The sequence below is a fragment of the Pelobates fuscus genome, chromosome 6, assembly GCF_036172605.1.
Source record: "Pelobates fuscus isolate aPelFus1 chromosome 6, aPelFus1.pri, whole genome shotgun sequence".
Taxonomy (NCBI): Eukaryota; Metazoa; Chordata; class Amphibia; order Anura; family Pelobatidae; genus Pelobates; species Pelobates fuscus.
In genome coordinates, this window is record NC_086322.1 from 65,957,765 (window position 1) to 66,084,587 (window position 126,823).

Here is a 126,823-nt window from a genome sequence, read left to right on the forward strand (position 1 = left end):
GGGGAAAAGGACAAAGGCCTTTTTTTGTTTTTTATTATCCAATTATAGTACAAACTCCGTTCTTCGTTGGTCTCATTCTCTTCCGTTCCTCTTACTCCAAACTGTCTGACTCATTATCCCCATTTCTGTTCCCAGTTGATAATACCAAATAATCTTTACCTCACTTGATTCTAATGTACAAGTCTTACGGTCATAAAAATAATAAAAAAAAAAATACATTTATATTGTATAGCAATAGTACATCAAATGGATACACTTATCACGGATTATGAAAGATTACAAAATTTATTTTATATTTATAGTTTTACAAGGTGTTCTTATAAAACCTTTACACAATTTGATTTCCAACAGAATTAAAACAAATAATTTATGTTTCTTCAGCCAGGATATCACCAAAATATTTTCTAACCGCACCCCAATTTTAATTTACACAAAAATCAATCAATTTTACATTTTATTTAGTACTTTTTAGGGATTTTGCTGTGGACAAAGTCAATTTTTTTTAAATTTTTATTACTGAGGTGAAGACACAGTCCCTCAAACAACTCACTTTGAGATTCAATTCAAACAACACAAAGTCCACCTTTAAGATCTGAATTTCAAAAGTTATGCAAACCAAGAGTACAATATTCTTCTAAAATGGTGATATCCAAGCTTTGGCAATGCAACGGTCGTAAAACAGGTTATCCATGATATTGAGCCTGTTAGATGTTGGATAATAACATAATGGCAAATGCAGTTTCAAAATGTAGATTGCACTGTAGTAGGAAAACAGTACCTAGATATTTCAGAGTAACAGGTCTTGTTTTCTGAAGATCACATACGCAATCAAGCAGGTAAACATCGAAACAAACATAAAAGGAATATATATATAAAATAGTTATTTACAGCATCTGTAATTATATTTAATGATGGGGAACTTACACTCCTGCCATTATGCACACTTCGTATCCAAGTACCCTGATTGTACAGTTTGGGAGTAGCAGAAGTTGAATAAATAAGTAGAGTTTTTTTAGTCACCATCTACAGGTTATACTGGTCCTTACAGTTCCAAAACAGGATCGGTAATCCCAGAACCAATTATGCACTTTTCTTTCCATAACATTTTTTTTTTTTTTCCCAACAATATTCCTATGATATTACCAATTTCATCTATCTAATCTGTATTTACCATTTTAACATTTAGGACATCATTTTGAAATTGCAAGGTGATGCCAGTAACTCTAATTGAACAGATTACCTTTATGGCATTTCATTTTGCTGAAAGGAGGAAGTAGAATGTTTAGATCAGCAGAATATAAACAGTGCCCACAGGACATTGGTCTATACTTCTGTACACCAACAAAGATTCCTCAACAACTTTGACTAAAACTGGTGACAAAGTCATTTTAAAAATGTTGGATTATTTGATCTATTTTGTTACGAAATGACAAATTATTTAAATGGCCAGTAACGTCAAACATTTTTGCATTAAACAGTAAATAGTATTTTATTTTTTGGCACTGCCAGGCGTGAGACATCACCCTGTGCATCGTTGCTAGTAACATTCAGGTAATATAACAAGGATTAAATGGTTCACACTTTGCATTTCATTTACAATAACAGTCATGTGCTTCAATATCACATTGAAATTCAGAAGAGTGCACGAAAGCTTTTACTATGTTAATATTAAGGGATTAACAGGCTTCCTACTCAAAAGGATGAAAGGTTGATTTGAGCCAGAGGTGTTTCAACATTTGACCTTGAGATTTCAGAAAAATTACTAAGTAAGGTGCATCAGCCAATTGAGTTATCATAATAACAATGACCTGTACAATATATATTCTTGGGTTATTGTCCTTTTACATTTTAGGCTGTATGAATATCTGAATGTACGACCTAAATGTTTGAACATTGTTTTTTCAGTCAACATCTTAGAGACAGAACCACATTAGAGATTAGTTATAACCAACAATTTGGCTAGCTGATCATATGGGAAATCTGATCCAAAACAGCTGGAATGCAAAGTCGTGGCCCAACTTAGTGGCAAACTTAATTCACAACAGCAGTGGTGTTTAAAGATAGATTCTACTGGATGATGGGGTGCCTAAAAAAAAAAAAAAACCCAATGTATGGTAAGAGATTATTACCAGTGACTTTTCTTTTATTCCTTAAATTCTAAAGAAAGATTAAGATCAGGACACTCAACACATTTTATTTTACAGTTTTGTTAATTTCAGAATTATAAAAATAAGGAGAATTAAACTGCTAATAAGCAATAGTCTTCCAAAAAAAAAAAAAAAAATGAATATTTCTAAGTTCCACTTCCTTCATCATACTCTGAAATCCCCCCAAAAAGCAGACATAAGTAAATTCCCTACCGTATAATCATTTTGTTCTAAATCATGAGCCCATTTGGATATTTGCCATCGTCTTGGTTACATGTGAGCTTAACTTTTTCCAATCTGGATTTTTACAGAAGCTTCTGCATTCAACTTATCATGGAACACAGGTTCGGGGAAGTTGTTAAAAGAAGTAAGCAAGCCATGTCTTACTAGCAAACAAGATTTGGCTAAACTATAGCATACTTCGGTTACTTTATTTTTTCTCTCTCTCTCTCTATAGGAAACTTTCCAGCAATTGTTAATCATTAGACCCATTGAAACTAGCATTCCGCCAATAGGCTAAAAACTCTGCTACAGCTTGAGTGAGCCCTTTAACAGTGAACTATACATATATGCAATATTCACCAGATACAGGATTATTCAAGTGCAAATCTTTTCCCATAGAAGCTATTTTGACAACACTATACAAAGGACAGTTGGCATCGGCAATCTCTGGAATTCATTTTGCTGTACAGTTGGACCAAGTGCCAGGCTAAATACCATGTAGTCCATAAGAGCTGGAGTGCCCGAAGTTGGCTTTGTTCCAGGGTATATGTTGTAAACTAATAATCCACTTTGATAACTTTCCCGAGCATGCCTGTTCTGCCTTATAGCTCATTTAATGAAATTCATTTTATATATATTTTACTGGTACAAATTTGCAGTCAGGCTGTGTGGACTCAACACCTAAAACTTGGTATTATATAGTGTAAGAGGGAGGAAAAAAATCACAACTTTCCAAATCGGTCTTTAAAATTGCCTGGCAAACAGTAATCTGGAAAGATTTACATCAAAGTCCTCTTTGCATGCACCACAATATAACATATAACATTTTAATATGACTTTAAAAACAGTCCCTGCTTTGCACGGAGATATATAGATCACAATCCAACATATATACACATAAATTGGAGCGATAACATGACTATGCCAGTGTCTGTGTCGATATACTCAAGCCAACATTGACTTCCATAAGTTGAAGTTGGGGTACAGACCTGGCTACCTTCAACTAGATAAAGAATTAGATGTGAAGTTTGCATATGTAATCAGATGATGCTCCGTGTGTGTCTGAACTGTTCTTAAAGTATGATCTTTCTTTAGTTTTATGTTTATTTGGTTGTATAACATACAAAATATGACAAAATCTGTGTGGTGTAGGCCACACTAGACTTATACATTTTCTAATGGATGCAACCCAACACTCCGATATCACTGTGGTTAATTTATATATTATGTTTTTAAGGCATGTGATCATGGCCTAAAAATTTATCCTGTATTACGATAATCAGTTAAGGTCTCTTGTGATTTTTGTTTTTATCAAGGCTGTACACTTTTTAAAATAGTGTGATCTCTCTACGTTGTCCTGCATTCTTTATGAATCCTCAAAGAAATTAAAAATATTGTTCAATGCGCTGCTCTGCAAAGCAAAGTCTCTCCCACTCCAAATGATTTTATTTCGATAACAGCAATATTACAAGCTTAGGCAAGCATAACTGACATTTTGTAATTAAAAGAAAAGAAAAAAAAAAAAGCTTGCCATTCCCAGCTCCATTAAAATATACAAAGACTGTTTTAGTCAGCTCCAGATCTTCATATAACTTGGAAGGGAAGTTTTATTTGTTGAAATAATTTAAAAAAACAAATTTAGAAAAAATAAAAACTGAAAAAATAAATAATCAAATGCGGAGTAACCATTTTCTGAGGTTACTCTGCAGATCATCCTGATAACATTAGTCTATTCTGTTTCCGCAGATGGTAAACCTGTCTATATCTAGCAAATCCTTGTTAGCAGATCTGTGTTTTAGTTCAGAATTCTCTTGTGTGAGATCTTTCTCTTCCCCGTCTGGCGTGGTCAGGAGCTGGTCAGAGTTGCTCTCCACGAGAAGTGGCGTTGTACTTGCTTGCCGCATTGGTTGGCTGGTGACAGATGCACAGACAGTTTCTTCTGTAGGGGTTCCTAAATTGAAGGCAGGATAAAGTCAATTCAATTATTAGTGCAACAGATCCTGCAACTATCACTTTTTAATGGCAACTGAATTCAATCCGTAACCGGAAGAATACCGTATTTATTCGAGTATAACACGCACACGTGCATAACGCGCACCCCTAATTTTCGATTAAAAATCGGTATAAAATTTTATACCGATTTTTAATCTAAAATTAGGGTGCTTGTTATACTCTAATAAATATTCGAGTGGGTGCTCGATAATACCGACCGCCGGGCTCATTACAAGCCCGGCGGTCCTGGGGGGGCGGGCAGCAAGCATTTACTCACCTCCGTGCAGCGCCTCCAGCTTCCCAGTGTAAATCTCGCGAGACCCGCGGCCAGCTCTGACGACGTCAGAGCGTCAGAGCTGGCCGCGGGTCTCGCGAGATTTACACTGGGAAGCTGGAGGAGCTGCACGGAGGTGAGTAAACGCTTGCTGCCCGCCCCCCCAGGACCGCCGGGCTTGTAATGAGCCCGGCGGTCCTGGGAGGTATATTTATTCGAGTATAACGCGCACCCCTAATTTTAAATTAAAAATCGGTAAAAAAAAATGCGCGTTATACTCGAATAAATACGGTAAGTATGGACACACCTGTTGTAGTGGACTGTTCAGGTCCAAAATAACCCCTCAAGGACACATGACATGTGTGACATGGCATGATTCCCTTTTATTCCAGAAGTTTGGTCCTTAAGGGGTTAAGATCCCAATTCTCCTACAGTTTGCTGTATACCCATGCCCTGTGCTCTCAGTCATCACATGTTGGATTGGTTAAAGGAACACTATAGTCACCAAAACAACTTTAGCTTAAGGAAGCATTTTTAGTGTATAGATCATGATCATGCTGTCTCACTGCTCAAATCTCTGCAATTTAGGAGTTAAAACCCTTTTGTTTCTGTCCCCTGGCTGTGACTCACACACCATGCATGAAAAAAAAATGGTTTCACTTTCAATTAAATGTAACTTACTTTAAAAGTGCTTATTGCCTGCTCTTTAAAGCGAACTTTAATCATACACAGAATGCTTCTGTGTGGTTTAGCAAGCTATCAACAGTGCAGGGGATAATACATTTTAAATTAAATAGAATTTGCAATGAATGAAGTGTAAATATTAGCTGCTTCTTTACAGGAAGTGTTTAGGAAGGCTATGCAAGTCACATGCAGGGAGGTGTGACTAGGGTTCATAAACAAAGGGATTTAACTCCTAAATGGCAGAGGATTGAGCAACGACACTGCAAGGAAATTATCTATATACCAAAAATGCTTCAATAAGCTAAAGTTGTTTTGGTGACTATAGTGTCCTTTTAGTGTGTGGGTCCAAGGGGCTGGGCTTCATATGTCCAGGCGCAAAACAATTTGTAATAGTTATGGGGATATGGTCAATGGAAGTAGTCACCCAGATTTGTGACAAGGAACTTTAGAGACACTTAACGTTACCCTTTGAGAGGCAGACCTAGATGAAAGTCTCCATTTTTATGAACTTATCTAGGAGCTCGGTAAGATGCACAGCCATGAACATAATTATAAACACAGTCAACCAAAGTTTGGTGTGTGCATTATTATTTCTAGGATTTACGATTATATGGCGTTTTTGGAGCTAGTCAAGCCAATGGCTGAGTGTGAATTACTAGATTGCTTATTCAATCCTTTCACAACTGTCGAGGAATATGTAACTATTGTAACATGTTCTTAAAGGAACACCAAAACAAACTTTAGCTTAAACAGTTTGTGTATAGATCATGCTTCCTGAAGTTTCACTGCTCACTTCTATGCCATTTATGAGTTAAATCACTTTTGTTTCTGTTTAAGCAGCCCTAGCCAGAAAAAAAAAAGGTTTACATTTCAATCAGATGTAACTTGATTTAGAAGTTTGTATCTTCTGCTCAGCAAATGAAACTTTAATCACACACAGAAGGCACCTGCATGGTCTAGCAAGCTATTAACAGTGCAGGAGATAAGAAATTGTAAATTAAACAGACTGTGCAATAAAGGGAGTGTAAAACATAAGAACTCACTTTACATGAAGAGTTTAGGAAGGTTGTGCATATTACATGCAGGGAGGTGTGTCTAGGGCTGTATAAACAAAGTAATTTAACATCTAAATGGCAGAGAACTGAGCAGTGAGACTGCAGGGGCATGGACTACACACCAAAACCAAGCTAACGTGGTTTTGGTGACTATAGGGTTCCCCTTTAAAGGACACAGCATGATTTGAGAGTCAACATTTTTTAAGTGGAATAGAGTGGAGCAAACACATATTCAGTAAGAAACATTAAAAATAACCTTGACTTGTCTTTGATGCACTCTGGGTTTTCTTAGGTGTCTTTCCCTGCATGGTGGTAGCAGGTGGCTGGAACAGTTTCTCATCCATCTTTGCGTCTTTGATATACTGACAAGACTTTCCCAGCAAAACAATGCTGTTAAGAACTTTTAATGTTATTAACCTGCAATATTGAAAATGAAATCAGAGTTTCAAATAATCAAAAATGTCTATCATGACATGATGTAAACTATGGACAATTATCTTACCCTCACTTCTAAATAGTGGAAAAAAACAAGAAAAACAAAAAAACCATAACACTCTTCCCCACTTTTCCCCTCTAAAATAACAGTAATGTGACTTAAAGGAACATTATAGGGTCAGGAACACAAACATGTATTCCTAACAATATAGTGTTAAAAACACCATCTAGCATCCATTGTCCCCATAAATATAGTAAAATCGTACATTTTATCCAGTCTGCTGCTGGCTCTGCCCCTGAACTGTCTTCTTGGCTGACATCAGAGGTGGTGTTCTCAGCCAATCACAATGCTTTTCTATAGGAATACATTGGCTTGGCTGAGATTGTTAAGGAAGCAGATCAGGGGCAGAGCCAGCACAAGCCAAACACAGCCCTGGTCCAATCAGCATCTCCTCATAGAAATGCATTGATTCAATGTCTCTCCATGAGGAAAAGCTCAGTGTCTCCATGCAGAAGCGCAGCCATCGGAGGAGTGGCCACTGGAGATGTCCCTAGGCTGTAATGTAAACACTGCCTTTTCTCTGAAAAGACAGTGTTTACTGAAAAAAACCTAAACAAACTGATTTGACTCATCAGAACAAATACAATAAGCTGTAGTTGTTCTGGTGACTATAGTGTCCCTTTAACTTTAGTTGAAAGAAAATCGTATTAAAGGGACACTCCAGGCACCCAGACCACTTCTGCCCATTGGAGTGGTCTGGGTGCCAACTCCCACTACCCTTAACCCTGCAGCTGTAAATATTGCAGTTTTCATAAACTGCAATATTTACATTGCAGGGTTAACTTCTCCTCTAGTGGTTGTCTAGTAGACAGCCACTAGAGGGCACTTCCTGGTTTATAGCACATATTTTCTGTGCTATAGCGTCGCTGGACATCCTCACGCTATGCGAGGACCTCCAGCGTTGCTAAATTCCCCATATGAAAGCATCTTTCAATGCTTTCCTAGGGGGAGGTCTCCCCCACCGGATGACGTCGGCAGGGGGAGGAGCGTGGGTGGACCCTGAACCAGCGCCAAGGGACATCGGCGCTAAATACAGGTAAGTCACGGAAAGGGTTTTAACAACCTGGAATGGGAGGGAGCGGGGACCTGCAGTGACAGGAAAACGGATCGTTTTCCTGGCACTGGAGTGTCCCTTTAATATAGATGTTACAAACTATGGCTTTTTTTTTTTTTTTTACAACTCTTTTTGCTTCTAGAAATGTGAACAACAGATGAGGGTGGGGGCTTGCCATCAGTTAATTCTAACCAGGAATTCTAATTGCATTATGAAGGTCAGGCTTGATATATCTAATTTTTGTTTTACAAAGTGTGCTTTTTTTCTGCTGTGTCTCTCTCTACATGGAGATTCCGGACATCGGAGAATAGTATGCCAGACTGAACATACAACCTTAAAGGCCTCACTAACAGAATAAATTAAATACAAAAATGGACAATGGAAAACTCGGGGAGTTTATGTCCATTATAAAACTAGAGGAAAAGGCAAACGTTGGGGAGTGAATTTAGTTAAGCACTTTTCCCAGGTACCTGTCCTATGAGAGAGGAAGTCAATCTATGATTTGAACTTGGACTTCTGAAGAGTTGGATTTCTTTTTCCTACACTATGTTTTGTATATTATATATATTTGATCTTCTACTTGTCTAATTATTGTATTGTTTGTATGTCCAAAACAAGAGAAAGCGATGGAAAAAAAAAAAAACAACAAAATACACTTTCACCAAATCATGACTCACATTTACAATTCATTTTAAAACTCCTAGTGATAAATTGACTAATAATGTTAAAAATAATGTTTATTTCTAATGTCAGAGTTTCACTATAAACATCCCTGCCGTTGCTCTCTCTCCCCTCCTGCTCTCCCTCAGCACAGATTCTGAAGAAAACAAAACCCAAATTTATCTGGTACATCGAATAAAAACAGTGACTGTTCATCTGAATGCTACCAGCCTTTGTTTAGAAAGCACCACTCTGTGTGGAGTCACAATCCATTTGTGAAAGTTTACTGAGTGGCCACCTACCAGACCTTCTTGTGTGCAGATTGTTACAGCAGCTACACTCCATTTTAGCTAAGAGAATAAGGTACACAAACATTAAAGAAACACTCCAGACCACTGAAGCACTCTAGCTTGCTGAAAAGCGTTGTGTGAAGAGCATGTACTTTTTTTTTAATCTCCATTTTATAAATAGAAATGGGCAATTGTATAAATTAAATTCTGTATTTTATTTGTGCATGAAGATATACATATAGCACACCGTGCCACAACAGCTAGAGTATGCATAATGAAATACAGGTGTACATCAGATAGGCAGTGGAAAAACTTTGCACATTTTTTTAAATTTTTAAATGCGTAACAATGAATTATGTCTAGGCTGAATTTTGAAAAAATTACAAAACTGGATTAACTTCAGGCAGGTTATAAAAGTGATAGATAACAGTGCATGTTGTTTGTTCAAGCTTACGTATCTATGTAGTGATTAGCTGTGTCTGGCTAAACATGCTGTGCAGCTTAATTCTGGTAGTTACAACCTGTCTATGCTATACATTTCAACGACAGTGTTAATAGATTTAGACAAAAAATAAACATGAAATAAAATAAAATTTAGCATTGATAGATCACGTTATAAGCTTTGCAGATTTGCATAGATGTGAAACAAACTGACCAACAAAATAGGATTTAAGGCAAAACAATAAATAAAATAATGTCAGTGTGCCTTTAAATTAGCTTAAATTATTTTCTAAAGAGGGAAACTGTGTTGCTTGCAAAATGCACACAATAGCCTGGTGGTTCAGTATGCAGTTGCAGAATGGCTGGCTGTGATGGCTCTGAGCCATTAGGTGGTCCTCTCCGACATCACATTTTAATGTTGTACAGGCTAGAAAATCAAAGTGAATTGTATTCTAATACCCTGTCCTCTGGCAATTTGGCATTACGAGCCTAAACCGACAACTGTGTCAGTTGTGGTAACCAAACATCACAACTAATAATTCTAACATAAGCCCAATCTAGACAAGGGTTAGATAATCCATGTTACTAAAGGTAAAGGTCATAACATGTTAGGCATCCTATTGAGCCTATTAAGTGCACTCTTTAAGTTAAGTAGTTGCGTTTAAAGCTTAAGCGAAACATGCGAATAAAAGCAAAACTGTTATGCATTAGACCGCTCTGATCGGCTAGGGAAACATCTAGCTACGACCAACTGTCAGGGATATGGCCCCTAAGGGGTGTGAAAGAGCAGGGTTGTACCACTGGCAGGCTTGTGTCCCTTAAGTCCATCAGGTCTGTGGGATTCCTGCTAATTGTCGACCGGGTCCACTAGCCGATGCCTGCAGAGGGGCTTGTATTGCCGAGCCACTGGAGCTGGATACACCAGATCTGTGATGCTGGGGTTAGGGCAAAGTCTGTCCAGGTCGGTTTGGTGAGTTCTTGTTGCGTGATCGGAGCGCCCCAAGCCCGGGGCCTCCAGGGGGAAATCGAGTCCAGTAATCTCGAGGGCTTGTTGGGACCCTGGTGCGCCACTAGTAGCCTTTTACCCTGGTACCGCTTGAGAGCTGGTGTCCTTTCGCCATAAGCCCGGTTTCCGGTGTGGTCCGGGGTCTCCCCTGTCGGGGTTTTACAGTGGGCCTTGTTTTCTGGTTGTCGTATTTTGCGGATTGCAACCCTCCGTCGGTGGGACTGGCACCTGTGGGGTACTTTCCCCTTAGCTCTAGTAGGGCCCCTTGTACGGGAGTCCGTGGATTGGGGTCCCCGACCGCCTGGAGACATCATTCCCGGTCTCTTCCCTGCCGGGGCTGATTGTGTCATGGTCTTTCCGTGACTTGGCTCTGCTGTTTGAATGCGGGTCAGTAATTGGGCCCAGAAATTGTCGAAAATTACATCGATCGGGTCTCTCTTGCTCTCGCTGGGTCTCAACCTGTCAGGTTGGAGTTCGTCTCTTGTATCTGGTGCAGACGTGTCCGCCATTTTAGAGGCCTCGCGCCCCACATTGCTCTTTAATGTCGCTGGCTGGATCATGGGTTGTGGGGTGGGAGGCACTCCGTCTGGTGGGGACCGGGATAACCCCCACCGGTCCATAGGGGGGGGGGGGTTGCTGAACACGCTCTTGTGCAATCGTGTGCGGTTGGCGGGGAAGCGGCCGCCATTCCCCACTACCGCCTGCGGTAGGCCTCATTCCGTCGTGGCGGTTCCCGGTACGCCTGGGTTTCGATTTTGGTATCGCCAGGTTCGGTTGGTGCTCCCCGGTGTAGTGATGCGGTTTATTGGAGGTTCGTGGCGTTCCAACCCAGGCTAAACCGCAGAACGTGCGCTCGTCGGCAGGAGCTCAGGCAGAGCACGACCTGTCCGCTTGCTGGCCAAGCTCCGCCCCCCGCAATTGTATAAATTAAACTGGTCCCTTCCCCCCTGGCATTCAATTGGATAACAGGTTCTGTTACTTCCTGGTTTGGTTAGCTCAGTGGAGCTAAACTCAAAATGCAGCAATTGCTCAGAGCACCTTCCTTGCAAAGACTTCTCATTGAGCTGCATTGGGAAGCCTGTGATTGGACAGCCACAGACAGTCTGGGCGGGGTTAGAATGTGAGGGCTTGCAAAGGGTACACGTTATACGCTTGGGATTGATAAGTTTCCTTGAAATGCTCAACTATACTATATTTGGATACATTTATTTAAATCACAGTTAATATTTTCTAAATAAGGTATTTGCCAGCATTTGCCCACTTTTCAGGCTGTATTAAACACAACAAAAACTACTAAATACAGTCCTAGAACCTATGCACCACCTTATACAAGGCATGGAGTGTCAGTGCATACGAATGAGAGGTACATTTACATATTCACACATATATTCATGACCTTCCCCATGAGAAGCGAACACTTTTCTCCATCCCACTAACCCTGTTCTAGCACTCCCACTTCCCACTAACCTTCTACACGAGACAACTCCTTCCCCATTATTAGCAATCCACTCCATTACCAGAGCCCGCTTCACACTACCTTTCACAGTCAAATTGTGTTAAACTAATGACATAACATTAAAGTTGCCTAATTGTGAAGAGTTGCCTAATTGTGAAGAAGTTGTGCTTACAAGACCACTAAAGTCACAGAAGCTACTTCATTTCAATGAAGTTGGCTGGTTGCAGTGGTCCAGTCAATTAAACTATTAAAAGTAAAACTATTTTAAACAAAGTTAGTTTTTCTTGAATGGCTAAACTCCCCTCCAGAGACTGCTACACTGACAGCTACTGGAGGCACATCCGTTGCACTGACAGAATAAAACTAGGTCACATGACAAGGAAGTCGCCATAGGAAAGCCTTGATTCAATGCTTTCCTGGGAGAGGCATGGATGTGCACGCTGCACTTGCGAGCATGCGCATCACGTCCCCCTCTAAAAAAAGCATTGGTTTGCACCACACCAGAGGTGGCCAGGGCTCCTCCATGACATCATGGGAGGGGGAGAGGTAAGCAGCGCTGAGAGATGATCGTGCACTGGAAAAAAGTTAAAATAAAGAGGGGGTGGGGACTCTGTGCAGGGAAATTAAAGCATGTTTACATTCCTAACGCTTTAGTGTTCTTTTAAGTCAGCTATGACCAGCACAAATCCCTAGTGACTTACACTGTAGTGATGTAGGACATGGGATGAAACCGCAAACTACAAGGAGTAGTGCTGATCAGTTCTAGATGTTGCTCAGGTTGGAGATTTGGTAAGACACTGCTGGTTCCTTGCATATATCCATTATATGAGTTCCATAGCTGAATTCACATTTGTAATGACTGACAAACTTATCACGAGTAAAGGTACAATTTATTTTTTGATTGCTCTGCTTTTTAGCAGGTAAAACAGGAACAAACAGTATGATGTGACACACAAGCCTGAAGCAAGATAACAACTGGGCGAATACTTGCAAAAACATAATATTCAAAGATATCATTTTTAATATGTGGGGTAACAGCTTATTGATCCAATGAGAGATCTAACTGCCTTTCTGGGTGTCAAGAAGGATTTTTTTTTTCCTAGATTGTTGCAAAATTGGAAATCACCTTTTCTTGCCATCTTTTGGATCAACAGCGAAAACAAATGTGAGAAATGCTGAACTTGATGGACACAATTGTTTTTTTCCCCCAGTCTATATAATGCCCACATAGGCCAGAAATTATATTTTTAACACGTGCACACCCATTACGCGGTTAATAGCAACTAAAAGACCAATTAAAATTATCTTATTTACACTACTGATTACTAATCCTTAAAGTAAATATAAGCTCTTATTATTTAATGAATCTAGGAATCTAAAAAATATATTTTTTAAAGCGAGTAAAATTAATATTCTCTTTATATCTTTTTCACTATTAGAGTCTGTTTGTACGTTTTTATATTGGAAGCTTTCTGAATTTTGACATTCATCACTCCTCCGGGAGATGTAGAGAAATCTTTCCAACTACACTTTCACAGCATGCCAGACAATGAAGATTAAATGGTTTATTTGAGTCATTTTCACCATTTCACAAAGTTAGCCAATTTTCTGTAGAAATCTAAAGCTGTTGGACTTTCATCACACCTGCTGAGTAACATTCAGATATTACTTCCACTGTTCTAAGGGAAAGGAAAAACTGTGGTGGGGGGGGGGGGGGGGAGGGACAATCCCTTATATTGGCATTTCTGCTGTGTATCAGTTCCAGGTAAACAAGGTTTAATCCCATATTATATGAATTTCAGAGCATTACCAGACAGTGTATAACCCTCACACATCTCCATTTGTAAAACTGGTGCAGTTATTTTTTGCTATGAATTTGTAAAGTGGTGTGTATTGGGTGCAGTAAACTATTTACTTCAATCGACAAATAAAAACGTGGATGCAAAAAACTACATTGCTTCAATGGTAATGCTAAGTATATTCATACAATAAACTAATTCAATAATAATAAGATGTATGGTATTAAGCTTTCAAAACCCATACTTCGCTGGCTTTTGATAAGCCACATCTCCCTTATAAGGATTAATGGGGTACAGATTTAAAAAAAAAAAAAAAAAAGAAAAATTACTACCAACTCGGCAATATATTCCACGTAGACAATATGGAGATCACTCTCCCTGCATCCAGAGGGTCAACATAAATATTAACTGAATACTACGTTAATACTAAGGAGTAGCAGCCAAGTAATAAATATGATCGTACAAATGTTATAAAAGTGCAAATGCAATTATTCTTACCCCTAATAAAATGATATGTAATGGATATACATTTTATCTGTGTGTGGGTATGAGGGTTTTCCTACATTTGAGTGTTTTGAGTGGCTATCCACTTTAGAACTTTAAGCACTCTATTTTTACTCTTAGGAGTGAATATTTTGATATGCATATAAATATGATAAAGCCAATTATCAGGAATGTTAAATCATGGACACTGTGCCACAGTAACTAATTCCAAGCAACATGGGCAAGTGTGACGGATTGTGACGGACTTTTACACAATTTATCCCAAAAATGATAGTTTGTACATTGATACAATTCTTTCGCATACTGTGGACACCTGATTCAGTACAATTTTCATTTGATTACAGTAAAACAAAGTGAAGCTCTATAGAGAGATATTTAACTTTTAACCTACCCAAAGTAGAAGAGGACAACACATGTGTAGGCCAACACGCCTTGTACCTTTATGGAACTTGTCACCACCCTTATGAGCTGTTATAAAAAAAAAATTTAAAAAATTAAAATTAAAAAAGGAAACATGATTATTGAAAACTTCTAGTAAAAAAAGGATGCCAAAAACAAATAAGACAAACCCTTTAGAGTTCAAACTTGTAAAAGTGGATCAGACGTTAAGATCAAGATCCATACTAAGTAATTTGAATGTAATCTATTACCTACAAATGTTTACATTAAAACGTATAGTTAACGCACTTTGCCTTTAGTCAGCGCAGTGGGGGGTCATCTACAGACACACCATTATCACTTACAACTGCTTCACTACTGCCATGCAGAAAATGGAAAGTACTACTAGGCCCAATGTAATTTAAAGAAAATTCCCAAGCATACACTTTAAATCGAATTAGAGGATGGATCCCACCTATGGAATTCGTACAGACTTCCACCACTTCTGGCAGAAGAGCATTTTTTTTGGTCATATAAATGTAGGTATCTAGCATGAATGCTTTGCAAAAGAAGCTTGAGTAACAAATATGCTTACCAACACAGCTAGCGGCAGTGGAATAAATCCCATACGCCTGGACACAGAGTCACTATAATCTGTGTAAGCCTAAAAAACAAGAAACAAATAAAAATACACACATCACTATTACATCTCAAATACCATTTTTTTTTTTAAATATAAAAAAAATCAGCATTTAATCTCACAATAATATTAATTCCCTCACTGAGGCATAGCAGCGCTTAGTAGGAGAGACTGATGTAGAAGGTGACTAATGGGAGCTGCAGCATTTGTAACACCAAGCATGTGATATAATAGAGCTGTCAGTCTATAAATAATGCAGCTACCTATGTGCCAGTTCCAAAAAACAAGGGACGGTGCCTTCATGTTGATGCAGAGCTAAGTTTAAATTATTTGTTGGGCTATATCAGGAATGTGGGTCTTTGTAACAGTAAAAAAGAAAAATCGTTTAAATTAAAAAAGGAAATTGTGAATTTTTTATGCATGCACACACTTAATATGGGGATATTGTTATCTAAATACTAGCAGACTTTCAAAGTGTTTTGAATGCTTACATTTTTCTGACGACTGCTTACAAGCTCAAAGGCAAGGCTGGCTCTGTATTCACTGTATACCTTCAGGAAAGACGAAAGAAAAAAAATATTTTAACAGCAAACGGGGGGGGGGGAGTGATAATATATCTCTTTTTGTAGCACAACGGATTTGCTAACCATACACTTATTACACTTAATACTTTTTGTAACATTATCCTTTAACAAAAATAAAAGATTTTGACTTTAAATTGATGGTTAGAAGCTGCAATATTCTAATTGCAAGTTCTAACCCTAAAAGTGCTCTTAAAATGGCGCTGTGAGCAGCAAATTGGTTTTGCATTTTCCAGGCATGCCAATGTTTTACTTCAAAGTAACCTGCGCACACATGTTAACCAAATAGTTTAAAAGGCCATGCACAGGATTGCGTGGGTGCTCTACATGTATAGGCAGTTTTGGGTCTCCTAAGCCACCTGTTACCATTTTCAATATGCACTCACACAGTAATATACAATGCCATGCACAGCTGATATACTAAGGTAAAGAGCTTGTGTACACTCACTGAAGGAGCACTTTGTAGGGGAGCATGGGTGAGATGGCAAGAGAGGAGAGTAAGACATTTGCATTGAAGCCAGGAAAATAAAGAGTGGTTAGTTAGGTTGATGGAAAATGAGCATTAGGTTTAGAAAGCATAGTAACTTATCTACAAATAAATATTTAGCCCATCGTAGAGATTGAGCACTGGCAAAGGTACACCTAAAAGATGTGAAGGAGGTTAGGGCTAATAACAGTAGTCTATAACAATAATAACCAGACCAAATGGTCTAAATGGAGACAACAGGTAGGCCTATGCAGATAATAAAACAGTAGAGAGAAAGAAAAGTCTTGCTACGACAACAGAATAAAGTAGGGGTGTAATCCTCCGGGGTTGATCCGTCCGGATAATAAAATAAAAAAGTCATATAAAAGTCTCACCAATATATCACTCAACCCCAACCGGCCTCTAGCTCTAACCCTACCAGGGTTAGGGTAAGGGTAAGGGGTAGGGGTTAGGGAATTGCGGAAGTCTCGAATTCCTGAATTTCAGAAGTGACGAACTGCTGAAGTACTGAACTGAACCTTTTGCCCATGCACATCCCTAGTAAACAGCACATTCCAGAGGTTTGTCTCACGACCCAAATAATTAGCATGTGGGCCCAATGTGCACATGCCACTCAATTTTTGAATCTCAGTCTGTGGTCACTGCATGTAAAATATCAAGTATATTCACAGCTATACATATACGGTATGGTGTTTGTGTTTTCTTTAATATGTACAATACTTAAGGCACGGACACTGTAGCTGATCCAACAAACCAGTTCTTCCAATATATAATTTTGTGTTACGTTTTGAAAACCATGTTGTCTATGAAAATAATGGACCATACATATAATTATTTGAATATATGCTGACAATTACTCTAGCAAACAATATAGAAATTCAATTACTCCATTTACCTGAAGTATTTATTTTACACACGCTTCTCTCTACATTTGTGTTTCACGTCTCTATTCTAGACAGCAATCAGCTTATTTGTCACAATAGGCATTGTAATTGCCTCTATAATTTGTGACTTTCCTAGAAGTTTACAAATAGGTTAAAATATGCATATTTAGCAACTAAAGAGAGCCACGTATTTCAACAGTGCCGAACCAAGTATCTCTACACCCTGTTCCAAATTATTATGCAAATTCTATTTAAGTGTCACAAAGATTAAATAGTTTGCTTTTCAGTTTAACTCATGGATGGCATTGTGTCTCAGGGCTCTTTTGATCACTGAAAACAATCTCGGACACCTGTGATAATTAGATTGCCAGGTGAGCCCAATTTAAGGAAAAACTACTAAAGGAGGGTGTTTTTAAGCAGAGCACCATTTTCATGCAATATGGGGAAGATATCTGCTGCTGAAAAGAGTGAAAAAGTTTAATGCCTTGGACGAGGTATGAAAACATTAGATATTTCACGAAAACTTAAGCGTGATCATCGCACTATTAAGAGATTTGTGGCTGACTCAGAGCACAGACAGGTTTGTGCAGATAAAAGGCTCATTGAGGAAGATTTCTGCCAGATCCACGCATCAGATCAAGAGAGCAGCTGCTAAAATACCATTACATAGCAGCAAACAGATATTTGAAGCTGCTGGTGCCTCTGGAGTCCCACGGACATCAAGTTGTAGAGTCCTCCAGAGTCTTGCAACTGTGCATAAACCTTCTATTCGGCCACCACTAACCAATGCTAACAAGCAGAAACGGCTGCATTGGGCAGAAAAATACATGAAGACTAATTTTCAAACAGTTCTGTTCACTGAAGAGTGCCGTGCAACCCTGAATGGTCCAGATGGATGGAGTAGTGGATGGTTGGTGGATGGCCATCCTGTTCCAACAAGGCTGCGACATCAGGACTACTCTTGCCTCTCAAAGAACTAAGAATAATGTTTACATCTTCAGATCACCAAGTTGTTGTAAAAGATTTACTGAACACGTTGTCATTCGGAGTTGATTTTATAAATGTGTGGCAATAAGGTTTTACATATTTAGCTTGCTTTTATTTTGTGAATAACTTGACAATATATAAAACGTTTATCTCTAAAAGTTGCAAGCATGTTCCTTTTTATAAAAAACAAAAACTTAACCTAATCCCACTAATACATTAACATGCCGTTATTTGCCATGGATTGTATTAACATTCTGCTAAAATCTATTCAGCAAAGAATTGAGAAGAGACTCACATAGGCTCATTGGTGACGGGGTTACACTGTTATTATTTTTTTAAAAAATTCAGGTGACAGCTGTTTTTTGTGGATACTGAGGAGCAATTTAAAAATAGGCTACTTGTACCAATTTTAGTACTGGCTCACAAAAACATCATTAATGCCACTTCTGAAGCATATATAAACCAACAACCTCTACAGGTTTAGCTGCTAATTACAATGCTTTTTGCCTCATTAGTCTGACTATCATATGCTAAGAAATAGATGATTGACGGTAAACACTTGAAATCCATTTAAAAGGATATATTAACATACATTTTACTGTTAATCTCATTCATATTCCTAATTACAGCTTTTAACCTATTTTCCAAATATAATGACATTAATGGCTCAAAAAACTAGATAAGGGCAGGTCTTTATAGTACAGCAAACCATTAATTTACAAAATGGGTGAAAGTGAAGTTAATATTACACATGACTTCCATAATAAATACAAGTCCAAATAAAGACAACAGAATAAAGAAAATACCATACTGCTCATTTAAAGGGACTTTCAACCATAACATGTATTAGGTAGAATATTATACCCAGATAAATAAAATAAATCTTTACATTGTGCCAACTATCACCAGCCAGCGCATTTTATATTTAAACATCTTACCTGAAGATCCTTTCTGTGCCTCCAAGATGGCCACAATGCAGAATAAATATTTACCGTAGGATGGTATTATCACACGTATATTTTATCACTGATTATATTGCCCTATGTGAGCCTTTTTTCTTTTAGAAACTCATCTGGATAAAGTTCATTTTAAAGTGTATGTATATACTTCTAATACAACACTTTTTATATACTGTGCACATACGTGTTGTCACAATTCATATTTACTGTATAGAGCGGTAACCACCATTTTTTGCTCTGTTTGCTATTCAGAATAAATATTCACCTGCCAACTGCAAGATGTAGAATTTGTGCTGCAGTGGATGCAAAACATCCGCCGGGCCAACCAACCATTTAGTTTACAGGAGTTTGCCAAAAAGCAAAAACGTACAGGTTTATCAGCTAAATTGCTTTATCAATTCGTTCACTAGTCATTTCGCTAGCTCAATGTACAGATGAAGTTTACACTTGGCATGGAAGAGTCTTTTAGAGTAATATAATTTATATTAAAGTACATTTTGCAAGACATCTTTATTAGACTCTTCATAATGTCACATGGTATCTCCATCTCACTGTGCAATGCAATGCCACTACAGAAAAAACATATTGTGGGCAGCTGCGAGGCTCATCATGTACAGGAGGTGCAAGTACCAACTATTTGGGACCCAGGATAACAGCATAGGGGAACGAAGAGGACACACAAACCACTCCTTTAAGTATTACCTTTATGTCATAATATTGTTTCAAAGTTCTAATTATATTAATTGGTGGAGAAAACTAGTTCTGTATACGTACATCGGCAGTGATGTCATTAAATTTGGTAATGAAGGCATGCTTTACAACGTCCACGGCGATCTCAGATGCAATTACCATGCACACGTCAGGAAACAACACCCATAGGTGGTCTAAAGGTGAAGGAAGGAAAACAAGTGTATAAATTTATTGTAAAAAAGTGTTCAAATACTTCCATGGTTTACCCCATCCATCAATCTTTTTATTCCTGTAATACACAATGCTTTACTGCATTTATTCAGCAATACGCCCATTACTTATTTAAACACGATTAAAATTACCTATGCAATTCCCTTCATACAAAGCAGGTTAATTTAACTTATTTATTTTGGGGGATTTATCCATCAACTGGAAACTGAACCATGAAATTATTACCCGGATTCCAAGAGAACTGTTCCATGTTCCGCAGACACACAATCAGCAGCAGAACATAATTGGTGAAGCGCTCTTTTATATCTGCAAGAGAAGGAAAAGTGTCAACACATGCTCTAGTTATTATGACTCATATAAATGAGTGACAAATCCACAAGCTGACGCTTTTTGAAATATTGCAAGTCAGCAGATTTGCATAATACTTCATGTTACTGATACAGCAAAAAATTATAATTTAAAACAAAACAAAGGAAAAAAACATTGTTTATCATGCTAGAATTGATACTCTGGGGAAAATGGTCGCATTTGAAAAAAAAATGCAATTCTAAGAGACTGTGTGCACAGGTTTTGCATTAAAGTGTATCTCATAAAAAATAAATACTGAAATTAAATCATAAAGACACACAGAAATAGGGTGTGGAACAAATCAAACTGCCAACTAGATAAAAAAAATCAGCTGCATTAGTGTGGAGCGTTTGTGTAAATGCAGGGGTGTTTTTGTGTGGAATGTCTGTGAATGATGAGGTGTATATACACAGTCATCCTTCTAATGTCACCTTTTTTCATCCATGCACCTTGTACTTTCCTCTTTCATGTCCCTTTCTCAGTTCATCCATGCCACTTTTCTACAATTTGTTTTCCTATCCATGCCTCCTTTCTATATGCTCATTCTTCTATCCATTTTTTTTTTTTACTTGCCACCATAAACTGCTCATCCATAACCATTTTCCATATGCAATTCTTTTCTTGTAGTATGGTACTTCTCTGGTGTTTGCAAGGGTGCTAGGGGGAGCTGTACTTGGGCATATATTTATATATACACACACACACACCACATTTTATCATCATAATTCCACTTTATACATGAATCAGCTGTCCATGAGTGGTTCACTGGCTCTGAGCCTCTTCCTGAGTTGTGTTTCAAAGCTGTTGTATACAGCAAACACAGACAAAGGAATCCATGCATAAAGTAGAACTATGAGGCACAAATGTGGTTCTTTGTTGCACTCATTTGCGCACGCCTACCCAGAATCCCTTGCAGTAGGGAGAGCACTGTTAAAGTGAGATTTCTGTGGGAAAAGCAAGTCTTATGGCTTGACTGGTGTGTGTATTTGTGTTTAGCAATGTAATATATACATGTAATATATACACACATTTATTTTCATTTTATTATTACTAAATATTATTCCACATGCACAAGCTGAAGATAAGGTACAATATGTCCCGAATTTAGGATTTATATGATCATATGTGACTATGCATGCTGTTAAATATTAGAAGTAAAACATTTTTACCACAGACACTAAGGAGAAAATATTGGGTCGTCATAGAGAAGAACGTTATGATTTGTTTCTGCCCATTTACACACGGCACATGTGCAGCTTTTTTGCTTTTGGTGTCCTTCGCAACGGTTACTTTTTGGGGGTTACACAAGGGGTATATAAAAAAGGAAACCTGTCGGAATAGGAGTAACTCAAATTTGTCTTTCATTCGTTCACATGCTACTCTGCGTTGTATTGGAATAGACTAAATCCAGCAACATTTCTCTTGCAGATGAACACTGTGTATGCTTTTGGCACTTGGATGCAGCATAGATTGGAGTGACTTCTATGCCTGAATAGTGCATTTGTCCAGCGCATTATGTTTGTAAGTGCAATCAGTGCTTGTGCCATTTTTTTATTTATTGTTTTTATTATTTTTTTAGCCTAATAAAGCTTTTGAAGACGGTGTTTCTATTTGAACCACTCTTCACTGGCAAGATTCATTACCCCTATACACGATTGCCTATTACAGCTTTGAAAGACGTTGTTCCTACTTGAACTCCTCTTCATTGGGAAGATTTATTACCCCCATACTGTGCCTTAAATAAGACGTATTACTATGTTTATACACACCACTATTTTGAGCCATACTACTTGTGTTAGTTGTTATAAACAATAATTAATGTCTGAGAGCTTCTGCTGATGGCTTCCAGAGAAAAACGTTTGGTGTACGGATCATGCCCCTGCAGTCTCACTGCCCAATTCATTATCATTTAGGAGTTAAATCACCTTATTCATGCAGCCCACAGGTCCCCTATGGAGACTGCCACCGCTTTCCTACACAATTCTTGAAAAGAATCTAAAATTTTTTAGCTTCCATTATTATGTTTAATTTAGAATTTCCTATCTCCTCCTCTGTTAACAACTGCAATGGCCTCTTGTGTGTGATTACAGTTAAATTAACAGAGCAGAAGATAAAAACTTCTAAAGTAAACCTGCTGGGCTTTAAGATCAGATTGAAAATGAAACAATTTTTTTTTTTTTTTTTTTTTTAATAGAGAGAATGGGTGAGTCAGTCAGGGGAGGTGTGGAGAATGTTACATAAACAGAAACAAAAGTGATTTACACCAACAAATGTACCAAAGAAGTTTTGTTGTTTTTCCTTTAAGAGTTAGTGTGTATATAGGTGTATTCTTTTTTGTGACACTATAGTTACCCGAACAACTACATCCTATTGTAGTAGTTCTGGTGCTATACCATGTCCCTGCAGGCTTTTTGTTATTAACACTACCTCTTCTGAGAAAAGGCAGTGTTTACATTGAAGCCTAGGAACACGTCTAGTGGCCACTCTTCTGATGGCCACAAGAGGTGCTCCCTGGGGCTGTTCAACGCCTACACACTCTGCATGGGAAAGCATTGGGATTGTTGGAGATCATCACTACTGATAATGTCAGCCAAGCACTATATTTAGGGAGGCACGGGAAGGCCAGGGAGCAGGGGGATGGGCTAGGTAATAATTTTAACACTATATGATCAGGAATACAGGTTTGTGTTCCTTTAAATATTTTACAGTAAATTGTATTATTATTGTATTCTATTCGGGTATAAAGCAATATCATATTGAGAAATAGGTGGAACAGAGTGCTGGTATGGCCTCTAAGTGGACTGTTTTCAGTTTGCACCACCCCCAAGGAAAAGTAGCCCATGGTTATACATACCACTGTTTGACATCTGAAAAAGGTTGTTCTTCTCAAACTTCTTGAAAACACTCCCTTTGATTTCCACAAACTATTAATGAAAATATAACACATTTCAATCATGAAATTCAGTAGACCTACACTATGAACATCCACCAAAGCAGAAACCGGTAAATTAACAAACAATATTTAAACAAGGGCAGAAAGGTCTGTACAATTTATCAACATTACTAACAATTATCATTTTCAAAACATTCGGCCGTTTGACCAAATCTGGTAATCACAATAAGCGGTCTTTGGTGAAGCAGCTGTTTTATACTTACGTTGTTGGACATCATGATGGTGAGCAGAGACTTGTTATGAGAGTTAAATGCTACATTAAGAGTCGTTGCTTGCACCAGGATAAGGATGGCATGGAGAACTGCAAGCAATTAAGGAAATTAAGTAAAAGGTCATTCATACCGAATTTCAGGCAATAGATATTTGTGCTGGTAACTTCTGTATAATGCATTCTATAGGCAATCTTCTTGATTGAAAGTACACAGTGTACAAATACAGATAAGTCAATCAGAGCATGCCGACATGACTCCCCTATCAGCAAATCCCTGTCCTCTTATGTGTAGATTTCAAATCCCACTTTACAGAGCCAAGGGAAAATATATTAAGAGGGCAGTGATTGGCTGTTGACTGGAGTCATTACAGTGACTCAGCTTGCACTGATCTCTTACTGACTTGATGTTGAGGCTAAACAGAAAGATGGTTTATGCAAAAGGGAAGGTATGGCTGAAAGATAGGTTTATGATGCTGAAAACGTTTTCTTTTTAAAATGAGTAGAGAGACTTGGAGAAAAAAGGAAAAAAAAACATAGAATGAGGCCAACCTATCAAATCCACTTACCAGCATTTAATGTGTGTGAGTGTCCTCTAAAGGCATACTCCAAACACCATAACAGAGAGCTGTAGTGGTTATGGTGCTTGGAGTGTTCCTTTAAGTAAAGCACACATTTGAGAGAAAAGATGTACATTGGATTGTGAAATGTCAATGTTTTCATGGGATGGATAGCCTTCAGACAGTAACTGTTTGTGGACTACATTCCTCATTATTCTCAGCTTAACAAGAACAGAGTCTGCTATCTGCAAAGCCAAGGTTGGCCTTGACTGGTCTAGAAAACATCTATATTTAGTCCTGAAAAATATGAAAACAGATCACTGAAGGGATATTTTGTGGCTCTTGTAGATATTTTATACTAGTCATAAGGATACAGACATACAAGACAGCCATGAAGAAATGAGGAATAACACCAATGTGTGCTCGCTTTCTCTCCTTGGGCTCTGTAGCTGTCCAATAGAGTGCATCCAAAATATCTTGTCCAAAAGAAGAAAAGAGACGATCTGCAACCTAGAAGTAACATGGCAGAAAAACAAAATATGTTATAGAAATTTTAGAAAGGATCACAATACAGCACTACCCACTGACCTGAGTGGATAAAAAAAAAATTATATTATATATATATATATATATATATATCTCTACTATAACAAACATAAAAGGTAAAATACCAGAACGAAAGTAGTCTTACCTCCAGCATGTTGTATATTATGTAAAGCTTTATGACGGATTGGCCTCTTATAAGGTGGTACATCATAGAGTAGTCCACGTAGTGCATCATGAAGTAACAGATTATCATGATCACCCCCTTTAAAACATCACATACCTGTGCAGGCTGAAGCAACCTTCCGTTACTGCAAGTAAATAAAATAAACACTATTTGTGGATGTCATTTCTTGATGTTGTGAACAACAAAAATTAACATTTTTAATTTAAAGAGGAATGGTCACTATAGTCAGTCACTATATACAGTTTAATGTAGTTGTTCTGGTGAATATAGTTTGTCCCTGCAGGCTTTTTAATGTAAACATTGCCTTTTCAGAGAATTACAGCCTAGGGACACCTCCATTGGCCACTCCTCAGACAGCCACCAGAGGTGCTTCCTGGGTCAGTGCTGCAGTGTGCACCACTGACGTTCAGCTTCTTCATGCTCTGCATGGAGACGCTGAATTCTCCCCATAGAGACGCATTGATTTAATACATTACTATGAGGAGATGCTGATTGGCCAGGCAGTTTGGTTCAGCCCTGTCCTGCTTCTTTGGCTGAGATCAGCAGAATTGACAATCTCAGCCAATCCAAAGCTTTTCTATGGCAAAGCATTGGGATTGGCAGAGATCATCACTTCTGATGATCTTAGCCATGGAGGAGGATCGGGGCGGAGCTAGCGACGGCAGACCCACGTGGTGCTTGAAGTAAGGCGAGTTTTGCTAGATTTAAGGTGGACAATGGGGCTAGTTAGTTTAACACTATAGGGTCAGGAACACATGTTTGTGTTCCTTTAAAAGTGAAACAAATATGCATAATGATGGCTTTTAAATTACACTTTTCATCTGAAAATTAAGATATTGCTTTCCCATCAGACACCATGAAAAATACACCAATGAAACGAGGACATAAGTTAAAGTATTTTTCTTAAAAGGCAGTGTTTACATTTAAATGCCTGCAGGGACATGCAGTAGACACCAGAACAATAACATTAACCCCTTAAGGACAGCGGGCGTGCTATGCTGTCCTTGGGGACCCGGCTCTAAATTAAACATATTAAATTATGCTTCATAGCTAAATATTTTATGTTAAATGAAAGCCCTATTTCCTCTGAATTAAATATATATATATATATATATAAGAAGTGTGGGTACACTGAATATGAAAGAGGTGAATTACGGTTGAACAGACAGTCAAGTTCCAGGTTTTCTTTAAGTTTTGTTTTGATCATAATGTGTACATTTGGCTCAGTCCTTAAGGGGTTAAGTTGAAGTTGTTCTGATGACTGTAGTGTCCCTTTAGTGAATGAGTTTTGGTGTATAGATCATGCCACTCAGTCTCACTGCTCAATTCTGCCATTTAGGAGTTAAATCGCTTTATTTATGCGGCCCTAGTCACGAATTCCTGCATGTGACTTGCACAGTTTTCCTAAAGACTTCCCTTAAGAGAGATCTAATGCTTATACTTCCTTTATTGCACAGTGTATGTAATTTAGAATGTCCTGTCTTCTGCACGGTTAAAAGCCTTCTAGACCCTGCAGGAGCCGCCTGTGTGTGATTAAAGTTCAATTTACAGAGCTGGAGATAAAAACTTCTAAAGAAATTTTACATCTGATTGAAAATGAAACCAATTTTCTTTCCATGTGGACTGTGTGAGTCACAGCCAGGGCAGGTGTGCCTAGGGCTGCATAAACAGACACAAAATTGATTTAACTCCTAAATAGCAGATAATTGAGCTGGGAGACTGCAGGGGCATGATCTATACACTAAAACTGCTTCATTAAGCTAAAAGCTTTTTTGATGGTTATAGTGCCCCTTTAAAATGTACTAATGTCATTTCCATGGGTCAAATAACAATGGGAAGAGTTCTAGCCCACATTCCAATTTTTAGAGGATATCAAGTAAATATACTATGCACAGAGGTAGTCACTTAAAAAAATAAGGATAAAGAAAAATCGGTCAAGGAACCTATCCACTTAAGAAGCATTAACCTTTTTGGCAAAGTAAGAGTTAAACAAGTTCTACTGGAGCTCCTATCATCACCAGGAAATTCGAAGCTCTGTAATCTCTTTAGAAATGTTTAAGCTGTTCAGATTTGTAGTCAAGGCGACCTACCATGGAACAGTGTAATCTCTTGTCACCGAATGTCTGGTGTTTGGTTTAAAGGACTGCATCCTATTCCACAATTTCAAAATATACTGCAGTCAGACTTCTATATTGTAATTGTTTTTACTTCTATAGAAGCTAGTCACACTGTGCATTGTTCAGATGAATTTATAATTTTGTCATTTGGCCAATATACATTCAAATGGAAAATATCACTACATTTCAGAGTACAGCTATTTTAATATATTTGGCACCAACTGTAAATTTTACACAGTATATAAGATGTATAACGCTTACATAAATAAAATCTAGTTAAAGCCGAATACTCTAGCACAATGCTTTTTTAGAACATTGGATAAAAAGGGCATCTACACAAGGTAAACATTCATATTAGCTTTTAATCTTGTAGGCAGAATTGTTATCAATAGCTGGTGAATCAGACGATTGAAATACAACTTCACCTTTAATTTGTGATGTAGCTATTTTACAGACACAGGAGACAAGAGTAACAAGCCAGCGCCACCTAGGGTCATTGTTAAAAACTGCATGAATTGCGTTTTTTTTTATATTCTGTGTTTACTTACTTGCTGATAAATAAGGTCAGCCAATATTGCATTTGTAAAACAAAAAGGGATTATCACCTAAATTATTATTTTTCGCTATATGACAAAATAATTATTGAAAAGCTGTATAAAATATAAATATATCTTAAAACAATTTTTTTTTATAAATGTAAAAGTGATTACAAATAAATAATAAAAGTTTCTACTGCTTCTATAAAAAGTTGAAAAGGTAAACATCTTTATCGAGGCCCTATCTTGCCTCGTTTATATGCCCATTCCATCTCTATGTGGCCAATTTTTAAATTATTATTTTTGCAACAATTAATTGGCACAGCGTATAAAATCAAGGAGTAGTAACTGATGATGTTAGCTTTGATAAAGCCCTATAGGTGGGGTGAAACGCATCAGCTATTACATCATCACGCACAATGTCACAACGCATGCACTGCAGCCGGAGCCCGGAAAGAACTGCGAACCCCAAGCAAATCCCAAGTGCTCTGAGCAAAATCGGAGCAAACAGCAGGTAAAATGCCGTGTACACAAACTGATATAGCTAAAGTATTTTGTACTTGCACGTATTAGTGGGTGTAAAACCAGAAACTATCCCACCAACATTGATAGAGTTTTTTTAATTGTATTCTATAGTAATAAAACAATATTATGCTAGGCCGGTTTTATGTTTTCACTTTTACATGGTCAATGTGAAATGGATCTTGCTGTAAGACTGAAAGGTGCCATTAGGAAATTGCTGAATTATTATCCTGTCCTATTGTGTTTTATACCCCACCTCCTATAGACTGTAAGCTCATTTGAGCAGGGTCCTCTTCAACCTATTGTTACTGTAAGTTTTCCTGTAATTGTCCTATTTATAGTTAAATCCCCCTTTCATAATATTGCAAAGCGCTACGGAATCTGCTGGCGCTATATAAATGGCAATAATAATAATAATAATATGATATCATAAGTTAAGAGTAAAATTCTATTTCATTTTGGGAAAGGGATAATGACAGAAATTGCACACATTGATTTTGATGTGTTGCACCCATTGGACAGAGTTCACTGTGTGTGTGTTGTGACATTTTGATTACTGCTATTTTGTATCACTATGTGTTTGTTGTGAGGGTAATACATTGGCAACTCACGTAAAGATATTTATCTACCCATACCTGTATTGTATGTACACTGAACAAAATTATAAATGCAACACTTTTGTTTGTGCCCCCATTTTTCATGAGCTGTACACAAAAGGCCTATTTCTCTTAAATATTATTCACAAATCTGTTTAAATCTGTGTTGGTGAGCCCTTCTCCTTTGCTGAGATAATCCATCCACCTTACAGGTGTGACTCATCAAGATGTTGATTAGACAGCATGATTATTGCACAGGTGTGCCTTAGGCAGGCCACAATAAGAGGCCACTCTAAAATGTGCAGTTTTACTGTATGTGAGGTACATGGGTCCGAAAACCAGTCAGTATCTGGTGTGACCACCATTTGCCTCACTCCTTCGCATAGAGTTGACCAGGTTGTTGATTGTAGCCTGTGATATGTTGGTCCACCACTCTTCAATGGCTGTGCAAAGTTGCTGGATATTGGCAGGACCTGGAACACGCTGTCGTATACACCGATCAAGAGCATCCCAAACATGCTCAATGGGTGACATGTCCGGTGAGTATGCTGACCATGCAAGAACTGGGATGTTTTCAGCTTCCAGGAATTGTGTACAGATCCTTGCAACGTGGGGCCGTGTATTATCATGCTGCAACAAGAGATGATGGTCGTGGATGAATGGCACAATAAAGGGCCTCAGGATTTCGTAATGGTATCTCAATATCAATAAAATGCACCTGTGTTCATTGTCCATAACACACGCCTGCCCATACCATAACCCCACTGCCACCATGGGCCACTCGATCCTCAACATAGACATCAGCAAACCGCTAAGCCACACAACGCCATACACGCTGTCTGCCATCTGCTCTATCCAGAGAAAATTGGGATTCATCTATGAAGAGAACACCTCTCCAAAGTGCCCAACGCCATTGAATGTGAGCATTTTCCCACTCAAGTCGGTTACGACGACGAACTGCAGTCAGGTTGAGACCCCGATGAGGACGTCGAGCATGCAGATGAGCTTCCCTGAGACGGTTTCTGACAGTTTGTGAAGAAATTCTTTGGTTATGCAAACCGATTGTTGCAGCAGCTGTCCGGTGGCTGGTCTCAGACGATCTTGGAGGTGAAGATGCTGGATGTGGAGGTCCTGGGCTGGTGTGGTTACACATGGTCTGCGGTTGTGAGGCCGGTTGGATGTACTGCCAAATTATCTGAAACGCCTTTGGAGACTGCTTATGGTAAAGAAATTAACATTCAATTCACGGGCAACAGCTCTGGTGGACCTTCCTGAAGTCAGCATGCCAATTGCACACTCCCTCAAAACTTGCGACATCTGTGGCATTGTGCTGTGTGATAAAACTGCACATTTTAGAGTGGCCTTTTATTGTGGCCAGCCTAAGGCACACCTGTGCAATAATCATGCCGTCTAATCAGCATCTTGATATGACACACCTGTGAGGTGGATGGATTATCTTGGCAAAGGAAGAGGGCTCACTAACACAGATTTATGAACAATATTTGAGAGAAATAGGCTTTTTGTGTACATAGAAAAAGTTTTAGATCTTTGAGTTCAGCTTATGAAAAATGGGGGCAAAATCAAAAGTGTTGCATTTATAATTTTGCTCAGTGTAGAGGCCTTAAAAGTTACTTGCCACTGCAAGCCTGAGGGATACAAAGCCCTGACTAGGGCTACATTTTCACTTGCCAATAGCTCCCCCACAAAATGAACTGGCTGTTTTTTAAATAATGTTTTGCAAATGAAATGCTGTACACACAGAGTTTAACCACTTAGGGTTAACTCCACCTTTGGTAGCATCAGCCAGCCCTGAGCTAGAGTTCCAAGATGGTGAAGCACAGCTACACCTAAACAATATCGTCATTGGACACCAGGGTGCTGGACACCGAAGATCTGTACTAAACTGTGAGTAAACCATTTAGTCGTTATGTGGAACCTAACCAACACAGTCATTTCAATTAGTTGAAGTGAGTATGGTGCCTACATTGTTCCTTTAAGATACAAGGTCATAAGGAAGGGAACAAATAGTACAAACTAAGAACAAATGGGGAAGTGAAAAATGAATGTGACAGTACCTTTAACATAAAAAAAGGATGCAAGGTCCAAATAGACAGTTATTGCTATTCGAGTCAGTCTAAAGTCTACTAAGCACATTAATTTTCAGGGTTTAAGCCATGCTCTTTCTTCTCACAACTCATTAAAAGCAATTTGACTAACTTACCTCATCAATCAAGCTACATCACAAAACACAATTTATAATCTGATACCATTAAGTACAGCTTATATTTTTAGATAATCACATTTAATAATAAAAACACCCCCACTTTATTTCAACTTACCTTAGTCCACAACAAGGCAAAGTAATGAACTTGATAACAGCCAGGAGAACCCTCAGTGGAAGTAAAGTGAATACATATAAAAAAGCGTCCAGACACAAAAAGAAGCCGAAGATCATTAACTGTAAAGGAATAGAAGAGATGAGTTTAGATATATGCAATTCATTAACTCCTTATCCTGAAACAATTACTCACTTGCTAGATTTCAAAGGGAAACTCTAGGAAATATTATTGTTTTTTGAGGGGCAGGGGGGAGGGGGGGCAGAACCAGGGGGGGTGAGAACGCTCCAAGCACCATAACTACTACAGCTGAAGTGCAGAATGTTTCATATTCCTCATACAACATACATACTCACAGATTTTTACCAGCAGGGACCATCTCCCAGGTATTATTTTGTCAGCAGGACCCAAAGCTGACCTATGTGCAGTACTTAAACTGAACGCAATCACCAGTTTTAGAAAATGATCTGGACTGGACAATGGTCACAGACTGAGTGTTTTAAGTCATGCAGTGATAGCTTGTCATGATGTGATTTGGCAGCAGAGTGTGAAATAATCCCTCTCACATTGTATTTTCTTGGTATAGAGCACTCAGGGTGTTTTGCGCTGTACGACAATACCTCTTCTGACATCAGCATAGGGAATCCCTTTTACACTGTCTAGCGTCAGATATAGCACCACCAGGTTTGCTAGTGTTTAGGTCAGGGTGAGTTATTCTTTAGGGTTAAAGGTTAGTAACTAAGCTTAGTTCGCATTAGGGTTACAGATAGGGGTTAAGGTTAGTGTTACAGCAAGAGTTAGCATTATCATTGGCATTAAAATTAGGGTTGGTGACAGACCCAACCTTCTCATTTCTATGCAGCAAAAATATAATCTATATATAAAAAATTAAATCATAAAATTCAAAAGAATATATACAATAATAAAGCTCAAAATAAGTAATGTGAGACTCCCCATGGTGTCATCATTTTTAAATAGTATGGATTTAAATGTGTGATCTGCTAAAATGTACCATATACCATTTTTAGTTTAAACGGCAGTGGGCTGGTTTTTATTTCAGCCCTGTATTTTCACTAATGCTTCATAGATATACAAAGGGGACCATCCTGCACTACTGGGGTATAGCAGAGCACAATTAGTAGCACACATCAAGTTTATAAAATAAACTACTAAATTACAATATGCATGTAAAATGGTGAAAGTAAAATACCATAAACTTTGAAAGAATTTGAGAAACAAATGGATGTACAATAAGGTACAAGATATACCATATGACATACCCAGTGGTGTCTGCTAATGGTTTGTATTTATTGGGTAATTTGAACTGTCAAACTGCTAAAACGCAGAATAGGCCCATCAAATCCGTCAACCAATATTCTAACTGTAAAGTCAGGACTCTCACATGTAACTAACTTTGCAAGGTAGTGGAAAAGGCATAAGGTATTTATTTTACTCAGAACACTTATCCAAGCATAATTTTAGGGATACAACCATAGCTGTACAGATCATATTTACAAAATGAGCAGAAAAAATGCAAAGTGTATGTAAAAGGTAAAAAATAAAAATAAAGATCCAAACTGCTACTTACTACAACCTTTACATGAACTGGACCACTTAGCCCAATTACTTTATTTTCATTGAGTTGTTGTGGGCCCGCAGTGTTACTTGAATAGGTTAACATGTTAGATATTTTCTTTGGAATGTACCGATTTAATTTTGAATGAATATAATCTGGTATTTATATTTGTTCTTTTTTACACATAAAACACCAATGTGTTCTAAAGAAAATAGTCTGCTGTAAAAATACATTCTAATTAAACAGACCACATTCCATTCCCACCTGAACCTTTTAAGAATTTGTACCGGATATCCTGAAGTATCAAAGATGAACAGTTCATTGAACTTCCCTCCCAAGCTCAAAGAGATTAGTAAAATAAACCACCAGAAACTGGAAAGCTATGTATACTACAGTAAGCGATCACAATTATTATTTACCTTATCTATAGTCTGCCTGTAATTACACTACAATTCCTGCACATTGTATTACACTTTACTACAGTGAGGTTATTTACTAAGCCAGCAACTGTCAAGGAGACTTCAAATCTTACATTAAAACAATTTACTGGAAAAAAAAAATGTTCTGTTTTCTCATTTTACCTGAAAGCCCTGATTTGAGAGACAAATAATGAATGCAGTAGTATAAACTAAAAGGCAACAAATAATGGGGAGAAAAGAACCACACTAACATATACCATCTGCCTAAACAACCTTTAAAAGGAGGAATGATGCTTACATCAACAAGAATTAAAGGGTCTGACTTCTAATGTAGACAGCGATCAATACATTCTCCTCTCAGTTATTGAGCAATAGTTTTTGTTGGCCATAGCAAATGTAGGCCATACGTATTGGAAATCTAATGACAGAGATATGGCCAAGCATTATAGCAAATGTAATTCATAAATATATGGTGTGACAAATGCTACACACAACTTAAATCTCTCTGATAGGATGGGGAGGAGAGAAATTATATTTTGCTTAAGACACTGCAGCAAGAAAGAGGAGAGGATGCAACATACAGAAATGGGGAAATGGCTAATATGGATGGCAACATAATTTAAAGGGACAGGAAGAATTACTTCTTCATCGCACTAAAGTGGCTTCAGTATCAGCATCCTTTCATTCACTATTAAAATGGTTTTAAGGTTTATTGCTATAAGAGTTTCCAGCAGAGTATTCCCTCTGTGGGCTAAGGAGGAAGTGTAAGCCTGAACAGCAATGGGCAGCTGAGAGTGTCAGCTGGCAGCTTTCAGCCTATCACAGTGGCCATTCAGATATGAATTGGTATGGCTAGAAGGAAGTGCCTCTGCCTTAGCCAGACCTCCAGTGAGGGCGGGCTATGAGAATCCAGTAATCATTATTTTGTTTTAAACAGCTTGAAAATGGTTTAACACTGAAACAGAAACTGCACCACCAAATTCTGGGCACTATAACCAGTTCAATTATATGAAGTGATTTTAGTACCTACAGTGTCCCTTTAAACAGTTTTTCTAGAGAACTCTCTCTGGACCTTCTATGTGATAGAGAAAAGGGATGGTGGACTGCACAGAAGTGTTGCCTAAAGACATTTTCCATAATATAGAATAAAGCAGTGATTTGAAAGCCACGTCAAAGTCTGCCGCAAACATTGACTTGTGGGCTGTAATAGATTGAATAAAGAAATGAGATTGCCGTTTGGCAAATAATTAAAAACTAAGTAAATTTGGCAAGAAGCATGCATAGCTCTCTAATAAAGCCTCAAGTAAATGTGGGAGTTATAAGCAAGGTTAAAATAAAATGTACAATTTTTTTAAAAATTGTGACTTGGAATTTTTTCCTCTTACTCAAGCATGCCACGGTCAAAAAAAAAAAAAAGCTACGTGCCACTGGACTAGAGAATAATAAAGTCATGTTAAATACGCAACCATCATTACAGTGCTTGGACTGTAATTTATTGCACAGACATCCAGTGATGAAGCAAATTTCAGCATTACCAAGAAAGTCATTACAAGATTCAGTGTCAAAGGCTGCACATCACTGCAGTGTTCATCACTGCAAAGAAATTGAGAATTCCACTCATGTCTCTAGGTTAGGTTGTTCATTGCCAGGTTTCACATTCTGTGCTTGCTAAAAAAAACGCTGGCAGTAATATTGCCGTCTGAAATTACAGTTCAAATGTCATGACCACTTGCAGGACATCAACTTGCTGGCAGCAAGTCAAATGCCTTGACAAAATACGAAAGAGGAATTGAATAAAGCAATATGCAGCATCAAAGAATAAAATAAAATTGTGATGAAAGTGCAAAGTGATGTCACTTTAGAGCCAGAGCCTATGTATAGTGTAGTATAGAATAGTAGAGCCCACTATGTATAGTGTAGTATAGAATAGTAGAGCCCACTATGTATAGTGTAGTATAGAATAGTAGAGCCCACTATGTATAGTGTAGTATAGAATAGGAGAGCACACTATGTATAGTGTTGTATAGAATAGGAGAGCACACTATGTATAGTGTTGTATAGAATAGGAGAGCACACTATGTATAGTGTTGTATAGAATAGGAGAGCACACTATGTATAGTGTTGTATAGAATAGGAGAGCACACTATGTATAGTGTTGTATAGAATAGGAGAGCACACTATGTATAGTGTTGTATAGAATAGGAGAGCACACTATGTATAGTGTTGTATAGAATAGGAGAGCACACTATGTATAGTGTTGTATAGAATAGGAGAGCACACTATGTATAGTGTTGTATAGAATAGGAGAGCACACTATGTATAGCATATAATAGGAGAGCACACTATGTATAGCATATAATAGGAGAGCACACTATGTATAGCATATAATAGGAGAGCACACTATGTATAGCATATAATAGGAGAGCACACTATGTATAGCATATAATAGGAGAGCACACTATGTATAGCATATAATAAGAGGGCACTCTATGTATAGCATATAATAAGAGGGCACTCTATGTAAGCATATAATAAGAGGGCACTCTATGTATAGCATATAATAAGAGGGCACTCTATGTATAGCATATAATAAGAGGGCACTCTATGAATAGCATATAATAAGAGGGCACTCTATGTATAGCATATAATAAGAGGGCACTCTATGTATAGCATATAATAAGAGGGCACTCTATGTATAGCATATAATAAGAGGGCACTCTATGTATAGCATATAATAAGAGGGCACTCTATGTATAGCATATAATAAGAGGGCACTCTATGTATAGCATATAATAAGAGGGCACTCTATGTATAGCATATAATAAGAGGGCACTCTATGTATAGCATATAATAAGAGGGCACTCTATGTATAGCATATAATAAGAGGGCACTCTATGTATAGCATATAATAAGAGGGCACTCTATGTATAGCATATAATAAGAGGGCACTCTATGTATAGCATATAATAAGAGGGCACTCTATATATAGCATATAATAAGAGGGCACTCTATGTATAGCATATAATAAGAGGGCACTCTATGTATAGCATATAATAAGAGGGCACTCTATGTATAGCATATAATAAGAGGGCACTCTATGTATAGCATATAATAAGAGGGCACTCTATGTATAGCATATAATAAGAGGGCACTCTATGTATAGCATATAATAAGAGGGCACTCTATGTATAGCATATAATAAGAAGGCATTCTATCTATAGCATATAATAAGAAGGCACTCTATGAATAGCATATAATAGGAGCAGAGGCGGCTCTCTAATTAGGCGGTTTAAGCGGCCGCCTAAACTGCCTGAGGGCAGACTGTGTCGGGTCCTCTGACAGTGACACCAAGAGGAGACCCGGCAGCTTGCGCGGTATGCCGCCGGGTGCGAGGCTCCTCCTGGCTGCCCAGCCAGACATCAGACACTGGTCTGCAACTCCGCAGTGAGCAGAGCTGCAGACCATCTGTCTCGCCGAGAACTGGTCAATCAGAGCGTTGCCGCGGGTTACCGCAGCAACGCTCTGATGGTCTCGCGAGATTACATGGTCTGCAGCTCTGCGGAGCTGCAGACCGGATGCAATGGCCACCGGACCACCAGGGAGCCCACTGGACCACGGAAGAAAGGGTATGTTGTGACCCCCTAACTATCACCCCCCTCCCCACTCACAGCATTACCCCCATCAGCCCCTCCCTCAGCACCAGCACCCCCCTCCCCCCCCCCCCCACACACACACACAACACACTTCAAGCAGCTACCCCATACACATAGGGTCCCAGACAAAAACGCAAACATGCTCACAGAGACATACACACACACACACACACACAGGTAAACTGTGCATCAATGTGTATATGTGATAGTGTGCATGTATTGCAACTATTCTTTTCACTTTTTGTTAGTTGGGCCTCATGTTTGAATTTCGCCTAAGGCCTCAAAGTCTAGAGCCGCCGCTGAGTAGGAGAGCACTCTATGTATAGTATATAGTAGGAGAGCACTATGTATAGTATAGGAAAGGAGAGCATACTATAGTATAGATGAGCATGTCATGGCAAAGGTTCATAATTATTGCACTATGGAATATTGTCCTTTAATGTAATTTGGGTAGTGCATAGATAATCTGCCTGCCTGGTGGAGGTGGTATTGCCAATGTCAAAAGGGGTTAATTTGATTGTATGGGAGGTCAGAAGGTTTATTGCCTTAATTTCACTTTGAAGCTGGGACCCCCAGAGGTCAGATGACAGAAGGGGTTATGTAAATTGCATAGGAATGTGAAAGGGGTCAGATGGCTTACCATATGGATGGATCCTTTGATTAATCAAAAACTCTGTAAGGTGTGAGAAGTCACATGTAAGTGGCTTGGAAGTTTAGCTCCAATGTAAACTAGCGGACTTCAGCCATACGGCATCTACCTTTTAACTGATGAATGGATGTCTTTGATATGTTAACCCCTTAACGACGAGTGACGGACGAGGTCCGTCACACGGGGGAATGCGTTAATGACGAGTGACGGACCTCGTCCGTCACGCGTTAAAATTAACGCCGCGATCGCGCAGTGCCGGCGATCGCGGGGTTAATGCTGTTGCTGGGTCCCTCCGAGTCAGGGGCAGACCGGCAGCAGCAAATCCGGATATCCCAGCCCATGTGATCGCTGTGATAGCCAGTCACAGAGGTCACAATGCTGCTGGGATATCTGATCCGCCTCCCTCCACCTCGTGTGGGTTTGTGAAGTGGAGAGAGACGGATCGGTGCTACATTGTGTCCCTGATTTATTGCAGAGTTATACTTAAGTATAAAATTCACCTTTGTGGAGTTAAAAAAAAAATTAACCCTTTCCCTGCTGCTTGATCACTGCTAGCAGTGATCAATATACAGGTCACAGTACTCTACTGTGATCTATTTTTTTTTTTTTTTACTTTCAAGGGTTAATTTTTAGGTTTTTTTGTAACCCTAAGGGGTTAAATTTTATTATTTGATTTTATTAATTTGTGATTTAGTTATTTTGGTGGGTGGAATTTAGTGGGAATTGGGGTATAAAAAAAAAAAAAAAAAAAAAAATATTATACAAATATAATAGTTTTGTTAGCTGTGTTAGCTGTATTAACAATGTTTAGAAAGTATAGCGCGGAGGAGGCTTATGCCCTGTTAGCGGCAGACTCAGAGGCGACTGACACTGCCTCAGAGAGTGAAGCAGGGAGTGACGCAGGGGATGCAGGGGACATGGACTATGTGCCAGATACTGCAGGACCATCAGGAGAAATCGACGATTCCCCTAATGCTGACCATGGCGCAGATGACTGGGTACCCCCTAATAATTTTTCCCCAGACATCCCAGTGTTTACAGGCAATCCTGGCATACAGGCGGACCTGTCTGCCTATAGTGCGCTGGATGTTATGCAGCTGTTCTTGGGGGATGAGATTTTTGGGGAGATAGTCACCCAGACTAATCTCTATGCGGAGCAATATCTGGCACGCAATCCAGACTCTCTTATCTCTAGGAAAGAGAGATGGTACCCAACCAGTGTGCCAGAATTTAAACAATTCTGGGCACTGACCATGTTAATGGGGCTAATTAAAAAGCCCACAATTAGGATGTATTGGGCTAAACATCCTATTTGCAATACTCCTATTTTTGCCGAGACAATGACAAGGGAAAGATATGAAGACATACTAAGATTTATGCACTTTAGTGATAACAACAAGTGCCCCCAAAAAGGTGATCCGCAGTATGATCTTCTTTACAAACTACGCCCTTTAATTGCCCACTTTAACAGTAAATTTGCCGCTATATATACCCCCAATAAAAACATTTCCATTGACGAGTCCCTAATGAAGTTTAAGGGAAGACTGGGGTTTAGACAATATATCCCATCCAAAAGATCCCGATATGGGATCAAATTTTATAAACTATGTGAAAGTGGCAGTGGCTACGTATACACCTTCCGTGTATACGAAGGAAGGGATAGCCACCTTGATCCCCCAGGTTGCCCAGATACAGTAGGGACAAGTGGAAAAATTGTCTGGGACTTAATAATGCCACTACTTAATAAAGGTTATCATCTATACATCGATAACTTTTATAATAGCATCCCACTGTTACAAATGTTGTATTGCTTCGAGACCGTGGCCTGTGGCACTATTCGGAAGAGTCGCACAGGTTTCCCAAAGGCTCTAGCGAACAAAAAAATGAAAAGGAGGGAAACAGCAGCTCTCTGCCAGAATGAACTGCTGGCACTCAAGTACAGGGATAAAAAGGATGTTTTCATCTTAACCACCATCCATGGTGAAAACACTCGGAGGGTCGCAGTTCGTGGCAGAGACGAATATAAACGGGTGCCAGTCTGCATACGGCAATATAATCGGCATATGGGGGGCGTTGACCTGTCCGATCAACTGATGCAGCCATATTTGATCATGAGAAAGACCAGGGCATGGTATAAAAAAGTGGGCATATACCTTTTGCAGATGGCAATCCACAATGCCTTTGTTATTTTTAAAAAGGCAAATGCTGGGCTGAAAAGCACTTTTCTTTCTTTCCAGTTTGAGCTAATTTCTAAGCTGCTAGAATGCCACACAAGGAGACCATCAGTGGAGCCTAGCAGAAGAATGGAGGCAGGTCACTTCTGCTTTAAGATTCCACCAACCCCTAAAAAACAAAACCCCCAGAAAAGGTGCAGGGTGTGTTACAAGAGGGGCGTAAGAGTTGAGACCAGCTATTACTGCCCTGATTGCCCCTCTCAGCCCGGCCTATGTATTGGCCATTGTTTTAAAATTTTTCACACCCAGGCCGAATAAGTAGACCAGTTTTGGGGTGTGATTTTTGGTTACCGAATCTTGGCTTTGTCTACCGTTTATCCTGTCTTCTCTGATCCTTGACCTCGGCTTGTCCTATCGTTGTTCCGTTTCTCTTTACTCCTTTGACCTCGGCTTGTACCTTGACAATTCTCTGCTTGTATAGCCCGGCCATTCTAAGGACCGGTATTACAAGTTTCTCTCTCTGTGTTCTCTCTCTTTGTGGTCTATCTGTGTTTTGGTTTCGGAATCCATGACAGCTTTGCCCGGGACGCAGATAACTGTGTACTACCCCCGTATAAGTTTACCCCAACTATTCTGTATATGGGGGTATCATTGCACTAAGATGACATAGCTGAGCAACATATTAGGTGTTATACTGCCGTAGCACACATAAGGATAGCAAAATATACAGTAACATCTCCAAGTGTGTGTCAAAAAGGCAGAAAAAATGCTAATTGCAACTAGACTTGGTACAAACTAACAAAAAAATGATCCTACACTAAGGTTTAGAATATACCTTTTGAAATACCCTGGGGTGTCTACTTTAAGAAATGGTAGGCCTTTGTGGGGTAGTTTGAATTTAATACCTGCTAAGATGCTTGGAAATTGCACATAGGCCCAGCGTCAAAATTCAAAGTTCGGTAAAAACTGATATGGCTTGGTCTCCTATATGGCACTGTAGCTTCACAAAATAGTCCCAAAGACATACAATAGGGGTGTCATTTTACTCAGAAGACTTAGCTGAACATAATTTGGGGGGTTTGAACTTAGTGGCACATGTGAAATATACAAAATGCCCAGCACAAATGCAATCCATATGTAAAAAGTGCACAAAATTATTTTATACCACATACTTTGGCAACTATTGGTGAAAAAATTGGGGCATGTTAAGGCACAATATGCACCTTATGAGATACCCTGGAGTGTCTACTTTTACAAATGGTAGGCCTTTGTGGGTTTTTTTTGAACAGTCAAACTGTTATAATACCCCAAATGGAAGCATGGCTCATTAAATCCGTCTCTCAAAATTCTACTGTGAGTACTGAAAAGGACAGGTCTCCTATATGGCACTGTAGCTTCACGAACTAGTGCCAAAGACATACAATGGGGGTGTCATTTTACTCAGAAGACTTAGCTGAACATAATTTGGGGGGTTTGAACTTAGTGGCACATGTGAAATATACAAAATGCCCAGCACAAATGCAATCCATATGTAAAAAATGCACAAAATTATTTTTTACCACATACTTTGGCATGTATTGGTAAAAAAATGGGGGCATGTTAAGGCACAATATGCACCTTATGAGATACCCTGGAGTGTCTACTTTTACAAATGGTAGGCCTTTGGGGTTTTTTTTCGAACAGACAGACTGTTATAATACCCCAAATGGAAGCATAGGCTCATTAAATCCGTCTCTCAAAATTCTACTGTGAATACTGAAAAGGACAGGTCTCCTATATGGCACTGTAGCTTCACGAAATAGTGCCAAAGACATACAATGGGGGTACCGTTGTACTCAGCAGAAGTAACTGAACACATAATAAAACTTTGTACAGGAATAGCACACACCAACTTTACAAAATACACATGAGAAGTTCTTTGTTATAAGTTTGTGTGCGAAAACCCCCAAAAAACACAATTTTACTCCAATATTTAGCAGAGGTTGGCGGTAAAATGGCTACGTAGAAAGTGTCAAAACAACCTTAGGTAAATAGCCTGTGGTGTCTACTTTATATAAATATATACTTTTGTGTGGCAATTTTGTTTTCTTTTATGGCTATTAGGCTTACAAGACAAACATACCAAATTCTAAAATCGCTCCACATAAAAAGTGTATTTTACTCCTTGTGCTTTGTGACCTGTAACTACCAAAAAAAACTGAAAATCCCAGACACATTATATATTCTGTAATTCAGAACAACTAAATGAATTTATTTTTAATTACTTTCCTTAACCTGCACTAATTATGTACACATTATTATTGCAAAAACTGTAAAAAAAAAACACACAAAAATTCATTTTTTTGCATATTTCTGTATTTTTTTAATAATAAATAAGCATTTATATATATATGTGTTACATCAAATTAAAGCCCTTTCTGTCCTTTAAAAAACGGTATATAATATGTGTCGGTGCAATGAATAAGTAAAAAGCAAATTGCAGTTGAACGCAAATAGCAAAAAATGCAAAAAATGCCGTTGTCATTAAGTGAAAGACAAGCTTCTGAAGCTCTGTCCTTAAGGGGTTAATGATCATTGGCTTTCAAGAAAGAGCTTTGTGATCCAGTATCGTATCCAAAAGAAAGAAACATTAATATTTACCATCAGAATAATAATTAAGCCTTATTTTTGTTATATTTGGAATGTGACAAACACCATCTTCTAAACAAGCCAAAACATGATTGGCATAACGTAACCATAGTGGGAAGAGATTGTGATGACCGCTATATTGGGTCACAAGTAAGGAGTATGACAGATCTATGGAATGGAAAAATAAATTCATAGATGCAATTATTATTTCTGTGGCAAGTACCTAATAGAAGATGAATCCAAACGGAAACATTTGGTTCTATGTTGGTCTTGGACACAAGGTGGTGGTCACTTATTGTCTCTATAGATTGTCTCCTTAACTCCACCTCTAGGCCAGGCGTGGTAATCCACAGGGTATATATCCAATGATACTAAAATGTCATTGTACTTACTTGAGGGGCCAAAATCTAATTCTAAGTAAGGCACCATCTTTCTTACCAGAGACTCCCTGGGGCAAAAGTTTTACTTTGAAAAGCTAAGTAAGAGATTAAGACTTCTGTCATTACATCCCTTTTGTTTTTATCTGTTGTTGGTGTAAATAACTTGATTGTCATCTATATTGTTGTATGCACTGTGACTATTGCTCATAATAAATATTCCTATATTAAGTTCTGCCTTTGTCTGGTAAAGAATCACATTACGGTTGCCCTCTTATCGTATCTTCCTCTGGTACCAATACGATGCTATTGTGCCACTATAATGCCCTCTAACTAAGCTCACTAATAAGGCTATCAAGGCATGTATGACGAAATGAGAGGGGTTAAACCTGCTGCCAGCATGTCCCTACCATATGTAATCCGCGTAAAAAATATGTAATCCGTGTAAAAACTAGACCACGCATGTACGACATAGACTGAGTGCTACTCTATGATACCCAACATCAGCAGTCTAGATATACCAGCGATGTTACCTTTTAGTTATGAGACAGAATTAGCTATCAGATTCTCTACTGTTTACTATTTAAACAAGTTACTTAGCAAACTGTTCTTTACAGTTCAGACATAATCGCCTAGCTTATCATTATGCTCTTCAAAACTAAATATGTGCAATTCTCTATGCCACTGTTTCACCTATGTTCAAATGTAAATGCACGCTGTTGTGGCGTATGACTATGCTATGTACCCACCTGCACAACAAAAATAAAGAATTAAAAAAATAAATAAATAAATATAAGAATCACATTACCTGAAGAGACTAATTAGTATTTTGCAATTACATAGATATTGTGCTAAGTTATATTTGGTGGGTTTTCGTATTAAGTTACCTGGGGGTACCAAGGCACCCCATTTATGAATGGTCTTGGTGGTGGCAGCGTTAAAATAGTAATGGTTATATTATTATGCTTAAGTGTGGGTGGTGTTAAGGGGGATTTTGCCATTATTTCCGGTGTAGTTCAGACAAATAGTGAACTTTGCCCCTTTTACCACTACAACTACGTCACACACTCTTGAAGTAGGGTGCGTTCGTGACAGAGCACACTATGTATAATATATTATATAATAGGATAGTGCATTATGTATACCAGTAATTTAAAATAGGAAAGGATAGCACACAATGTATAGTATAGAATAGGATAGCACACAATGTATAGTATAGTATAGAATAGCACACTATGTATAGTATAGGATAGGATATAATAGGATAGCACACAATGTATAGTATAGAATAGGAAAGGATAGCACACAATGTATAGTATAGAATAGGATAGCACACAATGTATAGTATAGAATAGGATAGCACACTATGTATAGTATAGTAAAATAATGATTTCATTGTATGAAGCAAGACCTTCAAGGGTAAGAGTGGGGTTTGATGAAGATGGCTTAGGCCAAGTTTCAGTAGATTTGCTGTACTATTTAAGAGATTCATCTTGTAAAACTGGTGAAACTGAGAGAATCAATAGCAAGTTAATTAAATCAATCTGAGATACACTTTGCTTGTATTTCAGTATGTTGTGTAGATATATAGGTGACCCTCCAAAAGTTGCTGAACTATGTCTTTCCAGCCACATTTTCCTTGTCCAATGTCTGTGGACAGTCCTGAGAATTAAAATAGCTAGTGATTTCCCTAATGACTGTTCCTAGCATATGTTAAAACTCTTGCACAATATGCTTCTTCCTCTGTAATCATACACTTGCTATAGCCAGCATAGGATAACATTTGGCACAATTCTTGTAGACTAGACCTCTTACAACAATCAGCTTGCTATTTGGCAATGTCTACCTGGCAAAACGGCTGTGTAAAACAAGGAACAAGAAAAAGCAGACACTTATTTAAGCAGGTTGTTCCCTAAGCCGCCCTGGGCAATTTACTGGGTGGAGTAATAGCTCTTCCCCTTAAGCTTAAGGTTTATATTAATGGTGTAATTGACAAAATAACCTGTGGGTTTTGTTTTCAAACAGTAAAATGATGGCTACTGAGTGGAAAGTGATGTATAGATCAGCAGCATTCCAAAAAAGGCTACATTCTAAAAGCAGACTTGTGCAATACGATGGCACAAACATAAATCGTGTACGTGTGTTCTACAGAAGAAAATGATGTGAAGCATGTATCAGTAGAGAGGTAAAACAAGACTACACAAGTTGCATCATATATTGCTGCAATGTTTATTAATTATGGTTACAGTACACAGGGGCTGTGCTGGATTTATGAGCTGACAAAATGAGAAGAGCTCGAACCTCAAAGCTGGGAGGATCCAAAAGTCACAGGAAGGAAAGTAACAACAGGCAGGGAAAAGATAACTTAATGCAATGTCCATACAGCTAATGTTGCAGACTGATAACTAGGCAATGTCTGCACTCTGGTATTTTGTCATTTTAACAAACTGTTACATTAGATCAGGGTCACTTAAAAAGAGGAAACAACATTATTTCCATTATCTAAAAATGTGCAACATTTGAGATAATATAATTATGAATAATCCTTTCAAGGAAATATTTTTGTGTTCAGCTTAACTGCTTATTTAATATATATATATATATATATATATATATATATATATATATATATATATATATATATATATATATATATATATATATATATATATTTTTTTTTTTTTTTTTTTTTAAACAACAAACAACAACAGAAACAAAAATAAAAAAGCAAACCTCTCTGGATAAAAAAAAAAAAAAAAATCTATGCGCAACCTATGAGAGATCTAGATTCATCAAGGGCTTTAAAAATGATTGAGCTTCTAGAAGTCTGTGGTTCCACATCCCACTCAAACTAACCCAGTGCTTATCTATATACCATTTAATTCTCATGGCACTATGAATGCAGCATGCACAGCAGTCAGAGCACATTATGCAACAAATGCCACTACGCAGCACAAATCATTCACATCACTTTGAAAACATCCAAAGTGATTCCATACATTTCCCATCATTCACCAGACAAGAATTTCAATTGAGTTTATCCGCTGAACTCTAAATTGCTGTGAAGCGGCTCTCACTGAGCAGCAGTGGACATGGGGAGCAGAACATAGGAGACCCAAAGTGAGAAGTCAAACTATTTTAAAACCCAAATCCTTACAATGTTGGGACACTAGGGCACGAGAACCACTACAGAACTCTATAATGGTTATGGTGCTCACAGTGTTCCCTTGATAAAGGATTATTGGGTGACACGGCCCTTTTAAAGGATCAGCCTAAGCACCAGAATTATTTCACCTTATTGTATTCAGCTAAAAACATATTTTTGAGACTGAGAACACAGCTCTACTGGTAAAAAAAACAACCTCTGCTCAGAGGCTCACCGTGTAAGCTTACCTCGAAATAGAAAAATTCCCACACTGCTCATGAAAGTGTACTTGGGCTGTTGCCAAGTCTAATCTTCTCTGTGAGAAGCATTGGCTTGGTATATCTCAAGGATAGCTGTGCAAGTGATTGGTCTTCAATACTTCTTTTAATATTGGGACACAGACATACAATATTTAGATATGCACAATAACAATTGTTCACCACATTTCAGCTTACCAAGTGGTATTCTTAAAGACTACTCTGTAGGAGACCTCTGGCTTAACTTGGATAATGGATAGGGTAAATTTGATAACACTTGCTTAAAATTATAACTGTAATAATGTCTTGGTGAACATTACTAGCACTCGATAAAACCTATCAATATATAGTGATACAAATGAGAATGCCTTCAGACACAACAAACCTTCTCCAGCTCTCTGGGTATTCGCAAGCAGGTATACACACGCTCCCTTCTCTCTTTGTATTTCGCTTCATTGTGTTCAAGAAAATACCCTCTTGTTAGCTCAGCGCTGATGAACCTCAATAATGAAAGATCTGTTTGGAAAAAAAAAAATAATAATCTATAATACATTTTAAAACGAGCAGAGTTTTAATAACAATAAAAAGTTTACAGCAGCTTATGCTCACTTCCCATCCTTTTCCTCCTGGAAACCAGTGAACGAATTAAAAATATGGAGAGAAAATAATAGCCTATGTAATATGTGTAAAACTTGAGCTAGAACCACTATAGCTCATTGTAGTGGTTTTGCAAAGAGCCTTTGAGAACTATCTTTCCAGTTTGTGATAATCTGATTTTGAGTGGTTTGACAAATACCTGGACTCAGAGAGAATTGAACACACTGGGTGTTGCTGGAATCCTCTACAAAAGGCATTGTATTTCACACCACAAACAGTATATAACACGGAGACATCTAGCATTTGAAAACACATTCAGCCCAACATGCCTTTAACATAGTTTAGCATCTGGAAGGTGCTTTATTTCTCCACACAATTCAGTAATCAAGTAACAACAATTAGCACTACACACAACTACCAGTTATACAAATTAAAGAACACACATATATAGACATCATTGACCATAGCAGCTTAACCTCTGAATTCTTTGTTGACTGAGGTAAATCTATGGCAAATTCATGGGGCAGAGGGACTGATTAACTCTTAAAGGAAACCTGTCATCATATACTCAACTTTAGCTCTTTAAAAAAAAAAAAAAAAAAAAAAAGCTTACAATTCCACCTATAAACTGTGCTAGCATTTCCGGGCAAATATAGGAGATTTGAAAACGACATTAAATAACAGGTTTTTCTCCCATCTGTCTCAATTCCTTGGCAGACACTCAAAGCCCAGGAATTGAGAGACAGGGAGTGCAGAATAGAGGAGGTTCCTTTGCTTTCCAGTCATAGCAACCACAGCACATGTGCTGTGGTTGTTATGTTAACTCCCTGGCCGTTGCTGCTAGCTGCCTGCACCTGCTATGAAACAGAGCAGCAGAGTGACATGACGGGACAACGTGTGCACCATGGAGGTTTCCCCTACTTGGGGGAAGTATCCACAAAGAGGGCAAATCAGCAAAGACTAGAGGAGGAGTGTGGGCAAAACAGAGGTGGGTGTTACAGAACACCCACCTCTTTCAGGAGACTGCGGTGAGGGGAGCAAAGGGCCAGGTTCAGATTGCCTTTAAAAGATTATTATAGCATTATGAATACAAACTTGTATTCTTAAAGCTAGAGAGCCCATGTCTTGAGTTGTATTAAGGTTCCCCCCTCTGGTTTGCCATAAAAATTAAATAAAATAAATGGTTTACGTACCTTTTTTGAGTACCAAGACTCATTTGACACGGGAAACCACTTCGTCTCCCGTGGCATCACAGAGGATGCAAGCCTCTTTCACAAAGGTCCAATCCAGTGCTCCTCATAGGGGAGCGTTGGGGACCTGATGTGCTTGCATGGCACGCACATTTAAAGAAACACTCTAGTGTCAGGAATACAAACATGTATTCCTGACACTATAGTTAAAAATCACAGTTTAGGCACCCGGCTTCCCTCTCCATATCTTTGAAAGGCGATTTTAATCCCCTTTACTCTCGCAGTGACTTCCCCTGCCCCGCCTCTATGCCCAAGAGCATCAAATTTGATGTTCTCAGCCAATCCAATGCTTTCCCATAGGAAAAAACGCCATGTTGTGAAAATCAGCATCTCCTCATCTGCCTATTTTCTAGTAGTTAAAGTACTATTTCTATGCATATTAGATCAATCACAGACTAAATTGCTAAGAACATGAACCTTTTTGCATGCTTCACAGTAGATGCCTAGAACATCTCGTTGTGCATGCTCAGAGAAATCTATGTGGGATTCTGTGGTTATAGACTGTTTTGTAAACTTGCATCAAGGATTAAAGAAACACTGTAACATTACTCTTTATATAATTAAGAGTAGTGCCACCACTGTAATTTTTTTAATTTAAAATGTATTCTCATATGAAAAGCATTTGATGGGACCACGCCAGACGCGGTGCACCGAGGAGCTTAGTTCGGTGCTGGATTAAGGCAAGTAAAACGTCATTTTAAAAACGCTCTTCAAGCATTTTTGTAGGAAGGACCCAAACACACACACACACACACACACAAAGCTTGATGATGCTTTCCAAATGCTGTTAGATGACATACAACTTCACAGATTCATGGGTGCCAAGATTGCCCATGCATTCCCTCTGATTCTTAGCCAATTTACTGGTGAGGGGTATAGTCCAAACACACAGTAATAATATGACGCAACATGCAGACATCGCATTAAACATGCTGTAAAATGGTCTGATTTTTTTATACTAAGATAAAGTAAAATGTAATGAGCACAGTGCTGATTTATAGGTCATTAGCTAGAGTAGATATGTTCAGAGTAACTGTTCCTTTTCTTATTGTGACCCTTTCACTTTCCCTCATCCTACAAAATTAATGCAGTGTGGAAGTGTGGAATCTCTGCCTTAGCCATGCCTCCAGTGGGGGGGGGGGGGGGGGGGGGAGGGGAGCGGGCAGTTATGGGTGTATTTAGAATGAAATGATTTGAAAATAATAATAAAGTATTTAACCAGGAAATCGTTTAATACTGAATAGAAGATCGCTTCAGGGGACTCTAGACACACGACTTCAATGAGATGAAATGGTTTTAGAGATTACAATGTCCTTTAAAGGAACACAAACATGTATTCCTGACACTATAATGTTAAACTATTTAAGTAACTGTCCCCCCTGCCTGTGCTGTAAAAGTTGCTTAAACTAAACTTTTTTCCCCACGCCATGCCAGTCTTGCTGTAGCTGGCTCCACCTCCACTGTTAAAATCAACAGGAAAGCATAGGGCTATTGCGCATACGGGGCAAAATGCAATCTCCTTCTAGAGTTTTGTTGAATCAATGCATCTCTATGGGCAACATTCAGCGCCTCAATGCAGAGCATGCACGATGTGCAGCACTGGACTCGGAAGCACCTCTAGCAGCCGTCCGAGTGATTACATTGCTGCCTAGGAACACCTCTAGTAGCAAACACTGTCTAGGAAAAGGCAGCGTTTACATTAAAAAGCCTGCAGGCTATATAGACACCAGAATCACTAAACTACGCTGTAGTGGTTTTGGTGACTATAGTGCCCCTTTAAGATTAAAGGAACGCTCCTTTGAAAATAGCTTTTGCTTTAACAATTAAGTAGGTATACCCCAGAAAGGAAACATGCATGCTTTTTCCTGGATGTTTTCTTTGGAGATAAGGGATATACACACACACACACACACACACTTCCCTCTTTCCAAGGCGCAGACTTTCAGTCTACGCCAGGGTATACATCAATGAGGCTTCTCATTGAGTATCTTATATGCTGGAGTCATGAGCGTGCACAATCCCAGCTTTCAAAACACACAGAAATATCTATTCTGCTTTAAAAAGCAGGAAAAATAGCAATACAAAATCCAATATGTATCTTTAGTAGCCATTATGCACTGGAAATAACCACTAGTGGTAAAGGATGAAATAAACAGTTACAAAAAAATATAGTAGGCAAGATGTATTGCATTAGTGTTCAAATGCCAAAGCAATTCGGTTGTTCCAACCCTGTTTATTACAGAAAGAGAAATTGCCATTAGATAAAAGTCATATAATCTGTGTATAGACCAAATTTGTATCTATAAGAACAGAATTTATTTACAGGATCTTTTTTTTTTTTTTTTTTAACCCCTATGTTGGTTTCAGTGTTTCAATTCATGGTGACCCCCTTTTTAAAAAGACAAAAACAAAATAACCACGTATAAAAATTCACACTTGAATTTACCTTTATTCTATTTTCAAGAAAGCCAACTCCTACTACTATGAATTCAGCAACCTTAATGACTACTGTCCAATCAAATTATTCTTATATCTGAAGTGCTTTTGATGCTGGAAAAAGAACAGCTACTTTTCTGGAAATCATGCCATCTAATTAAAACATTAAACCTTGCCTATAATTTGTGTTAACCCCTTTTTCCTATGCAAGGCTCAGTTTTCTTTTAAAATGTATATTAAACAATTAATAAAACACCTCCCAATCCAGTTCAGTCTAGGCACAACCAAGGCACGCAATGCAAATGAATAGGAAAACAGAAACACTGTTCAATAGCATAAAAGGCAACAATTGTATAAAAATAAAAAAAAGTTTACTAAGAGTCAAGGCTGAGACACTCAGTTCTACAATAGACGTGTGGATTCCTACTTTTACTTGTGTTTTTTAAGGCCGCACAAAAAACAAATCTGCTACATATATATGAGATGAGTAAAGAGAATATTAAAATCCTGAGAAGTGACAGTTCCTCTTTTAAGTTTCCTTTTAAGATATTGCTTCCTGCTAAGGATTGCTGGGTATCAACAGTAAACCTTCTTGAACTTTTAATATTGGTTTCCACAGCCTCTGCTGGAAGGCAATTTCAGGAATCATCAATTTTAAATCCATCTGTTAAAAGAAACAAAACACAAACAAAAAATGCTTTCTTGCAATTTCTGTTTGTGCCCTCTTATTCTTGCTATTTAAAGATAATGGCACTCCCTTTTTCACTATTTCATAAATTAATAAAACTGCAAGTTTCTCTCACTTTCTGTCAAATCTTGGTTCCCAACTACAAATATTTCCCAATGACAAATATTTGATGAAAACCTTGAACTATGTTTGTAGCCCTCTAATTAGTTGTATGTCTTGGTCTCCATTACTGGCTACAATATTTTGGTGAGGTTTTCACGCCTTCTAACAATGGGTTGTATAAATGCAAGACAAAATGACATGGTGCAAGGCTGGCCTACTGGCAGCTGTCAAGACCAGCTCCACCCAGGTCTGTCTCTGCGGAGAAAACAGTTTAAACTCTCTTGCTGGGTCTGTACGCCCTGATACGTCTATTGATGTGCTCTGTGCTCATTGGGCATAATGAGAAAAAATAAAATCCAGTATGGGTGACAATAGAGCCCCATTTCAGTACTGCCCTTCTAGATGCAACACTTTTGGGAGATATGGGTTTATGGGATTTACAAGTGATCTGCAAATTGACATCAGCAACTCCATTATGCATATAATAACTTAACATAAGCACTCTATTTTCATAAATCCCATCCACTGAATGAAGCTAGAGCAGTAATCAAGTATCTGGATACATGACTACTTCTATAGCTTTCTTTGGTCAGTACTCAAAAAAAATAAAACATGTTTTAATTAGCTGCAGAAATATATTGTTTACTAGAGTTCCTACAATGTCACTTGTGAATAAATACATTTCAAAATACTAGTCACTGGAAAGATACTGGAGCAACCTAATTAGTGACCAATCTTTCCTCCAAAATACTTCCAATTCACCTAAACACTGGCAGTGGACTTCCAACCGATACTTCTTTCATCCTGCAAACCTGATATTCAGCTCAAACTATTTTGGAACAGGTTTTGTGTCCAGCACGGAGCAAGATGTTTTACTAACATTAGGACATACTACATCTAATGCATCACCTTGATCTGAAACTTTAGCAACTCTGAGGAGGAAATACATGTTGCCTTTGATCTTCTAAACCTTTGAATTTCAGAAAAAGAAAAAACCTTCACCAATCACTCTAAGTTTCAATACTAGACTGGCTTGCAACTCACCCATTTCACATTTAATATGGCTGTCCATAATTTTCCAATATAAGACAAATTCTGTTATTTAACTGGGACTTTGTCCCAGTATTCTTCCTTCGCTTGACAAAAAGGCGTAATGAAGCATTGTCAAGCCCCCAGACACCACTAGTGTCTCTATGGAGGATAATTCAAACTCGCAGGATTCTCCATAGAATCCAGAGTGGAAATCTCACGTTTGCAATTAGAGCACTGACATCCTGACAGCTGAATCGCCAGGAGCTGATGAGGACCGGATGGAATAGCATGGTGACACCTGAAAGGGACAGGTTCAGATAAATCTATCTCAAACTCCCCTGCACCCCTGACACAAATTATGCAGGCGATGACAGAGAAGCTAAATGGTCATAAGCAAAAGGTGTTGATGACAAATTTACCTTCGATAGGTATGTATGGATTCTGGTGGCACATAACAGTGGAACAGGTAAACATACTCTAGGACTGCGACCTCCACATCCAAGCTAACCATTGTAATGGATGTGGAAGCAGCACAATGCTTCTTTACAACATTCTATGAGCAACAAATTTATGGAAAGCACTGCGTACTGCCACTTGTATGTAGCATGGTGGCATACGTGCAGTATGGATTGCTGGGACATACCGTTTATTTAAGTTATGTCATGTGTTTGTTTTTTGCTTTTTTATTTCTATTTCACAGGATTACCAAGAATGTCAAAAATAGTTTTTCACAAAGAGCACATAAATGACAGATATTTTGAGGCTGTCAAAGGACTATGGGAATTGTAGTTCTATAACATCTGGGGATGAGGGGGTCAAACTTTACACTCACCCAGCCAGACAACCATATAATTAAATATAACAATATCAAAATAAAAACAGCACCCCCACACAGTAACAAACACTCTCACCCAGTAACAAACACTCTGACCCTGTCCATAACTTTCCCAAGGCTGAGCAGCTGCCAGCAGCAGGTAATGTCATTCCTCCCCTGCCAGCAGCAGGTAATGTCATTCCTCCCCGGCCAGCAGCAGGTAATGTCATTCCTCCCCGGCCAGCAGCAGGTAATGTCATTCCTCCCCGGCCAGCAGCAGGTAATGTCATTCCTCCCCGGCCAGCAGCAGGTAATGTCATTCCTCCCCGGCCAGCAGCAGGTAATGTCATTCCTCCCCGGCCAGCAGCAGGTAATGTCATTCCTCCCCGGCCAGCAGCAGGTAATGTCATTCCTCCCCGGCCAGCAGCAGGTAATGTCATTCCTCCCCGGCCAGCAGCAGGTAATGTCATTCCTCCCCGGCCAGCAGCAGGTAATGTCATTCCTCCCCGGCCAGCAGCAGGTAATGTCATTCCTCCCCGGCCAGCAGCAGGTAATGTCATTCCTCCCCGGCCAGCAGCAGGTAATGTCATTCCTCCCCGGCCAGCAGCAGGTAATGTCATCCCTCCCCTGCCAGCAGCAGGTAATGTCATCCCTCCCCTGCCAGCAGCAGGTAATGTCATCCCTCCCCTGCCAGCAGCAGGTAATGTCATCCCTCCCCGGCCAGCAGCAGGTAATGTCATTCCTCCCCGGCCAGCAGCAGGTAAAGTCATTCCTCCCCGGCAAGCAGCAGGTAATGTCATTCCTCCCCTGCCAGCAGCAGGTAATGTCATTCCTCCCCTGCCAGCAGCAGGTAATGTCATTCCTCCCCTGCCAGCAGCAGGTAATGTCATTCCTCCCCTGCCAGCAGCAGGTAATGTCATTCCTCCCCTGCCAGCAGCAGGTAATGTCATTCCTCCCCTGCCAGCAGCAGGTAATGCCATTCCTCCTCAGTCAGCAGCAGGTAATGTCATCCCTCCCCGGCCAGCAGCAGGTAATGTCATCCCTCCCCGGCCAGCAGCAGGTAATGTCATCCCTCCCCTGCCAGCAGCAGGTAATGTCATCCCTCCCCTGCCAGCAGCAGGTAATGTCATCCCTCCCCTGCCAGCAGCAGGTAATGTCATCCCTCCCCTGCCAGCAGCAGGTAATGTCATCCCTCCCCTGCCAGCAGCAGGTAATGTCATCCCTCCCCTGCCAGCAGCAGGTAATGTCATCCCTCCCCTGCCAGCAGCAGGTAATGTCATCCCTCCCCTGCCAGCAGCAGGTAATGTCATTCCTCCCCTGCCAGCAGCAGGTAATGTCATCCCTCCCCTGCCAGCAGCAGGTAATGTCATTCCTCCCCTGCCAGCAGCAGGTAATGTCATTCCTCCCCTGCCAGCAGCAGGTAATGTCATTCCTCCCCTGCCAGCAGCAGGTAATGTCATTCCTCTCCTGCCAGCAGCAGGTAATGTCATTCCTCTCCTGCCAGCAGCAGGTAATGTCATTCCTCCCCTGCCAGCAGCAGGTAATGTCATTCCTCCCCGGCCAGCAGCAGGTAATGTCATTCCTCCCCGGCCAGCAGCAGGTAATGTCATTCCTCCCCGGCCAGCAGCAGGTAATGTCATTCCTCCCCGGCCAGCAACAGGTAATGTCATTCCTCCCCGGCCAGCAGCAGGTAATGTCATTCCTCCCCTGCCAGCAGCAGGTAATGTCATTCCTCCTCAGTCAGCAGCAGGTAATGTCATTCCTCCCCTGCCAGCAGCAGGTAATGTCATTCCTCCTCAGTCAGCAGCAGGTAATGTCATTCCTCCCCAGTCAGCAGCAGGTAATGTCATTCCTCCCCAGTCAGCAGCAGGTAATGTCATTCCTCCCCAGTCAGCAGCAGGTAATGTCATTCCTCCCCAGTCAGCAGCAGGTAATGTCATTCCTCCCCTGCCAGCAACAGGTAATGTCATTCCTCCCCTGCCAGCAACAGGTAATGTCATTCCTCCCCTGCCAGCAGCAGGTAATGTCATTCCTCCCCGGTCACTCAGCAGCTCCCCGCACCTCATGCCGGCACTGGAAGGGTTAACCCCAGCCCTGTCTGTCTCTGTCTCACCTGACAAGGTCCGCTTCTTCACCTCAGGCCGACTCCCATCACTCCTTTCATAGAAGCCGAGGGTCTCCGCGGGCCTGGGACTGGCCCCCGCCGCCTTCTTGCCCCCATCCTTGTCATCCTCTCCCTTCGGAGCCGCCGCAGCGTCGTCAGCCATTCCCAGCCACGGCGGCCGTCCGCACCGAGCTCTCTTCGCTAGACAGCGTGCGTCATCACCCGGCGACCGGCGTGCCCAGCGCGGCGCCTGCTGCCAGTGTTTGTTTTGATGGAGGGGAATGAGAGCTGACTGCGTCTAGCACGGGGGGAGGGGCGAGGAGGGCGCGGCGGCCATTTTGGATGAGGGCAGACGGATCTGTGGCGGTAGTTTTATATCTCAGGAAGAGTTTAGTTTGGGGACAGTAACTGACAGGCTGCATTGCTGGGGGGAGTAAAAAGGGGATTTTAATCCAAAATTGCCGGATTGGGAAAGTTCACCAAGTCATTTACATAGCTCCTAGCTGTCCCTGCGTAGGAGGGACAGTCCTTATTTTGTGCACAAACCCCTCTGTTTTATCCTAATGTTCTTTTTTTATTCTAGGAGTTCATATACTGTATGGAGAAACTAATTAGTACAAACTATAACCACCTGGGTGCTAATTCTCACTGGTATTCCCTCCAATACCAATATAAATAGTAACCAAATAAGAAAGAGAACATTGAATAATCAACCAGGTTTAATAAACCAGTATTAGGTTGAAATACAGAAATATATAAAGTGATACAAAAACAGGCACAAAATAGAAATAATTAACAATGCTAGTTTACCAAAATTCTCACAAGCCTAACAGGGCAGAAACAGGAATCAAAATAACCCCCCCCCCAACGTTTCGGCACCTCCTGGCATGGGCGTAGGAACCCGAAAAAATCTGGGGGTGATAGCATTTTTACTCGCCGGTTATATTCTTATTCCGTAAACTAGGAGTTGTTTATCCCATTGTACAGCGCTACGGAATTTGCAGTCGCTATATAAATAATTAAATAATAACATTAAAGGGTCACTACAGGGAAGGGGTTTTACTTACCCGGATACAGCGCCGGGATCCTCCTGATTAGAACCACCCCTACCCTTCCCATGAATATTAGAACCACCACTACCCCTTCCATGCACAAAAGAACCCCCTTTCCATGCATATTAGTACCCCCCTAACCACTTCCATGCATATTAGTACCCCCTAACCCCTTCCATGCATATTAGAACCCACCCTACCTCTTCCATTCATATTAGTACTCCCCTAACCCCTTCCAATAATTTTTCTACCTCCCCCCTCCTCCCATACATATTAGTAGCCCCCCCTAAACCCTTCCAATTATTTTTCTACCTACCCCTCTCCCCCTATCCTTATTAGTAGCCCCCCAACCCTTTCCAATTATTTTTCTGCCATGTTAACTAACGCCAGTGCTGGAGTGCCGCCGTGTTTACATTAAAAGGCCCGCAGGGACAGGCTATAGACACCAGAACCACTACATTAAGCTGCAGTGCTTCTGGGGACTATAGTGTTTCTTTAATGTGAGGTAAATTAGAGATTAGTGCCACAAATAATATGCTAGATTGCCTACTTACAACCAGATGAGGATGATGATGGGCTCTAGCTGCAGTCTGGCTCCACTGGTCTGGTGTAGAACAGGCTCTCTGGAGGCTGTTTGTAACTGTGGTCACAAAAATCAATGTTCTGTGAGAACGGGAAGCAGCTCAATTTTTTGGGGGCCCTTTACACAGCTCAAGGTCTGGGTCCCAGGGTCCACCTTCACGTTCCACCAATGAGTTTGTTCACAGGGGGTGGAGTAGGGGATGTCCTGATATGTGTGTAAGGAATGCATTGTGTGAATCTGTGTTTGTATGTGTAAGGGCTGCAAGGTGTGATTCTGTGTATGTACGGGATGCAGTGTGTGCGTCTGTAAGGGGTGCATTGAGTGTGTGTACGGGGTGCATTGAGTGTGTGTACGGGGTGCATTGAGTGTGTGTACGGGGTGCATTGAGTGTGTGTACGGGGTGCATTGAGTGTGTGTACGGGGTGCATTGAGTGTGTGTAAGGAATGCATTGAGTGTGTGTAAGGATTGCATGATTGTGTGTGTGTGCACGGGGTGCATTGAGTGTGTGTAAGGATGAATTGTGTGTTTCTGTGTGTGTAAGGGTGGCATGATTGTGTGATTGTGTGTGATGGATGTCAATCTCTTTCTCCCCCTCCCTCGTCACTCTCTTTCTCCCCCTCCCTCCCTTGTCACTCTCTCTCTCTCCCTCCCTTGTCACTCTTTCTCCCCCTCTCTCCCTCCGTCCCCCCTTGTCACTCACTTTCTCCCCCTCCCTCCCTGTTTCTTTCTCCCCCCTCCCTGTTTCTTTCTCCCCCCTCCCTGTTTCTTTATCCCCCTCCCTCCCTGTTTCTTTATCCCCCTCCCTCCCTGTTTCTTTATCCCCCCTCCCTCCCTGTTTCTTTATCCCCCCTCCCTCCCTGTTTCTTTATCCCCCCTCCCTCCCTGTTTCTTTATCCCCCCTCCCTCCCTGTTTCTTTACCCCCTCCCTGTTTCTTTATCCCCCCCTCCCCTCCCTCCCTGTTTCTTTCTTCCCCCCCTCCCCTCCCCTCCCTGTTTCTTTCTTCCCCCCTCCCCTACCTGTGTTGTAGCGTGGCCGAGCTCTGTACTGTCCGCGGGTACAGGGAGCTTTTGTTTCCTGTACCCGGCGGACTAAAAGGAAGTGCACACTCAGTGTTCACTTCCTTTTAGTCCGGCCGGGTACAGGAGACAGATGCTCCCTGTACCGGCGGACTATACAGCGCTCGGCCATGCTACATTGAGGGAGTGACAGGAGGGAGCGCTGAGCGCTTACCTCCTGTAAGCCCCTCTCCTCTGGCTGCGCCCAGCCCGGGCAGAGCTGCAGCCGCCTGAGGCTCTCTACAGAGCGCTCGGGCGGCTGCAGCAAAAGGTGGGCCGGCGGAGCTGGGGGGGATTTCCCCATTACCTGTCCCCCCCGCATGATTTGCTGGGGGGGATGCGTCCCCCCCATCCCCCCGGTTCCTACGCCCATGCCTCCTGGTTGCCTTTATAACGCCCTTGATAAAGGCAACCAGGAGGTGCCGAAACGTTGGGGCGTTATTTTGATTCCTGTTTCTGCCCTGTTAGGCTTGTGAGAATTTTGGTAAACTAGCATTGTTAATTATTTCTATTTTGTGCCTGTTTTTGTATCACTTTATATATTTCTGTATTTCAACCTAATACTGGTTTATTAAACCTGGTTGATTATTCAATGTGAATTCTGTTTCTTATTTTGTATCTGAGTGTATAACAGAGCTTCGCAGCAATAATACTCCTAGTAATGTGTCTTTAAACTACAATAAATGTGTTTATAAATCAGTCTGTGTAAATCAGATACATTGTTCTTGTTCTAAATTACATTTTGGCTGCATAAATTGTTAATAGTAAGTCATCCTGCCCCAGCCACACCTCCACTCCTAAATTTAACCCCTTAAGGACACATGACATGTGTGACATGTCATGATTGCCTTTTATTCCAGAAGTTTGGTCCTTAAGGGTTTAAAGCGGTTGCTAGTTGTCCATTTGAAATCCTGGGAGGTGTGCAGTTATGTTTTTAGTTTGGCTATTTTAAAAGGGTTATTCCAAGCACCATGACATCTTCTGTGATTTGCAGTGGTTGTGGTGGCTGGACTCTGTATGTGCGGCATTTTGCTTTGAAATAATGCACATGCAGAGATTCATTAAACGCGTAGCTGCTGAGGTGTAACTCCAAATCCAGCAGCGTCATTGGGGTGCGCAACTTTTATTATACACAGTATTGCCATCATTGACTGAGAATGGTCAGATTAAATGCTCAGCCAATGAGTGGCTGGCAGGATCAACATCTGACTCTGCAAAAGCTAGATGCATATCCCAGCTAGCCTTGGAGGTGCCCCGGCACCCTGCAGGACCATGTCAAGTGCATTACTGGGAAACTGAGTACTCCTTGAATTTAGTGGTTGCAGTTATGGTGCTTGGAGTAACCCTTCAAAGGAATACTATTAAGCACTACAGTGGACTGTAATAGTTATGGTGCTAGGACCACTCCCTCCCCATTGGTTTCATTTTTTAGCTGGGGTCTGCTGGGTACTGCTTCTCGCCTCTATTACTATTGCTGGAGAGCCAGAAGTTAAATAGGACCTTCCATTAGGTCTCCTGAGCTAAGCCATTCTCTGCTGGGTGTATCTTAGACAGAGAGCTTTGGTCTCTCAGAAATAGTGGCGATGGAGAGTGAAACCCGGCTGCATAATTGCATTAGGGTGTTCCTAGGCACACCCAGTGCGCACACCTATGATCTCAGAGTGCTTCTGGAAGCTCTGTGCATGGGGTACCTTGAATAGGACCAACCAAACAGACTGTCAATCAAGATGATATGCCCTGCCCAGTTTATGGCGGGCCATCCCTATCTTAGGCAGGTGTGTCCGTTGTCACTGCCTTCTTCTGGCCTGCCCAAACCCTGGTCCCAGAAGTGGTCAGTGGTGAAGCCCTACTGCCCTACACCCAGAGGCTGTTCACATCTATGGGTCTTAGATGAGCTTTGGACCCATCCATGCTGGTATTAGCATTCCAGGTTTCAATACTCCCATAGACATAATTGTGGTAACCAGAGACATAGTGGTTTTCTCCACGATCATGACCCACTCCAGGGCAATGGGCAATGTAAACTTTGAAGGCAATGCAGTGACACTATACAGAGACATCCCCTTCACTGTCCTCACAGAGAAACACAAATTTGCTCCGGTATCGCTGGGGCACGGATGGAGCCTTAAAAGTCCCACAGTGAGACAAGACCTTCTCCTTAACATCGGATCAAGACCGTGAGGCACTCTTGGGGAAGCTACAACTGCCTAATACTAACCCAGCAGCCTTCAACTAGGAAGAATAAAGATGCAGTATGGGGAGATTCAGGGCCGCCATCAGGGGGTGACAACCATGACTGTTGTCATGGGCCCGGCGGTCCTGGGGGGCCCAGGCACCCAGGCCCCCCATTCCCAATGTGCATACATATATATAGCAGTTATCGCTATATACATGTGTTTTGGCAGTGGCAGAACTACCTGAGGGGGCCCATCGGGTGGCCCATGCACTTAGGGCCACCCGATGGGCATATCTCTGAAGGGGCCCGATCAGTGCCGTGGATTTTTAATAGCTAGTCCGGGCCCCTTTAAGGATCCTGGCACGCTAACACCCGCGCGGGAGGAAGCACCGGAGAGTGTGAAGAGGAGAGGAGGACAGTCAGACCCACACCCACATCAGCCCCAGGCCCCCAGCCAGCAGAGTCCACCCTCCTGCAGCCTAAAGGTAAGAAACAGGAGGGTGGGAGGAAGCATTGGGGAGTGTGAAGAGGAGGACAGAGTCAGACCCACACTCACATCAGCCCCAGCCAGCAGAGTCCACCCTCCTGCAGCCTAAAGGTAAGAAACAGGAGGTTGGTTAAAAAAAAAGTGCCAGTGTGTCTGTATCTATGTGTACCTGAGTGTTTGTGTGTGTCTGTCTGTATCTATGTGTACCTAAATGTGTGTGTGTGTCTGTCTGTATCTATGTATCTATCAGTGTGTGTATCTATGTGTACCTGAGAGTGTGTGTGTCTGTCTGTATCTATGTGTACCTGAGAGTGTGTGTGTCTGTCTGTATCTGTGTATCTATCAGGTTGTGTATCTATGTGTTTGTTTGTATCTGGTTGGTAGTGTGCACCTGAGTGTATGTTTTTGTTATTGTTTTATTCTTTGAATTTTTTTTTTATAGCAGTGCTGCAGCTTTTATGTTCATGGTTTTCTAGTGTCTGTGCTTTTGATTTTTATGTACACTTTTTGTCCACAATCATTTTCACTACTTAGTTGATATTCCCCATTTATTTTAGTTTTAGTTGTGGCTCTATTTAAATGTTTAAACAGATTGTTAGTTTGTTTTGGTAACTTTGTTGTAATGTATATCTTTTCTATTTGGCGCTGCCTGTCCATGTTGTGTACGTTTTTATCTTGCATAGCCTGTCTTATATTTTATGTGCATGGCCCATTTTCGGTCGTTTGCATTTATTTTTTAAAGTGTGTTAATTAGTGCAATACATAATTTATATATATATATAATATTTTGCTGGAGCGCTCACGCTTTCTTTGTTTTCTGAGATTCTCAACTAAAGCTGTGTTTATTTGGTGTTAATCTGCCCATAGAATTGCTTACTTTATTGTTGTTTTTCTACATTTTTACACATATATTTTATTTATATTTAGTTTTTATGTGTATCTGTTTATGTGTGTCTGTATGTATCTGTGTCAATGTGCACCTGAGTGTGTGTGTGTGTCTGTATCTTTCAGTGTGTCTGTATATTTACATGTATGTCAGTGTGTGCATGTGTGTATATATGGGTGCCAGATTGCACCTGAGTGTGTATCTCTGTGTGCGTGTATCTATGTGTCTGTATCTGGGTGTCAGTGTGCACGTGAATGTATGTGTTTGTGTGTGTAACCGTGTCTGTATATTTCCATGTATGTCAATGCATGTGCCTGTATCTCCTATGTGTGTGCATGTATGTATATCAGTGTGTGTATGTGTCTGTGTGTCAGTTTGCACCTGAATGTGTCTGTGTATATGTTTGTATGTCTATGTATCTATGTCAGTGTGAACCTGAGTATATATGTATGTGTAACTGTGTGTCTGTGTATTTGCATGTATGTCAAGGTGTGTATCTATCTGTGTGTGTATACACTACAGACAAATGCACGCTTGCATTCAAACACCAACATTCAAATACACACATGCTCCATTCAATACCATGTTTATATTCAAACACACATACACTGCTGAGTGCTAAATACAGCCCTGCAAATTGTAGATCCCCAGCTAGCAAAGCATTCTGGGACTTACAACAGATTCAGAACTACACTTGGCCACTTTACACACACTGCATCCACTAAACACACACTGTGCATTGACTACACACACACAGAGACTCTGCATTCACTCTACACACATACAGCATCCTTGTGGGCAGATTCAAGGACGGCCCTGTGGGCGGACTCGTAAGTGGGCTCTAGGGGCCCAGACCTTGAACTTTGTCAGGGGCCCCAAAATTTCTGATGGCAGCCCTGGGGAGATCCAGAAGAGGGCACGAGCCACATCACTTGCATGCCCTCTATAGGTCATCCCACCCCAACCTTGATTGAATACCTCCCAATGTTGATAGGTATATATTCACTAAACAGGAAGATGCAATGAAATAAGTTAATACTTGCAAAATGTAGGACAAAATACAAACTTGAAAACAAATCTCCAGATTAACAGAGCAGGTTGATTGAAAATGACAACTTGCTGCTATTATAAGGGTTGTTTCCCTCACTCTCCTGTCTTTCACATCTTGTACTCGCTGAAAGAAAGACTATAAGCACCATCATCACTACAGTGCGCTGTAGTAGTTATGGTGCCAGGAGTGCTCTCCTTCATTGTACAGAGGCATTATTTTTTAGAAAGGTTTGACTGCTCTTTGCTTTATCTACCAGGGAGAACTGGAAGCTCCTGTTCAGGATGGAGCCTTGGGCACCCTGATGCTGTTTTACTGTTTCTTCTTACTTGCACTACTTTGAACAGGTACTAAGCACTGCATACCAGGAGCACCACACAGCCATCACTATTTGACCCTTGTCATAGTCACTCAGATATTTTTGCTTGCCAATTTTACCTGATCCCAACACAAGAACTGACTGTTCCCTTGCTGAACTGACTGTTCCCTTGCTGCCCAATATATCCCACCCCTTGACAGTGGCATTGTAACAATATAATCAAAATTATTCACTTCACCTGTTAGTAGTTTTATGTTGAGATCAGTCTATATGTATGCATAATGCTCTTGGAAATGCACTTAGAAATCATATACACATATATACAAAATGTATAAAATGCAGCAAGGGTTTCCTCACAGGGTGATTCACTAAATTATTTGATTTACAGAATGGCATTGTAATGGAGCTGAAATGTTGATTGTAATCTGTTACATTTAAAGGAACACTCTAGTGACAGGATTACAAACATGTATTCCTGTCACTATAGCTGTGAAAGCACTATTTCGATTCCCAGCACCCATGTATGCTATTTAGAAGGTGAGTTTGCTCACCTTTATTCCAGTGCTGTACGGGTTCATCACGGCTGGCTCCTCCCCATTCTGCCTACTTGGCTTAGATCATCAAAATTGAATAAGACAGTCAATCCAATGCTTCCCATTGGAAAGCACTAGGAGGTTATTGCGCATGCATGGCAAAACTCTGCACTGCGTCTGCGTCACTGCATCTCTATGAGGAACGTTCAGTGTCTCAATGCGGAGCGTGGAGATGCTGAACTTCTGTGCTGCACATTGTGGAACACTGACCTAGGAAGCACCTCCAGTGGCCGTCTGAGTGACTGCCACTAGATGTGTTTCTAGGCAGCAATGTAAACACAATGTAAACACTGTGTTTACATTAAAATGCCTGCAGGGCCCTCCCACCACCCATCCCCGGTTGCTGAAGGGGTGAAAACTTCATTACGTCAGCCGGCGGGCAATGCCGCGCATGCGCATTAGAGCTCTCCATAGGAAAGCATTGAAAAGAAATTGAGCGACGCTGGAGGTCCTCAAATAGTGTGAGGACGTCCAGCGATGCTCTAGCACAGAAAAACCTGTGCTATAAAGCAGGAAGTGCCCTCTAGTGGCTGTCTAGTAGACAGCCACTAGGGGAGGACTTAACCCTGCAAGGTAATTATTGCAGTTTAGGAAAACTGCAATAATTACAGTTTCAGGGTTAAGGGTAGTGGGAGTTGGCACCCAGACCACTCCAATGGGCAGAAGTGGTCTGGGTGCCTGGAGTGTCCCTTTAAGCAGAATATAAAACACTTCTTTTTTTATTGTGTGTCTCTCCATGTTGATTAAACTATTTTTAATTTTAATGTTTTTTTTATTTCCACCAACCTTTTTTTATGTGCACTATACTGACACAATTCATTACAGGACTCGTACAAACATTATTGCAGCGAGGCAGTCTATTCCCAGTCTGGCCCTGGCTAGTTCATTGGCTGAGAGCATCAGCCTGCACTGCTTAGCTCAGGAAGGAGAGTTCCAACTCTCAGTGAGCTGTAGTGCAGGCAGGGAGCAGTGTCTGTCAGAACACCAGGTAAGAAATTAAACTGTTCTAAAATAGTACAAGGGAAGTGCATGTGCATTTCTAGTACCATAACCACTACAACGCATTGTAGTGTTAGTTAAAATTATGTTGCAGGTACAGGTCTGTATGCTGGTCCAAGTATGTGTGATAACTGAACCAGCAACTTATTTCACAACTAGAGTTGCCAGCCCCACCATGTTTTACTGAACACGTTCACATTCTTATGGGAAAAGATTACTTTCATGTGCTGACCGTCAGCGTGTCCAAGTGATCTGTCTCAAGAAAGCCATGGTGAATCTAACCACTCCAATTCTTACCAATCCTGTGTTTCTAAAGACATGGTACTTGCATTCTACTTATAAATGAAAAAAGACTTACGTGTAGGTCTTTTTGCCAAGTAATCCATCTGTTTCTCTCCCTCACACTGTAAGGTTTGGATACCAGGCTCTTACACTGAGTAATCCTCGATTTCAAGTCATTGTACTGGAAACTATTTGTAAACATGTTTCACTTTAAAAGAAACTTGCTGAACTGCCTTCACGGGTAAGAAAAACCTGAATTGTTGCTTTTTTTTTTTTACTCTGTTTTGATTTTACTTAAGTTGTCCCTGAATATAGAATTCAATATTGGATAATAACACACATATATCTTGGTTATATGCAGACTATATATCCTATTATTTACTTTATTGCTTAGACCCCACTATTGCATTTCCTTGTATTACAGTGCTTAACCCCTTAAGGACACAGCTTCAGAAGTAAAAGGCCAGCGTGATGGAAAATTTCTATAATTTGTCCTCAATCACTTACTTCCTGACTCTTTCTAACTCAGTGTTTGCAGATGACACAAAACTTTGTAACGTAATACAATGTGAGCAGGATATTGCTTTGCTGCAGAGGGATTTGGATAGGTTGGAGGACTTGGCACTAAAATGGCAGATGAAATTTAACGTAGAGAAATGCAAAGTTATGCACTTCGGGGTTAATTGCACAAGCAATTTACACCCTAAATCGTAGTGAACTAGGGATAACCACACACGAGAAGGATTTGGGAATTGTTATAGACAACAAATTAGGCAGCAATATGCAATGTCAATCTGCAGTTGCTAAGGCCAGTAAGGTTTTGTCATGTAAAATAGGGACATAAATTCTCGGGATGAAAATACAATTTTGCCTCTTTATAGATCGCTGGTAACAGGGCCGGCCTTAGGCCTTAAGGCGCCCTGTGCGAAAAATCTTAACAGCGCCCCCCCCATCATACCCCTTTATCCATGTACAGTGTATGTCAATAGGTGTGTAGTGTTTGTATATAGAATTTATTAAATTAATAATTATTTAAAAACAAAAATGATTCCCCCTTACCTGTTACCTTGCATGGAGGTGGGCATGCTGAACTCTGGTGATCCAGTATGCTGGGAATCTGGTCGGCGCCTCCACCGCGTGCAAGACCATAAGTAACTGTTTTGTGAGCTCAGGCACTTACAGTGTCAGAGCTTTCCTGTAGTAATCCGTGGCAACATTCTGATTGGCCAGAGCTCGGAGGACAGCTACAGATTGCATTTTGTATGAGACAGCTCTGCTGTAAAAAATCTCATAATAATATGATGTATGATGTAGTGTGTGGTGTCTGTGTGTGATACGAGTGATGGCTGTGTGTGATATGTATGCTATGTGTTGGCTGTGTGTAATATTTGTAATTGTTGTATTGGATGTGTGTGATATGTGTGCTGATATGAAGAGCAGAGATCGTGTACTGGTAAGTGGGGAGCAGGAGGCATAGTAGAGGAGGGTGGGGGAGCAGGGCAGTGTAGTGATAGGTGGGGGAGCAGGGGGCACAGTGGTGGTAGATGGGGCGGGGGCACAGTGGTTGTAGCTGGGGGCACAGTGGTGGTGTATTGTTAGGTTGGAGAGCAGGGGCACAGTAGTGGTAGGTGGGGGAGCATAGGTAGTGTAGTGGTAGGTGGGGAGCAGGGGGATCAGTGGAGGAGGGTGGGGGAGCAGCGGTAGTGTAGAGGTAGCTGGGGGAGCAGGGGGCACAGTGGTTAGTTGGGGGCACAGTGGGTAGCTGGGGAGCAGGGGGCACAGTGGTGGTAGCTGGGGAAGCAAGGGTCACAGTGGGTAAGTGGGGGAGAAGGAGCACAGTGTGTAGCTGGGGAGCAGGGGCACAGTAGGTAGCTGGGGCACAGTGGGTAGGTGGGGGAGCAGAGGGCACTGTTAGGCCTGGTGGGGAGCAGGGGGCACAGTTAGGCCTGGTGGGGGAGCAGGGGGCACAGTTAGGCCTGGTGGGGGAGCAGGGGGCACAGTTAGGCCTGGTGGGGGAGCAGGGGGCACAGTTAGGCTAGGTGGGGGAGCAGGGGGCACAGTTAGGCTAGGTGGGGGAGCAGGGGGCACAGTTAGGCTAGGTGGGGGGCAGGGGGCACTGTTAGGCCTGGTGGGGGAGCAGGGGGCATAGTTAGGCCTGGTGGGGGAGCAGGGGGCACAGTTAGGCCAGGTAGGGGGCAGGGGGCACAGTTAGGCCTGGTGGGGGAGCAGGGGGCATAGTTAGGCCTGGTGGGGTAGCAGAGGGCACAGTTAGGCTAGGTGGGGGAGCAGGGGGCACAGTTAGGCTAGGTGGGGGGCAGGGGGCACAGTTAGGCCTGGTGGGGGAGCAGGGGGCATAGTTAGGCCTGGTGGGGGAGCAGGGGGCACAGTTAGGCTAGGTGGGGGGGCAGGAGGCACAGTTAGGCTAGGTGGGGGGCAGGGGGCACAGTTGGGCTAGGTGGGGGGGCAGGGGGCACAGTTGGGCTAGGTGGGGGGCAGGGGGCACAGTTGGGCTAGATGGAGGGGAGCAGGAACTGCTTCCCTTAACTTACCAGGCAGAGGGTCTGCATGTAGCTCCAACCCGCTTGCAGTGTAGCTCCGCCCCTGCTCGCCATGTAGCTCCGCCTCTGATTGCCACTTAACTCCACCCCCTTTGCCCTCACTGATAGACCCGAGTGGGGTTTGTCAGTGAGGGCTGAGTTAAAAGGCAGGGGGGGGGGGGGCGGAGTGCGGCCACGCTACACAGCGCAGCCTGTATTAGGGGAGGGCTCTGAGCTCTCCCTCACAGGCTGTCACTAGGAGACAGTGCGAGCTGTGTAGGCTGTCAGGGCGCCCCCTGGTCCATGGCGCCCTGTGCGGCCGCACAGCTCGCACACCCCTAAGGCCGGCCCTGGCTGGTAAGACCACACCTTGAATATGCTGTGCAATTTTGGGCACCTGTTCTAAAGAAAGGTATCATGGCACTAGAAAAAGTGCAGAGACTAGCTACAAAATGTAGCGGTACTTACTCTTTCCAGGGGCCAGCCGGGGTCCTCTGTTCGAGCCGCGTGCGGTCCTGCTGCTGCACGAGGTGCACGCGGCTCATCCGACGGCTGGAACAGGAAGGCGGGCAGTGACCGCGAGAAGCGATCACGTGTCCCGCCTGACTCTAAGAGCGCGCCGCGGGTCTCGGGCGCGCTCTTAAAGGGACAGTGGGAGCCTAAATTGGAAAAGGCCTCCCATTGGTCCCTGTCATACCACACTACCCATACACTTACCTTTTGGGGGCGTGGATATGACAGGGGCCAATCAAAATAGGTGTTTAGTTATATATACTCACCTTTTTCCCTTAGTTCCTTGCCCTATCGTGGTTTCTGTTACAGTTCCCTTTAGCACTTGTTGTATTCAGTTGTGTTCCTTCGTACTTGACCTTGGCTTTGTTTTCTGACTACGTTATCTCTTTATCCTTATCTGTTCTGTTTGCCGGCTTGCTGTTTACTGTGTACCAGACCCCGGCTAGTCCTAGTTTACGCTGTCTCTTTCTGCCCTTGACCTCGGATCGTTCCTGACTCTGTACTTCTCCTATATACGTCGAGTCCGGCCACTCTAAGGTCCGGTAGACGTATCTCCCCTCTGTGTTGTCTTCTGTTGAGCTGAATCCTGCGTGTTGGGGTAAATTTTCGTTACACAAAATTGATAAAAGGAATGGAGCATTTTAGTTACGAAGAAAGGTTAAAAAATTTAAATCTGTTTAGTTTGGAAAAACGGCGCCTGAGTGGATATGATAACATATGTATTTTCGGGGCCACTACAAACCTTTATCTGGAAATCTATTCATAAACAGGGCTATACGTAAGACACAAGGTCACACATTTAGACTGGAAGAAAGGAGATTTCATCTAAGGCAAAGAAAATGTTTTTTTACAGTAAGAGCAATAAGGATATGGAATTCTCTGCCTGAAGAGGTGGTTTTATCAGAGTCCATACAGATGTTTAAACTGCAATTGGATAAATACTTGCAAAAACAACATACAGGGATATAATTTCTAATTAGTGGGGTAATAGCTGCTTGATTCAAGGAGACATCTGACTGCTATTTTGGGGTCAAGAAGGAATTTTTTCCTAGTTTGTTCCAAACTTATAAGTGCTTCAGACTGTTTTTTTTGCCTTCTTTTGGATAAACAGCAAAAACATATGTGAGGAAGGCTGAAATTGATGGACGCAAGTCTCTTTTCAGCTATGTAACTATGTAACTCAGATTTTATCCAGAAATATGCATTATTTTTTACGTAATTGAGTTTATTGTTTATTAACTAATTTCTCCTCAACACATTCACTCTTATTCCATACCTCCTGTTATGCCAAAGCATGAGTTGGCCTTTGATATATGTTATGAGTTGTTGTTTTGTTAACGTTGGGATAACATTTATTGTGGGCTTTGATCTTACCAGGCCTAGGCCATAAAACTTCCAGATGACCATCACCAGACCTTGACATAGGGCATTGGAAAAGGTATTGGTGCATGTGCTCTGACTTTGGGGTCTTCAAAGGACAAGATAGTTTTAGGAAATATGGAGTGGGCAATAAACTGCCAGACCAAACCCCTCTGATCCACCCACTTAGAAACATCTAGTTTTGAGTTATATAACAAGGGTGTTGGACTATCCAGGGGAGATTTATTTTTTCAACAACTACTGGGAGACCTGTAATATCTGAATCTCCCACAATAATTATATATAAGGGGTAAATATATGTAAATAATTTCTTGTGTTTTCTCCTATTTTATTTTATGTACTGTTTTGCAATTTGTTATCTGTATGTCATTTATTTCTCTATTTTTGTACACAGCACTGTGAATCCTTTCAGATTAAATGTTTCCTTAATCAACTTGTGTCTTTGTTCTCTATGAGCTCACTCTTCTGAGGAAAGCTCAGGTAAACACGTTACCAAAAGGGTTGATTATATATGTCTGATCAGTAAAGTAAGGTTGTGATATTCTAATTCTAAGTGTGGGGTAACCTAAGATGCCCAGATTTAAATTCTTGGTCGTGGCAGTAAAGTGTGTACTATGGTGTTCGTGTAGAAGGTATTGCAGGGGTTAATTTAGTGGTTGCTTGGACCAGCAACAGGTTACCAGGGGTCTGGTGTCATTAACCCTTTCACTTCCACACTCTCCCCACTGTCTCGGCTGGGCCAATAGCCCACGTTTGTGACACCTCCAAGGTGCCTGTTTTTAGGAGGGACATCTTGTGTGTATGCCTGTACTTCACTATTTTACAATAACAAAATTAACTCTAATGTTTTGTTTACATTCTTAAATTGTTATATACATTTATAAATTGTAATTAAATATTATTGTTGTGTAAATACAATGCTTTATTTGTGTTTAATCAACACCTTCAAACAGGGCCGGACTGGCCCACCGGGATACCGGGAAATTTCCCGGTGGGCCGTCGGCACCTGGGGCCGGGCAGACACCTGGGTCTGCTGGCGGCCTCTGGGGGTCTGGTACTGGTGGGCGCCTCTGGAGGTCTGCTGGAGGCCTCTGGGGGTCTGGTACTGGCGGCCACTGGGGGAGCAGGCTGTTCTGTCTCTGCTCTCCCGCCCCAGCGTGCCGCTTAATGAGACCGCGGCCAGAATATGACGTCATATTCTGGCGCCGGTCTCATGCAGCAGTGCGCGAGGGCGGGGGAGCAGAGACAGAACAGCCTGCTCCCCCAGCGGCTGCCAGCAGACCTCCCCCAGCGGCCGCCAGTACCAGACCCCCAGCACCAGACCCCCAGCGGCCGCCAGCGGCCGACAGTACCAGACCCCCAGCGGCCGCCAGCAGACCTCCCCCAGCGGCCGCCAGACTCCAGCACAAGTTCCCCAGCGGCCACCAGCACAGACAGCCGTCTGCACTGCACGACCCCCTGGCAGGTAGTAGTAATGTGTGTTATGGTGTGTCTGTCTGTATGGTGTGTGTGTGTGTCTGTCTGTATGGTCTGTCTGTGTGTGTGTGTGTCTGTCATGATGTGTGTGACTGTCTGTGTCATGGTGTCTGTCTGTATGGTGTGTCTGTCTGTCTGTCTGTATGGTCTGTCTGTATGGTGTGTGTGTGTGTCTGTCTGTGTCATGGTGTCTGTCTGTATGGTGTGTGTGTGTGTGTCTGTCTGTATGGTGTGTGTGTGTGTGTGTGTCTGTCTGTATGGTGTGTGTGTGTCTGTCTGTATGGTGTGTGTGTGTGTCTGTCATGGTGTGTGTCTTTCTGTGTCATGGTGTCTGTCTGTATGGTGTGTGTGTCTGTCTGTCATGGTGTGTGTGTCTGTCTGTCATGGTGTGTGTCTGTCTGTCCGTCATGGTGAGTGTGTCTGTCTGTCCGTCATGGTGAGTGTGTCTGTCTGTCCGTCATGGTGAGTGTGTCTGTCTGTCCGTCATGGGGTGTCTGTCTGTCCGTCATGGGGTGTCTGTCTGTCCGTCATGGGGTGTCTGTCTGTCCGTCATGGGGTGTCTGTCTGTCCGTCATGGGGTGTGTGTCTGTCTGTCCGTCATGGGGTGTGTGTCTGACTGTCCGTCATGGTGTGTGTATCATGGTGTGTGTGTGTGCGTCTGTCTGTGTCATGATGTGTGTGTGTCTGTCTGTGTCATGGTGTGTGTGTCATGGTATATGTGTGTGTGTGTCATGGTGTGTCTGTCTGTCTGTGTCATGGTGTGTGTGTGGGTCAGTCTGTGTCATGGCCTGTGATGGTGTGTGTGTGTGTGTGTCATGGTATATGTGTGTTTCTGTGTCTGTCATGGTGTATATGTGTGTTTAAAAATAGTGTTTTTGCTCACCTTTTTTTTCCCCACGCAGCGTGCTGGTCTCCCCTCGACTGGCCCTGCCTCTATGGCTAAGATCATCAAGCTTGATGATCTCAGCCAATCCAATGCTTTGCCATAGGATTGGCTGCAAAACGCTACACCAATCAGCATCTCCTCATAGAGATGCATTGAATCAATGTATCTCTATGGGGAACGTTCAGCGCCTCCAGAGTGTGGAGGCCCTGAATGTAGGTGCACTGACACAGGAAGCACCTCTAGTGACCGTCTGAGTGACTGTCACTAGCGGTGTCACTTTGAAGCAATGTAAACACTGCCTTTTCTCGGAAAAGTTAGTGTTTACGTTGAAAAGCCTGTAGAGACATGCTATAGATACCAGTACCACGACATTAAGCTGTGTGTGTGTGTGTGTGTGTGCACGTCTGCTATTGAGTGAGCGAGCTTGCTTGCATGTGTGTGCCTGCTAGTGAGTAAGCTTGTGTTTTTATGTCAGTGAGCTGATGTATATCAGTGAGATTCTTTGTCTATGAAGGTGTGTATCAATGAGCTTGTGTGTGTCATTGAGATGTCAGTGTCTGCATGTGAGTATGCTTACTGTATAATTAAACATTTTACTCTGAAAGGACCAATATTTTATATTAGAAAAAGCAATATATATATATATATATATATATATATATATATATATATATATATATATATTACTCAATCATCTGTCATCTGGGGTGGCAAGACATAGCCTTACATATTACATGCGACAATATATTGCGCAGTGACTTATGGGGCTGGCATAACATTTTTTTCCAGGGCTGCTTTGTATCCCCAGTCCGGCCCTGCCTTCAAAACTCAAAATGTTAAATTACCCCTGGCGAAGGCATTTTTTTATTTGCATTACCTTCACTATGGGTATCACTTAATCACATCTAATTATCCTTGTCCCTGGGCTCTGGCTGTTTTTGTGCCTACCTCTGTGTATGGTAGACACACAAACTATTCAATGTGTGCCAAGGCTGTCTTAGGACTTCTCACATAGTCAGATAAGGGTATGTGTAGACCCTGGATATTTATGTTTACTCAGTTGAAACTTCATTCATATATCATATAATATTACTAGAGTTTTAGACATTTAGGTTAAAACATCATATTGTATTCTAATTCAGGATTTTTCTAACAATAGTAACATGAAGTCATACATTTTATTGAAGACATGAGGCGAGTATTATGCTTTAACTTTCTTTTACAACTACTACTACTACTACTTCAACAGCAGCAAAGTTAATTTAACCTACCTTGATAAAAAAAAAAAAAAAACCTCTTAAATACATGGAAAACTTGTGGTACAAATGGAATCTAACATCAACCAATCACATTCAACCATAGTCTATAAAGGTGTTCGTGTCAAATATTATTCCTCTGATTTGTTTGCGACGTCCTACCCAAAAAATATTTATATAACGTGAAACAATTAAAACTAGTCAATAAGTAAAAAAAAAAAAAAGAAAAAAAAGAAAAATATAGAATTTTACTGGAACTTCTCCCATCTTAGCGTCCTTATAATTGAGAAGATATTTTGTTCATCAACCCAAACTGTAAAAAGCAGAATTATAATCCTTTAATAAAATGATATTGTTAGAAAAATCCTAAATTTTATTCTAGACAGGAGGCTCATATTATGCTCATTTAAAGTTTGGCCAACTCTATTAAATATATAGGTAAAAACATGTAAAATGGTGCTAAAAATTGTGTAACCTAAACCTTTCTTAAAAGCAGCACCCTACACTGTGAAAAAGCCAAACCACATAAAATATCCTAAAACAAACCATAACCACTTTATGGTTTGTGCCAACTCTATTAAATAATTGATTTTTAGATATGTTCACATGGTTTAAAGTAAAAGAATTTAAATGTCCATTCTGATGACCAATCTGATGGTCTAGATGAAAGTGCTCCAAATTTTGAAACATCCACACCACATCCACAGCGAATTCCATAAAATTGCGTACCCACCTTGAAAAGATATGAGAACAAAGATCATTTCTAAGATACTTCGTTTTATCTCCATACAGTTTTAAGCAGCGTACTAAACATAATTTTGGATTTTCAGAAAAATGTTAATAGATTTTTTTTTTAATTTATCATAGTTTTTGTTCTTCTTACCACATGGAATGCTATCTCATCAGATTTCCTATTAATATCTCTGAAATCCGAAACCCATTTAAATTAAACTAGACACCATAACAAGTTATTTTCAGGTTAACGGTTTTAATGATAAATGATCATTATCGTCTAATGATAGTAAATATTGTAAGACCATTGTTAGGATCCTTGCTTGACAACCAATATATTGTTTTATTTTATTACTGCAATACCTCCTTCTCGCTTCTAGTGGCCTCCCTAGCCACTAGTCAATCCTCAGTGGCTCTCACCTGCCTCATATGATCTTCCAAGTCTGCTATCAAAGGCTACAGCCAACACATCACATGGCCTTTACATTGAGAGAAGTTGTGATCTTCACCTGGCTCTTACAGATACTTGTTTATGGTCTAATACAGACAAGACATCTGTTCCTGGCTCGAACTGATTCCTGATAACCTTCTCAACTCTGATTTCCTTTGATCCATCCTGATTCATCCAAACATCCTGCTTTAATGCAAACTGGACTTTGTTTTCTATTATTCATTATTTGCTTTGGATCAAACCTGCCTGGACTTTACTAACCATCCTAATAATTGCAACTCTGCTGGAAAACCCTGATCCACATATCTGGCAACTTCTATACAAATTCTCCAAACTAAAGAGACTGTCCACCTTAACTTAGAACCAACCTGAATTCCATTATCCTTTATTATGCTGTTTATTATTGTCTGATATTATGTTTACTTGTTACCTATTATTTCACTTATATGTTTCCCTGTCTCCTGTAAACCTGCTTTGGGGCATAATGCCTAAACTTCTAATTCTTCTACTACTACTCCTTCATACTGACCTGTAATTCTGTTTCTAGGTTCTGCTTTCTCCCTTTACCTTTATTATTCCTTTTCTCTTTCTATCCTGTTATTATTTTTGTTACCTTTTGTCTAAACCATGTCTACTAACTCCAAAAAACTACCTGAAGTCAATCCTGGCATAAGTCTCCTCCAGGGCCGGACTGGGAAAAAAATTCGGCCCGGGCATTTTTTTATCACATCGGCCCACTACGAAGGGGGCGGGGCAGAGAGAGTGTGTTTTGTCATCATTAATGACAAACACGCCCCCTCTCAAAGTGAGCATGTTGGTTCAATGCTCTTCCAGGGCAGACCATGCGCAGAGCTCTGCTAAAGAGCTCTAGCATGAGAAAAAAGCCCTGTATTTGTTCTGCACAGCGCAAGCAAATTTAATAACATGCTTGCACTGTGTTCCCTTGCAACTTGTCTCTGGTGTCTCTATAAATGGATACCAGGAGACAAAAATGCCAGGAAAGAGTATTGTGCATGTTTTGGGAGCCTGCCATTGTGTGTGTGCAGAGTGAGCTGATTGTGGTGTGGTATTGTGTTATAAGGTCGGTTTTAGTCGTGTTGTGTTTGTGGTGTAATGTAATGCATATGTGGCTAGGGGCTGAAGAGAATGTGTGTATAGGGGATGTAGCAAGAGTGTGCATACATGCTATAGTGTGTGTGTGAATATTTATATATATATATATATATTTGTGCTCGGAATTTAAATACGTAATGGATAGTAACTGTGAGCAAAGTTGGTTGTGGTGTGCCGAAACCAACGTACGAGTGGGCCTGTAAATAAAAGAGGGCCCACCAAGGAGAATGTAATTATAACAGGGTGTAGGTGGGTGGGAACAATCAGCTGAAAGGCAGAGGTGAGTAGGGGCTGGGAGTTTAAGTAGGGGACTTACTCCTCCCACAAATTCAGGCCTCCACAAGTTCAGGCCTTTTAACTTGTGCTCGGAATTTAAATACGTAATGGATAGTAACTGTGAGCAAAGTTGGTTGTGGTGTGCCGAAACCAACGTACGAGTGGGCCTGTAAATAAAAGAGGGCAAAAAGATAAATTCGAGAAATACACACTTTATTGCATTTTTTACAAAACCAAGTTGCTGAAAGCTTGGCGAAGCTCTTTCTCCGGCTGTGGAATATATGCAGTATATATGGAGGATTTCCACCGCCCCAGTCTCTTGATGATATGGACCGGTGTGTTAGTGCTAGAGGCTGCAGAGGCGGCTCTTATACGGAAGGAGTGCCTAGAGAATGCAATCGGGTTGTGTCCGAGCTTAGATAACAGAATTCTGATATGAACCATCAATTTTGCTGTGGTTAACGGGTGCCCTTGTAGTGTTAAGAGCGGAGAGTCCAGTAGGTGACCGTGCAGAGTTGACCGTAGGTGGTCTAGTACTTTTACCGGACACCAGGCATTATCAGTAGGGAAGAGAGGAATTATAGTAGGGTGTAGTGACCGGTTGGTTTTAGTTGTAGGGATCGAAAGTTGGTAGTGATCCTCTATTTTAGTGAGGTGTGATATTTTAAGTCTTAGCTTCGTATCTCCTTGACAAATTACGGTGAACTCTCTAGGTCTGAGAAAACCGTAGAAAGCGAGATATAAAGCAGATTTGATCACCGTATTTGTGCCGATGTCGAATGGGGCTGTGTCAAGGAGATTGCTAAGTGACCTGAAGATAGGCCCATCTATAGGTAATCTAATGGTAGAGAGTGGAGGTGAAACCTTTGATATTCCTTTCAAAACCTTTTTGACGGGGTATGAAGACAGGAAAGGTGTGTTGTTAGGAAAAAAAGGTGAGGCTGTGGTGCTGGACCCCCGTGAGATATAGTTTAATGGTGTTGTGAGATAGTTTAAGGTGTAGGTGGAAAAAAGAGGCAAAAGCCACCATGGTTTGAATAGAGAAGTCACCTTGTAAACCGAACTCTGCTGTGAATTTATTAAATATATTAAGAGCCCTATTGTAAGTGATAGCCGTGTTTGGTGATAATGCTTGGTGAGTGAGTGCTCTAGCGTGGTTCAAGAGTGTGCTTAATCCAGGATTAGATCGTGGAACCGTGGTGTCCTGGATGGTTGTAGGTGAGCCGTTGGGAGTGCCTGAGAAAATGCCTGAAATTGAGAACGAGAAAGAGCGTCAGCGGCCGTGTTGTGAATACCCGGGATGTGAAAACAAACTAAGTGAAACTGGCCGGATGCTGCCAACCAGGTCAGCTTGCGAATCAGCCGCATGATGGTCAGGGAAGATGATCGCCCTTTGTTCACGATTTCGCAAGCTGCCGAGTTATCAGAGTAGCATTTGACTGCCTTGCCAGACCAGAGATGACCCCAGGTGTGTGCGGCCGCCACAATGGGATAAATTTCAAATAGTGCTGAGGTCTCTCTGAATCCTGGCAAGGCATCCGTATCAGTGGGCCAATGGCCCCTGAACCAGTGGTTCCCAAAAATGGCTGCAAAACCGGTATTGGCTGCTGCGTCTGTGTGGATGATGGGTGAAGAGGGGGAATAAACATGGAGATTCCATTCCAGTCCTTCAAAAACTTCCCCCACATAGCTAAGTCAGCCTTGGCGTGGGGGTCCAAAGAAACTGTGCCAGAGTCCGGAACTCCGGGCAGCAGGCAAAGGAGTCTGGATATGAAAGACCTTCCCTACGGAATGATGCGCATCGCAAAGTTCAGGGATCCGAGAAGGGACTGAAGTTCTTTTCTAGTGCAAACATCATTCCGCAGGAACAAGTCATCTCCCCTCTCAAACGTGACAGTTTGTCGTGGGGGAGGCTAGCTCTGAGGTTAACCGAGTCCAGTTCTATCCCCAGAAAGGTCAATTTAGTTGTGGGGCCTATAGTTTTGGCTGTGGACAAAGGGACTCCAAGTGTGGAAAATAGTGCAGTAGTGCTTCTGATTGCTGTGGGTGAAGGTGACCCTGGCTCTATTAGTAAAAAGTCGTCGAGGTAGTGGATAACGGAGTGACACCTGGTGACGTTCAGAAGCAGCCAGCATAGTGACTCTGCGAAAATGTCGAACAGTTTGGGGCTGCTTCGAGAACCGAAAGTGAGTCGTGTAGAGAAGTAATATTTCCCTCGCCATTTAACACCGTGTAAGTGCCAGAGTGAGGGGTGCATGGGTAGTAATTTAAACGCGTTTGTGATGTCCGTTTTGCTAAGCCAGGGTCGATTACCAGATGATATGATGGACTGTATGGCGTCGTCGATGGTTACGTACTGAAGTGAGAATTTGTCTGCTGGAATGAGTGCGTTTATGCTTGGAACAAAAGAGGAGTGCGGTGCCGATAAATCAATAATTAGACTTTTTTTTTTTATTAGAATATTTGTGAATAGCAATACCAATGGGGTTAGTGCGCCAGGAGGAGAATGGTGAAGAGGTGAAGGGGCCGATCATGAAACCGTGATTTCAGAGGCAATGAGAGTGTCTATGGAGACTGGGTCTAAACGTGCTGACTGGAGATTAGGGCATTCTAGTGTACCTGGGGGAATGGCTACAATACCCGTGAGAAACCCTTTAGTGAACCATGTGGTGAGATAATCCACCAGATGATTAAGCCTGGGATCCCTTGTCTTGAGCACCACAGAGATATCACCATAATTGAATGCCTTGTTCTCAAGTACATCCTGTGAGGCTATGAGCAAGGACACCAGACACACATCCTTCCCGTCTAGGATATCTTTCCTGATAGAGTCAGGGACGGAGTGTGCTGGTGACTCAAATGGTGTAATGGCTGTGCCCGGTGCTGGAGGGGGGAGAATAGGAGGGCATGTTGGTATAGTAGGTACAGCCGTGAAAGCGACTGGGACTACCGTGGTAGTACCTGGGGAGGAGATGGCGCTTTCCACCTTAGATAGCCTGCTATTGAGGGTATGTAGATTGGCCAAGATCTCTGCCAGGGTATCCTGGGTGGCCGTGCTGTTGCTTGGTGGTTGTCCTTGAGAGCTCGTCCCTGGCCTGGGCTCGGGGGCTTGGTGAGTAAGTAGCCTATAAAGTTCAGCCTTCCTAGCTGTGGCCGGAAAGGGGATTCCCCTGAGCCTAAGCTCGGCCGTAATTTTGGGAATAGTCCATGCTCTCAAGGACGTGGGGGTTGAAAGAGTGAGTGATTCGCCTGGAGACCCGGGTCTGGTAGGCGTGAATGGAGTTTCTTCTGTCAATTCTTTGGTTGGAATAGGTTCTTGGGACATTCTAAAAGGAATGATTATGTGAAAGATATATTAGAAGGGGCGTAAGGTAAGTAGGCGGGGTATGTGGGGTGGTGTATATGGAAGAACTGGACTGTAATGCTAGATGCCAAAGCGAAAAACTTAACTGTTGAATGTTTGGATAGGTGAGGCCCTGCTAATGCCAAGTGGCGGTGAGAGGCTCTACCTATGATTTGGCTTATGACGTAGTTGCCACAGACGTGGTGGCGGGATGTTGGCCTCTCTAGCGCCCTGTAGTAGGGCATGCGAGGCTTGTAACTATCATTTGGGCGTGGGGCCGTACCTCCGTGTTGAGGTGGGGGGGATGGAAGGCCTTGCTGGGACGGGTTTTCTGATAGGGTGCGCTAAGGCATTAGCCTAGACCCTGTAGCCAGTTCGATTGTATATTTAAGGATAAGGTGAGAGGACTGGAATGTTGTGTAGATACTAACCTTGACTTCTTGCGAATGGTATCTGGAACCTTCTGGTGGTAATAAGTGTGGTAAGTCTCGTCTTATGCGGTCCTTGAGGAAGAGTCCTGAGGCTTTAAGACAGATGTTGACGTATTTATGCGTATCGTGGTGGCGTATGATTTGAATTGGGAGTAGGTTGTTTGTTAGGGGCGCAACGTGAGATCCTGCATTGAGGGATCTGGAAGGTTTAAGTGTGTGACTGGGCTGAAATAGATATTTGTGAGAAGGCTGGATGAGGCCTTGGGGTGACGATTGGACGTATTTGGGTATAGACGTAAGTATCTGAAGGTATGGCTGAGTACCGGGTCAGGTTTTGGTGTTTTCCGGAGCCTGATGGCTGTATGACCGTCTGTCTGAGTAGAAATAATAGTAAAGAATTAACGTACCGTGGGCGTAAGCCTGTGGAAAAGTAGTAATGAACTTGAGACCGTGATAGGTTTTATATGAGGTGTAGTAACAAACGAGTTGTGAACTATACCTTGGTTTGACATAAAGAAATTACGTTTTGCGAAACGGTTTAACTGTGTAGAACCGGGGGAAGCCTAGAATAATACTGGAGCTAAGGGTTAACCGAAGAAAAATTCCATAGTTAACGACAGGTGTGGAGGTAAGTAATAAAACCCAATATGTAAACATTTTAGTCCTATGGCTTTATAATGCAAAGTGATAAAATACAATACAATACCTGTTCCTGTAATAAAAGATCTTGAAATAAACAACTTTAGCGCAGAAAAAGCGAGAAACCGATGCAGTCTGTAAAGCCAAAAATATGTGACAGCGTGATTATATGGAAAATGAATAGTACAGACGTTTATGCGCCGGATATTGTGTTTATAAACAGTATTTATTAGTATATGTGACAAAATGAAGTGTTTAATAGGTAAATATGTGTTGTGGCAAGGTCATAGAGGCTTTCTATGTTAGTAATAGATTGGAGTGCTCTCTATTCCCAGCATGATGGGGTTAATTGGTGGGAGTCACCCCTTGAATGTTATATACCAGGTGAATGTAATTAACCAGCACTAGGGTTTTAAAAGGTTAGCCTCTGAAGACATCAGAGAGTCTAACAGCTGGGAGAGAGGAGGCAGTTAAGCCTGAGACAAAGGTACTGTGTGAAACCTGCTTAAAGTGCTGTATTTCATTTTGTTTAAAACTGGGAACTAGATTAGCTGGCCAGTTGGATAGTTAGTAACACTGTTGTTTAGTAAGTCTCCAAGTTGGAGTAGGATTTATTTTCTTTTTGTTTTATTTTGTGGGAGAGCACAACCTTGTATATATTGTGGAAAGTGACAATAAACTGCAGTACTATTTTATCCTTGACATAGGCACTGTCGTTATTCGGCAGGTGTTAGTTTAAAATTACCTTAATAAGACTCGGACACCAGTTATTCTGTTGGAGTATAACGTCCACAGCTTTATTAACTTTCAAACAAATTAACAAATTTAGGGTCATTGTCATTTCTGACATTTTGTTACTATCCCCCCATACAATACCCCTGACAATGACCCTAGCACTTAAACAATAAATAACATTTCAATAACATTTAACTTATAACACACGGCCTACCAAAGAGGCCCCAACCAAACGTAACTGTAGGGGTGTACCCAGACACCCCTACCCCCTAGGTTCGTAGCCACCGAAGAGCTTGAACCTACCAACACTCTTATCCACCTGGCCTACTCCGGCCTAGGCCTTGGCCTATCCACTTCCAATTCCAGCCAACTTCCGACTTTACCATGCCCTGTTCCGCCATAGCACATGCCTTGACCCCTTAAGGACATGCGCGACCCCCACCACACAAAAACAGGGCCCTATCAATACCCTCCTGAAATCCTAGGTTCAGCAAGTCAGTCCCTACATCTGACAAATGAACCCCGTCTCTCCTGAAATAACCGGGCAACATGCCCTCCAACTCCCTGTGTCGGACAACTACTCCCCCCAAACGTCTAAGAAATGCTGACATTGCCCTATTCACCTTGCCCCTGCAACGGGCTACCGCATCCAAGTCCCTAGCGTGCCTCCACGCAAATCGGGGGACCATCTCCGACCACACCACTACAACGCCAGGGACCAGCCCTACCAGCCGGTCCATGTCCCTCTTCATCCATCTCACTAACTCCCTCTGAGGGACAAGACCCAAATCATTCCCCCCGCCATGCACCACTACCACATCAGGCTTCGCCCCCCCATACACTTTCCTGAACAAAACACTGCTCAAACCTTGCCAGCTAAATCCCCTAAAACCAAACCATGAGATCGCCACCCGCTCCCGAGGAAAGCCCAGCTGTGTTCCGCTCCTTCTAGCTGCAGCTCTCTTCTGTGCCCAATACACGAACGAATGGCCGATCACCCACACCGTCCAACCTGAAATGAAATAAAAGTTAGTACTTCATCCTCCAAACCACCGTCACGACACCAACACCACCACGCAAAATACTTAGCTCTCAAAATGTCTTTTTTTTTTTTTAACTTACACCAGCCTGTCCGGCCTCACATACGATCGGAAACGCAAGGATTCCCACCTACCAATCCTTTTTATCCTCTCGTCACCCAGACCTAACCTCGCCGCCTCTGTCGCGGCCCCTATACGGAATGAATGAGTACCAAACTGCAAGGGTTCCAGGCCCATCTTCCCCAGTCCCATCCGGAAGACCCTGGTAAACTGGAAACGTGACAGCGCCGACCCGTCAGCGTGTACGAAAAAACAGCCCTTACCCTCTGGCCGGAGCGCTAAATAATTAGCGCCCCGCAACACCGGGCACACCTTGGACCCCGGAAACCCGTACAATACCACCGTGCAGCCTTTTCCAAAAACGTCAGTTTTTGACTTGCACAATCTGATACTCACCCTGTCAGCGCTGACTACCACGTCTTCCTGCTGCAGCCCCCCAACCCCCGCCTTGTTCACACTCACCAGCTCGCTGACTCTAAACGCCCCAAAAAAGGCCCACACAAATGCACCTGCAAATAATTCAACCTCGAAAGGCGAGCGGCATATCGAGGGTAACAGCTCCACTAACTGTTGAAGCATTCCGAAAGACACCGGCCGCCTCGAGTCAGCCGTTTTCTTCCCTCTCCTGAAGCCCTTGATAGCCTGCCGAACCAAGAAATGTTTAGTGACATCTTCCCAACCGTTGAACTTAAATAAAAAAGCCAGAGCTGACATATGCCTGTCGACCATGGCCGGCGAGGCCTGCTTAACAAACAATTGGCAAAGAATCCACAACAAAACATCCAGCCTCCGCTCCGCGGAAAGCTCCCCCCCTACCTGAAGCACCGCCTCCTCCCATACTTTCCAGACCTTAACTGTAACGAGTATATACCCCTACACGCAGGATTCAGCCTAACAGAAGACAGTACAGAGGAGAGATACGTCTACCGGACCTTAGAGTGGCCGGACTCGACGTAATAGGATAAAACAGAGTCAGGAACGATCCGAGGTCAAGGGCACAAAGAGACAGCGTAAACGAAAACTAGCCGGGGACTGGTACACAGGAATCAGCAAGCCGGCAAACAGTACAGAATAGGATAAAGCGAAAACGAAGTCAGAATACAAAGCCAAGGTCAAATACGGAGAAACACAACTGAACACAACAAGCACTAAAGGGAACTGTAGCAGAAACCACGATAGGGCAACGAACTAAGGGAAAAGGGTAAGTATAAGTAGCCTTCAAACTAATGTGATTGGCTCCTGTCACTTCCACTCCCCCAACAGGTAAGTGTATGGGGTGATTGGCATGACAGGAGCCAATGGGAGCCTTTTTGCAATTTAGGCTCCCACTGTCTCTTTAAGAGCGCGCCCGAGATTCGCGGCGCGCTCTTAGCTGCAGGCGGGACACGTGACCGCTTCTCGCGGTCACTGCCCGCCTTCCTGTCTGAACAGTCGGACGAGCCGCGCGCGGCTCGTGCAGCCGCAGGACCGCGCGCGGCTTGAAGAGAGGACCGCGTCCGGCCCCCGGATAAGGTAAGTACCGCTACAGTACCCCCCCCTGAGGACACGCCCTCCGGGCGGGCAGGACCAGGCCTGGCAGGAAAACGCGAATGGAAAGAACGTACAAGGCGGGGAGCATGAACAGCATCCGCAGAAATCCAACTGCGCTCCTCAGGCCCATAACCCTTCCAATGTACCAAGTACTGAAGCCGACCCCTAAGAAAACGAGAGTCAATAACAGCAGATACTTCGAACTCCTCATGACCCTCCACAGAGACAGGAGGGGGAGGGGGAGTATGCCGGGTATAGCGGTTGCGTACGTAAGGCTTCAACAAAGAGGTGTGAAATACATTGGGTATACGCAGATTCTTAGGCAGACCCAAGGCATAAGAAACGGGATTAACCTTATGTATAATGCGATAAGGACCAATGAAGCGGGGAGCCAATTTCATAGAAGGCACCCGGAGGCGAATATTCCGTGTGGAAAGCAAAACCCTGTCCCCCACAACATAGGAAGGAGCCGCTCTGCGATGCTTGTCAGCCTGAGCCTTCTGGCGGGCAGCAGAGTCCACCAAAGAACGCTGAACCTGCTCCCAAGTATTACGCAAACCAGCCAAATGCTCATCCAGAACTGGCATGCCCTGAGAGGAGAATGCAGCCGGAAGAACAACGGGATGCTGGCCATAGACAACGTAAAAAGGGCTTTTGCCGGAAGAATCATGAGTGGCATTATTCCGAGCAAATTCAGCCCAAGGAAGCAGGTCAGACCAATTGTCCTGATGGTGAGACACAAAACAACGGAGGTACTGCTCAAGAGACTGGTTGGCACGTTCAGCAGCTCCATTAGACTGGGGATGGTAAGCGGAAGAAAATGAGAGGGAAATACCCATCTCCGAACAAAAGGCTTTCCAGAACCTGGAAATAAATTGGCTACCCCTATCGGATACAATAGATAAGGGAATACCATGTAATCGAAACACTTCTCTAGCGAAGATAAGAGCCAATTCCTTGGAAGTGGGCAACTTGCGAAGAGACACAAAGTGAGCCATTTTGGAAAACCGATCTACTATCATTAGGATGACTGTGTTACCATTCGAAGGGGGTAATTCAACAATAAAATCCATTGATAGATTAGACCAAGGTCTCTCGGGAACGGGCAATGGATGCAACAGCCCACAAGGAACTCTACGAGAGGTTTTCATACATGCACAAGTAGTACAAGCACTTATATAGTCAGTAACATCCTTACGTAAGGTATCCCACCAGAAATACCGAGAAACGGCTGACACTGTTTTGGAAATACCAGGATGTCCAGCAGTCTTAGTATCGTGATAAAGTGACAGAATATCCCGTCTCTCGGGAATGTCAACGAACAATTTATCATTAGGCCTTTCGCTGGGTGCCATGCCTTGTTTCGCTTGTATGGCCTGCAAGAGGGACGAGGAAATAGACAATATAGTAGTTGCTATTATCCTGTCTGGGGGAATGACAGGAGTGACATCAATCTCCTGTTTGTCAATAGTCTCGAATTGTCTTGACAGAGCGTCCGCTTTGGTGTTCCGGTCACCTGGCCTATAGGTGATTATATAATTAAAATGAGACAAGAACAGTGACCACCTAGCCTGCCTTGAAGACAATCTTTTAGCTTCGCTAAGGTAGGATAGGTTCTTATGATCTGTAAATATGAGAATAGGATCCTTAGTTCCTTCTAGCAAATGTCTCCATTCTTTGAGTGCTAAAATGATAGCAAGGAGTTCGCGATTACCCACATCATAATTCCTCTCTGCCTTGGACATTTGTTTAGAAAAGAAGCCACAAGGATGCAATGGCTTGTCAGGAGACTCTCTTTGGGATAAGACAGCACCTACCCCTATATCGGAAGCATCAACCTCAAGTATATATGGCAATGAGGGGACAGGATGCTGTAAAATAGGGGCAGAGGCGAACGTAGTTTTAAGAAAGTCAAAAGCCTGAAGTGCCTCAGTAGACCAGACACGTGTATTGCCATCCTTTTTAGTCATACGAGTAATAGGCGCTACTATAGACGAAAAACCTTTGATAAAACGTCTATAATAATTAGAGAAACCCAGAAAACGCTGGATGGCTTTCAGACCTTGCGGCAGAGGCCATTCTATGACTGCAGCGAGCTTCTGGGGATCCATCCGAAAACCCTCGGCGGAAATCAAATACCCTAAAAACTGGACCTCGGACTGGTCGAATAGACATTTTTCTAATTTGCAATAAAGACCATTAGCAAGAAGGGTCTTCAGAACTGTTGTAACATGTCTGTGATGAGCGTGAATGTCAGTAGAATATATTAAAATGTCATCCAAGTACACAATAACAAATGAGTGAATAAAGTCCCTTAAGACATCATTAATAAATTCTTGGAACACTGCTGGGGCATTGCAAAGCCCAAATGGCATGACGGTATACTCATAATGACCTGACCGAGTGTTAAAGGCTGTCTTCCATTCGTGGTCCTTTTTAATACGTATCAAATTGTATGCTCCTCTAAGATCTAATTTGGTGAATACCGTAGCATGTTTGAGCCTGTCAAACAATTCTGTTATTAGAGGTATAGGGTAAGCATTTTTGATGGTGATCTTGTTAAGACCTCTATAATCAATGCAAGGTCTTAAATCACCTTCTTTCTTTGATACAAAGAAGAACCCCGCTCCAGCCAGAGAAGAGGATCTTCTAATAAATCCCTTGTCTAATGACTCTTTAATGTACTCCTCCATGACATGGTTTTCTTGAACCGATAGGGGGTACACCCTGCCCTTAGGAGGTATAGTACCAGGCAACAAATCAATAGCACAATCGTAGGGTCTGTGAGGCGGTAATTTGTCAGCCTCTCTTTTATCAAAGACAGTCTTTAAAGTTAAATACTGAGAGGGTATTGTCGTAGATAAAGGAGGAACAGTAGGAACGTTAATAGAATTCACAGGCGTGACTTCAATAGTACATGACTCATGGCAGGCTTCACTCCATGATTTTATCTGCCCTGTCTCCCAGTCAAAAATGGGATTGTGGGCACGTAACCATGGATACCCTAACACCAACTGTGAAGAGGGAGAGGTGATGACCTGGAACCGAATGGTTTCATAGTGTAGAACCCCTGTGTACATGTGTAGCGGTGCAGTCTCGTGAGTAACAACAGGAGATATCAATGGTCTACCATCTATGGCCTCAACGGCCAAGGGTATCTCCTTCTCTCTGATGGGAATATTGTTTCTCTTTACAAAACCAGAGTCTATAAAGTTCTCGGCTGCCCCAGAATAAACCAGGGCGTCTATGTTTTCAACTATACAACTCTCTCCCATATGTAAAGAAACAGGGAGAAGCAGTCGGTTAGGAGGCAATGTAGGAGACTTAGAAATCACACCCAAGGCCAGTCCCCTATAAGGTCTTAGGTGCGAGAGTTTTCCGGGAGCAGAGGACACTCCTTTACCATATGGTCTCTCTTACCACAATATAGGCAGAGTCCCTCCCTTCTCCTATGTAATTTCTCAGTATCTGAGAGTTTGGCAACCCCTAATTGCATAGGTTCCTCTTCAGATACTTTAACACTCTCCGGTATATTAACTCTGGGTTGAATAGGTGTAACAAAACGTCTATTCCTGTTCTTAGTATAGAGCCTGTCACGAATCCTATTATCTATATCGATGAGGTAGTCAATAAGGTCCTCTAAGGCAATAGGAAGCTCCTTAGCTGCTACCTCATCCAATATAGAGTCTGATAAACCTTCCATGAAGGCCGTAGTTAACCCATTATTGGTCCAATCGACCTGTGAGGCAAGGGTACGAAACTGTATAGCGTAATCAGCCACAGACCTAGAACCCTGTTTAACCCTCATTAATGCTCTAGCGGCATTCTTAGACCTTTTCATAGTATCAAAAGTTCTGCGAAAAGCTGTTAGGAAACTGTGAAAGTTATGCACCATAGGTCCATTAGCCTCCCAAATAGGGTTTGCCCATTCAAGTGCTTTGTCGGTAAGTTGGTGCATAAAGAACCCAACTTTAGACCTCTCTGTGGGAAATGAACGTGGATACATTTCAAAATGAAACTCTATTTGGTTAATGAACCCTCTGCATGTCTTAGAATCCCCTCCATACCTAGGAGGAGGCGTTAAATGTGCTGTAGCGTTAGGCATAGTCGATGCTTCAGGAAGCAGGGGTGCAGGAGGGTTAGGTGCGGTTGCTGGAATGGTTCTAGCTAAGAGCGTCTGGAGAGCCTGAGCTATTTGATCCATACGGTGATCCTGCTCTACAAATCTAGCCTCATGGGTCGCCATCTGTTGAGCTAAATCTGCGGGGTCCATGGCCCTATCGTAATGTAACGAGTATATACCCCTACACGCAGGATTCAGCCTAACAGAAGACAGTACAGAGGAGAGATACGTCTACCGGACCTTAGAGTGGCCGGACTCGACGTAATAGGATAAAACAGAGTCAGGAACGATCCGAGGTCAAGGGCACAAAGAGACAGCGTAAACGAAAACTAGCCGGGGACTGGTACACAGGAATCAGCAAGCCGGCAAACAGTACAGAATAGGATAAAGCGAAAACGAAGTCAGAATACAAAGCCAAGGTCAAATACGGAGAAACACAACTGAACACAACAAGCACTAAAGGGAACTGTAGCAGAAACCACGATAGGGCAACGAACTAAGGGAAAAGGGTAAGTATAAGTAGCCTTCAAACTAATGTGATTGGCTCCTGTCACTTCCACTCCCCCAACAGGTAAGTGTATGGGGTGATTGGCATAACAGGAGCCAATGGGAGCCTTTTTGCAATTTAGGCTCCCACTGTCTCTTTAAGAGCGCGCCCGAGATTCGCGGCGCGCTCTTAGCTGCAGGCGGGACACGTGACCGCTTCTCGCGGTCACTGCCCGCCTTCCTGTCTGAACAGTCGGACGAGCCGCGCGCGGCTCGTGCAGCCGCAGGACCGCGCGCGGCTTGAAGAGAGGACCGCGTCCGGCCCCCGGATAAGGTAAGTACCGCTACATTAACATACGCCGACCAGGTGCTTGGCGCCAGCGACTTCCTTATGTACTCGCCAAGCAGGCCATCCCGAGTTGCCACATTTCGACTGGGCACACCTGCCCCACCTTCGCTGCACCAGGAGCCGCTTCCCAAAAACGTTCCCACTGTAAACGAGATAGAGCATCAGCCACCACATTCTTACACCCCGGAATGTGCCTAGCCTTAAACACAATGTTAGATGACATACAGAGCAAAACCAACCGCCGCAACAATCGCACCACCGGAGGCGAGCTAGCAGACAGGCTATTAATCGCCTGCACTACCGCCATGTTGTCTGAATGAAATGTGACCCTCTTGTTGGCCAGCTCCATGCCCCAGAGTGACACCGCGACCACCACGGGAAACAGTTCCAGAAACGCCAGGTTTCTGATAAGCGGGGATGACAACCACGTGTCCGGCCACCCCTCCGCGCACCATTCTCCCGCCAAATAGGCACCAAAACCAATACTGCCTGACGCGTCCGTAAACAACCCTATCGCCTCAGACGACACAGACAGCTCCCTAAAAAACACCGTTCCATTAAAATTGGTCAGAAAATGATCCCACACCTCTAGATCTTCCCTCATGTCGGCGGACACTCTAATATAGTGAGACGGCCGCCGCGCCCCGCTGGTTGCCTGAGCCAACCTCCTACAGAATACCCTCCCCATAGGAATGACCCTACATGCAAAGTTAAGGCTCCCTAGAAGAGATTGCAAGCCCCTTAGCGTAACTTTCCTTGCCCTTGCAGCCGCGCCTACCACCTGTCGTAAATTCTGCAGCTTATCTATTGGCAACCTGCACTCACCGGCACACGAGTCAATCTCCAGACCCAAGAAACAAATGCACGTAGTGGGGCCCACTGTCTTATCCGCAGCTAAAGGCACCCCGAATGCATGCGACACCCACTGCAGAGTCCCTAGCAGCTGACCACACCTACCCGAATCACGAGGGCCGACACATAGGAAATCATCGAGATAGTGCACCACCGATCCCCCCGCCGACTCTTTGCGCACCACCCATTCCAAGAACGTGCTAAACTTCTCGAAATAGGCGCATGACACGGAGCAACCCATAGGCAGGCACAAATCTACAAAGAACCCGTCCTCGAAATGACAACCCAAGAGGTGATGACAATCCGGATGGATGGGGAGCAGCCGAAACGCTGCTTCCACATCCACCTTCGCCATTAACGCCCCCCGACCCGCTCTCCGTACCAGCTCGACGGCTTTGTCGAATGATGTATAGGAGACCGAGCTCAAGTCCGCGTCAATGTCATCATTCACCGAACCCCCTTTCGGGTGCGACAAATGATGAATCATACGGAATTTCCCAGGTTCCTTCTTGGGAACCACACCCAAAGGGGATGTTATGGTACTTTTTCAGTAAACCAAAATGTTTAAGTGTCTATCTGTTCCTGTCCAAATTAAAGAGAATTGAATTGCGTATATACGCTGAAGTAATTCAGTCTGACACACGGAGTTCAGGTTAAAATAACTTCGAGGAAATTTATTGGCAAGTGCAGAATCAGCGGGCGCGCAGGCCCTTTTAAGAGACATTTTCGTCATCATTGATTATCAAGATATCAGTGAATAAACATCATTAATTGGATTAATTGTTAAGTGTCTGGGTTAGTGTCCACCTATCAATATAATTAATTGGATCAACAGCTAAGTGGTTAGTTCCGTGTCCACCCACCAAGAGGTGGTACTTTTTCGGACACGGGTGGGGGACAAGGGGTCTTGAGCGTCATTTTACTCGGTCGGTGATGTCAAATCTCGTGGTTAGGTGCAAGGTCTCTTATGAATAGAACATTTCATTACTACTGTGTTCTCATGGCCTTTAAATTATATTATGTTGCGAGTTAGGGGAAATTCAACAGTTCCTGGGTTAGTCATATCCTTATGGAGAATACAGTCCTTGTCTATTGTATTAGATGTGCTGAGAAATACTGTCATGTAATGTAGTTTTCATATGAAGAAGTCAGGTTATGAGGACAAAATGGAGGATTTGTCACAGTATCAGGTTAATACAGAGTTAGAGCAGCAATTTAATATAAATACAATAAGATTTTTTAATAATTCTACATCAGTCCCCCCTATGAAATGTTAGATTCTAAGAGATAAAAACTTTATTTGTTAATACCAGAAGACGTGTTAGCCCAAAGGCACAGAAACCCCGTGGCCGCTAGCTAGGTGTTAATGCAAAGTGCAAGTCTGTCCCTATTTTCTGACCCTACTAGGCTAGCTCATCTGTCAGTATGGCTCTCGAACACTTCACACCCAAGGGTATCCCATGGCAGCTAACCCACCACTTCTCCACATGGGGCCTTTACCATTCACCGACAGATGCTGTCCCTAATCTAGTCCCTTCCTAGAACTCTCGCACTTTATCATCAAAAGGGATGGATTGCAGCGGCAAACAGGGTGAGTTGAGATCCTGGAAATCTTGGTCATCAACATCAAGTAGTGTGAAAGTGGGTGCCGCTTGGTCAATAGTCTTCGTGAGAGCTTTCCTCAGGCAGGGGAAGACACAACAAAAGAGAAGAGCAAAGATAAAAAGAGAAATTAGTATTGCCATACCAATATGCATTAAAGCCTTTTTCCAACCCGTCATCCAACCAAACCATCTGTCCCAGGGATCTTTTATCCCAGAATTCCTTTTTAATTCTTCTGAGAGGTCATTTAATTTTGCTATGGCTAATGTAACTTTACCATTAGGACCTGTGTTTTCTGGGATGTAGGTACAACATGTCATGGTGTCGGGCAAAATTTTACATACCCCTCCTTTTTCGGCTAGGATCATATCCAGGGCTATTCTATTTTGGAAGGCCATTTGGGATGTTGCCTGCAACTGTTCGGCTAATCCCTGGAGGGCATCTCTGGTGTAATTAACGAAACGCTGTTGATTGTAATAAATGTAGTTTATCCAATTTAAGTTCTTGTTTGCAGTAACTATGGTAAAAATTGATTCAAATCCTGCAGCAACTTCATCTCTTGCTTTAAATTCATTGGGTACCCCCCTAGGCACCCCAATGGCATCAATGTAAATGTGAGGGTCAAAACTTCCTTTTACTGGGGCTTCACGCTTGGCCTTAGTGTGGCTGGACTCATGGGTGTTGGTGTGTGTGTCAGAAATAATGTGTATAGGCATAATGGCCTTGGCCAATGTACACTCCCCCCACCACTCTGTGTCCATTCTGGATCTTAACTGTAAATCCCCACACAACCAGTAAATATCTCCCAGTGACCTAGTGTGCTGCTGCAGCAAACGTACAGGAACAGTTCTATATGTAGTACAATAACCTGCGGGAAAGTTACCCACAAATTTACCAATCCCATCATGTTTGACATAGCAAGTGTAATTACCTTTATATACGGTAACACCATGAGGAGGTCTTACATTTTTGGCTATAAGAGGATACTCCGCTGTCCATGCTTGTCATTGAGACCTGTTGAAATTATATTGGTAGGCAAAAAGACTTAAAATGCATTTTTCTTCATCTACTGGCAGGGTTAAAGGTACAGTGCCCAGATGAGGCCGGGCACCACCACACACATAGCATGCGGTTCGGTTATGTTTGTTGGCATTATATTTCATCCATTCTAACCATAGGTTAACATCATTAAAACCTGTTTCAGCGGCCATAGTATCTTCAAAGGTGGGGTTAGCAATGGCCATCATGTCCTTAAAGGACTGGATGTGTGGTTTTAATGGGTTTGTGACCATATGAGTAGCTCCTTGCCACTCAGGGGAATTACACATATCTTTAAGGTAGAAATGCCCTAATTTAGTATAGGAACCCTTTTTCCAGTACATTCCCAATACATACTGGTCTGCATCTGTTGGGCTTGGATGCTCAACATTAAGAATTAATTTCATTGGTGTGCCTCCTCCAGGCTTTCTCAGAGTCATTCTTTGAAGGAGGGACCTACCATGATCATCTACTTTAGATAAGGCACTTTTTGGCTTGTAGCCCCAGGAAGGTCCGGCATTCCATCCCGCCGCCCCCCAATGGCCACAATCATGCCCCCATTGTTTGTCAACTACACAAACATATGGATCTTTTACATGAGGGATATCTCTATAGATATTCTGGATTTGTGTTGTAGTGAATGGGCATTCTACGATGTCACAATAATCAAAGGTATAGGTAGCCACACGGGTACATGATGAATTATACCAGAAGGTGTACCCACTAGCATCTTTAGTGATGGCTACTTGCTGGGCCTTAATTAAACTAATTAAGGAGACAATGTACCAGAGGTACATGGTTGTGCGGTATCTGCTTCCTCTGGGGCAGGAGACTTCTTGCAGTGGGAAGCGTGGATCCAATGTGGCCTGCCGGCCAATTTGACGGAAGTTGCGGTGATCAGGAGAACTTGGAATGGCCCGTCAAATCTTGGTTCCAGGGAGCTTTTCCGCACGAACTTCTTAACCAGAACCCAATCTCCGGGAAGCAGGTTATGGGTACCTGTGTTCAGATCAGGATCTGGAATTGAAGAGAAAACTTGGGCATGTATTTTGTTCAAGGCACTTGCAAGTTCAGTTACATAGTCTACTAAAACATCTGATTGAAGCTGTAACTGCTGTGGATAATAACAACCTAGCCTGGGTGCTGTCCCAAATAGAATTTCATATGGGGATAACGAGTGTTTCCCTCTAGGTGTGTGCCTAACGCTGAACAAAGCTATTGACAGACTTTCTGGCCAGGGCATTTTTGTTTCTTGTGACATTTTTAACATTCTGGCTTTTAGAGTGCCATTCATGCGCTCTACTTTACCACTACTTTGTGGGTGGTAAGGGGTGTGGAAGGCTAGGGTCACTCCCAGAGCAGTCCAAATTTCTTTAGTCACTGTTGCTGTAAAGGCTGGGCCTTGATCACTTTCAATGACTTCTGGAAGTCCAAATCTACATACAATGTCTGTAAGTAGGCGTCTTGCGGTTGTTTTTGCAGTGATATTGGCTACAGGGTAGGCTTCTGGCCAGCCTGAGAACATATCCACCATTACTAGTGCATATTCATGAGACCCACTCTTGGGCATTTGGATATGATCAATTTGAATTCTCTGGAATGGGTACATGGGTTTTGCTAGGTGCTTTGCAGGCACCTTGATTGGTCTTCCTGGATTACATTTTGCACAAATGACACAGGCCCTGCAGAAGCTGTTGATCAGGGTTGTGATTCCAGGTGCTTCATAATATTTTTGAATGAGGGCGGCCATTAGGTCTTTTGACAGATGTGCAGGCCCATGGGCCCATTGGACAACTGCTGGGTATAAGCTTCTTGGAAGGCAAAATTTAGAATTGTTGTAGTAAATTCCGTCCTTTAGGACAGCTCCTTTCTTCTTCCATTTCTGGATTTCTTCAGGGGTAATTATAGCCTGTTGTTCTCGTAGAATTCTTAGGTCAGTAGGAAGAGTTTGTAAGGTAAAGATAGGAATTTCTTCTTCTTGACCGGACACTTCTTCATCCACTTCCTGCAAATCTCTGGCTGCTTGCTTAGCAGCCTGATCGGCCAAATGGTTGCCCTTTGCTTCATCTGAATCCAATTTCCCATGTGCCTTTACTTTCAAAACGGCCACTTCTTCAGGGAGTAGGAGGGCATCCATTAGTTCCTTGATTGCAGAGCTGTGTTTGACTGGTGTACCGGCAGTGGTAAGAAATCCTCTTGTCTTCCAAATGAGGCCGAAGTCATGTGCCACACCCAGAGCATATCTTGAATCTGTATAGATGTTGGCACGCTTTCCCTTGGAAATCTTGCATGCTGAAGTCAGGGCTTGCAATTCAGCTTCTTGCGCAGACATTGCTGGCGGTAGAGGTGATGACTTGAGAACTTCCCCTGTTGTGGTTACGGCATATCCTGTATGGTATTTTCCTTCTTCATCAGCATACCTTGAACCGTCCACAAACAGAGTAAAATCCGGATCCGGTAATGGATTCTCATGCACAGTTGGTAAGTGTACTGTTTCCATTTTCATCTGTTCGAAACAGTCATGAGGAGTTTCTGGGTCATAGTCATTTGTTATAACTAGGTCTTTAAATTCTTTTTCTAGGAAGTGGCGTGGCCATGCTTCCAGGAGGTCAGTTGTTGGGTATTTGACAATACCATTTTCCTGTAGCTGTTCTTCATCCATGGTGGCCCATAACTTTGCCATGGGCCCAAGATCATTCCATGACTTTGTCTTCAATTTGGTAACAGGAATATGTGGGATAGCAGTATCCCAATGGCGGTAAAGGTAGTTAAGTTGTTGAGGTAGTTGGACCAAGACCATGCTATTGCCTTCAGAGTCACAATAGAAATCTTGAGCAGTGAGCTTAACATCAGTCCAATGGTAGAGCTCATCTTCATAGCAAGGCTCGGGAGTAATGTCTGGTTTGTACCACATGGTACAGAAGGCGTGATCTGGGCCTTCACAGAGAGGCTTTTCACCTTCATAAAATGTCAAATGTGGATGCATGACTTTCTTGATACATCCACAAAGCAGGTAAATGTAGGTTTCATCTGTGATAAATCCATAATAGATACCCCCCTCAGGGAGTGGAAGAAGAGTGGATGGGTTAAGAACTTGACATCTTTGGATGGAAATGTTGTCAGGTAGAAGAAGATGGCACTGGAGGCGTAGGTGTCTGGCTGGAGACACGTGCTTGAGCTGGACTTGGTTGATGATGGCAGAAATGTCATGAGGGGCCAAAACAACCAGGGGGTGGCCAAGGACCAGGTCTGAGGTTCTTTCTATGAGCTCTCTTGCAGCAAAAACAGCCCTGAGACAGGAAGGAGTCCCTCTGGCCACAATGTCCAGTTGACATGAGAAATATCCAATAGGCCTCTGGCGGCCTCTTAAGTCATTAGTTTGGGTGAGAACTCCTGTTGCGTGGCCTTGTCTTTCAGAGACAAATAATTTGAAAGGTTTGGAGTAATCAGGTAGGCCCAAGGCAGGAGCAGAAGCAATGGCACGCTTAAGAGATTTGAAATTGTCCAGAGCTTCGTTGGTCAGGCCGAATGGATCTGACTTGAGTGCATCGTAGAGAGGTTGCATAAGCAGAGAGGCCTCTGGGATCCATGCTCTGCAGTAGGAAATGAGGCCTAAGAAGGCATGAAGAGATTTTGAAGTCCTTGGGGGTTGAATGTCCAGAATTGTTCTGACTCGGTCCCGAGTGAGATGTCTGGTACCTTGAGATAGGCAATGTCCAAGGAAAATCACAGAGGGTTGACAGAATTGCAGCTTGAGAAGCGAAGCTTTACATCCTTGTTCTGCCAAATAGCAAAGCAGACTAATTGAACATTTTTCAGTAGTGGGTATATCATCTCCACAGAGCAACAAATCATCCACATACTGGAGTAAAACAACTTCTGGGTGTTCAGCTTGCCATGGGTCAAGAATAGTACACATGGCTTTGGCAAATTGACTTGGGGAATTTTGTGCCCCTTGGGGCATGACAGTCCATGTATATTGTTGCATTTCATGGGTGAAAGCGAACAGGTATTGACAGGATGGATCTAGTGGAACACTGAAAAAGGCATTAGCTAGATCAATGACTGTGAAATACTTTGCAGAAGGTGGGACGCCAGAGAGCAGGGTATGGGGGTTTGGTACAAGAGGGGTGTCCAGGACAGTGGCTTCATTGACCGCACGGAGATCCTGAACCATCCTGTACTTTACTGGCTCACCTTTTAGAGTCTTCTTCTTCACAGGAAATAATGGAGTATTACATTCTGATTTACACTCCACTAAAGCACCCTTTTCCAGGAGCGCTTTGATGTGAATAGAAATGGCTGCAGCCTGTGCTGGTTTTAGAGGATATTGTGGTTTCCTTGGTAACTTAGCTCCTGGGATAAGCTTAACCACCACAGGTGGGACATTTAGATGACCTATATCCTCTGGGCCTGAGGACCATAACTTAGCAGGCACCTGAGTTTTTAACTCATCTGGGAAATTGGACCTAGGTTCTGCTGCTTGCTCATTGGATATATCTAATTGCAGCATCAAAGGTATGGAGCACAGGGCTGAAGTGTCAGAAACAGATAGAGGTGTAGACATTTCTACCTGTCCATCTGGAGTGAAGGTTATAGACGCCTGCAGGCGTGAAAGGACATCAGCGCCTAACAGGTTAATTGGGCATGTGGAGGAAACTACAAAACGAGCAAGTAAGCTTGTGCCAACCCGCAGAGGGGTTGTTAGAGGACTGTGTCTCGGTTGGCCATCCACTCCAACACAGGAGACATCAATACTTGACAAGAAAGATGGGTCTGGCAGGTCTTGTTCTCTGAGAACACTTCGGGCTGCGCCTGTGTCGATAAGAAATGTGGTAGGTTGGCCTTCAATGGGTAAAGTCACTGTGGCAAGTGGCCCCCCCCCCTTATCCCCTGTAAACACTGCCATGACAGGGGTTAATGACACAGGTTTGCCAATTTCCTAATCATCATCTGGTTCCTCAACAATTGGAACCGTTTTCATGGTCTTAGGGGCCGGGGCAGGCTTGGGAAACTTTTTGGGCTCCCCTGTAGGAAACTTTTTGGGCTCCCCCGGTTCCCTTTTGGGTTCTGGACAGTCACTTCTGTAGTGTCCCTTAGCCCCACAATTAAAACATGTTACGTCCTCTAACTTGACACCCTTGGTGCCAGGGGTGATGGGGGTGGCACGGGCCACCATGAGAGGAGCTGAATTGGGTCTTCTGGGGGTTTGGGCAGATTCCAAACCTCTAGCAACTAGGAGTAACGTATCTAGGGGAACAACCTTGTATTCAGGGCGTGCAGCAATGATTCCCTTGCGTATGGAATCTTTAACACCTTGGACAAACGCACCTGATAGCATTTGTGAATGAATTTTGTCAGTGAGATCAAATCCCAAATCTGTAAACATTTGATATAATCTTGCATGAAACCTTTCCACTGATTCTCCTTTGTCTTGCACAACATCAGTAAGGCCAGCAGCTTGATCTGCAAGTTTATCCTTAGCCCAATCTCTCAATTGATTGCAAAAGGTTACTCCGGAGGGATAATCAACATCACTTGTAAGCAGATCTGTACTGAGGTGGCGGGCCATGCTGGGCCAATATGCATCCCCTGCTTTAATAGCACAAATGCTCAGTAGGTCACGCCAGGCGGCGGAATAAGTCTTTTGTATCTGAACTATCCCTCGGTAAAAAGGCATAGGCTGTTTCTCTGGGTCAGGGAGAGATTTCATTAAAGCACTAGCTTGTGTGGGGTTAAAAGCGACATATTTAGGAGGGGCCTGTTCTCCCCGACCCTGATGGCCGAAGGGATCTTCAATAGAACGGTGGGCTCTCGCAGCCTCCATTGAACCCTGGGACAGCCTGTCATCCTCTTCCTCATCTAGCTCTATTATCTGGGACCTTCTGCGTGAGGGGAGCACCTGAGGAGACAGGGCCGGGGGATAGGAGGGAGCTCCGGAGGCGGGAGTTGCCATTGGGTCATAACCTTGGGACCGGTAATCACCGGGAAGCACCGGCATCAGGGGTGCTGAATGGCTGGGGGCCGCCATATTGGAGGCAGGGAAGGAAGTTGCATTGGGGTTAAGGGAAGACGTGGCGGCCATGTTGGATGTGGGCACATCCGGGGCAGACTGAACCGGACTGGGCATGACCGGAACCTGGGGAGTGACTTGGGGAAAGGGGTATGGCCAGTGAGGATAGGGGTATGGGAAGGGGTATGGCCAGGCCATTTGGGTGGGAGTTGGGGCGGAACCTGGAGTGGGCAGTGAGGTTGGGGAGGGATTAGCAGAGGGGGTGGGAAACTGGGCTGTGGTCGGGGCGGGCGAGGGAGAGGGTGGGGAAGAGTCAGTAAAGGTGCCTGAAGGAGGAGGAGCCGGAGTGGGATCAGCAAGATTGACAGTGGCAGGAGAGGAGGGGTTAGTGAACTGGGCAGATGCAGATGGGAGGGTAGGATTATCTACGGAGACAAAGTGTGAGGAAGGAATGGCAGATGAGATGTTAGCATTAGACTCAGAAGGTGGCTTGGGGATGGATGAGGATGATGGGAATGTTAGGGAGGGAGAAGGGGAAAAGTAGGATCCATCAGAATTTAGGACCGGGCAAACGGGAGAGGTGACGGGATGGGGATTGGGAGGATTAATCAGCTGGCAATCTCCCATTACTGACTGGATCTTTGGGATAGACATCCCCCGGGCGCCATTTTGGGGCGCTGGCTGAGGAAGAGCCCCAGCAACACAATTATTATGATACACAAACATTTTCACACCCTTGTGAATTATTTCTTCTTCAACCCAACCTTCTTGCTGAATAGCCTTTGCTACTCTGTACCATGCTTCAGCTGTTTTTAATAAATCATAATTTGCAAGCTTGCCTTTCTTTTCCATCAACAATCTACGCCAACTTTCTGGTTGTAATCTACCACATGTCGGCACAGCTATTTTACAAACTTTTGCAATCTTTTCAACACCTTTAACCATCTCCTCACCCTCTCTGTCATCAACTAAATCACATGCTAACCAGCCCTTACTGGGCTTACTTAAATCCTGCCCCATGATCCCTTCTCCCCTACACCAGCGTCCCAGATATAGGGAAAGATAAGGAAAATTGAACCGGAACGTCTACAATGCTCGACTGCCACCTGAGAATCGTGGGTCTTTCTCAAGTGCGTCTTCCCAAAACGTAGACTAGTCACTGAATCCGCCTACCCGGGGTGGTAGACACGGATTGGAGCGAGGTGAGAAGTGTGTGACCAATCACTTCTCTATTAAGAGGAATGGGAGTGGATAGTACAATAGTACAGGAAGTGTAGAAAAGGTAAAGAGTAAGGGAAGGAAAATCCTTAGAGACAGATACAGGAGTTTAAATGACTCCACATTAAACAAACAAGACAACAGTACAGTTGAAATACAGTGCATGCATCACAGTTCAAATGAAATCAACAGTAATCCCTTTCCTTCTACATGTGCTTACTCCAAAGTCACCTTTCTCAACCTCGTAGTGTCCCCGCTCGGAGAATGACTTCCTCAAGTCTCACTACCAGCGGCCAAGGATAACAGCTAACACCGGTCCGAAATCCTTTCTAGCCTCCCTCGTTACAGCAGTCCACTTAAAGTGGCCACGCCACCCTCACTCCCGTAGTGCCCTTATAAAACCCACTCTATAAGTCTCACTACCACGTGATGCGGAAAACAAGCAATGCCTGCCTGAATCCCCCCAGGAAACTGAGTCCCCTGCCACAAGGCTAAGTCTCCTACCACAGTTAAAATAATCAGTGGACCTTCAACTCAACTAGAGCCGAAGGGTCCGGGTCAGGACGTCCCCAACTCAACTAGAGCTGGATGGTCCGGGTCAGGACGTCCCCAGCTCAACTAGAGCTGGATGGTCCGAAAGCGCACAGTGAAGCTAGCTAGGCTATCAAAGTGACACAAAATTGGATCACAGGAAACTATGATTCTACACAGATCCCACAATTCCACAAACTTCTTTTTCCTTACAGCCACAGCCACGAGGCTCCTAAAAGAAGTAAACAGGCAAAGAAGACCCCCAGGAACACATCCACAGGTCACCCCCCCTTTTTCCCTACAGCCACAAACACGTGGCTCCTAAAAGGAGTAAAACAGGCAACAGGACTCCAGGCAAATCCCCCGGGTCCACCCCCCCCTTTATCCCAAAAAGGGGAAAACAGACAAACACAGGACCCTCAAGCAAACTACCACTGGTCCACCCCCCCCCTTTATCCCAAAAAGGGGAAACAAATAAACATTCAGCCCGGGCAACCAAACTAGACACACCCAGGCAACAGATAGACTAAATGCAGGTAACAAATGGGTAATAAGACTCCGGGCAAGATATTACCTGTCTTTGATGTCCTCCCGGGAAGCAGTCACAGACACGTGGACGGGTCAATCAAAGGGGCCGGAACGTACTGGTGGCTCTGCAGAAGTCTCTACCGTGTAACTGGAGGTGATCAGTCTCCCTTCCTTCCCCCTGGATTCCTCCGTCCACCCTTGTCTTCCTTAGGACGGCTCACCGGCCAGACATAGCCCGGAGTCCCTGTTCGGGCGCCAAAGTTGTTATGGTACTTTTTCAGTAAACCAAAATGTTTAAGTGTCTATCTGTTCCTGTCCAAATTAAAGAGAATTGAATTGCGTATATACGCTGAAGTAATTCAGTCTGACACACGGAGTTCAGGTTAAAATAACTTCGAGGAAATTTATTGGCAAGTGCAGAATCAGCGGGCGCGCAGGCCCTTTTAAGAGACATTTTCGTCATCATTGATTATCAAGATATCAGTGAATAAACATCATTAATTGGATTAATTGTTAAGTGTCTGGGTTAGTGTCCACCTATCAATATAATTAATTGGATCAACAGCTAAGTGGTTAGTTCCGTGTCCACCCACCAAGAGGTGGTACTTTTTCGGACACGGGTGGGGGACAAGGGGTCTTGAGCGTCATTTTACTCGGTCGGTGATGTCAAATCTCGTGGTTAGGTGCAAGGTCTCTTATGAATAGAACATTTCATTACTACTGTGTTCTCATGGCCTTTAAATTATATTATGTTGCGAGTTAGGGGAAATTCAACAGTTCCTGGGTTAGTCATATCCTTATGGAGAATACAGTCCTTGTCTATTGTATTAGATGTGCTGAGAAATACTGTCATGTAATGTAGTTTTCATATGAAGAAGTCAGGTTATGAGGACAAAATGGAGGATTTGTCACAGTATCAGGTTAATACAGAGTTAGAGCAGCAATTTAATATAAATACAATAAGATTTTTTAATAATTCTACATCAGGGATATCCGCAGATCCGCCAATGGCGGGGCCGCGAACGGGCCCGCCATCCTGCCCAAGGACACTTCTTTCAACAACTTCTCCCCAACCACCCCCGGATGTTCCATTACAGATTTAAGATTCGCGCTAACCCCACTCGGACCTTTTGCCTTGAAGGGGATCCGGAAGCCCTCCGTGAAACCCTTCCATAAAAACTCTGCATCCTGCTGACTATCGTATTGCCTTAGCCAAGGCAACATCACGTCGACCTTCACCGGGGACTGCCCCAGCGGTAGTCGCTGTAGCAGCGGTTCCTGTCGTACCACCCCCTGTGCTACTCTTCCCTTTTTTAAAGCATCTACTGACCCCGTGGCTACCGCCGCAACCGGAACACTCGTGTCTAAACCTACACGAAGCCCCCCATTTACACTGGCCCTCGTTAAACGCCCAGCAAAAACCTTTTTTCGTACCCGCCGACGCAGCGCCCCCAGTGGCCGCGCCGGCTGTCCCCTGAAAGGGAGCAGATTTCTGCGCCATCATCAGCCGCATCCATAGCGGCAGGTCCATCTGGTCCCACCGCATGGATGCATTCGCTGCTAGCCGTTGACGAAATTGTTCATCGTACTTCCACCACGCCAGCCCCCCATATGTCCGGTACGCATCACCTATTCCGTCGAGATAGCAAAATAATTGCGAACAGCAATCCGGTCGCTTTTCGCCGATAACACTGGCCAAAATACAAAATGCCCGCAGCCAATTCCCAAAAGTCTTCGGGATCTTCCTATACTTACGCCTTTTTTCTTCCTCCTCCTTCTTGGCGTCCTTTTTGTCCTCCTCCTTGAGGTCTAGGAACTCCTCTAGGGGGAGAAGGGAAAAGATTTCCACGAACTCACCTTTTCATATCTTTTCCTTCACTTCCCCTTTTAAATGACAGCCAAGGGGACCCGCGAAGGACACGTGCACGTTTTGCCGCGCGGCCTCCGAGATGTCCCCAAAACCTGCCTCCTGTTCAGACGCCCCATCCGTCGATCCCACAAGCGGAAGCGCGGCATTCGCGTCCCCACTGGCAACCCCCCCGATAACGAACCTCTACTAGTAACTACCTTACCGTGGTCCCCATCTGCGGCCCATACTCTACCAAACTGCTGTGACTCCCTACCTTCCTCCCAGGAGTCCAAGAAAGATTTCAAACAGCCTATGAGTGTGCCTGGATGTAATGCAGAGCTCGATTCACCACTGTTGCCCCCGGCCGCCTCAGGCCCAGGGGATGCCGTCCTTCCACCGGCCCTGTCAGGCCCCGGAGCTTCCGCACATCGCCGACTCCTGCATTCCTGGTCTCTCCTCGGAACCGCTGGCGTGTGACTCCGCGACCTGTAAGGAGACGATAACCTGGGCAGTCTGTTCGATCGGTCCCCTGCCAGCCCGTGCTCCCTACGCTCCTCCCTTCTGTCCCAGTCCCGGCTCTTCCTAGCCGCCCTACGGTCCCTGCTGACAGACCTCAGCCTCCGATCCCGGCCACTCCCAACTGAAGAACCGGATACACTCAGCCGACTATGCCCCCTCCAATTCCTTGAAACGGACCTCCGCTGCCTGACTCCGCAACTGTGCCTGGAGTCGCTACGCCTGTCCTGTGACGGGCTCCTGTCCACACTCATCCGACCTCTGTCCGTGCACTTACTTCTGCTGTGCCTGGCGCTAGCGCTGCGCCGCTCTTCGCTCCTTCCCCTCCAAACGCTAGGCCTCTTAGTCATACCCCCCTGGGAGCTGCCTACCGGGCCCTCCCGCACTTCTCCGCCTCGCCTGCCTCCACCAGCTGTCATGGACCCCGGCCCCTCCCCGCCCGGCTGACCGCTACTCGTCGACTCCTGTCCTCCGCTGGCCACCACTACCCGACTAACGGAAGCATCCCTGGCTGTTGCCGCTCTCTTCGAATTGTGGCTAAGCTCGCAGCGTCCCCTCTCTCCTCCCTCTGTCCTGCACCCTGACCTGGCTCTCGATAAGGCCGCCCTCTGACCACTGCTGACCTGATCCCCATGCTCCTGAGACGGGACCGCTAGTGAAGAGCCTGCAGCAACACCCTCTCCATGACTCCCCAAACCCCCCCTGGTGTTCGACTCACCGCTTCCCGACACTCCGGGCTCCCTGGCCACCTGGCCGCTTCCCGACCCACTCTTATCGACAGCTGTCCTGGAAACCGGCTCCGTTCCCGCTTTCCTGCCAACCGCAGATCCGCGGGGCGCCATCTTCCCCCGCGCTCCTTTCGCCATGGCCTTCCTCGCCTGGCTAGCCGTCCCAGTGACCGGCGCCGCCTGCTTCGACAAACCGCTGCCGGAACCAGTCGCCATATCCCCATCCTCTACCGACGGGCTCCTCCTCCGACGAGGTGCGGGTGCCACACCCGGGCTGAGACGCTGCGGCGGCCTTGTCCTCCGTGTAGGCCTCCGCTCCGGCTCCCGGGAAGTTGCAGCAGCGCCGAGCTGCTGATGTAGCCACTCCATGCCCCGATCCTTGACAGCCGCTCGGACTCCCTCCAGGATTGCTTCTAACGACGCCATACCTGCAGAAACGAGAAAGCAGAGGAAACCCACAGACCTGACAAAGAACAGGTGAGTGAATTTCTGTTAAAATGGCTCCTCTCTAAGATGGCCGCTATTTAACTTGCTCTTAGACCACCCCCACGCTGCATTACCCTAAGCCCACCCCCAATTCTTAACCCTGCCTACTCTCTGGCCCTGTCAAGGCCCACTCCCCCTCTGCGTTGTTCCGTGGGCTTCAGACTGTTGCATTTGAAGTTTGTGACGAGCCTGGCCATCCTGCCACAGTGTATAGAAACCGTACGTTTATGATAGACGTGGATATTTTAAAAAGTAGTAAAACAAATTAACTGGTTAACATAGAAAGAAAATCACAAGGCAGATTTTTAAACAAGCTAATTATATCCCCAAACTGACAAAAAATGTATCAGTAGCAATATGACCGAACAGGGAATATACGTAAAGAAAAGTAGAATTCGTGAAATAGAACTTAGTGCATACTGTAGCCTATTTGAATAAGAACTAGCCGAATATGGATTTAGAGCAAGGTGTTTGTTTTAATTGTACGAAATAGATTGGTCCTGGGTGACCAAACGGAAATAAGAGAATGCCCGTAATAATATTACTGTGTATATAAATAATAATAGATTCGGTAGTTTCCGTACGAATATGTAAAAGCAGTGATAAAGTGCCGAGCGTTCGTCTGTTTTGGCGTGAACACTGAAATCGGTTAAAAAAGCGTGTATTTGTACGAATATGATAGAGGGAGCCTACCCCTACGTTTTTAGGCCCGAACGGCGGGAAATAGCGTGGCGCTATTTCCTACGCCTAACTTACGTGAACGTGCCGGTCTCGTGACCGGAAACCGGGTACCTTGACCGGGAACCGAGTGGAAGGCCTCAAACGGACAGAGGACTGGTCAGGACGTCTGACTGCTGGAAACAGGAAAAAATTCTGGAGGGAAGCTGGACAGGAAGTGCTGGTTGCTATGGGGACAAAACAATCAGCTGAAAGGCAGAGGTGAGTAGGGGCTGGGAGTTTAAGTAGGGGACTTACTCCTCCCACAAATTCAGGCCTCCACAAGTTCAGGCCTTTTAACATATATATATATATATATATATATATATATATATATATAAGGAAGAAAAATACCGGCACTCTAGGTCTTCCAATGATTGTAGTTTAATTTTCAATCCAATGTCAACGTTTCAGCCCTGGTTCAGGGCTTTCATCAGGACACTGTCAGGATCGGGACAGGGATCCAACACGCAGAGTACAAACAGTAGCCAGATACGTATACCGGACCTTAGAATGGCCGGACTAACGTAAGTAGTACAGTATAGAATGGTCAAAGACAAGCCGAGGTCGAGGGTAACAGAAGACAGGTAAGCGAGAGACAAGCCGAATCAAGGGTAACAGAGATAAGCAGAGTAAGGTAAACAAGCCGGGTCAAAACCAAAAGGGATAATAGAAAACACAAGCACTGAGTGACTAGAACAAGCTAGAACCACGACAGGGCAATGAGCTAATGAAGGAAGCTCTGTTAAATACCCTGTTCAGAGCAGTAACCACACCTCCGAGACGTCCTGATTGGTCCTGCAGCAATTGACTGACAGGTCGATCCGGGGGAGTGTCCTGATGATGACTTCCTGCCTAGATGGTGTAAAAGGCAGTCACTCCCTCGCAGCCGGCCTTGCATGACCGGATATACCGCAGGGAAGGGAGTCATCAGACCGTCTGAATGGTGGAACAGCTAAGTCTCTACCTCTTTTGGAGGTAGAGACCACAGGTACCCTGACAGTACCCCCCCTCTCAGATACGCCCACCGGGCGGAATGAACCGGGACGAGATGGGAAGCGAGAGTGATACGCCCTGCGGAGACGGGGAGCATGAACATCCTCCTGAGGTACCCAACTCCTCTCCTCAGGACCATATCCCTTCCAATCAACCAGATATTGTACTCTCCCCCGGGAGATTCGAGAATCAATAATAGAGTTGACCTCATACTCCTCCTGACCCTCCACCTGAACGGAGCGAGGAGGGGCTATTGTGGAGGAAAATCTGTTACATATGAGTGGTTTCAGCAATGAAACGTGAAACGAGTTCGGAATGCGTAAGGTATTAGGAAGAGCTAAACGATACGCAACCGGATTGATACGGGTCAGCACCCTGTAGGGTCCAATATACCGAGGAGCGAACTTCATGGAGGGCACTTTTAAACGGATGTTCCTCGTGCTCAGCCATACCCTATCACCTGGAACAAAGACCGGAGCCGCCCTTCTACGTTTATCAGCGTGTTTCTTGACCAACATAGAGTTGTGCACAAGGATTTGTCGAGTTTGATCCCACAACTTCCTCAAATTGGCAACATGAACATCAACCGACGGCACCCCCTGGGAAGGAGAATCCGAAGGAAGAATAGACGGATGAAAACCATAATTCATGAAGAAGGGGCTTGAATGAGTAGAATCGCAAACGAGATTGTTGTGTGCAAACTCCGCCCAAGGAATCAAACCGACCCAATCATCCTGGTGTTCAGAAACAAAGCATCGTAAATATTGTTCAATTTTCTGGTTGGTACGTTCAGCAGCTCCGTTAGACTGAGGATGATAGGCAGAAGAAAAGTTTAATTTAATACCAAGTTGAGAGCAGAAGGACCTCCAAAAGCGGGAAACAAATTGGGAGCCTCTGTCCGATACAATTTGAGAGGGTATCCCATGTAGGCGAAAAATCTCCTTGGCGAATATCTCTGCCAATTCGGGAGAAGACGGAAGTTTAGGCAGGGGAATGAAGTGTGCCATCCTAGTAAACCTGTCAACCACGGTGAGGATAACAGTCTGTCTTTTAGAGATAGGTAGATCGACAATAAAGTCCATGGCCAAACAGGACCATGGTTTCTCTGGAACCTCCAAGGGTTGCAGGAGTCCACATGGAAGCGTATGGGGTTGTTTGGTTTTAGTACAAACTTCACATGCAGCGATGAACTCCTCAACATCCCTCCGTAAAGCAGGCCACCAGAAGTCCTTAGAGATCAACGCGTAAGTCTTGCGAATACCAGGATGTCCCGCCATCTTGCTATTATGTAAACACTGTAAAAGTTCCAGTTGAAGAGCAGGAGGAACGAAATGACGGCCCGCAGGAGTCTGTTTAGGTGCTAGATGTTGCAACTTAATGATCTCGGCCAATAATGGAGAATGAATCCTGAGATTCGTATTAGCAATGATATTGCATTTCGGAACTATAGAAGAAAGAACTGGTTCAGGTACAGTAGAAGGTTCATATTGGCGAGATAATGCATCGGCTTTAGAGTTTTTAGAACCAGGTCTGTAAGTCAGTACATAATTGAAGTGAGTCAGGAATAAGGACCAACGAGCTTGTCTAGAGGATAAGCGCTTAGCCTCCCCAATATAGGACAAGTTTTTGTGGTCCGTCAAAATCGTAATAGGGTGTAGGGTCCCCTCCAACAAATGTCTCCACTCCTTTAAGGCTTTAATGACTGCTAACAGTTCCCTTTCCCCGATGTCATATCTGCTCTCAGGCCCAGAAAATTTCTTAGAGAAGAAACCACAAGGGTGTAACGGTTTATCCACCCCTAACCTTTGAGACAGAACAGCCCCAACTGCTGTCTCAGAGGCATCGACCTCGAGCAAGAAAGGCAGAGTCGTATCAGGATGGACTAGAATGGGAGCCGAGGCAAAAAGTTCCTTGAGAGTCTTGAAAGCACCCAGAGCCTCCTTAGACCAGAACTTAGTATCAGCCCCTTGTTTGGTCATATTGGTAATAGGCGCAATGATAGAGGAGTATCCTTTAATGAAGCGCCTATAGTAGTTGGAAAAACCAATAAACCTTTGGATAGCCTTGAGTCCTTTGGGCAAGGGCCAGTCTAAAATAGATTGAAGTTTTACAGGATCCATTTTAAAACCTTCCCCAGAAATCACGTATCCAAGAAAGTCTACCTGAGACTGATCAAAACTGCACTTCTCCAATTTGCAATATAGACCATGTTGCAGCAGCTTGTGTAATACCTTTCTGACCTGTCTATGGTGAGTCTCAATCTCCTTAGAGTGTATTAGTATGTCGTCCAGGTAAACGATAACACAATCATGCTGAAACTCCCTAAGTACCTCATTAATCAAATCTTGAAATACTGCAGGAGCATTGCATAGTCCAAATGGCATCACAGTGTATTCGTAATGGCCATACCGGGTATTGAATGCCGTCATCCACTCGTGACCTTGCTGGATTCTCACCAAATTGTAAGCCCCTCTGAGATCTAACTTGGTGAAGATTTTGGAGCCCTTAAGACGATCAAATAACTCGGTAATCAGTGGGATAGGATAGGCATTTCTGACCGTTATTTTATTCAAGCCTCGGTAATCGATACAAGGTCTCAGCGTGCCATCCTTCTTCTTAATGAAAAAGAACCCAGCCCCGGCCGGAGAAGAAGACCTCCTGATGAATCCCTTTTCTAAATTCTCCCGAATATACTCCTCTAGAACCGAGTTTTCCTGAACAGACAAAGGATATACATGGCCCCTCGGAGGCATAGTGCCGGGTAGAAGCTTAATCTTACAGTCAAATGACCTGTGTGGAGGCAAAGAATCGGCATTCTTCTTGTCAAACACTGCCCTTAAGTCTAGGTAAAGGTCTGGTATTTGTCTTTCTGTGGACTGAGTAGGATTCTCCGGTATGTTAATATTAGCTAATGGAGAAACCTTGCACAAACACCGATCCTGGCAGCCCTGGCCCCACGAGAGTATCTCTCCTAACTCCCAATCGATAATAGGGTTATGTTTTTTCAACCATGGGTACCCCAGAACTATGGGAACGGAAGGAGACGAAATGAGCAGAAGAGATAAATTCTCCACGTGTAGGATACCAACATTTAAATTAATGGGTATGGTCTCACGAAAGATAACAGGGTCTAGTAGTGGTCTACCATCTATGGCCTCAACGGCCAAAGGTGTCTCCCTTAGCTGGGATGGGAAATTGTTCTTACTAGCAAAGGCTTGGTCGATAAAATTCTCAGCAGCACCGGAATCTATCAATGCCATAGCCATGGGCGTAGGAACCCAAAAAAATCTGGGGGGGATAGCATTTTTACTCGCCGGGTATATTCTTATTCCGTAAACTAGGAGTTGTTTATCCCATTGTACAGCGCTACGGAATTTGCAGTCGCTATATAAATGATTAAATAATAACAACATTAAAGGGTCACCACAGGGAAGGGGTTTTACTTACCCGGATACAGCGCCGGGATCCTCCTGATTAGAACCACCCCTACCCTTCCCATGAATATTAGAACCACCCCTACCCCTTCCATGCACAAAAGAACTCCACCTACCCCTTCCACGCACATTAACTCCCTACCCCTTCCATGCATATTAGTACCCCCCTAACCCCTTCCATGCATATTAGAACCCACTCTACCTCTTCCATTCATATTAGTACTCCCCTAACCCCTTCCAATAATTTTTCTACCTACCCCCTCCTCCCATCCATATTAGTAGCCCCCCTAAACCCTTCCAATTATTTTTCTACCTACCCCTCTCCCCTATCCTTATTAGTAGCCCCTCTAACCCTTTCCAATTATTTTTCTGCCATGTTAACTAACGCCAGTGCTGGAGTGCCTACATTAAAAGGCCTGCAGGGACAGGCTATAGACACCAGAACCACTACACTAAGCTGCAGTGCTTCTGGGGACTATAGTGTTTCTTTAATGTGAGGTAAATTAGAGATTAGTGCAACGAATAATATGCTAGATTGCCTACTTACAACCAGATGAGGATGATGATGGGCTCTAGCTGCAGTCTGGCTCCACTGGTCTGGTGTAGAACAGGCTCTCTGGAGGCTGTTTGTAACTGTGGTCACAAAAATCAATGTTCTGTGAGAACGGGAAGCAGCTCCATTTTTTGGGGGTCCTTTACACAGCTCAAGGTCTGGATCCCAGGGTCCACCTTCATGTTCCACCAATGAGTTTGTTCACAGGGGGTGGAGTGTGTAGGGGATGTCCTGATATGTGTGTAAGGAATGCATTGTGTGAATCTGTGTTTGTATGTGTAAGGGCTGCAAGGTGTGATTCTGTGTATGTACGGGATGCAGTGTGTGCGTCTGTAAGGGGTGCATTTGAGTGTATGTACGGGGTGCATTGAGTGTGTAAGGTTGCATGATTGTGTGAGTGTGTGTGTGCACGGGGTGCATTGAGTGTGTGTAAGGATGAATTGTGTGTTTCTGTGTGTGTAAGGGTGGTATGATTGTGTGATTGTGTGTGTGTGTGTGTGTGGTGGATGTCAATCTCTCTCCCTCCCTTGTCCACTCTTTCTCCCCCCCCCTCCCTGCTTCTTTCTCCCCCCCCTCCCTCCCTGCTTCTTTCTCCCCCCTCCCTCACCTGCTTCTTTCTCCCCCCCCTCCCTCCCCTGCTTCTTTCTCCCCCCCTCCCTCCCTGCTTCCTTCTCCCCCCCCTCCCTCCCTGCTTCCTTCTCCCCCCTCCCTCCCTGCTTCCTTCTCCCCCCTCCCTCCCTGCTTCCTTCTCCCCCCCTCCCTCCCTGCTTCCTTCTCCCCCCCTCCCTCCCTGCTTCCTTCTCCCCCCCTCCCTCCCTGCTTCTTTCTCCCCCCCCTCCCTCCCTGCTTCTTTCTCCCCCCCCTCCCTCCCTGCTTCTTTCTCCCCCCTCCCTCCCTGCTTCTTTCTCCCCCCCTCCCTCCCTGCTTCTTTCTCCCCCCCTCCCTCCCTGCTTCTTTCTCCCCCCCCTCCCTGCTTCTTTCTCCCCCCCCTCCCTGCTTCTTTCTCCCCCCCCTCCCTGCTTCTTTCTCCCCCCCTCCCTGCTTCTTTCTCCCCCCCCCTGCTTCTTTCTCCCCCCCTCCCTCCCTGCTTCTTTCTCCCCCCCTCCCTGCTTCTTTCTCCCCCCCCTCCCTGCTTCTTTCTCCCCCCCTCCCTGCTTCTTTCTCCCCCCCTCCCTGCTTCTTTCTCCCCCCCCTCCCTGCTTCTTTCTCCCCCCCCTCCCTGCTTCTTTCTCCCCCCCTCCCTGCTTCTTTCTCCCCCCCCTCCCTGCTTCTTTCTCCCCCCCCCTGCTTCTTTCTCCCCCCCCCCTCCCTGCTTCTTTCCCCCCTCCCTGCTTCTTTCCCCCCCTCCCTGCTTCTTTCTCCCCCTCCCTGCTTCTTTCCCCCCCCTCCCTGTTTCTTTATTTCCCCACCCTCCCTCCCTGTTTCTTTATTTCCCCTCCCTCCCTGTTTCTTTATTCCCCCCCCCTTCCCCCCCCCTGTTTCTTTATTTCCCCTTCCTCCCTCCCTCCCTGTTTCTTTATTTCCCCTCCCTCCCTGTTTCTTTATTCCCCCCCTCCCCCTCCCTGTTTCTTTATTCCCCCCCCCTCCCTGTTTCTTTATTCCCCCCCCCCCTCCCTGTTTCTTTATTCCCCCCCCTCCCCTCCCTGTTTCTTTATTTCCCCTTCCTCCCTCCCTCCCTGTTTCTTTATTCCCCCCCCCCCTCCCTCTTCCCCCCTTCCTGTTTCTTTCTCTCCCTCCCTCCCCTACCTATGATGTAGCGTGGCCGAGCGCTGTATAGTCCGCCGGTACAGGTAGCTTTTGTTTCCTGTACCCGGCGGACTAACAGGAAGTGCACACTCAGTGTGCACTTCCTGTTAGTCCGGCCGGGTACAGGAGACAGATGCTCCCTGTACCGGCGGACTATACAGCGCTCGGCTACGCTACAGTGAAGGAGTGACAGGAGGGAGCGCTGAGCGCTGAGCGCTTCCCTCCTGTCAGCTCCTCTCTTCATGCTGCGCCCGGGCGGTGCGCTCTCATGGACGCACCAGCCCGGGCAAAGCTGCAGCCGCCTGAGGCTCTCTGCAGAGCGCTCGGGCGGCTGCAGCATCAGGGGGGGGGGCGGCGGAGCTGGGGGGGATTTCCCCATACCTGTCCCCCCCGCATGATTTGCTGGGGGGGATGCGTCCCCCCCATCCCCCCCGGTTCCTACGCCCATGGCCATAGCCTTTACTACTTCCTTCCCCCAAGTTAAGGAAACTGGTAGCAGAAGCCTGTGATCTTTATAATCAGGAGTAGAGGACAAAATAGAAACACCCAAGGCCTGTCCTCTAGAGAGACTTAGGTGCGAGCGTTTCCCGGGCGGTTAGAACAGTTCGAGAGTAAATGACCCTTGGCTCCACAATACATACACAAACCCTCTCTTCTCCTGTGCTGTCTTTCCTCCTCAGAGAGGCGGGTATACCCTTTCTGCATAGGTTCAGTAAGCAAAGATATCGTGGAGTCAGGACTTGGAACAGCGGGAGCTAACCTAAAAGAAGGTCTCTGGTTCCTCTCTCGAGTGTTCTGTCTCTCTCTTAGACGTTCATCTATACGAGAGATGAATGAAATTAAATCCTCTAAATTCTCAGGGAGTTCTCTGGTAGTAACCTCATCAAGGATTACATCAGATAGGCCATTCAAAAATACATCCATATACGCCTGCTCATTCCACTTGATTTCTGCCGCCAGAGACCTGAACTCTAGTGCATAATCCACCAGTGTTTGGTTCTCCTGTCTCAGGCGCAACAGTAATCTGGCTGCATTAACCTTTCTACCTGGAGGGTCAAATGTTCTTCTAAAAGCAGCTACAAATGCGTTATAGTTATAAACTAATGGATTATCGTTCTCCCATAGTGGGTTGGCCCATCTCAGAGCTTTCTCAATGAGTAGGGTGATAATAAATCCTACTTTGCCCTATCTGTAGGATAAGAGCGAGGTTGCAATTCAAAGTGGATACTAATTTGGTTTAAAAAACCACGACACTTCTCAGGAGCCCCACCATAGCGTACTGGGGGGGTAATGTGCGAAGAAGCACCCACTGTGGCTACCTCTAGACCTGAACCGACAGGAGAAACAGGGGTATTACGTATCTCCTCTGGTGGGTTATTGGCACCAGCTAATAGAGCCTGTAGCGCAAGCGCCATCTGATCCATTCTGTGATCCATGGCTTCAAACCTAGGATCAGGAGCAGCCAGCTGACTGTTTGTACTTGCAGGATCCATTGGCCCTGTCGTAATGTCAGGATCGGGACAGGGATCCAACACGCAGAGTACAAACAGTAGCCAGATACGTATACCGGACCTTAGAATGGCCGGACTAACGTAAGTAGTACAGTATAGAATGGTCAAAGACAAGCCGAGGTCGAGGGTAACAGAAGACAGGTAAGCGAGAGACAAGCCGAATCAAGGGTAACAGAGATAAGCAGAGTAAGGTAAACAAGCCGGGTCAAAACCAAAAGGGATAATAGAAAACACAAGCACTGAGTGACTAGAACAAGCTAGAACCACGACAGGGCAATGAGCTAATGAAGGAAGCTCTGTTAAATACCCTGTTCAGAGCAGTAACCACACCTCCGAGACGTCCTGATTGGTGCTGCAGCAATTGACTGACAGGTCGATCCGGGGGAGTGTCCTGATGATGACTTCCTGCCTAGATGGTGTAAAAGGCAGTCACTCCCTCGCGGCCGGCCTTGCATGACCGGATATACCGCAGGGAAGGGAGTCATCAGACCGTCTGAATGGTGGAACAGCTAAGTCTCTACCTCTTTTGGAGGTAGAGACCACAGGTACCCTGACAGACACATCTTTTGTGTGTCCTGATGAAAGCCCTGAACCAGGGCTGAAACGTTGACATTGGATTGAAAATTAAACTACAATCATTGGAAGACCTAGAGTGCCGGTATTTTTCTTCATTATATATTATTTTTTCTGCTGGGCACCAGGCCATAAAACTTTATTGTGTTGGAGTGCAAGAATTTCTTGTTTGACTATATATATATATATATATATATATATATATATATATATATATATATAATATAAATATGTTTGGAAGTATTGTGTATGTGTGTGGTGCAGTGTGTCGGGGGGGTTCTGTGTGTATGTGAGGGGTGCAGTATGTGTATGTGAGGTGTGATGTGTGTGAGGGTGCTGTGTGTGATTGATTTGTGTGAGGATGCTGTGTGATGTGTGTGAGGGTGCTGTGGGTGATTTGTGTGTGTGGGTGCTGTGTATGAGAGAGCATAGGCGTGCGCACGGGGTGTGCCGGGTGTGCCTGGGCACACCCTAATCCCCGCGGCACGTCTATGGATTGTCCTGCAGGAACAGCGTTCCTGCACTGTTATTTGCGCAGGAACGCCGTTCCTGCAGGCACTGAGCGCACCTAAATGTCCCCCTTCCTCCCCCTGTGTCCCCCCTGTCCTTATCAGCCTCTCTCTCTATATCAGCCGCGGCGAGGGAGCTGTGAGCTGTGTGCTCTCTGCTCCCTCTCGCCGCGCACTGTTTGCTGATGCTGGGAGCCGGAATATGACGTCATATTCCGGCTCCCAGTTACTGTAGACAGCCCGCGCGGCGAGAGGGAGCATGGAGCACACAGCTCACAGCTCCCTCGCCGCGGCTGATATGGAGAGAGGCGCCCGCCCCACTGGACCCCAGGAACAAGTCCATGCCAGCACTCCAGGTAGGGAGGCTGGGTGGACAATTTTTTTTTTTTTTTTTATTAAAAAAATAATTTGTGAATGTGTGTCTGTGAATGTATGTGTGTGTGTGTCTGTGAGTGTGTGTGTGTGTGTGTCTGTCTGTCTGTGTGAGTGTATGTGTGTGTGTGTGTCTGTGAATGTGTGTGTGTGTGTGTGTGAGTGTGTGTGTGTGTCAATGTCTGTGAGTGTATGTGTGTGTGTCTGTGAGTGTATGTGTTTGTAAGTGTGTATGTGTCTGTGAATATATGTGTGTGTCTGTAAGTGTGTGTGTGTGTCTGTGAATGTATGTGTGTGTGTGCCTGTAAGTGTGTGTGTGTGTGTGTGTCTGTATGTGTGTGTGTGTGTGTGTCTGTGAATGTGTGTATGTGAGTGTGTGTGTGTGTCTGTGAATGTGTGTATGTGTGTGTGTCTGTGAGTGTATGTGTCTGTGAATATATGTGTGTGTCTGTAAGTGTGTGTCTGTGAATGTATGTGTGTGTGTGCCTGTAAGTGTGTGTGTGTGTCTGTGAATGTATGTGTGAGTGTATGTAATTGTGTGTATGTGTCTGTGAATATATGTGTGTGAGTGTATGTGTGTGTACGCGTGTATATATATATATATATATATATATATATACACACACACACACACACACAAAAGTGTATATTATTTTTTTTGAGGGGGTGGGAATCTTGGGAGAGATCCCACATATTATTCCCCAGGACTTGACCCCTGCTATCTGAGTGCCGGCTCTGCTCTTAGCCTCCATGGACCGGCGGGGAGATCAACGATGTACCTCACCAGCCACAGCAGCATGGAGGGAGGAAGGAGAGGACCCGGGGAGCTCTAGACAGAAGCTCCGTCAGGTTCCTCTCGCGGCAATGCTCAGATCTCGCGAGAGTGAACTCTAGCCCCGCAGGCTAGAGTTCACTCTCCCTTGGACAGCAAGGATCCCCCCTCCCTACATAAGGTAAGAAGGGAGGGGGGTTATTTACTAATCTGCCCCCACCTTCACAATCCCTCCAAACATACAGCACCCACACACACATACAGCACACACACACACACACAGCACCTACACACATACAGCACCCTAACACAAACAGCGCGCGCACACGGCACCCTCACATACACAGCACACAAACAGCACCCTCACACACACAGCACACAAACAGCACCCACACACATACAGCACCCACACACACAGCACACATACAGCACCCTCACACACAGAGCATCTTCACACACACACACACAGCACACTAAGAGCACCCTCACAAACACACGCACACACACACACACACAGCACCCTTACAAACACACAGCACACTAACAGCACCCTCACAAACACATACAGCACCCTCACACAAACAGCACACTCACACACAGCACACTAACAGCACCCTCACAAATACACGACACAAACAGCACCCTCACACACACATATCACACAAACAGCACCCTCACACACAGCACACTACCAGCACCCTCACCCACATAGCACACTACAAACACCCTCTCACACACACACACACATACATCAGTATATATATATATACATGCGCCGTGTGTTTGTGCTTTAGGGTGCACACCCTAATGCAATTGGCTGCGCACGCCTATGTGAGAGAGTGCTGTGTGTGAGAGAGTGCTGTGTGTGAGAGAGTGCTGTGTGTGAGAGAGTGCTGTGTGTGAGAGAGTGCTGTGTGTGAGAGAGTGCTGTGTGTGTGAGAGTGATGTGTGTGTGAGAGAGCTGTGTGTGAGAGAGTGCTGTGTGTGAGAGAGTGCTGTGTGTGTGAGAGTGCTGTGTGTGAGAGTGCTGTGTGTGTGAGAGTGCTGTGTGTGTGGGAGTGCAGTGTGTGGGAGTGCTGTGTGTGGGAGTGCTGTGTGTGATGTGTATGTGAGAGTGCTGTGTGTGAGAGTGCTGTGTGTGAGAGTGCTGTGTGTGAGAGTGCTGTGGGAGTGCTGTGTATGTTAGAGTGCTGTGTGTGAGTGCTGTGGATGATGGGTGTGAGAGTGCTGTGTGTGATGTGTATGTTAGAGTGCTGTGTGTGAGTGCTGTGGATGATGGGTGTGAGAGTGCATGTTAGAGTGCTGTGTGTGAGAGTGCTGTGGATGATGGGTGTGAGAGTGCTGTGTGTGATGTGTATGTTAGAGTGCTGTGTGTGAGAGTGCTGTGGATGATGGGTGTGAGAGTGCTGTGTGTGATGTGTATGTTAGAGTGCTGTGTGTGAGAGTGCTGTGGATGATGGGTGTGAGAGTGGTGTGTGTGTGTTTGGGGGGGTAGATAAAAAAAAAAAACAAGTATGCATACAGGCTATAGTGTGTGTGTGAATATTTATATATATATATATATATATATATATATATATATATATATATATATATATATATATATATATATAATGAAGAGTGCTGTGTGTGAGAGTGCTGTGTGTGAGAGTGCTGTGTGTGAGAGTGCTGTGTGTGTGAGAGTGCTGTGTGTGTGAGAGTGCTGTGTGTGTGGGAGTGCTGTGTGTGATGTGTATGTGAGAGTGCTGTGGGAGTGCTGTGTATGTTAGAGTGCTGTGTGTGAGTGCTGTGGATGATGGGTGTGAGAGTGCTGTGTGTGATGTGTATGTTAGAGTGCTGTGTGTGAGAGTGCTGTGGATGATGGGTGTGAGAGTGCATGTTAGAGTGCTGTGTGTGAGAGTGCTGTGGATGATGGGTGTGAGAGTGGTGTGTGTGTGTTTGGGGGGGTAGATAAAAAAAAAACAAGTATGCATTATGTCCCCCCCTCCCTTCTTACCTTTTAGCCTGGGAGGGGGGGGCGGCATGGTGGTATCTGGGAAGGGGGGACCGGCACGGTGACACCATCCCTGGTGGTCCAGTGGGTGAGTGAACTCTAGCCTGCTGGCTAGAGTTCACTCTCGCGAGATCCGGTCGTTGCCATGGCAACGCGCCGGATCTCGCGAGAGGAACCCAGCGGAGCTGCAAGATAGAGCTCCGCTGGGTCCTCTCCTGGCTCCCTCCCTCTCTCCCTGCTGGCAGCCGGAATATTCTCTATGTGGGCCGGTGAGGGAGATCTTTGATCTCCCCACCGGCCCATCATTGAAAACAGCGGGGCCGGCGCTCGGATAGTGCCAGCCCTGCATAGACCGGCAGGGGAGATCCTGGGACTTCCCCTGCCGGCCTCGGCCCCACGGCCATCGCGGCCCACCGGCATTTGCCCGGTGTGCCCGATGGCCAGTCCGGGCCTGGTCTCCTCTCTGACCTGCTCAGAAACATGACAACATGCCTTGCGGCTAACAGACATGCTGGGCTGCTGCTGGGCGGTCGGGCGGCGCTCTTGGGCGGCTGGCGAGGGAGCACTTCATCTGAGCTGTCTGCTCAGCTCCCTCGCGCGCCGCAGAGTGAGGCTGGGAGCCGGAATATGACGTCATATTCCGGCTTCGCCTCCCAGCCTCACTGTGCGGCGCGCGAGGGAGCTGAGCAGACAGCTCAGATGAAGTGCTCCCTCGCCCGCCGCCCAAGAGCGCCGCCCGACCGCCCAGCAGCCACTGGACCACCAGGGAAAAAAGATGCCCCCCCCCCCCCAGCATTCCCAAAGGTAAGGAGGCTGGGGGGGGTTGAAGTAAAAAAAAATAAAAAAAGTGTTAATGTGAGTGAGTGTGAGTGTGTGTGTCTGTTAGTGAGTGTGAGTGTCTGTTAGTGAATGTGTGTCTGTTAGTGAATGTGTGTCTGTTAGTGAGTGTGAGTGTCTGTTAGTGAGTGTGTGTGTCTGTTAGTGAGTGTGTGTCTGTTAGTGAGTGTGTGTCTGTTAGTGAGTGTGTGTGTGTCTGTTAGTGTGTGTGTGTGTGTGTCTGTTAGTGTGTCTGTTAGTGTGTGTGTCTGTTAGTGTGTTTGCCTGTGAGTGTGTGTGTTTGTCTGACTGTGTGTGTGTGTCTGCTAGTTTGTGTCTGCTAGTGACTGAGTGTGTGTCTGTTAGTGCGTGTCTGTTACTGAGTGTGAGTGTGTCTGTTACTGAGTGTGAGTGTGTCTGTTACTGAGTGTGTCTGTTAGTGTGTGTGTATTTAGAATGCGGGGCGGGGTAAAGGTTGGGTGGGGGTGGGGGTGGCGCGGGGGGGGGGGGGTGCCTGAGTTTTGTCCTGCCTAGGGCAGCACAAAACCAGGATACACCACTGGGCGACATGCGAGGAATGTCTATGCTCATTTCCAGAAAATACGCGAACCGCGGTTGTCGGCCAGAATCGGGTTATCAGAACAATCGTTGCCTTTTGTGATTTAAAGTGACTCACAACTTTCAGTATCATTGCAAATGGAGGGAAAAACATAGTTTCTTGACGTTGACCAATCTTGTAAAAAGGCGTCTGTAACGGATCACCTGGCACCCCGACTGAGTACCTCCGTTAATGGATGCTCCTAGTGCTTCCTGAGGACTCCAAGCACTCTGGCAGACACCACAATCACCAAATCCGAGAAACCTTTAAATTCTCCCAAGCATATGAATGCTGTAGACCATTGAATAGGAACCATACGAATAGGCTTGTACTCCTAGCAGTCAACTGGAACAGCATGCAATAAATCCTTCCCCCAATAATGAGACGACACATCACTTTGAGGGTAAAACAGGAACTCTGGACTGGCTCATCCAGCCTGGCTTTTATTTCCAACTCACACATACAGGCCACACCCAGGGGGAGGCATAAAAGAACCAATGACATAGATGTTACCTCCCACACATCCCCTCCCCTTAGTGTGACACATAATCCCATTATTCATACAGTTTAAAATATACTTTTTACACAATATTTATAACTTCAAAACCATACATCACATTCACACAAAATTACATATCCACAATCAATCCATTCAGGGGAACAACATATTCAAAAATGGCATGGATCAGACCAGGGGTTCAAAAGTTACTAAAAGTATCTTTTAAAACCCCTAGCTTTCCAGGGCCTTCTCTGTGCTGGAGAAGTAATCCAATTATCTCCCAGCACAGAGACAGACTCCATTAAGCACATGGGGACACAAAGACAGTAAAACACTTTAAAATACATAAATTCACCTTTTACACATAACACACAGACATTTCACCTATCCCCAGATAGCTGGGATCTGGGCGCACAAAACTACCGAATAGCGCGCAGATCCTACTCACACAGTACAATTGCCATGGAGCTAAAGTCTTTCCCATAGTCTTTCATTATGAATAGGCTCCATGGTATAGCTATCTGGGGTATCACATTCCCATAAAGTCTGGTCCATAGTCCAAAGGCAAGAGGCGGGCAATCGGCCCCCTCCAAGGACACGTGGCGAGGTCGGTTTCGCCACAATCCCAAAAAGTCCCAATATGTCCATCGATGATTTTAAAAGGGCCAGTTGCAGCAATATAAAGTACAATATGCCCCAAATAACCCAGGGGCCATAGTCAGCAGGTAGGAGGCTAGCAAACAGGCTTCTCCAGGGCCCAGTGGCGAGGCTGGTTTCGCCACATTTCTCCCCTTTTCCAAACAGATTAACAGGGTACCTGACCTCTTGCCGGTCAGTGCCCTTGTTAGTCCAGGAGCCCACCCACAAGACAGAAACAGCAGTACAGCCCACCCACAATAAATGGTTACTACACCCGAGTAAGGGAAAAACTTGTCCAGGTCCAGGTGCCTCACCACGGCTGTGTGGGGAACTGGTAGGCTGTTTTGGTGGGTTGCTGAGTGGGCAGAGACCAGCGGTACTCTGCCCTGGTGCCAGCACTACCACGGGAGTAGTCTGGTTGGAGCCTGGTTGCTGGAGACCGACTGTCTCCCTTTTAGCTGCACAGCTCTGCTGCTGGAGACCGACTGTCTCCCCTTCGGATACATAGCTCCGCTGTTGGAGGGGGAGACCGACTGTCTCCCCTTTGGCTAAGCAGCCTTGTTGCTGGGGGACAGGACTGACTGTCCTTACACCCTGTGCTGTAGGTGCAGAGACCACAATCCCATCTGCACAGTTGTGGGGCCTACAGTCTCCCCCTGGTACATTAAGCTGCCGCTGGGGAGAGGTGGTAACCAGCTCCTCTCCCATTAGAACACTCTGCCGCTGGGGAGTGGTGGTAACAATCTCCTCTCCCACGCATCCTTTCAGTCTTTGTGGAGGGAGACCGACTGTCTCTCCTCCCAATGCAGTGTCCTGCTGCTGGGGAAAGTAGACTGGGCTCTCTATTCCCAAAAAATCAAGCTGCTGCTGGGGGGTAGGACCAACTACCTCTGCCCCCTGTAACTCAGCCTGCCGCTGGGTAATGGAGACTGGGCTCCCAATTCCCAATAAATCACGCTGCTGCTGGGGGGTAGGACCAACTACCTCTGCCCCCTGTAACTCAGCCTGCCGCTGGGGAGGGAGGACGCTGCTCTCCTCTCCCTGCACTTTACTGATCCGCCGCTGGGGAGAGGTGGTAGCAAGCTCCTCTCCCCTACATACTTCTATACTCTGTGGAGGGAGACCGACTGTCTCTATTCCCAATACAGTGTCCTGCTGCTGGGGAAAGGAGACTGGGCTCTCTCTTCCCTGCTGGACACTCTGCTGCTGGGGAATGGAGACTGGGCTCCCAATTCCCAACAAATCACACCGCCGCTGGGGAGGGAGGACGGCCCCTTCAGCTCCCTGTAACTTGGGCACAGAGACCACGGTCCCATCTGCGCTGGTGAGGGGCTTACTGTCTCCCCTTGGTGAGCTGCGCTGCCGCTGGGGAGAGGGAATAACAGGCTCCTCTCCCTGAACCGTAGACTGCCGCTGGGGAGCAAGGACGGCCCGTTCCACTCCCTGTAGCTTGGCCGCAGAGACCACGGTCCCATCTGCGCTGGTGAGGGGCTTACTGTCTCCCCTTGGTGAGCTGTGCTGCCGCTGGGGAGAGGGAATAACAGGCTCCTCTCCCTGAACCGTAGACTGCCGCTGGGGAGGAAGGACGACACCTTCAGCTCCCTGTAACTCACACTGCCGCTGGGCAGAGAGACCAATTGGCCACAGGCCCAATCTCCGCAATCGGCACTCACATTCCCATGCCGCTCGATTCTCCGCATCCAACTTGCGCACGGTTGCCATAACCGCCTCTATTGAAGGATTCGGGCCATATCTGGTTAATCGTCTCATGACCTCGTCCCGGTACGCGTCGCCCTCAAAGCGATAGGTCATGTTTGCTGTGACCAGGGGTGCTGTATGAATACTAGCGTTACCCTTACTTTGTAACTCCAAACTAACTGTGTCTCCGAGCTGCTTTACCTCACACTAGGACGCCATCCCACCGCTTGCCACCAATGTAACGGATCACCTGGCACCCCGACTGAGTACCTCTGTTAATGGATGCTCCTAGTGCTTCCTGAGGACTCCAAGCACTCTGGCAGACACCACAATCACCGAATCCGAGAAACCTTTAAATTCTCCCAAGCATATGAATGCTGTAGACCATTGAATAGGAACCATACGAATAGGCTTGTACTCCTAGCAGTCAACTGGAACAGCATGCAATAAATCCTTCCCCCAATAATGAGACGACACATCACTTTGAGGGTAAAACAGGAACTCCGGACTGGCTCATCCAGCCTGGCTTTTATTTCCAACTCACACATACAGGCCACACCCAGGGGGAGGCATAAAAGAACCAATGACATAGATGTTACCTCCCACACATCCCCTCCCCTTAGTGTGACACATAATCCCATTATTCATACAGTTTAAAATATACTTTTTACACAATATTTATAACTTCAAAACCATACATCACATTCACACAAAATTACATATCCACAATCAATCCAATCAGGGGAACAACATATTAAAAAATGGCATGGATCAGACCAGGGGTTCAAAAGTTACTAAAAGTATATTTTAAAACCCCTAGCTTTCCAGGGCCTTCTCTGTGCTGGAGAAGTAATCCAATTATCTCCCAGCACAGAGACAGACTCCATTAAGCACATGGGGACACAAAGACAGTAAAACACTTTAAAATACATAAATTCACCTTTTACACATAACACACAGACATTTCACCTATCCCCAGATAGCTGGGATCTGCGCGCACAAAACTACCGAATAGCGCGCAGATCCTACTCACACAGTACAATTGCCATGGAGCTAAAGTCTTTCCCATAGTCTTTCATTATGAATAGGCTCCATGGTATAGCTATCTGGGGTATCACATTCCCATAAAGTCTGGTCCATAGTCCAAAGGCAAGAGGCGGGCAATCGGCCCCCTCCAAGGACACGCGGCGAGGTCGATTTCGCCACAATCCCAAAAAGTCCCAATATGTCCATCGATGATTTTAAAAGGGCCAGTTGCAGCAATATAAAGTACAATATGCCCCAAATAACCCAGGGGCCATAGTCAGCAGGTAGGAGGCTAGCAAACGGGCTTCTCCAGGGCCCAGTGGCGAGGCTGGTTTCGCCACAGCGTCTATGGCCATTGCATCTCGAGCTCATCTCCAGCTGAAAAATGTTGTTATTTCACAATTCAGGCAGGATGCAAACAGATCTATCCCCAATGGTCTGCATATTTTCCATAATTCCTGAAATATTAATTTGTTAAAACATCCAATCCATCAAGTGCCTTGAATTCCAGTGTGCTACAGCACACTGGAATGGATCTGCTCATCAGGCACACGATCCATTATATGACCATTATCAGTAATAACTACAGAATCATGACAGCTAGTGCCAGAAAGTGGTTTATCAGCCATTACAATATAAAATAAAAAAGAAATGTAAATAAAACTTATAATAAAAATAATAGAAGTAAGATGTTTTCTAAAACAAACTGTAAGATTATTAGACAAATTACTTATTAGTTTAAAAAATCAAACAACTGATGTAATAACTAGAATTCAATAAAGAACACTAAAACTGTATAAAATGTAAATGTGTTACAACAATGTGTGTGAACAACTAGATATGAAATATACCACTTGTAAGATAAAACAGATAATATCCGGCTCGTATTTGCAGCGGAGAGGATGCAACCGTCAAGTAAAATTCCTGTACCAGCAGTTTAATCAGCTGTCCACAGTTTGTTGCAATTGAACATGCGCGAGAACACTTTGAGCGTGCATGCGATCTATTTAAAAGTACTGAGCGAACTCAAAAAAAATGGCTGCTTGGCAGAGCACTAGCCCTAACCTAAGGTCCTAACGGAATTGCCAACCAGAGGTCCTCTTTGCTATTATCAACCTGTCAAGCAGACTAATTTAATCTGATACTGCACAAATAAATAGTAATTCATGGCAAAACCCATTGTCACACATCTAAAGGCAAATACCTTAATTAAATATTCACAATACATCATATGGCATATTGTAACAGAGGATAAGCTTTGTAGGAAGCAGTTTGTAATACGTGGAGATTCTGTTAAATTTGCAGTGTGTAAAATGGAATCTTTAAAAACGATAAATGCACGGCTAAATTATCCTTGTGATTTTCTTTACTATGTTAAGTGAGACAGAGTCCAGTGACAGACTCCACATTTTTCAGTATTTTGTGTGTTCTTAACTAAACTGTAATATATTTATTAAACACCCTATTATAGTGAATTGACATCTGAATTTTAAAATGTAAAATAAAATAGCCAACCTGTGAATATAAGTACGAGATTATTTTTTCTTTTTAAATCCGCTTTTTTGGCCTACATTTTGCAATTCTGCATTTCAAATAAATTCAGAGTTTGTTGAAAAACAAAACACCACCTTTTTTATTTTTGTTGAAAATTATGAATTTAAGATTTGTCACTTAGATCCCCCCTGCCCTTTTTAAAAAAATTAAATTAAGCTTAAAACTTACCTAGAATACAACTTTGGACCAATTTCTTCCCAACGGTTTTCATCACTTGCCATCTATTGTCTTGCTTTGTCACTGTTTCTCTATTCGAGTTCCAATAAAATGCTTCTTCGATCTCACAGGTTTCAGTCTTAGAGCACATGCATGGATTGCGCTTTCTGTGAAGGAGGGAGTGTGGGGTGGACAAAGGTGGTGGTCAAAGGGAGGGGACAAAAACAACGGACAATTGATAGTGCATGTAAGGAGGCGGAAAGGACTCAGAAGGATCTCATAAGGAAGAGAGAGAGGGGACAAATTTGATTGGACAAGAAGAGGGGACTAAAACATGGACAATTGAAAGAGCATGTATGGTCTCAGGAAAGGCTTTTAGGACATAGAGTGCAAGAAGGCAGCAAAAATTTTAACTGTAGACATTTAGTAGGGCAGTGTGCAAACAAGTTACTACAGCCCTGTACACATTTCAAAATATTAATATTATAAATGATAAGTTCACATTTTTAATGCTTACATTCAGATTGCTAGCACTAAAACCCCTTCGAAAAAGCAGAAGCAGAAGCAGAGGTGGTGATGGATGTTGGAGTAACCCTTTAAGGTTTTACACTATAGATTTTATTTGTCTCCTTGTATACCTGGACATATTTTACTTTTGAGGCTTTACGACTTTAGTTCAAGGAAGTGGCGAGGAAGTCTAATGGATTTAACCTTCTTTCACTGACTTGTCCTCATTCACAACCATTGGTGAGGTTCACAGTAGAGTACGTGAAATTCCAACACAGTTAAAGTGAGTGTTCCATAAAGATTGTATCTTTTCTTTATGAAAATACTTTTTTTTTTCAAGGGGGTGAGAGGTGACAGACCCACTTGAAAAATAAAACTCACTCATATTAAAACCATCTGCACTATATGTTTTTGCTTTTATGTACATCATCGTCTTTGAATAGGGGATTTTTTACAAATACAATAAGTATGTTTTTTGTTTTAGAGTGCATTAAATTTTTTAACAAATGTTTTGTGACATAAAATTGCAAACACTATTAATATACTTTGCTTTCGAATGGCACACTGTAATAAAACATGTATGTGTAATTTATGAAAATAAACTTTTCACTACAAACCAAGAAAAAACACTTCCTAGACAATAACGCCGCCAAGGCATCCTCAGCAGGTCCACCGGATGTTATTGTTCCCAGTGTGCTTGTTTAATATTTTCAGACAGTTATGTGTAATGTTTATGTCTCGGGATTTGTGTAGAAGATCTACACCAAAATATGTGAATTGGATATCGTTTAAAAGTATTGTTGGAGAAATATTGAAAAATCAACTGCTCACAGTTCAATTAAAATAAAAGTTGTGTCCCTAAAATAAGATTTGCTACAACGTTGTATGAAACTCTCAAGCCCCCTGGAATCTAGACAATGAAGTCTACTAACCCAGCTTTTCTTTCTTTTTCAGTAATTGTTCACGGTCACCTCTTTTTCGCAGGGGAGGGACTGAGACGATTACCTGAAATCTGAGTTGGTTAACATGTTTGCACTCTTTGAAGTGATGGGCTACAGGGAATTTCCAGGTGCTGTGTGAGGCATAGGCACTGCAAATAGAACTTTTATGTTCACCTATTCTCTGCCTGATTTATTTTGTGGTTTCGCCACTTTAAATGAATCCACCAGCACATTTAACCCCTTAAGGACCAAACTTCTGGAATAAAAGGGAATTATGACATGTCACACATCTCATGTGTCCTTAAGGGGTTAAGCAAATATACTACAAACTCACAAGTGTAATAGCCACGTATGCACAAACATGGTTCTCTGTGAGGATGGTAAATAGAATCACCTTTAATCACATTGTTGCAGTGATTACAACGTAAAGATGCAAATGTTCCCGTGTTTGGGAGTACAAAGAAATCTGCTGTTGTGCTGTGTATTGTTCATCAAGGGCAGTCAGCATACCAATAAATGAGTAAACTAGAATCCAGATTCCGTATCTGATGCATAACACTTTCTGACCTTAGACCGTTATCACATGAATGACACAATCACCTGGTAATGTTATCTATCTAAAACTGGGCTTAATGTCAGTTGTCATTATTAATTACACAATCTAAAGATCAATGATCCCAAGGTTAGCAACCAACAAAATGGACCCACCTAGGAGAGATCTGGCCTGTTTGTTTGACACTTTTTATAGTGCAGTGATGATGATAACAGGGCTGGCACTACTCAAGCAATGGCTCAGAAAGGGTACTCACAGGCCAGCACATAATGATGCCAGCGAGCAAGCAGGGAGGGAGTGAATATCTAGGCTGCCCCATCAACAGGTGCAGAACAAATGTACTGCTCTGGCTTCTGACAGTGTTGCGGTGAGTTACCACGGCAATGCTCTGATACTTTGCCCTGACACTTTCCCTTTTCGCTTGCTGGAAGTAGCAGTTTGCACATGGCATGGGAGCATATTAGGGGATGTTACCACTGGACCACCAGGGTAAATCATACCCCTCTTTCTGGCCCAAGGTAAGCCATACTGAGGGGAAAATAAACATGTTTAAAAATAAATAATTTTTTTTTAAATATATATGCATATTTTTTAAACTTGCCCCTCATCTCCTACTCCCTCACACTACAGCTCCTATGCTTCACACTTTCTACAGCCCCTCTCATCCACAATGGCCTCTGCCTCCAATATACACTAGAGCTATATCCTCCATATACAACAGTCCCTATCACCCACACACACCAGCCTAATATCCCTCTACAAACTACAGCCCCTATCGCTCCACAAACTACAGCCCCTATCCCCATGAACATTGCATCCCCTATCTCCATGCACATTACATGCACATTACAGCCCCTATCCCCATGCACATTATAGCCCCTATCCCCATGCACATTATAGCCCCTATCTACATGCACATTATAGCCCCTATCTACATGCACATTATAGCCCCTATCTCCATGCACATTACAGCCCCTATCTCCATGCACATTACAGCCCCTATCTCCATGCACATTACAGCCCCTATCTCCATGCACATTACAGCCAGGGGCGTATTAGCCGCGAGGCAAACAAGGCATTTGCCTTGGGCGGCATTTTCCAGGGGGCGGCAAAAAAAGCCGCCCCCAAACGCCCAGGGCAAATGCCTTGTTAGCCTTGCGGCTAACTGACATGCCGGCGGGCTGGTGGGCGGTCTGCTGGGCAGTGCTGGCGGGCGGCTAGCGAGGGACCACTTCCTCTGAGCTGTCTGCTCAGCTCCCTCGCGCGCCGCAGAGTGAGGCTGGGAGCCGGAAGATGACGTCATATTCCGGCTCCGCCTCCCAGCCTCACTGTGCGGCGCGCGAGGGAGCTGAGCAGACAGCTCAGAGGAAGTGCTCCCTCGCTAGCCGCCCGCCAGCACTGCCCAGCAGCCACTGGACCACCAGGGAGAAATAGGACTCCCCCCCAGCATTCCCAAAGGTAAGGAGGCTGGGGGGGTAAATAAAAAAAAAAAAATGTGTTAAATATGTGAGTGAGTGAGTATGTGTGTGTGTGTGTGTGTGTGTGTGAATGTCTGTTAGTGTGTGTGTCTGTTAGTGTGTGTGTGTCTGTCTGTTAGTGTGTTTGTGTATGTCTGTTAGTGTGTGTGTGTGTGTGTGTATGTCTGTTAGTGTGTGTGTGTGAATGTCTGTTAGTGTGTGTGAATGTCTGTTAGTGTGTGTGTGTGTGAATGTCTGTTAGTGTGTGTGTGTGTGTGAA

At 43.7% G+C, this 126,823-nt stretch overlaps 1 protein-coding gene across 2 annotated transcripts; it reads right to left on the reverse strand.

The window, feature by feature from the left end:
* Positions 1-2,576: 2,576 nt before the first annotated feature.
* Positions 2,577-64,362, reverse strand: TAPT1 (transmembrane anterior posterior transformation 1). 2 transcript variants are annotated; one of them, XM_063457806.1, is made up of 14 exons: positions 64,283-64,362; positions 46,087-46,217; positions 30,827-30,945; positions 24,678-24,840; positions 24,361-24,496; positions 23,422-23,519; positions 23,120-23,189; positions 20,143-20,223; positions 19,771-19,880; positions 15,590-15,649; positions 15,054-15,122; positions 14,472-14,548; positions 6,631-6,791; positions 2,577-4,320 (listed from the first exon to the last, which is right to left on the reverse strand). In XM_063457806.1, exons 1-14 carry the CDS (start codon positions 64,308-64,310, stop codon positions 4,094-4,096), a joined length of 1,530 nt encoding a protein of 509 aa, XP_063313876.1. In that variant the 5' UTR covers positions 64,311-64,362; the 3' UTR covers positions 2,577-4,093. The 2 variants fall into 2 exon arrangements, with proteins under 2 accessions (XP_063313876.1, XP_063313875.1); XM_063457805.1 differs by lacking the exon at positions 64,283-64,362 and adding an exon at positions 54,734-54,972.
* Between the last annotated feature and the right edge of the window lie 62,461 nt (positions 64,363-126,823).

What these genes read in the sequence shown, in the direction of transcription:
- TAPT1 (XM_063457805.1), bottom strand. Translation starts at nt 54,887, where the DNA reads ATGGCTGACGACGCTGCGGCGGCTCCGAAGGGAGAGGATGACAAGGAT. An exon ending in CCATCATGATGTCCAACAAC is followed by an intron (nt 23,190 to 23,421) that starts GTAAGTATAAAA and finishes TTTCATTAATAG; the next exon opens with TTTGTGGAAATCAAAGGGAG. An exon ending in TTAATGACATCACTGCCGAT is followed by an intron (nt 15,650 to 19,770) that starts GTACGTATACAG and finishes TCTTTCCTGAAG; the next exon opens with GTATACAGTGAATACAGAGC.